The sequence below is a fragment of the Cydia amplana genome, chromosome 24, assembly GCF_948474715.1.
Source record: "Cydia amplana chromosome 24, ilCydAmpl1.1, whole genome shotgun sequence".
Taxonomy (NCBI): Eukaryota; Metazoa; Arthropoda; class Insecta; order Lepidoptera; family Tortricidae; genus Cydia; species Cydia amplana.
This window is the reverse complement of record NC_086092.1, coordinates 2,458,273-2,590,157: the sequence shown is the minus strand read 5'-3', so window position 1 is coordinate 2,590,157 and position 131,885 is coordinate 2,458,273. Positions and strand designations below refer to the sequence as shown.

The 131,885-nt window shown below is 38.5% G+C and overlaps 7 protein-coding genes across 7 annotated transcripts; 3 read left to right on the top strand and 4 right to left on the bottom strand.

Annotated features, from left to right (window-relative positions):
• Positions 1-11,033: 11,033 nt before the first annotated feature.
• On the bottom strand, positions 11,034-56,868 carry LOC134659173 (dymeclin). Its single transcript, XM_063514804.1, has 18 exons — positions 56,740-56,868; positions 54,941-55,084; positions 44,447-44,593; positions 42,949-43,090; positions 41,367-41,479; positions 33,964-34,083; positions 32,822-32,964; positions 32,440-32,561; positions 29,880-29,967; positions 28,425-28,504; positions 27,249-27,371; positions 24,171-24,296; positions 22,946-23,108; positions 20,113-20,211; positions 18,267-18,325; positions 17,686-17,853; positions 12,805-12,930; positions 11,034-11,216 (listed from the first exon to the last, which is right to left on the bottom strand). Exons 2-18 carry the CDS (start codon positions 55,078-55,080, stop codon positions 11,073-11,075), a joined length of 2,103 nt encoding a protein of 700 aa, XP_063370874.1. The 5' UTR covers positions 55,081-55,084; positions 56,740-56,868; the 3' UTR covers positions 11,034-11,072.
• A 316-nt stretch (positions 56,869-57,184) lies between these two features.
• Positions 57,185-66,533, top strand: LOC134658955 (putative ATP-dependent RNA helicase TDRD12). Its single transcript, XM_063514562.1, has 3 exons — positions 57,185-57,509; positions 61,141-61,979; positions 62,130-66,533. The coding sequence occupies exons 1-3, from the start codon at positions 57,250-57,252 to the stop codon at positions 66,506-66,508; spliced, it is 5,478 nt and encodes a 1,825-aa protein (XP_063370632.1). The 5' UTR covers positions 57,185-57,249; the 3' UTR covers positions 66,509-66,533.
• Positions 66,534-75,731: 9,198 nt separating this feature from the next.
• On the bottom strand, positions 75,732-95,101 carry LOC134659187 (metaxin-2-like). Its single transcript, XM_063514821.1, has 7 exons — positions 94,783-95,101; positions 92,968-93,074; positions 85,972-86,202; positions 84,535-84,711; positions 82,995-83,056; positions 76,461-76,463; positions 75,732-75,926 (listed from the first exon to the last, which is right to left on the bottom strand). The coding sequence occupies exons 1-7, from the start codon at positions 95,063-95,065 to the stop codon at positions 75,773-75,775; spliced, it is 1,017 nt and encodes a 338-aa protein (XP_063370891.1). The 5' UTR covers positions 95,066-95,101; the 3' UTR covers positions 75,732-75,772.
• Positions 76,745-82,237, bottom strand: LOC134659160 (uncharacterized). The gene is made up of 4 exons (XM_063514789.1): positions 81,947-82,237; positions 79,578-79,725; positions 78,408-78,726; positions 76,745-76,912 (listed from the first exon to the last, which is right to left on the bottom strand). The coding sequence occupies exons 1-4, from the start codon at positions 82,019-82,021 to the stop codon at positions 76,861-76,863; spliced, it is 594 nt and encodes a 197-aa protein (XP_063370859.1). The 5' UTR covers positions 82,022-82,237; the 3' UTR covers positions 76,745-76,860.
• Positions 95,102-96,864: 1,763 nt separating the features above from the next.
• LOC134659369 (RNA-binding protein 8A) lies at positions 96,865-101,010 on the top strand. The gene is made up of 5 exons (XM_063515042.1): positions 96,865-97,041; positions 97,368-97,470; positions 99,744-99,861; positions 100,339-100,452; positions 100,894-101,010. The coding sequence occupies exons 1-5, from the start codon at positions 96,981-96,983 to the stop codon at positions 100,996-100,998; spliced, it is 501 nt and encodes a 166-aa protein (XP_063371112.1). The 5' UTR covers positions 96,865-96,980; the 3' UTR covers positions 100,999-101,010.
• Positions 101,011-102,805: 1,795 nt separating this feature from the next.
• LOC134659151 (proteasome subunit beta type-4) lies at positions 102,806-108,667 on the bottom strand. The gene is made up of 5 exons (XM_063514779.1): positions 108,425-108,667; positions 107,541-107,753; positions 106,956-107,091; positions 104,526-104,671; positions 102,806-102,989 (listed from the first exon to the last, which is right to left on the bottom strand). The coding sequence occupies exons 1-5, from the start codon at positions 108,559-108,561 to the stop codon at positions 102,830-102,832; spliced, it is 792 nt and encodes a 263-aa protein (XP_063370849.1). The 5' UTR covers positions 108,562-108,667; the 3' UTR covers positions 102,806-102,829.
• A 620-nt stretch (positions 108,668-109,287) lies between these two features.
• Positions 109,288-117,983, top strand: LOC134659164 (large ribosomal subunit protein uL14). Its single transcript, XM_063514793.1, has 4 exons — positions 109,288-109,406; positions 109,598-109,681; positions 110,051-110,178; positions 117,763-117,983. Exons 1-4 carry the CDS (start codon positions 109,394-109,396, stop codon positions 117,958-117,960), a joined length of 423 nt encoding a protein of 140 aa, XP_063370863.1. The 5' UTR covers positions 109,288-109,393; the 3' UTR covers positions 117,961-117,983.
• The last annotated feature ends 13,902 nt before the right edge of the window (positions 117,984-131,885 follow it).

Sequence of the window (131,885 nt, the reverse complement as noted above, 5' to 3'; positions counted from 1 at the left end):
CGCATGGCTGCGTCCCTTGGAGTGGCCGGCGTTGGCCCATCGTGTAGAGGAGCCATAAGATAAGGCTTTTTCGTGAATATCTGGTAAAGGGCAAGTTGCACCAACCACATTTAGCGGAATGACAATTCTGACCAACGACCCGGTAAATGTAACGGTGACTGGTCGTTTGGGACAGTCGACGTCATAGATATGTTTACACTTTGGCAATTTACTCCTTTGTATAGTCATTATCAGAGCGGTCAAGGAGCTCACAAATATCTGAACACGCCTCTATTGTCAAGGCGTTAGAGTGCGTGTTCAGATATTATGAACACCTTGGCCGCTCCAATATATCTGATGGCGACTGTAATAAGGCGAAAAATGTAAACATATCTTTGACGTCGACGTACAGTAGGCCTACAACCGATACTGAATCATAAACAGTTTTATTTCTTAATTTCAGAGGTAGTAAATATGTGGTCCTATTACAAACGTCAACAAAAACGACATTAAATTCCTATAAAAATATTTTTAAAGTTTATTTTTCATCTTGAGCGAGGTAGGGATTAAGAAAATGTTGCGCCTTGAGCGCACTTTAATCAGAGCTGACCTAAATATAAACGCGAGTGTACAACAAAAGCAGAGCTAAACCAATCTAAATGTACTTGGATCATTCTCCAGATTTTTGCCTGCGTCTAAACTCCGTCGAACCAGGTACTACTACCTAAATGTATGAAGAGTTTGACGGAGTGGAGTCTGATCGCAGTCATATAATTTGAGAATGACCCACTTATGCCATTTAGTTTCCTCAACTTGTGCCAGTTGCACCATCCGCACTTGACAGACTGATCAACGTCACCCGGCGCTCCGCGGCGGTTTACTATGGAACTTTCCATACAATAAAATTTAGCGAACTCTTTAACGATGACAAACAGTTTGGTGCAACCGACCCTTAGCCATACCCCGAAGTTAACCGAGTTAAAAAAAGCGGCCAAGTGCGAGTCGGACTCGCCCATGAAGGGTTCCGTATTTAGGCGATTTATGACGTATAAAAAAAAACTACTTACTAGATCTCGTTCAAACCAATTTTCGGTGGAAGTTTACATGGTAATGTACATCATATATTTTTTTTAGTTTTATCATTCTCTTATTTTAGAAGTTACAGGGGGGGGACACACATTTTACCACTTTGGAAGTGTCTCTCGCGCAAACTATTCAGTTTAGAAAAAAATGATATTAGAAACCTCAATATCATTTTTGAAGACCTATCCATAGATACCCCACACGTATGGGTTTGATGAAAAAAAAATTTTGAGTTTCAGTTCGAAGTATGGGGAACCCCAAAAATGTATTGTTTTTTTTCGATTTTTGTTTGAAAATCTTAATGCGGTTCACAGAATACATCTACTTACCAAGTTTCAACAGTATAGTTCTTATAGTTTCGGAGAAAAGTGGCTGTGACATACGGACGGACAGACAGACGGACAGACGGACAGACAGACAGACAGACATGACGAATCTATAAGGGTTCCGTTTTTTGCCATTTGGCTACGGAACCCTAAAAACACGGTGTATGTAGGTACACATGTTGCTCATACTCATGCATGTACGATAAACCGATAAAACGTTACTTAAATTTGCGAAAACCGAATTTCGCGAATTGTGGGCATTTTTCTCTGTCACTCTACTCACTCTAATTACGCCTTCATTAGAGTAAAAGAGAAAAAACCCCGGTTTATTAATGGAATAAACCGTCATCTAAATCTATACTAGTCTATGGTCTATCTATGCAGCTGCAGTTTTTGCCAATTGTTTTGTTTCGACCGTCTTGGATTAGAGCCAACGAGTTCAACGACCGGTGCTGGTCTTTTTCTGTCTGCTTTAAGCAAAGGGCATAGATAGAATAGATGATAGTTATAATATAACGTACGGTATAGAAGTTATAAAAGTATTAGGTTATATACTTGGTCAACCAGATCTTGACAGTAGAAAAAGGCGGCAAATTTGAAAAATGTAGGCGCGAAGGGATGTCGTCCCATAGAAAATTTGAATTTTTTTTACTGACAAGATTTGGTTGACCAGCTTTAGTTAAATGGTCACGTCACAATTATAAGGGCCACCACACACTACCGGTTTCTGGTTTAAGTTGACACTTAGATGCTGCAGCGACACCGACACATATCGGTATTCGGCGATTTCCCTTGGAAAGCGAGAGACGCCATTACCTACGAATACGAATATTATATGTGTGGCCGCACCCTTAGGCAAATGGTTAGGTGAAGTGAACGCTTTGTATGGCTGTGAAATCAGAAATGAGAAAAATTGACAGAATACTGATAAAATAAAAAAAGTTAGTTGGAATGCCACTTAATCAAAAGCCTAGTCTAGCCAGAGTATCTAATGATCAATTAATATTGGCTCTTTTTTAAAAACGTCGTAATTAAGATAACGTGAAAACGTCTTAATGACATTTAAAAACATTACGGAAACCTATATGTATACATATAAATACGATGATGGTTATTATCATGAAAAAGCGGCAAAGTTTACAGTACATTACATATGGCACTTTAAACTTTCGACATACGCACGGAAAGTGCTATTCCGCACAAGTTCGGGAAAGCAGGGATCGGATAGGTACCGGTATTTTTTGTATGGGAACGGAAACGGTATTTTTTCGTTCTTTGCTAATTACTTCATTTCTAATTGAGCAATTACTAAATAATAATACGAAGTCGTAACCTAAAAACACAACTGAGTCCTACATTTCGAGTATAAAATAATTCGAAAAATATGGTTAAGTATTTCTAAGTTTTTGCAAAAAACCGGTTCCGATCACTGCGGGAAAGTATTAGTACCATGTGTACCTAATACTGTACAATGAATTTTCTACTGATTATTTTAATTCAGTCACTAATGTCACCAGCCAGAATCACATCACAAAAAATAAAAACGATTGGTAACCTGGCAGTACGACTCGTGGTTTACGTGAAAAAAAGTAATAAAAACCATAAACAAACATTACGCAACACTGGCCAGCAATTTTCAAAATAGGAACACATTCGCGCGCGTCGCGGCGGTTACGAAAACTGGCAAAGGCGATAGGAAACGTTCATCAATATGGTTCCGACAATTCGTCATTACGATTCCGACCGGGTGTCCTGCCCAAATGTGAAGAGTTAACGTTTTTCAAATGCACCACATGACAAACTTTAACTTGCCGTCGGTTCACAAACCGTCACAGATAAAACTGCCGCTATTTCCAAGTTATAAAGGCCAGTTGTATTTTTAACTAACGACATTTGAAAGTTTGTAATTATGTAACCCCTTAGAAGAAGAAAAGCGTAACTGTCTATCGACATTAAAGTATTTTAAACTTTGTTTTACTAAGTAATGAACCGCAGCAGGTCAATGGATTAATAATTGTGTTACCAATTAGATAGTATCGGTAATTGGCCATTCAAAGCGCATTGGGCATAAATCTTTATAAAAATCACCCTTCGCGCTGTCCAATCTAATAAGAATTTACCGTCACTCCCGAGTTTCGAATTGATTTCGTGCCCTATCTGACCACAAGAATGATATAGGGGTGGTAACCCCAGCATGTTATTTATTTACCTCCCTACCTTTAGCTTTTGGTTCGTGTGGCAAATTCTATGCCGTTTTCTTTATGCCATTGGGTTATGAGTGTTAGTTTTTATTTTACCACCGACTTATCATGTACAGTCAAGCACAGTGAGCTGCGGAATGGGGTTGGCAACTGTATCTCGACAGTCATTGATAAAGTCGCCATGAAATGTTACGGCTGATGTTACATAAAGTGTCATTCTATAGAACTTGCTATGTAAACAAACTGCCAAATTATAACTGTCAAAAAAGATGAATTTACTAGTGACTTTTGTATTACTTATTCTGTGCTTTGTTTACATAGTTAGCAAGTTCCATAGAATGACACTTTACGTGCTAGTGTCGTCATATAAATATCGCAAAATTGTTTTCACCACACCAGCTCGGAAAGGATTACTTTGCATTTCAAAAACTGATAGCAAAGTTGCATTTTATTCACATGTGAGGCAAAGTAATCAAATGCTAATTTTGAGTTGTTTTCTTATGTTTGCTGGTAGAATTGACTTTTTAATGATGATTTTGGATGATAAATATTTCATTTTGATTTGTTTTGGTTTGATTTTGTTTGATATATTACATTTAACATTTGCTTCGGGTTGGTGTGGTGAAAAATTTTGTGTTTCACTCGGGGGCAAATTTTGTCTAACCCTCGTGATTTTTCGAACCCTCGCTACTCTCGTGGTTCAATTTTGGAATCTTTCGCTTGCGCGGGTTTCAATATTAGCACGAGCGGTTAAACAACAACTTTGCCCCCTTACGGTTATGCACAGGAGGCATTTGATAAATTTTTTGTAGTAAAACGAAACTTGCCGTGATATCGTGTCCCAAATCTGCGTATGCGCTGGCCATTGCCTAAGCACCGCCCGCGCTCCTCACGATTACCCAGTTACAGCTCCGAAAGGTCGCAAGTTCGAGTCTTGCCCGAAACAGTAATTTGTCCGTTTCGAGCTATACTATAGTCTGACAAAGAGTAGAAATTAAAAAGTGACAATACTGTAGTGTCGTCCCGTTTTTCTTAGATTCATTTGAAAAGGAACGACACTAATACAGTATTGCCACTTTTTAATTTCTACTCTTTTTTGACAGATTTTTTTTTAATATAGAAATATTTAAAAAATAAATCGCTTGCTCACGTATAGTCTGCTTGATAAAAATTGGTCACATATCTTAGCAAAAAAAACACATAAGTCGGTCAATTAGAAATGAGTCAGCCGTTAACCGCCTACAGATGCGACGTCCATTGCCAAATGTCATGTTCTTACAGTTTAGACAAAGGCCAAACTTTTATGGTAGTGTAATTTATCAAGTTGCCAAGGACCCCAAGCTTTGGCATGCAAAATTTGCATGTAAAACTGGCATGCAGTTTTTTAGGGCAGGGAGGCATACAAAGCAAAACAGTCACCAAAATCAATGTGGCCAGCCCTCTGGTCAAGTGGTCTGGTCTGGTCCATACTAGAAGTCCCGCGCGAGAACGTAACTCATGCTAGCCAGAAGCGTCTAACAAATCTTTATACAGCCGACGGGCGTTTGGCCCCAACCAAAGTTTATTGTCTTTGCCCTAACTAAGGTGTCATCACCAATTTTTCTCATCATTCATTTATTTATATTATCAACTTGCTCTATGGAATTGTTTTACACATTAATTTATTATTCACATATCCTAGACAAGTTAAATACCTAGATAGAGGAATTATTTAACCCCAGTTAGATAACAGTGGAATTTCTGAGATAGCTTATCAATGTAATCCATATCATAGTCCATATTAACTATGGATCAATAGTATAGCAGTTGATTAGGTCATGAGGCAATACCAATTTTATCAAACTACATTTATTCAGTATCTGTACAGTCAGCGTCAAATAAATATTGACAGTCAAATCAATCGGAACATATGCTTTTTTCTATGGTAACAAAGGTGTGTTATGATCATACCCCGGGGTTTTGGGGGTGGATAATGTTTTAGGTAGAATAGGGACCTAACAATAGAATCAGAAACTATTGGACCATTTCTAAGCACATTTGGATTTTACCACCTATTATGAATTCATAGTTTGTCATAACTGTCAGTGCCAATATTGGTGGCAAACAAGCATCGTCTGATGCAAGGTCCGTCTGATGGTAAGCAGTCACCGTAGCCTATGCATGCCTGCAACTCCAGAGGTGTTACATGCGCGTTGCCGACCCTAACACTCCGCACCCTCGTTGAGCTCTGGCAACCCTACTCACCGGTAGAAACACAACTCTATGAGTAGTCTAGTGTTATATGTAGTGGTGGTAGTGGTTTTCTGTAAGATGGTAACTATTTTATAATAAACAAAGTTGTAAACATTCAAAATCATTCCATCAACAAGATCCCGGTTTTGGTAGGTACTGTACTAAAAACAAGTCAGTGTTCCATATTTGAAAGTTTTAAATAATATAAGCTAGAATGTGAGTAACAACATCTAGATATCTAGATTAACAGTAAGACTAAAGTTGTGTGCCCCAAAGAGCAACAAAGACAGTTGGTCCCTTTTGAAAGATCAACTCCAAAGGCCTGGATGGTACTATGAACAAGCAGTCTTTCTAGATTTGTCTACTTTTACTCATAATTGTTACTATGGCAACAACCAAAACACTGTATTCAGATAAAGTTTAGAAGTATAAGGGCTAATTGGAATCTCATTGGACAAGCAATTAAAAACATAAACTAATTAAGTAGGTGGTTATGGACACATCATACAAAATTACAAATAATTGCACAAGACATCCGTCCTGGATTTATTGAATAAGGTGAAGATGTGCAATCCAAGGTTCTTGCAGATTAAAAGCAATTAAAATTCCAATGTTGCACAATGATTGTACATAAAAATATAATACTAAGAAATTTGTTAATATTCCAGTAATTTTTCTGTTTAAAATGTACAACAAAACCATTACAAAATTAGCAAAATAATATGGTCCTAACTAATGTGACTATGTGATGCGATACCTTACATTAAAATGTTGTTTTTTTACTTATAATTAAAAAAAAGAACCGATTTTTTTATAAAGATACATATACCAGGCAAAATCTACCTTCTAACTAAAAAAAAACAAAATCGAACTGTAGCTTAAGACATTAATGTAGTACCTATGTCTTTAAAAGTATCAAAATAAACAAAGCACGTTATATTTTTAATGAATTCAATAAAAACATTTTATACGCATTGAAAACAGAACACTTACTTGCAGATAATATATCTTATCACTCGTTCCGTCAAAGTATTAGAAATAATCACAACACGCTGAGTTACACGTTATTGTTCACAAAACACTGAAAATGCTTAATTTTCGAGTGAAATCAAAATAATCTAATGATTTGTTTTCTAAACACTTGTTTACGCACTTCCACACCTGTCGATTGATTTGATTGACAAAAAATCGGAAGGAAGGAAGGAAATGTATGAATTCGCAATGTTTTACATGGTATCCCTGACCTAATTTTTCAAATTTACTACAATCTCATTCAAAACTTAAGAAATAATTAAATATGTGTTTCTTAAATACCAAATATTACGTATTAGTAAAAATTTATCAGTATTTTTTTAAATGTTTCTTTATTGGAGTTTGAAAAAAAGAACTTCTAATGATTGTACGTATTTCAGGCTGGTCACCCTTCAATGCCGCATACGTTCCGTTTTACGGATTATTCCTACAGCGCGCAGCGTTTGAATTTAGTTTGAAAGCACAGATTTGGAAGTCAAATGGAGTATGTAGCTTAACCGATTGCAAAAAATGCGATTAACCCGTAAGCTTTTTTTTTAATCATTATAGTTGGTCAAACCAAATTGACAGTAAATAAGAACAAAAAAAACTATACTCATCCTTTTCTTTTGGGTGCTAGTACTAGTGTAAGACAAAGATAGTATGATTCTCTCTATGTTTGAAATGAGACAGTCCTTTGACAAACTATACATCAATGAAGTTATGGTGTGTATGGAAAAACAAGTTATTCAAATATCGTTTTATTTAACTATTTATTACAATAATAATACAATATTGCGTTTCCATTCAAACTAATGTAAAGTATATAATTATTCGTCAAATAATTTATTGACCTGACTGACCAGGCCGCGTAGCCAAGATGCCAATCGCTTACGCTTCGTAGCGATCGAAACGCAACTGTCACTGTCGCACTAATATGGAAGAGTGATAGAGAGACACAAAGCGTTTCGTTGTCGAAGCGATAGCGATTGTAACCTTGGCTAGGCTGCCTGTTGGGTTATTAGAATCTATTTCATCGCCAGACACTCTTTGTTATCTAGCTCCTATTTGAAATTTTTGAGAATGACAGAGAAACAACTTACATATATAACTTTCTCTGTCCCTCTCAATATGAAGCGTCCGGTGATTGGATAGATAGATTTAATAAACCCTTAAAATAGAGGCAAAATAATCTAACGGTTGGCATAAGTTTTTTTTTAGAGTCAAAGTAAAAAGTGAAACAATTTGAATTCATTCCATTTATGGAGCCATACCACGAACTCTGTCACTCTATTCAATATTGCAACAGCTGTAGAGAGAGATGGATATAGATATATAAACGATTTTGTAAATTCAGATGTTTGTTTTGACAACCCATGGCATAATTACATCCTTTCCTTACGGACATTTTGTGTTATTTTTAATAACATGAATAGGGTAATTCACCAGTAACTGGCCACCGGCCAATAACTGGCCACCCTAAACTAAAAATGAATTCTATTGACCTAAATCAACAGAATTCATTTTAGCATAAGGTTTCAATAACTGGCCAGCCTTCAATAACTAGCCACCTTATACTAAAATGAATTCTGTTTATAGGTGAATACAATTAATTTTTAGTTTAGAGTGGCCAGTTACTGGCAAATTCCCCAACATTGTGACAACAGGACTTAATCGCGTATCTAAGTTTTAAGATTTACCTCCGACGTAGTGCGCAAAACGTTCAAGCTGATAAACCAGACCAAGTGCGGGTAGTTCGAAAAACTCGCTCGGTTAGACGATGCTGATGTCAACTTAAGCCAGTCTTCTCCGAGACCACGGGGACAACGCCGTCCTCGAAACGTCGGAGGTAAATCTTATAACTTAGATACGCGATTAAGTCCCGTTGTACAATTTAATAATGTGTAAAAATCGTGAAAGTTTACATCAGTATCGTGACAACAGTGATGATGCATAAACATAAAATGGTGAAAAAGTCAAAGTGCAATTTAGGAGGTTATTTTTAAGTGTCGCCGCTGTTGCCTAAAGAAAGAAATTAAAATATTTGAACAGTAACATTGTCAAATGCAAAAGCTACTTATAAAAGCTAACGACAATAAAAATATCTCCTCAAATAAAATATAACTAAAAATATCTTAAATCTTTAAATCTAATATATGGTCAAATATATTATAGTACACTTTATCATCAATTCATCACAAGTCGATACATATTATGTAAATCTAGCGATATATCAAGTGAGAATTGAATTTCAATGTGAATTCATATATGACATTTAATTTTATATATGTATACACAGACAAGACATTCTCCAAACTGAGCATAGTAGCGCTACGCCCTCTGCCACAAATATATACGGTAGTTTTACTCCATCTTCGAGTCAAAGTGTCTTTGTGTGACGTCCGTGTCTTTGAACGGACCAATCACGGCACGGGACTCGCTCACCTCGTCCCCCGCACCCCAGTATTTTTGGCAGCATCGGCTTCATGAAATAATTGCTCTAAACTCCGTCTAGAGGATTCCTAGTCTGTGACAGTGCCACATTTCACTTGTCAATCAATGTATAATTACAATATTGTGTCGTACCATGGCCCACACTGTTAACTAACAGTTGGTAAACCTTATTACAAAAGGCATAAGGTCCACTGATGGACAGTTAAGAGTGTTGCCGTTTGTACTTTGCAGATGGTTAGCCGAGTATCGAACCGATTTCAAACCGGTTTCTGAACAAACCGGTTATTGAAAAATTATTAATGAAACAAACCGTTTGGTTTACTACTGGTAGTTAAATAAATTATTTTAAAAGTAGTCCTAGTCCTAATACTTTCTTCCACTAAATAACCAAAGCCGGTTAGAGTAAATTAACCGGTTTTTAAGTCGCGTATCAAATGTTAGCATCTATCTTGCACGGGATTGCTATAGTTCGTTTTTTAGGATTAGGAAGCTCTGTAGAAGTAAGCTTTATGATATATATCGGGTACTTAACCTTTTGGACGCCAATGACCGATATATCCGCACCGTAGGTTCAACGCCAAAGACCGATTAATCGGTCACATACCACAGAGCAACATCGACCTACGTGCATATACATAAAGTTCAACTTCAGTTTTGACACTTCAATGATGTGGCGCATGAGTGACAGCTTTTGTGTTTGACACGGCGTGGAAAAGGTTAATGCAGTATTGCGGTACAGTCACCTGCAATAATATGTTACTCTTCGACGGCAGCAAAAATATGTGACACGCTCTTATGGCTCTACAAATAAGATCGTGTCGTGTCAGATATCTTTGCGTCCTTCGTTGTGTAACATATTGCAGGTGACTGTACAATAATGAAAACATCGTAACTTCATATGTGCCATTTTAAACCAAAAGGGTACTCATTGTCGGTTCTCAATAAGGCGCTATTTCCATATAGCTTCAATTTGAAATCATCCTTATCGATAACCGACAACGTGTTACCTTTAATATCTTTTCATTGAAAACGTCACGTATTTGCACAAATTTTAACCGCATACAGTGCCAGAAACGAATGCTTAGTTCTGTCATAGAGAAAAAAATACATAGATTGCTCACTCCATACATTAGTTTTGGTACCAAAAAGACTATTAATTTCAACAACAAGACTTTCCGATCGGTGCTACATCTACTGTCAAGTAGCAGTACTGATAGTTCCGCTACTCGATGCTAGATGTAGACACTGAAATTAATAGTCTTTTTGTTAAAACTGATGTATGGAGTGAGCACTCTTGTCTTACAATATTTCTCTATGGTTCTGTGAAGTTACAATACTACTAGAAGTATTTTGTTAGATTTTAAATACAAATACAAAATACAAAAAAAAAAACTAAAAAAAAAACCTAAAGTCTATTTTTTATTCGGTAGACTGAAATTACATTTCATAGTATGAACATAAAATGTCATTTCATACTATGAAACTTGGAGGATATAATCAAACGGAGACGCCATGTCTGTAATTTTCTGTACAAAACAGTCTGCCGATTTTTGCGGGGGAGGGGAACGTCAAATGTATGCATAACGTAAAAATAGCCATGTCAGATAAACGTCAGTCCATACATTGTGTATGACCGTTGGCCGCCTATTTTCGACAGAGGGGAAAGCATGTTAATGGCTACTCCGTTTAGTTGTATCCTCCAAGCTATGAAATGTGATTTTAGTCTACCGAATAAAAATAACTAGAAAGTTGTATAATTGAGGACGAACGCCGGAGCACCCGGGTATCAGCAGAGCGCGGAGGCTGCGCGCGCGCACTCGCTGCTCCAGTACACCCCCCCGCACCCCCCCACTAGCGACCACACGTACGGGGTGAAGAACTCCTCGGGCCTTTCCTCTTCCACGTAGCGGAATTTCAGGTCGGGGAATTTCTGGGAGAAATATTGTAAAAAAAAGTTTAACTACATGATATAGACCAGGGATGTTGCGAATATCCGCATCCGCAATCGCAGAACTTCCGCATTATTTTCGACATCCGCATCCGCATAAAATCGATGCGGATTTAATGCGGATGCGGATGTGGAACAGGTCGGTACACGACGTCTTAGCATCGGCGTAAGTGCTAGACTGCTAGGTAATTTAGTCATTAGCCAAAAAAACCTATTAGAAATTAGCAGTCAAGCGTGAGTGGGACTTAATGTACGGAACCCTTGGAACGCGAGTCCGACTCGCACCTGGCCGGTTTTTTGAAATAAAAATTACTAAAATGTAATATTTGACGTTTTTTATGTGCCTATCTTGACATCCGCATCCGCGAATGTGAGCCTTCAAAAATCCGCATCCGCGTCCGCGGATGTCAAAAAATCGGCATCCGCAACATCCCTGATATAGACAACTTTGGGAACAAATCAAACTATTTTATTAAATATTTTGATCTGTGTTTTTTTTAAGTAGTCACACTACTATACACTATGAATTATAAACTGAAATAGATGTCATATATTAAAGAAAAAGTGACGAAGCCCTCCAGTGGTGAAGGCCGGATTCGAACCCCTCGGCCACCCCGCCACGGTGGTACCCGTCCTAATTTCTCGACTATATTTATGCCATCTTACTAAGACTACGTATATGCGTCTTTGACCAACTGTAAGAGCGAGCAATATGCGCTTGCACCTCCTATATTTATTTTTTCTTTAATATATGACATTTATTTCATTTGAAAGCGCTGGTGACCTAGCGGTAAGAGCGTGCGACTTGCAATCCGGAGGTCGCGGGTTCGAACCCCGGCTCGTACCAATGAGTTTTTCGGAACTTATGTACGAAATATCATTTGATATTTACCAGTCGCTTTTCGGTGAAGGAAAACATCGTGAGGAAACCGGACTAATCCCAATACGGGCCTAGTTTACCCTCTGGATTGGAAGGTCAGATGACAGTCGCTTTCGTAAAACTAGTGCTCACGCCAATTACTGGGATTAGTTGCCAAGCGGACCCCAGGCTCCCATGAGCCGTGTCAAAATGCCGGGACAACGCGAGGAAGATGATGATATGACATTTATTTCATCAGTTTTTAATTTCTAATACGTCCTGACGGAAATGATTGGTTAGATTCGATTTGATCGTATGCTCTAATTAGAATAAAAAACTCACAAATCCACAATTTCTTTTATAAATATTTATAAGCAATTTGCAAAAGCACATTAACATGATATGATAACCATTTTACTATTGTGAATATTGTGATTGTGATAATTTAAATTTTAAACAATAGATGACAGGGTAACCTATAGATGGTCAAGCAGATCTCGTCAGTAGAAAAAGGCGGCAAATTTGAAAAATGTAGGCACGAAAAGATATCGTCCCATAGAAAATTGGAATTTCGCGCCTTTTTCTACTGACAAGATTTGCTTGACCATCTATATTAGAAATGTGCAGTCAAGCGTGAGTCGGACTTAATGTACCTTGGAAAGCGAGACCGACTCGCACTTGGCCGGTTTTTAGGTGATATATTTAGTTTACCTTTAACCTGTCACTAGACCACTGCTCAGCACCTTTTTTGATGCACGCGAGCACCTCTGTGACGCTGAGGTCGCCACCGGCGCCATCTTGGACCCGTTGGAGCCGTGTCGAGAAATAACCTATCACCTGTAACCAAAAACCGGTTGAGTATTAGTATTTTATACAATCGTGATATAATGGAGAGCTTTTCAGTCGAGTACCGTGTTTAGGCAACGAAGCTTGCTGAGTTGCCTAAGTGAGGTACGAGATTGAAAAGCTTGATTATATCAGTATTGTATACAAGATATTTATTTGCAAAAATGTAGTGGTAAACAAAGTAGGTAATTTTAAGTACACAAAGCAGGGCAAGGAGTGTTCGTTTTTTCAAAAATGTATGGAAATACAACCTAAAATAAATTACAATCTAACGATAACGCATCGATCTACTACTGACGCCGGTGCGGTACTTCTAAAACACATCTTTGACGCTTGGGAAAAAGCTCAAGATGCTGTGGGAATTTTCTGTGATCTGTCAAAGGCATTTGATTGCGTTGATCACGAAAATTTAAAGAGAAAATTAAGCCGCTATGGGATAAAGGCTAGTGCCCTTGACCTAGTCTCATCGTACCTTTCGGATAGAACTCAGCGAGTAGTTATTAATGGAGCTCAATCAGCGGGGTCCCCGGTAGCCCTCGGAGTGCCTCAAGGTTCAATTCTTGGTCCCTTCCTGTTTTTGGTATACATTAATGATTTACCAAAAGTTGTGCAAGATAGACATGATATAGTGTTATTCGCAGATGACACTTCCCTTATATTTAAAGTGGACAGAAAGGAAAATAGCTTCGATAGCATTAATGAAGCGCTATCTACCGTTTATCTATCTAAACTGGTTTACGGCAAACAATTTGCTTTTGAACGCCAAGAAAACCAAATGCATCAAGTTTACGCTACCTAACGTCAAGCAGGTAACTAACAGCAAGATTAAAATAAAAGGTGATACGCTGGAATTTGAAGATCGAACTGTTTTCCTGGGAGTCACTTTAGACTCAAAACTGCAATGGCATGCACATATAGCCACTCTAGCCGGCAAACTCAGTTCAGCAGCCTATGCAGTGAGGAGAATCAGACAGCTAACAAACGTAGAGACGGCCAGGCTGGTATACTTTAGTTATTTCCATAGTGTTATGTCGTATGGAATTCTGTTGTGGGGAAAAGCGGCAGACATTCAGACAATATTTGTGCTGCAAAAACGAGCTGTACGTTCCATCTATGGACTGGGCGCTCGAGTATCTCTGAGAGAGAAATTCAAAGAGGTTAACATTCTTACCATTGCATCTCAATACATACTTGAGAATATTATGTATGTTCGGAAAAACAGCCACGAATTCAAGCTTAACAGTGACATTCATAACTATAACACTAGAAACAAACATAAACTTGCTGTGCCCGCCCACCGCCTCCGTAAGGTTAGTACGTCTTTCGTCGGGAACTGTACACGTTTTTATAACAAAGTCCCTACTGACATAGCGAATTTACCACTTACCAAATTTAAGTCACACATTAAGCGCTCCTTGTTAAGTAAGGCGTACTACACTGTAAATGATTTTATACACGATAGAGATGCCTTTAAGCCTGTAGCTTGATTTCGATAGTATGATAAGAGTTCAATAAATATTGTTTTTTCATTGTAAATTAAATATGCTAGTGTCCAGTCGAATTGACACATGAGACAATCATGTTCTCGCTTGATTATATTGTTTAATTTAATTTTAGTTTTGGACACTTGGAGACCATATACATCTCTAAGTAATTATTTATTTTATTTTTAATGATTCTGACACTTGGAGACCTTTACATCCCTAAGTATTTATTCATTTTATTATTTTTATTTTATTGTACATACTTATATTTTTAATGATTCGGACACTTAGAGACCTTTACATCTCTAAGTCAATTTAGGCTAGTAATTATGTGAAGCTATACCGTCTTTTATGTAACATACGAGCACAAAATGCTGTGTCTCACAGCTAAGTGTTATCACTATTTTAATATTAATATAGGCCGGTAGCTTGAACATGTCATGCTCGCTTAAAAGTCTTTGCTTACGGTGGCGTCGTTGATCGGGTCGCCACTTTCCCGAATGAAGGTTGAGGGAGGCGATGGCTGAGATACGCGTCGTACTCGTGAACGGGTGCTGTTTGTGGAGACGGGTCTGTTTAAGCTAACACGAATATATTTAGTAACTTTATTTTTTAATTTAATTGCAGTGAGACGCCTCATTCGGTTCTCGTATGTTTTTTTTTCTCGTAATGTGTTAATCATACAGGATTGTGACTCTTGGAGACCCTATACATCTCTAAGGATAATTTGATAAACTATGTTATTTTTTAGTTCTGACACTTAGAGACATTTACACCTCTAAATAAGTTTAGATTTTTTTTCCATGTATCTGTTTTGTTTTTATTTTAATATTATTATTATAGTTTTTTTATGTAATTCGACATTAAGAGACCTTATACATCTCTAAGTAATTGTATTACGTTAGTTTGATTTGGTAGTTGTAGTTGTATTTAATAATTGTTGATGTATAATTATTATTATTTTGCTTGTATGTAAATTCAATGTTGACGTGTAAAAGTGCCCTTGTGGCCTATTTGCTGAATAAATGTTGAAGTTGAAGTTGCAAACGCGCGCAACACGATGACTTATTTACATCGTAACGATCATAATGACAATATTCACCATTGACGTATATCTCAGGACGGGCCTAAAAATGGTACTAGTTCAGCGGTGTCACTCACGAATTCGAGCCAATCGTGCAGTCTCAGTGCTGCAGCTGGTGAGTCAAGCAGGAGTTCATTATCTCCAGCAGTAGTCATATAGTTACCATTTCAATGTTCTGCGTGATGTGATGCGGGTTGTTCTGGAAGAGCTGCCGCTTGTGCAGGAGACAGTACACCATGTTGGGGTTGTCCTGCAGCTGGTGGGTGAGACAGGAGTTCATTATCTCCAGCAGTAGTCATATAGTTTACCATTTCAATGTTCTGCGTGATGTGATGCGGGTTGTTCTGGAAGAGTTGCCGCTTGTGCAGGAGACAGTACACCATGTTGGGGTTGTCCTGCAGCTGGTGGGTCAAGCAGGAGTTCATTATCTCCAGCAGTAGTCATATAGTTACCATTTCAATGTTCTGCGTGATGTGATGCGGGTTGTTCTGGAAGAGTTGCCGCTTGTGCAGGAGACAGTACACCATGTTGGGTTGTGCTGCAGCTGGTGGGTCAAGCAGGAGTTCATTATCTCCAGCAGTAGTCATATAGTTACCATTTCAATGTTCTGCGTGATGTGATGCGGGTTGTTCTGGAAGAGTTGCCGCTTGTGCAGGAGACAGTACACCATGTTGGGGTTGTCCTGCAGCTGGTGGGTCAAGCAGGAGTTCATTATCTCCAGCAGTAGTCATATAGTTACCATTTCAATGTTCTGCGTGATGTGATGCGGGTTGTTCTGGAAGAGTTGCCGCTTGTGCAGGAGACAGTACACCATGTTGGGTTGTGCTGCAGCTGGTGGGTCAAGCAGGAGTTCATTATCTCCAGCAGTAGTCATATAGTTACCATTTCAATGTTCTGCGTGATGTGATGCGGGTTGTTCTGGAAGAGTTGCCGCTTGTGCAGGAGACAGTACACCATGTTGGGGTTGTCCTGCAGCTGGTGGGTCAAGCAGGAGTTCATTATCTCCAGCAGTAGTCATATAGTTACCATTTCAATGTTCTGCGTGATGTGATGCGGGTTGTTCTGGAAGAGCTGCCGCTTGTGCAGGAGACAGTACACCATGTTGGGGTTGTTCTGCAGCTGGTGGGTGAGACAGGAGTTCATTATCTCCAGCAGTAGTCATATAGTTACCATTTCAATGTTCTGCGTGATGTGATGCGGGTTGTTCTGGAAGAGCTGCCGCTTGTGCAGGAGACAGTACACCATGTTGGGGTTGTTCTGCAGCTGGTGGGTGAGACAGGAGTTCATTATCTCCAGCAGTAGTCATATAGTTACCATTTCAATGTTCTGCGTGATGTGATGCGGGTTGTTCTGGAAGAGCTGCCGCTTGTGCAGGAGACAGTACACCATGTTGGGGTTGTTCTGCAGCTGGTGGGTGAGACAGGAGTTCATTATCTCCAGCAGTAGTCATATAGTTACCATTTCAATGTTCTGCGTGATGTGATGCGGGTTGTTCTGGAAGAGCTGCCGCTTGTGCAGGAGACAGTACACCATGTTGGGGTTGTTCTGCAGCTGGTGGGTGAGACAGGAGTTCATTATCTCCAGCAGTAGTCATATATTTACCATTTCAATGTTCTGCGTGATGTGATGAGGGTTGTTCTGGAAGAGCTGCCGCTTGTGCAGGAGACAGTACACCATGTTGGGGTTGTCCTGCAGCTGGTGGGTCAAGCAGGAGTTCATTATCTCCAGCAGTAGTCATATAGTTACCATTTCAATGTTCTGCGTGATGTGATGCGGGTTGTTCTGGAAGAGCTGCCGCTTGTGCAGGAGACAGTACACCATGTTGGGGTTGTTCTGCAGCTGGTGGGTGAGACAGGAGTTCATTATCTCCAGCAGTAGTCATATAGTTACCATTTCAATGTTCTGCGTGATGTGATGCGGGTTGTTCTGGAAGAGCTGCCGCTTGTGCAGGAGACAGTACACCATGTTGGGGTTGTTCTGCAGCTGGTGGGTGAGACAGGAGTTCATTATCTCCAGCAGTAGTCATATATTTACCATTTCAATGTTCTGCGTGATGTGATGAGGGTTGTTCTGGAAGAGCTGCCGCTTGTGCAGGAGACAGTACACCATGTTGGGGTTGTCCTGCAGCTGGTGGGTCAAGCAGGAGTTCATTATCTCCAGCAGTAGTCATATAGTTACCATTTCAATGTTCTGCGTGATGTGATGCGGGTTGTTCTGGAAGAGCTGCCGCTTGTGCAGGAGACAGTACACCATGTTGGGGTTATTCTGCAGCTGGTGGGTGAGACAGGAGTTCATTATCTCCAGCAGCATTCGCAGCACTTCGTCTAGCACCTGGATATGTTCCACCTGGAAGTAGAGACAATTTCATGATTATTAAATCGCATTTACAATAGCGTCTATCGCGAATTTATTTTCTATGTTTTGTTTGTTGAAACGTCGGTATTATAAAGGTGGCTATAGACCCGGGGTTTCTCAAAAGCTTGTAACTTGTAATACAAGCGGGATGTCACTTTTTGACAGCTTTTGTTAGAAAGGGACTTCCACTAGTATTACAAGTTACAAGCTTTTGAGAAACGGGCCCCCGGTCATAAAAGTGATTTTACTGATTTAATATGTGTACAAAACGCGTATTGAATGTTATAATTTCACCATTAATAGCATTAAAAATGAAAAATCCAGTTTGATAATTTCAATCGTCTACCCTTGGGGCTAAAATATTTGCGCCAATATTTTCAGTAAATGTAATTTGTAATGCTTACTATTTCTTCTGTCTTCTCCTCTGCATGATGTGGTAATTCTATATTATTAATATCTCCGCCTGAAACAAAATAACAGTGTTTAATCTATGTCAGAATCATAGACACGAGATAAAAGAAATATACATATAGAACGAAACAAAAGTGTTATGTATTAGTAACCGCAGACTGCCTCACTACAGCTAATTGCCATGCACATAACCACATGTTTTGTGTGTGTGATTTCATACATTCATTATTTATTCCATTCACTTTAGTCAATGGGGTTGGCCGGTCGAAGTATTTAGCAGATGGCGCCATCATAGCTTGCCCTGTCAAACCCTAGAATTGTCTCAAATTCGTGTTTTTTTAATGCCCTGGATGCCAGCCCTTTAAGCCAAAGGGGCAAGCTATGATGGCGCCATCTATGCAAACCTTTGACAGTTGCCAACCCCAGTGTAATACTTATGAACTTATATTTCATAATACAGATTTCGTCCACACTGTTAACTATATTTACACTGACTTAATATAAAAGAAATAGACACACAAAGCAGAACAAACACGTCAAGAAATGTGGATCCCAATGACGTTTCGCACCATTTGCATTGATGATAAAAACGCTTACGTAAATTTTGAGTCAAGATAAATGTTTCGTACAGAAAAGAGCTTAATGTCGTAAACATTAAGTGTCAAATTTGCAAACATAAGTACCAACACTGTTAAAAAAATTTAGTCCGTTGGCACTAAACGTAACATATTTACGTCAAACAACGTCAAACGAGAATAATGAACGAATGGAGTCACTTTGGTACACTTTAATATGTATTACTGTACAGGAAAACCAATTGAAGTAATAAATAAAACAAATTTAATTTAATCGGGAGCTCAAATAAAATTAATTCGTGGTTCAAATTCAAACAAATTAAATTTTTAATTCGTAAGTATACGTCTTTAAATACTAATTTCCTTGAAATAAATTCTACTTATTAAATAACTGTGTATTTAAGATCTACATTTACTCATAGCGCGGGTGCACGGGGACATTTAGATACTGATTGGATTTTTTTTATAATCTCTACCTATACTTTATAAAAAAAATCCTGTGGTTGTCACTGTGTTCCGACAGGTTTAGCATTTACAGTTAGTCGATATAAGCCCTTATTGGTGGTGTATATGTCGGAAACAGGGAAATGGGCCGAACACACAAGTGCCGTTTTGCCTTGTTTAAAACTGCATCACCCCTATCTCTTGCTATAATTAAATAGCAGTCCACTTTGCACGTCGCATAGGTTTTCTTGGAAATCTTGAATTTAAACATAATATTATTTCTTATGAATTCCATATAAAAATAAAAATAAATATTGACCTCACATCGACTCATTAGATTTTTGTTCCTTAACATCCCTTCTTTGGTACTAACAAATTAATTTATTCAAAACCATAAAATTACCACCAGATTACATAAATTATGTAATGCTATCCAAAGAACTAACCGAAAGAAATACATTCCATCCTTTTTCCTTGTTTTATCATTGTTATTTTTACATATTTTAACGGCACATTTCGTAATTGTTGACAACTTCACATTTGAGCGTTTCAAACAAGACTAAACGAAAAAGTAATGCATGATCTGTTTTGACATCACTTTTGTGGGGCCATTTTTGGCGGCTGATTGGGTATCCAGTTCTTTATACTATATCAATGTATATTTAGGAAACTTAGGTACTTATAGTATCTGGCGCAGTCGGTAGGTTAACTGATTGGATTTAATTTATGAATACATCTCAATGTCCTGTGGTTCAAAAAACATCAATAATTCAAAAAATAACTAATTAGTTTATTCCATATAGGGGATAGAGTTATTTACCTTCTATTTCGTTGCATAGCCTCGCTCTCCGCTTCGAGAGCGTCTCGAACAGCGACACCAGCCTCTGCGCCACGTACGGGTGCAGGTTTCTGAACTCACCTAGAACCATTCAAACTTAGAGTTGGATCAAGCTCTGCATGCCATTTTCAATGACAAATGTCACTATTTCTATGAAATTCCAAGTTTGTGCAAAGTTAATGTGGTCAGAGACTATGGAGATAGTTTGAATCCCGGTGAAGGAAAAACTAGTCAAAAGTAAGTGAAATAGTTATTTGTACAACAAGTGATCAAAGTTTGATATTTCTTCGAGTGCTTATTTTGAGTCCCGTGCAAGCGAAAGATTCTATTTTCTATTATTAGATTCTAATCTAATTTACAATCTTGAGCGTAGTAAGGGACTCAAAAGCGCACGAGATGTAAATAACTTTGATCTCGTGTAGTACACAACATTTTTCACCTAAGCAGTGAGAACATACCTACCTATTAGACAACTTGAAAAATGTAATCCTTCTTCATCACTTAATATTACTGAATCGCGATTAGAAAGGGATTGAGATAGCTGTCAATCCATATTGATTTTGACGTAAGTGTATGGAAATCTGTTATTTCTAATCCCTTTCTGATCGCGGCATGATAATACCTGCACTCATGTTTACTTAAGATATACAAACAATTAAGTTTAATTACCGCAATGGAACCCAAAAACAAAACGTAATAATAAATTCCAGTAAAATAATATAGAAATAACAAATATTAACTGACACTTCAATCGACAACTTTTTTTGTAAAAAAAATCTTTGTAAGATACGGTCCGAATTGCGGATACGTACTATTTGTCAACTATGGTAGAAATTCTTAAAAGTAAAATAATTAATTTTGCGTGATGATCTGTGTATTTTTTAAGTTCATTATTTTAATTGTACAATAAAATACCTAAAATATAGTATTTTATCAGTTTTTATCAAATCTTAAACTTTATTTTTATTAATTAATTATTAAGAATTCATACTCGTACGTGGTTTGGAACGATGCGGTCTGAAGTTTTTCGGGGGTCTATTATAAACCGTGAATATACCGTTGAATATCGTTTTAACTTTTTTTAGGGTTCCGTAGCCAAATGGCAAAAAACGGAACCCTTATAGATTCGTCATGTCTGTCTGTCTGTCCGTCTGTCCGTCTGTCTGTCCGTCCGTATGTCACAGCCACTTTTCTCCGAAACTATAAGAACTATACTGTTGAAACTTGGTAAGTAGATGTATTCTGTGAACCGCATTAAGATTTTCACACAAAAATAGAAAAAAAACAATAAATTTTTGGGGTTCCCCATACTTCGAACTGAAACTCAAAAATTTTTTTTTCATCAAACCCATACGTGTGGGGTATCTATGGATAGGTCTTCAAAAATGATATTGAGGTTCCTAATATCATTTTTTTCTAAACTGAATAGTTTGCGCGAGAGACGCTTCCAAAGTGGTAAAATGTGTGTCCCCCCCCCCTGTAACTTCTAAAATAAGAGAATGATAAAACTAAAAAAAATATATGATGTACATTACCATGTAAACTTCCACCGAAAATTGGTTTGAACGAGATCTAGTAAGTAGTTTTTTTTATACGTCATAAATCGCCTAAATACGGAACCCTTCATGGGCGAGTCCGACTCGCACTTGGCCGCTTTTTTTTGTCTGTTTCTTTTTGCTAACAGTGTGAAAGGGACAGAGATAATAGAACCCAAGTATTTCGAACTTTTATTAGACCTCGCATGTTGAAATGACATTTGACTATAAAGGTCACTTGAATGTCATTTTGTCTCACTCAGTGAGCAAAATCGCATTTTGCTCACTGTTTTTAAGAATCAAAGTACCCTTGTTCGAGCTGCTGAGGTGAAAAATAATAATATATCTTGTTGTACAAATAACTATTTACTTTTTTTTAACGTTAAAAGCTATCAGTCGATTACCTGGCGCAGTCGGTTGGATCTCAACAATATAGCCAGTTCTATAGAAAAATCGTATCGATTCTAATTTACATTATATGGCTTTTATAAATTATAATACAGAAATTAATAATAAGCAGGCGTGGTTCACTCTTTTGTTGTTTAGCCATAATTGTTGCCGCGCACCGCTACGGAACGGACCTAGCGGTCATATCGGTCGTAATAGACGCGTTTTGTAGAGTGAATCTTCTGTACCTAGTACTATTATTAATTCTGTGTAATAAGTGACTTACAGCTCATATTAGCGATGGCAGCGAGGCAGTTGGTATGTAAGTATTTATCGCGCACGCGCGCCATGTTGTACTGCAGGGCCCGGACTAGTACTAACACCATCAGCCCGCCGAGTGACACCTCTGATATCTGACCTCTGTTTCTCAATGTCTGAATATACTTACACCTCGTTTTTTACCTTCCAGATGCAAAGGTGCCCATCACGCTCGCCGCATTGCCACGCTGAACCGCGATAGACAGCCTCTGCATCAGGAATGACCCGGAACGAGGGTCGTGACCTCACTAACTTACTTTTTGCTTATATAACTAAATTGATTACTGGCGCGGTCGGTTGGATCTCAACAATTTAGTGAGTTCTATAGAAAATCGAGTCGAAAATGTACATTATGGCTTTTTATAATACATACATTAATAATAAGCAGGCGTGCCTAACTTTGGTTACCACCAATTTTGGTGTCTGGCCATAGTAGTTGCCGCGCACCGCTACGGAGCGGACGCCTGCTCACGCTCACGCCACCTAGCGGTCATATCTCTCGTAATAGACGCGTTTTGTAGAGTGAATCTTCTGTACCTAGTACTATTATTAATTCTGTGTAATAAGTGACTTACAGCTCATATTAGCGATGGCGGCGAGGCAGTTGGTGTGTAAGTATTTATCGCGCACGCGCGCCATGTTGTACTGCAGGGCCCGGACTAGTACTAAAACCATAAGCCCGCCGAGTGACACCTCTGATATCTGACGCTCTGTGTACCAGGGGATGTTCTTTAATGTCTGAAAGAGTAAGACAGTATCACATAGTAGTATATAGTTAACTCTTTATTGTACAAAAAAACATATTAAAAATAACAAACAAACAACGGGTTGCGCTCAGGGAGTGCCGGCAGAAGTGAAAACTCAATGACTAGTGCAAAATGCACTATGTATAATTGAGGTTAACGCCATCTAGCGTTAGCGTTAATTACTTGAAACCCCTAAGCACATCACTGTTAGTACTCTAGATATATTAATACCAGTTAGAGCGAAACTCACTAGATGGCATTTAAATCAATAAAGAAAAACTCAATGACAATACATGTAACAGTTTTTCGATCAGGTCACGTGTCCGTCTTACGGTCACGTGACCGTAAGACAGTCACGTGATCGTCTTACGCTGTCTCGAGTTTAATATTTTTTCCCAACCTCAAAAAGTGCACAGCGCCGCTAAAGAAGTTTTCACTTCAAAAATTTACAAAGGCAAACTTATCCCTTGAGGGAGCTCTTCCAGTTAACCTTTACACATATTGATCATACTTTGATTAGGCTTTTAACTAACTATGCAAAAAGCTCATCGATACTATGGGTGACCAGAGAGCTGGCAGCTTTCTCTCGCAGCGCATAAGTATTGGCATTCAGCGAGGGAATGCGGCCAGCATTTTTGGCAGCGCGGGCCTTATTTAGATATATTTTAATTTAGATTAGTTTAGTTCTTAATTGACATAGATGGCAATAATTCTCTTGACATGCTTGTAACCATAATACCATATCATACACTACAGTTTACTAGTAGAGAAATATAGTAAGACAAAAGTACATCAGTTAGACTATTAATTTCAGTGTCTACATCTAGCATCGAGTAGCGGAACTATCAGTACTGCTACTTGACAATAGATGTAGCACCGACCGGAAAGTCTTATCTCAACAGCATAAGACTTTCCGGTCGGTGCTACATCTATTGTCAAGTAGCAGTACTGATAGTTCCGCTACTCGATGCTAGATGCTAATAGTCTTTTTGGTCCTAAAACTGATGTATGGAGTGAGCAATCTATGTATTTTTTTCTCTATGGTTATACTTACAATAAGATGTACATTCTTTATAAGAGCGTCGTCTTCAGTAAGTATGAGTAACACTATCAGAGACATGTATATGTGGTGCGAGTTGCTGTCTGGTGCGTTGTATAGCACCTGGAGTATTGGGACTATCTGCAAACATAAGAAAAATAGGTCAATTTCCTGTTGTTATTCTGTCCCATAAGCGGGGAGACAATAGTAGCATAGATTGTTAGAAGAACTGCTGTACCATGTTCTACTAACATGCTCAGTAGATGTCCCATTATGGAAAGGTCTTATTAGCACCATAAAATGCAAGATTGGCTCATTTAAATACGAAAACCTAGAATTTTAAGAGTGACTCAGGAGACCGTAACCATAGCAACGTGTGACAAGAAAAAGTTGATTAACCCTAACATATTTTAGGCTTAGGCTTATTGCCGTAGCTCATGGCATCCTGCGGGCTCAGCACGGATCCATTTTTATCGACTATCACTAAGCCCGTCACTTTCGCACTTACATACTTGTTAGAACGTGACAGGCATGGTGATAAATGATAAAAATGCGACCGTGCTACTAGGGCTGGAGTCCACTTGGCAACAAGAATAAGCCATTTCGTCTTCGATCAACACGGAAGGGATGCGGCATTCGCACTATTTCCCCTCTGCCTAATAGGTACAAGATCAACTGATCTAGCGCGGGTAATAAAACTAGTTGCGCTCGGATTTTTAACTAGACCGAGTCCAGACGCGCGAATGAACACAGCAGCAGAAAAAATGCCCAATTGCTCGGTTATTTGTTGTAAAAAGAGGTCGAGGACATCAAATTTACAAAAAGAAGGTGTTACATTTCACATGTAATATTTTTTTTACATGTCATACGTTTAATTACAATTAAACACAATTATTATATTTTAGTCTCATGTAATTGCTGGATTTATCGATTTTGCTCGCCCAGTACAAATTGCGGATCGGTCGAGCGACAAATCCGACTTCTCATCTCTCAGAATACAATAAAATTCTTCGACGTAAATGTGTTAGTGTGCGTGTTGTCACACTTGTGACTCATCCGTACACAAAAAGAGATCGAGGTTTGCAAGATTTGTCTTTGACGTGTGTCATTTTCTATGTATTTGTGTCGTCATTACAGATTGGATTTTGTATGTAAGTGTGTGAGAAGTGCGACTGTGTGCACGTTCCCCCCCGCGACAAATGGCAGAATGATTTGAATGTCAAGATATCGCTTGGGCCTATCCCTTCCGACGTGTCGGAAGCCCGTGTTGATCGAAGCATTTCGTCGCGTTGCTATAAGTACCTACAAGTACATATGGCCTACACCAATTTTGGTGTCTAGCCGTAGTAATTGCTGCACAACGTCACGGAACAGACGCCTGCTCGCGCTTGCGCCACCTAGCGGTCATATCTGTCGTAATAGACGCGTTTTGTTAGAGAATGAATCTTCTCTAACTAGTACTATTATTTATTCTGTGTCAAGACATATATTTCGACATAGTAAAATTACTTCTGTCACAGAATAAATAATAGTACTAAGTACAGAAGACTCACTCTCTAACAAAACGCGTCTGTTACGATCAGCACAGATATGGCCGCTAGGTGGCGACAGCGCCACGCGCGGCTTATGGCTTTCCCCAAAATTGGGGCGGAACGGATGTACTTTTAGCTACCTGTAGCAAAGCGACGAAATCGCGGAGTGAGCCACGCCTGCTTCTGTTTCGTAATCAACCGCACTAAACTAGTGAGCGTCAGTTTACGCTGAAATGTAATAAAATATTTTGGACATAGTTTTTATTTGTCGATCTTCTTTAATTATTATGTTTTATTCGGTAATGCTGCCAAATATATGCATTAGCTTTATTTATATCTATCTGTTCGTATTAAAAAATAATATCTGGGTGACCGAGCTTCGCTCGGAAAACATATAAAAACTCGAAAATGCGCGTTTTCCCAGAGATAAGACCTATTAGCTAGATCGATTTCTCGCCCCCGAAAACCCCCATATAGTAAATTTCATCAAATCGTTAGAGCCGTTTCCGAGATCCTCGAAATATATATATATATATATAAGAATTGCTCGTTATTAGATTAGGTATTAGATTAGATACAGCTTTGTCCATTTTACAATTTCGAGATATCTCAACTGATCGCACCTACATATAAGCCTTTTCTGTGGGCTCCCTTTGTTTCCCATAAAGTTTTAAGTCATAATGTATTGTTTGTCATAATATTATCATTGGTCATAAAACTGAAACCGTTAACTTTTCAGGATTTTCGTAAGATTAACCTATAGATATGTTAGGTTAGGTTTGTTTTATGGCAAGCCTGAAAAGTGACGCGTTTCTGAACCAAATAAATTATGAGTATTATGACTAACCAAGGAGGTTACTATCGCTAGGGCTTACTATTACATATGTAACACTTGTGTACTTACCATGGATGTAATAAATATATGAATTATGAATTAACGAAAATACGGGCAGTTTTAAGTCATAATGTATTTATGACTTAAAACTTTTTGGGAAACAATAAAGCTAAAGCTGCATATCATTCCTTGTCCAACCGTGTCGTGGCGGCTTGGAACCGTTTACCGGATAGTGTTGTGACTGCCCCCTCGGTCAATGTGTTTAAAAACAGATTGGACAATTGGCTTTTAAGCAATAAGTTAGACTGATGATTACTAGTGAAGTGATATGACTATACAAACTTTGAACTATATAACACTGGACACTGTGTGACATAGGCTCATCAGCTCAATAGCTGCTCGCCTATAATTATATAATAATAATAATAATAGGTGGTTGGATCAAGGGTCAGATGCAGAAGGCGGTGATCTTGGACACGGCGCGGATAGTCCGCCGGTTCCTCTCTCTGCAGCCCTGACCACCGGCAGCTTGGGCCTTGCCCCGCTGCTGGCGGCACCCTAGGTTAGGTTTTTTATAATATGTTTATAAGTATTTTGTATTGTTTTTGTAAGTGTTTTTGTATTTTATTTTTATATCCATATTGTAAAAAACCAACCTAAGAAGAGAAATAAATAAATAATAATAATAATAAAGACCCCTTTTCTGATATTACTTCACGCACTTACCAAGTGGTCTATGTGGTCCACGTTGCTCACGTGCCGTTTGTAGGCTTTACACGAGTGCAACATCAAATACAGAAGTAGTGTAGAATGTTCGCAGCCCGCCGTGGCGCATAGGGCTTTGTGGAGCTGCGGACAGATTTCGCATTAGGATACAAGATGGAAATACTAATTACTAACAATTATAACGAGTATAATAGTATATGAGGAAATTATAATGTTCCCAAATATTATTAAAGCTAAAAAAATATGAAAAATAAATATATGTCCTAGAACAGAAAAGTGCTACTTTGATCCCTCCTAGCAGCGAATAAAAGTGCCACTTTGATCCCTCCTAGCAGCGAATAAAAGTGCCACTTTGATCCCTCCTAGCAGAGAATAAAAGTGCCACTTTGATCCTTCCTAGCAGAGAATAAAAGTGCCACTTTGATCCTTCCTAGCAGAGAATAAAAGTGCCACTTTGATCCTTCCTAGCAGAGAATAAAAGTGCCATTTTGATCCCTCCTAGCAGCGAATAAAAGTTCCAATTTGATCCCTCCTAGCAGAGAATAAAAGTGCCAATTTGATCCCTCCTAGCAGAGAATAAAAGTGCCAATGTGATCCCTTCTAGCAGAAAATAAAAGTGCCAATTTGATCCCTCCTAGCAGCGAATAAAAGTGCCACTTTGATCCCTCCTAGCACCGAATAAAAGTGGCACTTTGATCCCTCCTAGCAGAGAATAAAAGTGCCACTTTGCCCCTCCTAGCAGCGAATAAAAGTGCCACTTTGATCCTAGGAGAGAATAAAAGTGCCACTTTGATCCCAGGAGAGAATAAAAGTGGCACTTTGATCCCTCCTAGCAGCGAATAAAAGTGCCACTTTGATCCCAGGAGAGAATAAAAGTGGCACTTTGATCCCTCCTAGCAGGGAAGTAAAAAGCCCTTTTCCAAAAACGTGATGTATTCTTGCCATTGGTCATTCTCAAAGAGAATAGATAGTATAGGGGGGTCCTGCCATAGTAAATTAAATATGAAACGGCGTCGTCAACGCCATCTAGCCGAGCATATGCCAAAGGTGTGTGCGCCATCTATCCGAGAATGACTTTTTATTGATTTCCGAGGCACGTTTTTTAGTTTTATTCATCTTGTACGGAGTTACATGTCTTTGGACTGATCAACACTCCATTTTCCGGGTGATATTTACCGCGGCCATCTCTATTCGCGGCGGCGTCATCTCCGGCCCTGAGCCTTTCTCTGGCTCCTTTTGCGGCGTTGTGGCTGTGTCTATATAACAAAAACATTTGTTTATAATAAATCATATTTATATGGAGAATATGGCGTTGTATAGTTTATTAGGCATATTCAAATGCGTTTATGAATGTCAAATAAGGTTACACCGGCTCCAACCCTCTGCCTTGAGAGGATTTAAATCCCCCATCAATAGGGATGTTGACAATTTTTTGGAACTGGTTTCATTTTGTAGATAGACTCGTAATAATTACAGAACAAAAAAAATATATATTCATTAATTTTGAATAAAAAAACATGTATAATAAGTTTCGTGTTTAAATTTCGCGCCTAAACGCTCCAAACTGTCACGTGACCTTGATGACGTAACTGCGTTTTAAACAAACTGCTGCCAGTCATTTTTTTAATTCTTTATATGGCAACTGACAATTTTTTTTAAAGCCTTAACACATTACCGCATCGGACAGCGACCTTCTTTCTCGCTCTATCTTATAGCTGTGTCCTTAACGCACCACCTTACACACTATCGATTCGTGCGCCGCACCGCACCAAGATCGCGTTTCGGTACGATAATCTGTAGACACTTAAGCTTTGGAATCCTCCGAAAACGGTGCCGTCATATTACGGCCGCTATATAGCGTTGACTGACGTCACTAGAACGTTGTCTATGTAAACAAGATGGCGCGGTTTCCTAGACGGCGTTACGTTACGTTGATTGTCAACGTAACGTAAGATGACGGCCGTCATGACGGTGTCGATAGTTTCGTGAACGTTTTATTAGATAGCGGTGACGCCATTTTGAATAAATGACACGAGATTTGAATAAATGATTCCGTACTACGATTATTTTCCTCTTCTGATGATATTTCATCCTCCAAGTAAATTATAGATGATCAAGCAAATCTTGTCAGTAGGAAAAGGCGCGAAATTCAAATTTTCTATGGGACGTTATCCCATCGCGCCTACATTTTTCAAATTTGCCGCTTTGACCTTGGTGGATGACGGTGTGTTATGACGCCGTGGTACTTTCCATTTCCACATGTCGCCACCGTAAAGACGGCCGTCTTTTGCGGCCGCTATATGTCGGCCGTCATATGACGGCACCGTTTTCGGAGGAATCCAAAGCTTTAGGCAGGTTTTATAACTTGTCTTTGGTGATTCCACTGTGATTACGTCACGCGCTCCGATTGGCGTTTGCAGTCACGTGATACTGGGCATTATTTTAAATACTTTTGATTATTTTTAATTAATTTATTACGCATATTTACACTTGCAAAATATGATTTTCCGCGTTCTAATATTCCCTGCTATGGTAAAAACATAACATGTTATATATTCGCGATTCATGTCAACATCCCTATTGGAGGAGGGTATCCCAATATGGGACCAACAACAAAAAGGTGTTACTTACTGGCGGTATCGGCAGCAGAGAGGAGCGCCTGGCGGTAGAGGTTGCGCGTCGCACAGTGGTTCGCCAGCGCGAGCAACAGCAGGCAAGCCTGAAATATATACACATTTTAGATTTCAATTTCTTTAGCTACCGGCTAAGTGCGAGTCGGACTCGCGCACGGAGGGTTCCGTACGAATACGCAAAAACGGCAAAAAATCACGTTGGTTGTATGTAAGCCCATTTTATTATGTTTTTAGTAAAGTAAATAAATAAAAAGATATTTATTTGCCAACACAAAAAACCCCAACGAATAATGAGGTAGATATTACAAATATTTAATTAATAATTGTTGAATAATTGTTGTTATAGCGACAACAGAAATGGGCACCTCATCTGTGAAATTTTCAACTAGACAGTTGAGGAGTGTCTTTTCAAAAGGGTTTATTTTTTCTGGGAATCTATTTCTAAATTGGACCTTAAGTTTTCTTGAGCAAGGTTCTCTCTAGAAGTACCGCTAAGAAAAAAATAAACCCTTTTGAAAAGACACTCCTCAGTTGGTCTCGTGGATCACAGTTCATGAGATACAGCCTGGTGACAGACAGACAGACGAACAGTGGAGTCTTATTAGTAATAGGGTCCCGTTTTTACCCTTTGGGTACGGAACCGTAAAAACTCGTGCCGATTTAAAACACTCCCTTCGGTCGTGTTTTAATTTATCGCCACTTGTTGCGAATTACCTTTTCGCACGTGTATTGTAGAACGTTTTACAGTACATATGGCCATTTGACACGTATTGTGCTAGTTACCGCTCTAGGGCGGGAAAGTAGCACCATATGTACTGTAAAACATCTTACCATTCCTAGCTTATCAAGTTATGTTATGTTTTTCATACACTTTTCGTCGGGTAGTTGCACAAATCTCAGTTTTTACATTTTGCTGGGACATCAGTTAGCCGCGACCACGACCAGTGAAACCTGTGTCGAAACGTCGGTAAATAAAGGTAATTATAGTTATTTGTACAACAAGAGATCAAAGTTTGATATTTCTTCGAGTGCTTATTTTGAGTCCCGTGCAAGCGAAAGATTCTATACTAGATTCACGAGCGTAGCGAGTGAATCTAATTTGGAATCTTGAGCGTAGTAAGGGACTCAAAAGCGCACGAGATGTAAATAACTTTGATCTCGTGTAGTTCACAAAACTTTTCACCTCAGCAGTGAGAACATATTAGAGAACCCGAAAAATGTATTCCTTCTTCATCACTTACCTATTCACTCATGTTTTCTTAAGATATACTAACAATTAAGTTTTCACCTCAGCAGCTCGAACAAGGGTACTTTGCTACTTAAAAACAGTGAGCAAAATCGCATTTTTCACACTGAGTGAGCAAAATCGTATTTTGCCCAATTTGTCTCACTCAGTGAGCAAATGCGATTTTGCTCACTGTTTTTAAGTAGCAAAGTACCCTTGTTCGAGCTGCTGAGGTGAAAAATAAATTTCGCGATAGACCCGTCTATATATATGAGTTGAATAATATTGTCTTCGGTTACCGCGATAGTTACAATAAAACTATTAAAACGGATTATATCGCGTATGTTGAATTTATTCTACATCCCGACGTTATATAATCCGTAGTTTTATTTCATGAGTTGAATAAGTAATGTAGACTTACTTGGTTAGCCAGAGGATGTCTCTTCTGTAGCTCCTGCATGAGGCTGTGCCTGTCCTGTGGGGGGCTGGTATAGATGGTGGGGGCTGCTCAGTGTCAGCATGTTCCAGAACTTACTTGGTTAGCCAGAGGATGTCTCTTCTGTAGCTCCTGCATGAGGCTGTGCCTGTCCTGTGGGGGACTGGTATAGATGGTGGGGGCTGCGCAGGGTCAGCATGCTCCAGAACTTACTTGGTTAGCCAGTGGATGTCTCTTCTGTAGCTCCTGCATGAGGCTGTGCCTGTCCTGTGGGGGGCTGGTATAGATGGTGGGGGCTGCGCAGGGTCAGCATGCTCCAGAACTTACTTGGTTAGCCAGAGGATGTCTCTTCTGTAGCTCCTGCATGAGGCTGTGCCTGTCCTGTGGGGGGCTGGTATAGATGGTGGGGGCTGCGCAGGGTCAGCATGCTCCAGAACTTACTTGGTTAGCCAGAGGATGTCTCTTCTGTAGCTCCTGCATGAGGCTGTGCCTGTCCTGTGGGGGGCTGGTATAGATGGTGGGGGCTGCGCAGGGTCAGCATGCTCCAGAACTTACTTGGTTAGCAAGAGGATGTCTCTTCTGTAGCTCCTGCATGAGGCTGTGCCTGTCCTGTGGGGGGCTGGTATAGATGGTGGGGGCTGCGCAGGGTCAGCATGCTCCAGAACTTACTTGGTTAGCCAGAGGATGTCTCTTCTGTAGCTCCTGCATGAGGCTGTGCCTGTCCTGTGGGGGGCTGGTATAGATGGTGGGGGCTGCGCAGGGTCAGCATGCTCCAGAACTTACTTGGTAAGCCAGTGGATGTCTCTTCTGTAGCTCCTGCATGAGGCTGTGCCTGTCCTGTGGGGGGCTGGTATAGATGGTGGGGGCTGCTCAGTGTCAGCATGTTCCAGAACTTACTTGGTTAGCCAGTGGATGCCTCTTCTGTAGCTCCTGCATGAGGCTGTGCCTGTCCTGTGGGGGGCTGCTGTAGATAGTAGGGGTAGCAGGAGTGCTCAGTGTCAGCATGTTCCAGAATCCAGCTGTCAAGAAAATAAAAAAAGGCAAAAATTATGTGTCCCTGATTTTTATCTGATCAAGTATGGATCAAGTTGTTAATTAATTGTGTTAATTAAATACTTATGGATCTAATATTGCCCGTGTAAACAAAAAAGTAAAAAAATCGACATGGTTTTTGAAAAATCGATTTTTCTTTGGAAGGGCCACGAAATCAAGTGTTCTAAAAGTTGATTCACCCAATTGTGAAGAAAAAGATAGATATACTGAAAAAGAAAATACTGACATGCTAAGTTGACTAGTATACTGCCGCCGGGTACGCCCGTGCCGAACATGTGCGGCGGCGCGGCGAGCATGCTCGACACGTGGCTCAGGAGGGTCTTCACCAGGAGCGGCGCCTGCATGCCGTAGCGGCCTTGGAATAGCGTTCTGTACAAAAAATAGTTATTTGTACAACAAGAGATCAAAGTTTGATATTTCTTCGAGTGCTTATTTTGAGTCCCGTGCAAACGAAAGATTCTATAATAGATTCACGAGCGTAGCGAGTGAATCTAATTTAGAATCTTAAGCGTAGTAAGGGACTCAAAAGCGCACGAGATGTAAATAACTTTGATCTCGTGTAGTACACAACATTTTTCACCTCAGCAGTGAGAACATATTAGAGAACCCGAAAAATGTATTCCTTCTTCATCACTTACCTCTATTCACTCATGTTTTCTTAAGATATACCAACAATTAAATTTTCACCTCAGTAGCTCAAACCCTTGGTACTTTGCTACTTAAAAACAGTGAGCAAAATCGCATTTTGCTCATTTTGTCTCACTCAGTGAGCAAAATTGCGATTTTGCTCACTGTTTTTAAGTAGCAAAGTACCCTTGTTCGAGCTGCTGAGGTGAAAACATTTTTTTTAACATGTACTACATCGGTGGCATGCAACAAGCAAGCAGGCCCGCCTGGCAAGCAGTCTCCGTAGCCTATGGACGCCTGCAACTCCAGTGGTATCACATGCGCGTTGCCGACCTTATCACTCTAAGCTTGGGACTTGAACCCACGACCACCGGATCGCTAGCCCGGTGCGCTTCCATCTGAGCTACCAAGACCCAACCCAATACAGCGAATATCCCACCCAAGATAGCGAATTTTTTCACGTTTTAGGGTTCCGTACCTCAAAAGGAAAAAAACGGAACCCTTATAGGATCACTCATGCGTCTGTCTGTGTGTCTACCCGAACATTCCCCCCCCTCACTTGATCTCCGAAACTACTGCGTCTAAAATTTTGAAAAAAAAAAACAGTTCTTTACCTATAGATGACAGGAAAACCTATTAGAAATGTACAGTCAAGCGTGAATCTGACTTAATGTACGGAACCCTTGGAACGCGAGTCCGACTCGCACTTGACCGGTTTTTTAATGTAATCAGTGAACTCACCTATAAATAAGACTAGTCTCGATCGTGCGGCTTTGCCCGTGTACTCCGGCGAACATGTACACACTCATGAGCACTAGAAGTGTGTTGATGCACTCCAAGTGGAGGTAGTATGTGTTGTCACTGAAAAAAAAAAACACTTTAGTTGGTTAAGCTAACTTTACGGTTTAACTCACGTGTTTTAGGGCCAGTTGCACCAACCACATTTGACAGACTGATCAACATCAATCGGCAGAGAACTATGAAAAATTCCATACAATAAAATTTAGCGAACGCTTTAACGGTGACAGGCTGTTTGGTGCAACCGACCCTTAGTCACTCGCGCGACAAATGTCGGAAAATGGTAGACCTACGCTCTGAGAAACATAATAATAAAAAAATAATAATAATAAAATAAAACTTGATTCAGAAAAACATAGTCATACATTTAACATTAGGTTAATAATATCTTATAAAGTAAGGCTTTTTAGTGACTTCTACCGTATCTCAGGTTGAAAAAAATAAAAATAAAACAAAAATACTTAAATAAATTACATAACGCCAAACTTATGAGTTAAATTTGTGTTCATTTAGGTAGATATCAGTTTAATATGTTTACATTCTAGAGTTATGGCTAAATAATGATTATGTGCTTACTATAAAAACAAACCATACCTATAATTCTAAAATTAATTACATGGCAATAATGACTAATCTATATCTATAATCTATATAATGGCGTATGTTACATATAGCTGGTCAACCAAATCTTGTCAGTAAAAAAAGGCGCGAAATTCAAATTTTCTATGGGACGATATCCCTTCGTGCCTACATTTTTCAAATTTGCCGCCTTTTTCTACTGTCAAGATCTGGTTGACCAAGTATATATTACAGTTTAAGACTTAAAAACATGTCGCGCGAGTGACTATAACACGTCAGTTAAACCATAATGTTAGTCTCACGACAGTTTAAATTCGACTTTAGTTGGCTTTGGTTATGTTATAAATGGGAAAGGCGGATTATAATCAAAAGGGTACTTTCCTACTAGCCTCTAGCTGCCCAGAAACCTGTTCCATTCTAATTTGAACTTTGTTTTTTTTTTTTCATTTATTTAGGTAAACAAACAGCCACTACAAGTTATACTTATTACACTAATTACCATAATATCTACCATATGTGTGGCCCACGGCGCTTACCACTAATTAGTATGAATAATGTTCATTCAGAGCTAAACTAATCACCGTTAGTCTTAAGGGCTCCCGGTGTCAACAACAACATAGAATGGTTAGTTATATTTATATATTTGGTAGGTACTGGAAATACATTATAAGTAAGAAACTAGAAGAAGTACCTACTTAAATTGTAGGGTTTGTTAAAACATCAATAATACGTTTTTTATAAACACTTAAACTACAACCAAAAATATCTACGTGATTAAATTTTTTATTGTAAGTATAGACAAGTCTGCGTAGAGGAGCGCGCTCACCAGCGTGCGTGCGGCAGCGGCCGGTTACAAACAGCTGGTGCGGGCGCGCCTCTCGCTGCCTACTGCGACTGGGTACTCTATAACTGAGTTTGTTGTTTGTTGTTTGTTGAGTTTGTGTTGAAAAAATGCAGGATGTGAGCTGCGTACCTCCCGCATTCTCAAACTGACCATACCTTCTCATCGTACTGGTTTCATGACTCATTCTTTCGCCGTCCAGGCTAGCCGTCTTTGAAATTCACTCCCTCTAAGTGTAAGGCCTGAGTGGACGCTCGCTCGGCGGGGCGTGCAGCGTGGCTGTGGGCTCACGCGTGATGTGAGCAGCGTGCACTAACGCTACGGCTTACGTAGGCGGACAACGCGCGAACGCGGCGCGGCGCGGCGCGGCGCGGCGAGGCGCGGTGGCGGCGCGGCGCGGCGAGGATGAAACAAACCGTTGATACGTATAGGTATGTCCTACTCGTACGTGAGCGATTTAGACGCGAAGCGGGGCGGCGGCCGCGCGGCGTTCGCGCGTTGTTCGCCTACGTAAGACGTAGCGTAAGGCCGCTCCTATACGTGCGCATTTGTTAGGGTTCCGTAGCCAAATGGCAAAAAACGGAACCCTTATAGATTCGTCATGTCTGTCTGTCTGTCCGTCTGTCCGTGTATGTCACAGTCACTTTTCTCCGAAACTATAAGAACTATACTGTTGAAACTTGGTAAGTAGATGTATTCTGTGAACCCACTGACTTAATATAAAAGAAATAGACACACAAAGCAGAACAAAAACGTCAAGAAATGTGGATCCCAATGACGTTTCGCACCATTTGCATTGATGATAAAAACGCTTACGTAAATTTTGAGTCAAGATAAATGTTTCGTACAGAAAAGAGCTTAATGTCGTAAGCATTAAGTGTCAAATTTGCAAACATAAGTACCAACACTGTTAAAAAATTTAGTCCGATGGCACTAAACGTAACGTATTTACGTCAAACAACGTCAAACGAGAATAATGAACGAATGGAGTCACTTTGGTACACTTTAATATGTATTACTGTACAGGAAAACCAATTGAAGTAATAAATAAAACAAATTTAATTTAATCGGGAGCTCAAATAAAATTAATTCGTGGTTCAAATTCAAACAAATTAAATTTTTAATTCGTAAGTATACGTCTTTAAATACTAATTTCCTTGAAATAAATTCTACTTATTAAATAACTGTGTATTTAAGATCTACATTTACTCATAGCACGGGTGCACGGGGAAATTTAGATACTGATTGGATTTTTTTTATAAAGTCTACCTATACTTTATAAAAAAAATCCTGTGGTTGTCACTGTGTTCCGACAGGTTTAGCATTTACAGTTAGTCGATATAAGCCCTTATTGGTGGTGTATATGTCGGAAACAGGGAAATGGGCCGAACACACAAGTGCCGTTTTGCCTTGTTTAAAACTGCATCACCCCTATCTCTTGCTATAATTAAATAGCAGTCCACTTTGCACGTCGCATAGGTTTTCTTGGAAATCTTCAATTTAAACATAATATTATTTCTTATGAATTCCATATAAAAATAAAAAAAAATATTGACCTCACATCGACTCATTAGAATTTTGTTCCTTGACATCCCTTCTTTGGTACTAACAAATTAATTTATTCAAAACCATAAAATTACCACCAGATTACATAAATTATGTAATGCTATCCAAAGAACTAACCGAAAGAAATACATTCCATTCTTTTTCCTTGCTTTATCATTGTTATTTTTACATATTTTAACGGCAAATTTCGTAATTGTTGACAACTTCACATTTGAGCGTTTCAAACAAGACTAAACGAAAAAGTAATGCATGATCTGTTTTGACATCACTTTTGTGGGGCCATTTTTGGCGGCTGATTGGGTATCCAGTTCTTTATACTATATCAATGTGTGAACCGCATTAAGATTTTCACACAAAAATAGAAAAAAAAACAATAAATTTTTGGGGTTCCCCATACTTAGAACTGAAACTCAAAAATTTTTTTTTTCATTAAACCTATACGTGTGGGGTATCTATGGATAGGTCTTCAAAAATGATATTGAGGTTTCTAATATCATTTTTTTCTAAACTGAATAGTTTGCGCGAGAGACACTTCCAAAGTGGTAAAATGTGTGTCCCCCCCCCTGTAACTTCTAAAATAACAGAATGATAAAACTAAAAAAAATACAGTAGAGTCCGATTAGTACGACTTCGCATATAACAACCAACCGCTTATAGCGACGTAAGTAGGTATAAGCACTTGTTTGGTTTTAGTACGAGCTACTATGAAAGTACAACCGTTTATTACGACTCCGCTTATAACGACCGACCGCTTTTAACGACGGAAATTGACACAAAATCCGTCCGTCAAGTCCGGTTACAACGACGAGCGACGTAATTTTTACAAATAAATTGTTGGTAAGAAGCTTACTCCGTCCCGCGCACCCAACTCCCCTCCCCCCTTTGCCTATACGCAGCAAGATGAAAAACTGTGACTTTTCGTAATCTTGCAAACTAAATAAAACCCAATTCGCATTATTCAATTGAGCTTAAACTTCACATACATAATTATGTAAGTTGGGTGACAATGCAATATTTTCGTACCTTCGAGCTGGAGGTGGCCATAGGAAATGTTTGATAATAATCCTAATTGAGTTTGGGTTTGTAAGAATAGGGATGTTGACAATTTTTTGGAACTGGTTTTATTTTGTAGATAGACACGTAATAATTACAGAAATAGTTATTTGTACAACAAGAGATCAAAGTTTGATATTTCTTCGAGTGCTTATTTTGAGTCCCGTGCAAGCGAAAGATTCTATAGTAGATTCACGAGCGTAGCGAGTGAATCTAATTTAGAATCTTGAGCATAGTAAGGGACTCAAAAGCGCACGAGATGTAAATAACTTTGATCTCGTGTAGTTCACAAAACTTTTCACCTCAGCAGTGAGAACATATTAGAGAACCCGAAAAATGTATTCCTTCTTCATCACTTACCTCTATTCACTCATGTTTTCTTAAGATATACCAACAATTAAGTTTTCACCTCAGCAGCTCAAACAAGGGTACTTTGCTACTTAAAAACAGTGAGCAAAATCGCATTTTGATCACTGAGTGAGCAAAATCGTATTTTGCTCATTTTGACACACTCGGTGAGCAAAATGCGATTTTGCTCACTGTTTTTAAGTTGCAAAGTACCCTTGTTCGAGCTGCTGAGGTGAAAAAAATATTAAAAAAATATATTCATTAATTTTGAATAAAAAAACATGTGTAATAAGTTTCGTGTTTAAATTTCGCGCCTAAACGCTCCAAACTGTCACGTGACCTTGATGACGTAACGGCGTTTTAAACAAACTGCAGTCAGACATTTTTTTTAATTCTTTATATGGCAACTGACAATTTTTTTTAAAGCCTTAACACACTACCGCATCGGACAGCGACCTTCTTTCTCGCTCTAACTTATAGCTGCGTCCTTAAAGCACCACCTTACACACGATCGATTCGTGCGCCGCACCGCACCAAGATCGCGTTTCGGTACGATAATCTGTAGACACTTAGGCAGGTTTTATACTTGTCTTTGGTGATTCCACTGTGATTACGTCACGCGCTCCGATTGGCGTTTGCAGTCACGTGATACTGGGCATTATTTTAAATACTTTTGATTATTTTTAATTAATTTATTACGCATATTTACACTTGCAAAATATGATTTTCCGCGTTCTAATATTCCCTGCTATGGTAAAAACATAACATGTTATATATTCGCGATTCATGTCAACATCCCTATTGTCTCAATTGAGTATAGGTAGCTTGGTGAAACAAAAGTAAACAGTCCGCGATAAAGGCTTGAGTCAAAATTGAAATGTCTGACAAAAAACTTATTTATTTTTTGATTGTCGATGTACGATTGTCACCTTGATTAGATCCCTAAAAATTACGACTTTTTATTTTACGGGATTCGAGTAGTTTGCGGATGATGAGTGAGTACGCGAACCTACAAAAGTGGCTTCTTCTAAACACACAAGTCTCTGCATTTAAGACTAAATGTTGTAATACTAACGTAAATGAATATTTTAATTAAAATGTTTTTTTTCGTTGATTGTCGCATAAGTATTAATAAATAAAAAATGATGTCATTACTTTGATTAAAAAATATATTAAAATTGGCAGTTCGTTTAGTGCGACGTCCGGTTAGTACGACGTAATATCAGCGGTCCCTTGGGCGTCGTTATAACCGGACTCTACTGTATATGATGTACATTACCGTGTAAACTTCCACCGAAAATTGGTTTGAACGAGATCTAGTAAGTAGTTTTTTTTTAATGCGTCATAAATCGCCTAAATACGGAACCCTTCATGGGCGAGTCCGAATCGCACTTGGCCGCTTTTTTAACATGCACGCCGCACGCCCCGCCCCGCTGCACGCCCAACTCGAGCGTCTACTCAGGCCTTACACTAAATATTAGACAAGCTACTAGTAAGTTTTCTTTCAAGCGGATGTTACGCAAGCATTTGCTAAAGCAAGAGTTCGAATAATATCCATCATTATTATATTTATAGTATGTATTTTATAAATATGTGGTAGTATATATATATTTTATTTATTTATGTAATTTATAAGTATAGTTTGCTTTTTTAACTCACTCAATATATTTTCTCTCTCTGCACCAATTGAAGGTATCTCTGTTTGGCCCTATGGTTGACTGGTAGAGAATGCCATTTGGCATTAAGTCCGCCATTTGTACATTGTTGTATATATTTTGTGCAATAAAGTTTAAATAAATAAATAAAAAATAATTTTTCATTTTGCTTGGCAAGGTTTGACGTATGGGCGGGTAGAGGCTAGTCAAAACAGTTTCATTTTTCCAGCCTGGCTATGGCTTTTATCACTACATAGTATAAAACAAAGTCGCTTCCCGCTGTCTGTCTGTCCGTATGTATGCTTAGATCTTTAAAACTACGCAACGGATTATGATGCGGTTTTTTTAATAGATAGAGTAATTGTTAACCCGTGCGAAGCCGGGGCGGGTCGCTAGTATAATTATAAACTACACAAGTGACGTCACGGCCAAATCACTTGCGATTTTCTAATAATTATATCAATACGATATCTGGAATCGCAACAAAAACCCGTGCAATCATGAATATCGTAACTAGAGATGCAACGGATAGTTGTTTGGCCGGATACCGGATACCGGATATCCGGCCTGGACACTGGTCGAATATCCGGTATCCGGCCGCCGGATATTCGGCCGGCGGAACTATGCCTACATTTTGAGTTTTGCAGGTGCGCGTCGTGCAGGGTTCGACCTGTTTCGTGGTGAACGTTCGCGCGGACACATGTCTAGGATCGTAACGAGTTTTATCACTTTTAAAAGAATAAACTTATTCGATTATTACCGTGACTGTTTTTAAATACCATTTTTTACCACAAAATGTGATAATTTTACTATCCGGTATGCGGCCGGATAGTAGGTCACTATCCGGTATGCGGCCGGATAGTAGGTCACTATCCGGTATCCGGCTGGATACTAAAATAACGGCCGGATAGGCCGGATACCGGATAGTAACCGGATATCCGGTGCATCTCTAATCGTAACGATAAATTGACACTGATTTTTGTCTCATTCTTGAATCAGGCGCCGCACGCGCTGACGATGTATGGAGCCCACAGACAAGACATCCTCTAGACTGAGCATAGTAGCGCTACCCCAGCACAAAACGGTAGTTTTACTCCATCTTCGAGTCAAAGTGTCTTTGTGTGACGTCCGTGTGTTTGAACGGAGCAATCACGGCACGGGACTCGCTCGCCTCGTCCCCCGCACCGCAGTATTTTTGGCAGCATCGGTTTCATGAAATAATTGCTCTAAACTCCGTCTAGAGGATTCCTAGTCCATGATGGAGCCCCTTGGTGCCTCTCTCATAGGCTGTAATAAAGACTCACGTGACCGGAACGTCTATAATGAGGCTTATAAGCGCGTCGACTAGCATCTCCACCCGGCTCTCCGCGTTCAGTATCGGCTGTTTGGGCGATGTCTGTGCCTCGTCTGTTGTTTGCTGAAAAAAAGGTAATAGATAAGGAGAAGTGATGCACCATTTTGTAGCCGACATAGTTGACAGCTAAATCAGATGGCGTTGTACCCTACAAGACTCCCTTAACCCCTTGAATAGGCTACATGACTAATTTTTTTTTATGGTATCAATCGATCGGGTTTGTTTTTAGGATCAAATGTCTATATGGGACCCACTGCATTAAAGTAACACAAAAGTCAGAAATTGTAGTCAAAGTCCGACAGTCCCACTTCACTCGCGAAACGCCCTATACAAATCGGCCAGAGGCCGTGACGTCATCGCCCATCTTGTAGTATGGACAAAACAAGAAAATTGCGTTTTTGTCGGTGAAATAATGCGTTTATGTATATAGTTGCTATACAATATTTTTTTGGATGAAATGTAAGGAATCGAATGGTACTTACCCTTACTTTTATCGTTTTTGGAAGTTAAAAAAAACTTAAATTTTGAAACTTTCAGTTCAGGTCCTGTAATTTTGTAATTTTTCAATATTTTATTTTAATATCCACATTATTGTGATAAATTGCTCGTTTGCTATCTATTTTATTTACTAGATTTTATTATAAAATTCAACATGTGTCATCATCCCTATTCCAGTCATAGACAATGTCAAAAACCATTTTTTAAAGGCTCATTTAGACGTTGCGAGAACTCGCATGCGAGTTTCATTACATTGCGTCGTTTGATCGGTCGGCTGAATTGATGTAACCTCAATGGTCCGTAGACCCAATAGTTTCAGAGATAAAGGGGGGGGAAATGGTCATTTTTTGTCTATTTTCTTGAATTACTTCTAAATTGTTTATCCTAAAATTATAAAAAAACCGGCCAAGTGCGAGTCGGACTCGCGCACAGAGGGTTCCGCGCCATCAACAAAAAATAGAGCAAAACAAGCAAAAAAACGGTCACCCATCCAAGTACTGACCCCGCCCGACGTTGCTTAACTTCGGTCAAAAATCACGTTTGTTGTATGGGAGCCCCAGTTAAATCTTTATTTTATTCTGTTTTTAGTATTTGTTGTTATAGCGGCAACAGAAATACATCATCTGTGAAAATTTTAACTGTCTAGCTATCACGGTTCGTGAGATACAGCCTGGTGACAGACGGACGGACGGACGGACGGACAGCGGAGTCTTAGTAATAGGGTCCCGTTTTTACCCTTTGGGTACGGAACCCTAAAAAATTGAGATTCTCACAATAAGCTCTTTAATTTATATGTAATGTAACACGGTATAGTTTGAATAACTTTATTTTTTAATTTTCTAATTTACCCCCCAAACGTGGCGTCCATGTTTAAAATTCATTTGTTTACGTTACATGTCCGTCTTTGGGTCACAAACTTACATATGTGTCCAGTAGTTTCGGAGAAAAAAGGCTGTGACAAACGGACAAACAGACGCACGAGTGATCTTTTTCTTTTGAGGCACGGAACCCTAAAAATAAATAAAACCACTTACGTCGGCAACGGGCGGTCTTCGGTCCTGCACTATGATATCAAGATGGCGGCAGACCTCACACTCTGGAACCATCTCCACCAAATACTTGACCACGGCGCGGATCACGAACAGCGCGTTGAATGTGTGCCAAGCCAGCATCACACTGGAAATAATATTACATTCTTCACCACACCAGTTGGTAAAGGCTCTCTTTATTATTCAAAAACCGATAGCATCGTTGCATTTTATTCACATGTGAGGCAAAGTAATCAAATGCAAATTTGGAGTTGTTTTCTTATGTTTGCTGGTTGAATTGACTTTAAAATGATGATTTTGAATGATAAATATTTAATTACATTCATTTTGAATCGATTTGCTTTGTTAGATATTCTACAGTTAGTATAAATGTTCCTTGTGTTGGTGTGGTAAAAATGTCTGTGTTTCACTCGGTGGCAAAATCTGTTTAACCTTTGAAACCCTGGCACTGCTCAGGTATTAATATTAGCACGAGAGGTGTAACAACAACTTTGCCCCCTTGTAAAACAAATAACTATACAGGGTGTCCCAAGAAGTAGTGATATACTGAAGCTGGGAGGTAGAGGACCTAGAGGGCTATCTGAATCACCCCCATGTATGTTCCGCGATTTTTCGTATTTTCGGAGTTATGATTTTTTTTAATTTTTCACCTATCGCCGAGTACGATGAGATTTTTATTTATGGTGATGTTTTATTTTTCTAAGCGCCCTTGAAGTTGTGAACATACTGGGTAATTTTATCTTTCTTGGCATTAATTTTTTTTTTAATTCCATTCAAAGATCTAACGATAGTAAATGTTACCATACTGAATTGGCCTATCTATCAGCGTAGCACACAAAAAAAATCAAGCATCTACCGCAATAATTCACGTCACCATAAATAAAAATCTCATCGTACTCGGCGATAGGTGAAAAATTAAAAAAAATCATAACTCCGAAAATACGAAAAATCGCGGAACATACATGGGGGTGATTCAGATAGCCCTCTAGGTCCTCTACCTCCCAGCTTCAGTATATCACTACTTCTTGGGACACCCTGTAGAACTTCTACTGAATTAATAATTTTATTATTATTTCGACTATAGATTAATGTTAAATGACCTTTCGGATACTCAGATTTATTTATTTAATCGTATGGCAAACATATTGTAAAAACAGAAACATACATAATTATAAGTCTACACTAAGACCATTCAGCCACTTTAAGGCTTCGTCGCTCAGGGTGATCAGGGCATCGGGCGGGCAAGCGGCATAGCGCGTTATGGGGCAGTCTTGGATTATATGCTGGATGGTTTAGGCCTCCGCACCGCAGCCGCAGGCCGGGGAATCCACCCACCCACAGCGGTGTTTGTAATAGGCGCATCGACCGTACTCAGATACTAAGATATAAATTTTCAACATTATCAGAACAAAAATGAAGAAATTCAAGATGGCGGCCGTGTTTTAGAATTTTGACTACAGAATAAGAGACTTTTAGAACCTACTTGTCGCTGGTGGGCGAGGCGAGCAGTTCAGTGGCGCGCGTGATGAAAACTTGCACCAGGGCGCCGAGGTTGCCCGTGTCCCCGTTGTTGGCCAGGAACTGCTGGAGCAGGTTCTCGGTGCTGGAGTCGAAGATTAGCTGCTCCTCGCTGAAAAAAAAAAGAAAAAAAAATCATTTGCCAAAAAGTTTACAAGTTTTACTTAACCTATGAATGCCACACTAGGCTACGCCTGTCTTGCGGAGTCAGATTGAAGACAATACTAAATTGAGTTACCTGCATCCTACGCTGAATACTATAATTACAGGGTGGTCCTAGCCTCCTAAGGCCCAAGGTCCTACCTACCTATAGCCAGAGCTGGGCACCGTTAATCAAAAATAAAAAGTTAACTTCGTTAAACGTTAAAACGTTACTTTTCAAAAGTTTTAACGGAAGTTAAAGTTAATCGTTAACTCGAAATCGTAAATATACGCAATAGGAAATAAAACTACCAAGTAGAAATAATGATAAATCTTGATTTTTATTAAAGACTAATCTACTAATTAACATGGTAATCATTACTAATTAATAATAGCATGGCCAATAAAAATATCATTCGCTAGCATCTGCCGCTCGGTCTCGAATAGTAAGTAAGTTGTTATATTTGTCTCGCTCGCACCCGTATATCTTATATGGCAACTGCTCAGGTTGCCGCGATCGACTCTGTCATACTCTCGTAATAACAAAATTAATACGGCACATGGGGTAAACAATATTAGACTCTTATTCAGTAGTACAAGCGATTCGCTCTATGTAAAGTTGCACTGCATACAAACCTAACGCAAACTAGTCGGAACGTAATCGGCGCGGCGCGGTAGCGCGCGGCCTTGGTGTGAGTAGGTACTTAGGTATTAACGATCAGTGTTGGCATCAATCTGAACTAAATCAATCCGGATTGATCAATCGAATTGACGCGTCAATCCGAATTGATTCAATTCTGATTGACGGGTCAATCCGATTGAATCAATTGGAATTAACGCATCAATCCTCAATTCGGATTAAATCAGTTCTCAATCTAGATTAACCATTAACCATCTTGTTATCAGCAGGGTGGCGTAATGCAGGTAGTAAAGTAAGTACGCGGCTAAAGTGTAGAATCTAAATATTGCCGTTGAAACCATGTTTTGCACCTCAGATATCGATTTTGAATGCAAGCAGTCACTTTCAAAGAATGTCACTAAAATGTCCCAAAACAGGACACCTTTCAATATTGCAGTTGAAAAGATGTTTAGAAACCTCTGGTTACCTCAGATATCGATTTTAAACGCAATCGGGTAATTTCTAGAAATGTCCCAAAAAAGGACATCTCTCAATATTTCCCTCGGAAACAAGTTTCGAAACCTTTGGGCACCTCAGATATTGATTTTGAACGCTATCGGTTAATTTCAAGGAAAGTCCCGAAAATGTTCCAAAAAGGACATCCTTCATATTGCCGTCGGAAACATGTTTCGGAACCTTTGGTAAACTCAGACACTGCTTTTGAACGCATTTGGTCAGTTTAGAAAAATGACCTAAATAAAAAGGACGTTAGGTAGGTACCTACATACAAAGTAATCGTCAATCCGAATTGATGATTGAGGATTGACCGATCAACTCGAATTAACGATTGGTAATCGTCAATCTTCAATCAGTAGATTTAGAATTAGTTTCGTCAATCGTCAATCATCAATTCGAATTGATCAGTCAATCCTCAATCGTCAATCGTCAATTCGAATTGATTTTTTGCCAACACTGTTAACGATTAACGGACTTAAGGAAAGTTAACGGAAGTTGTTATCTACTCGAAAACTTAACTTCGTTAATTAACGATTAACGGACTTCTGCCCAGCTATGCCTATAGCTTGACTATACTGACCTTAAAGCAACACGGAAGGGAGGCGGTATTCGCACTATTTCCCTTCTGCCGATGTACAAGATCAACTGATCTAGCGCGGGTAATAAAACTAGTTGCACTTGGATTTTAAACTAGACCGAATCCAGTCGCGCGAGTGAACACTGCTACACAAAAATGCCTATTTGCTCGGTTTTTTGTTGTAAAAACAGGTCGAATACATCAAATTTACAGAAGATGGTGTTACATTTCACCATAAAGTAAGTATAGTATAGAGTAATCGGCCCATACAAGCCTCGCTTAGTTCCACAAAAATCCAAGAGATGTCACTCAGAGCACCATTGGGCCTAAATATATATTTGTGTTATTTCATATCTTGCCAATTTTTAAATTAACATGTATAGTTCTAATTTATTTAGCATATTACAACAAAAACCTTTTAAAACATCCATTTACACATAGTAAATCGACGCAGAAAAAAATAAATAAATAATGGCATGAACTATTCTAAGCGCCATCTATCGCATTACTAGACAGTTAGTTTCTTGCCGTTGTAACACACTAAATAGCTCGATTGTTTGAGAAAGACTATCAATAGATGTCACTGTAGTAAATCCTCATACTTTATGATCATATCACAGACAACATATCAACATTATTAAGTAATAAATAATATAATTTTTCTCAAAAATGGACGGCAAAGTCGACGTTGCCGGTTAAAAAATAGGTCGCGAAGTGTGTAGTTTATGGTCATTCTAAAAATTAAAAAGTTAAAAACATTGCTGTATCGATTTCGGGACTGCAATGTTGCATACAAATTCCATTATTAAACGAGTTCCAAACTTTTTAAAACTTTAAATGGCCATATCAAATGAAGGCATAGGTCCATTAAACAGCCGAACAGATGATCAGCACTTATTATTAATATAATGTTGGTACCGCGACTATTTAGGTGTCTCAAATACGTTGGCGTATTTTCAGCAGAAAAATACACTTCTATTTTTTTTAAAGGCGGCAAGCAAATCTTTTTAATGGTTTTACTTTTCTCTGTGAAAATTAGAACGCTGCTTCTGTAAAATATCTCTTGCACCATTTTTGAGAAAAGCACTATATATGACTCGGCTGGAAGGCTACTTGCTGGCTTCGGATTCAATTAAACGGACTCCCAAGGTCGTCCGTTTAAAACGAATCCTCAGCTTGCAAGTAGCTACTTCCGAACCTCGACAATAATGTACTATTTTTCTTAGAAACGTGATAATAATTAAAATATATTAAACCTACATGGTATCATCAGCCACACTGTTAAGTGTTAACTGTACCGATGTACAGTTAGGAGTGTTGCTGTTTGTATATTAATTTACTTAACCTTACGCATTACAAAATTGTCCTCATATAGCTATACATATATTTTAGGACAGTCTTACACTAATCGACCTACTTGGTAACAAAACATTGTAAATTCTTGAGTAGTTTGAATAGCAGGGCAGGTGACAAAAACTTGCTCAAAAGCATAGAAGGTAGCATCCTATAGAAGTGGTGTACGCGTGCCTCCGTGAGGGACAAAACATGTAAATTCGACCAATCATAGCGTCGCATTGCGCCGCTATGATTGGTCGAATTTATTTGTTATGGTGGGCAACAAATGAATTCGACCAATCACGGTGGTCAATTTACGGTGGGGAATAAAACAAGATGTGAGACTGTGACAAGGACAAACAATAATAGCGCTTTCGCTGCTACTCCTACTGAAAGATACATAAGACTATCCCGTTCTGTCAGTTATCCCCTGCTTCTATTCATGCTCAAAAGAGAAGAGACATCCGACATTTAAAAAAATATCCCTATATGTATGAGAGCAATAATACAATGTGTAAATGTAAATACATACATATCTTATATTTTATGATCATATCAAAGCTGGAAGTCCTAGGTTCGGATCCCCCTAAAAGTGTATTAATATGGTGTCCCATGGTGGTGGCCCATTTGTCCCCGCCGCCATACAAGAGGTGTGGACAGATGGGAATAGATATAGACCATTAATATATACACACACAATTAAAGCAGCCTGTGGGTGAACTACACGCAAAGGCAGTACAGTGCCCTGCGTGTACAGTACAATAATGCATTTAGGGTGCTGATGGGGCTTCCTCGCTACTGCAGCGCGTCAACAATGTTTGCGGAGGCGCGCGTAGATAGTTTTGCTGCCATTATGCGCAAAAGAGCCACTTCATTGTTATGCAGGGTGAGGAACAGCACCAACAGCATCCTAGCCATGTATGCAGGCAGGTTTGATGGGGCCTACCTGAACCACTGTGGTGCACTCCATATGTGCATAAATAAATAAATAAATATGTAAATATAATGATTAATGTAGTTAGTTAATAAGTTTGTGTGTGTGTACCTACTAACATTAGTTGTAAGATTAAATGTGTCACTAACGAAATTGATCCTTTGTTGGTCTTAAATAAATTTAATTTAATTTAATTTTAATTTAATTTAAAAAACAAATAAATGTCCTATGAGGATTTGAACCCAGGACCTCCTACTTCATAGCACATAGCAGAGCAGGGTCACTGTCACTACTGACTAGCTAGGAGGCCGTAGAAATAATATACAATTTATATATATTTAAATTAAGTACAGTCAGCGTCGTATAGTAGGTCGCATCCAAAGTATTCAAATAGTTCAGTACGCCATACAAATAATATGGTGTACCGAACTATTTGAATACTTTGGATGCTACCTACTATATGACGCTGACTGTACTTATATAACAATTAACAAATCAGACTGGTAGCCACAGTTTAATGGCTAATCTAGGATTAAAACTTTTTAGTGGCTTGCCATTATGTTCAAAACATTTAGCTTCATACCACATCAAATATTTAAGTTTACCGCCATTGCCCGCCAGCATTGAACAAATTGGTTGTTAGTGGGTAGACAAAATAAAGTCACTATCATGTTAAACATTGAATTTATTAATTGTATTTTATTATTTTTAAGAGAATCTTCATAGCATGTGTCTGTCCGTTGAAACAGGAATCAATCTCAACCATCTTCCACTCAAAATATTTTACTTGTGGTACAGTCGCCATCAGATATATCGGAGCGGCCAAGGCGCTCACAAATATCTGAACACGCCTCTATTGTCAGGGCGTTAGAGTGCGTGTTCAGATATTGTGAACACCTTGGCCGTTCCGATATATCTGATGGCGACTGTACAGAGATGCATTGACTATTTCATCTTCACTCTCTTGTTGCATACATTGTAACTTCTAGTGGCTAGAGGCTGGGTCCTGAAATCAGAAACATATTTTTTATATATAAAATGTAATAATATCACAATAAAGTTTAATACACATTGCCTTCACATTGGAGTCTGTTTGCAAACACTAACCATTGTATAGATTTAGACCAAGAAAAGTATGCAGCGATATTGATCGCCTGCGCAGTACATGTGTTATTTTAAATGTCAAACATCTTTGAAATTATGACGTACCTTTCTTCTTTCTTGCTCTAACTCTAAATACTTTGGAATCTTTTGCTTGCTCGGGTATCAATATTAGCATGGGGGGTTAAAATAAAACTTGACAATAGTTATTAGTGGGCAAGGGGGCAAAGCAGTTGTTTAACCGCTCATGCTAATGTTGATTCCAGGGCAAGCAGAAGATTTGAACTATGAGCGTAGCGAGTGGTTCGAGAAGTGGAATCTTGAGCGTTGTGAGAATTCAAGGCACGAGGGTTAAACAAACATTGCCACCTAATGAAACACAGAATTTATCACCATGCCAATGCAGGAAAAATACCAACTATAAAATACCAAAAAAATCAAATCCACATGAACATTATAAAGAATTTATAATTCAAAATCATCATTTAAAAGTAAATTCTACCAGCTAACATAAGGAAACTCAAAATTTAGATCTGATTACTTTGCCCCACATGTGGGATAAATCATAAATGCAATTTTCTCATTAGTATTTGAACAATCAAGGGGGCCTTTACCAGTTGGTGTGGTGATAAATTATTTAATTAACCTTTGTATTCAAAACAAACTTACCTGAAGTGTTAATTTTTTATCAATTTTATCATTTATTGGCAAACAGTAGACACTGTCAGATTAATATGTAGGTTTTACCATTAGTAGTGTTCCGTTACTACATCGGCAATTCACGTCATCATCACAGGTCTTTTCGTCTATTGCAGACGATTTATGCATTGCTGTTTAGACAACGGGTTTGGTGATTGTGGAGGCCGATGCGTGAGCGGCACGACCTCCCACATTTTGGGCACATGTCACGCTTAGCACAGTCTTTAAAGCGCCACATCGGTCTTCCAACTTTCCTTTTAGCATACCTACGCAACTGCACCAAGCAAGACACGTCTAGGTATTCTATTCACGTACTTGTACTATAGTTCAAATGAAGCTATAATATGAAATTAATAAGTTTGTATAAACAGAAACAAAGCAAAGGCAACCAACAAACGCGGTGCCGCTTTGTGGCGACTTGACTATTTGACAGTTTATTTTTAGTGTTGCCGTTGAAAGTTCTTTCTTGTCCCTAAATAGAGCTTTTATGATTTATACAACAATATTATTAGTTCAAATAAAATATGATATTCCAAAAGACTACAAATAATATTATATAGTACTTAAATTCCAAAATAATGATAATTATGCCTCAGTGTCCATTTCTGAGGGCCTACCGCGAACCACGTTCGACGTGTTGCCTCTCTGTCGCACTTGTAAATTCGTACGTAAGTGTGACAGGGAGGCAACACGTCGAACGTGGTTCGCGGTAGGCCCTCAGCTTTTTTAAGGAACAGGCGTATAACATTACCCTGAAGTAGGGGACTAATTTTAAAATAGCAATAATCATTACTTGATGCCGTTTTTGACGTTTCTGTGCACGCTGTTGTCTGTCTATACTTATAGGTCACATAATTAGTGATACAAACACCTGCCTGGTCAATATACGCAAAATTAGATATATTTATTCTAATTATAACAGAAAAAGTTTATTAAAACAAACATTAAATGCTTTTGTATAATAATTTCAGGTTTGATAGGTACGGGTTTTGCCATGGGAGAAGTTGAAAAGGAACGTTATGAAAACATATCTTTGTATGTATAGGTACTAAGATGGTACAAATCATGTACAAATCTGTTGCTTAAAAATAAAAGCACGACGCGACGTTGCCAAACTGCTATGAGTTACTGCGAAGCGAGTCCAGTTTAACTCGACAACGTCGCATCGTATTGTTACAATAGGGTATTTTCGTACTAGTCAAATCAGTTACTTTTTTTTATAGTTATTGCAATGCAACTTGTATCGTAAATTTTTAGAAGGCACGATAAGAGTGAATTGAGCATGAATTGAGGTATTTTATCTCATTAGGATCGAAAGAGCTCGTGAATTTGAGTACAAATAACACAAAAGTGGCAAAAAAGATCACAATATAAAAAATGGCAAAAAATAGTAGTTTTCGATATAAGTGCGAGAAGTATGTCATTTTGCACGAGTACCGAGCTTTCGATTTTTCCGGAAATATACTGAGGGGCTACCGCCAAAACCGAAATTCGCAAATTGCGGGGATCTTTCTCTTTTACTCCAATGCAGGCGTAATTAGAGTGACAGAGAAAAATGCCCGCAATTTGCAAAATTCGATTTTCGCGGTTATAGCCCTGTCACTTACAACGGATGCCTTTGCTTTGATATCTGGTGGCGTTAAATTAACTCCAAAATCGTCTGAATCACTCATTTTTATTTAATAACTTATGCTTTCTTGGCAATTACTTACAAACATAAATCACTTTAAATGTTGAATAAAAAAGGCGGGAAGGGAATAAAAAAAGTTTTACTTTTAATTGCCATTTTTTTCAATGTGGATTCTGTTGTCACTGTTGTCAGCATTATGCCAATTGAAGAGAAATTGTATTATTAAAATTAATAAAATTAATTTTCAGAACATATAATTATACATGGTCAACCAGATCTTGACAGTAGAAAAAGGCGGCAAATTTGAAAAATGTAGGCGCGAAAGGATATCGTCCCATAGAAAATTTGAATTTCGCGCCTTTATTTTACTGACAAGATTTGGTTGACCAGCTATATGTAAAAAAACATGAATCTTTTGTTATTTCATTATATTGATATATATCTAATTAATTACATTTATATTAAGTGTATAAAGTGTATTGTACGAACGTCAGCTTCATTCTGTCGCGCGTTGTTCAAGTAATACTATTGGGTCTCGAATAATACTCCTTTATGCCCAATCGCGCGTTGTTCAGGTGGGTCATTTATAAGCGGGTCTCGCATAATACTCATTTATTTAAAATGTATCAATCAGATTACTTTTTAGCACTAGTGTAAAAAAATCAAACTTTACGCACGATTTGCAGCTACAAAAACTAAACTTTTTGAGCAATTGGATTAAAAAAATATAAAGAAACTCTCAAGTACCAGTGGCATGGTGGCATATAGACGGACTTACGCCAGTAGTAATGTCTAATCCTTTTGCCATGCACCAATGGTAGCATGCGCAAAATTATTATGACAGGTATTTATTTTCAGCCGGTTTAAATAGTTTCGGCAAGACTTATGTAGCATTCTTATAATATATAAATATTATCATCACCACAGTATCGTTTTCCGAAATTACTTTATGGTTATACCGTTTGGCTACGCTATTTCTCTGTACCCTGCCTCTCCCTTCCCTCCCTGTACTCCTTAAGTGCCCGAACTCTCTTTACTCATACTGAAAGATACATAAGACTATCCTGTTCGGTCATTTCCTTCCACCCCTCATGCTTGATCCAGTTTTAAACTAGATTCATGATTTATTCAATACGCTATAAAGCGACATCTGTTGATTACTTCTAATCGTTGGCAACGACATATGTCTAATAACTTTCAATGAAGACGTATAGATGTCGTTAGGAATTCTATGATTTGGATGTGACACAGCGCCATCTTGTATCCATGATAGGCAACAGTGCTTTTTCAGTGACGCCATCTGGTAATGGTGCGCTTTTAGGCGGTCACATTTGAATGTATGGGATAGCAGCGTCTGTATATATGTAGTCTGTGATTGTACGAACGTCAGCTTCATTCTGTCGCGCGTTGTTCAAGTAATACTATTGGGTCTCGAATAATACTCCTTTATGCCCAATCGCGCGTTGTTCAGGTGGGTCATTTATAAGCGGGTCTCGCATAATACTCATTTATTTAAAATGTATCAATCAGATTACTTTTTAGCACTAGTGTAAAAAAATCAAACTTTACGCACGATTTGCAGCTACAAAAACTAAACTTTTTGAGCAATTGGATTAAAAAAATATAAAGAAACTCTCAAGTACCAGTGGCATGGTGGCATATAGACGGACTTACGCCAGTAGTAATGTCTAATCCTTTTGCCATGCACCAATGGTAGCATGCGCAAAATTATTATGACAGGTATTTATTTTCAGCCGGTTTAAATAGTTTCGGCAAGACTTATGTAGCATTCTTATAATATATAAATATTATCATCACCACAGTATCGTTTTCCGAAATTACTTTATGGTTATACCGTTTGGCTACGCTATTTCTCTGTACCCTGCCTCTCCCTTCCCTCCCTGTACTCCTTAAGTGCCCGAACTCTCTTTACTCATACTGAAAGATACATAAGACTATCCTGTTCGGTCATTTCCTTCCACCCCTCATGCTTGATCCAGTTTTAAACTAGATTCATGATTTATTCAATACGCTATAAAGCGACATCTGTTGATTACTTCTAATCGTTGGCAACGACATATGTCTACTAACTTTCAATGAAGACGTATAGATGTCGTTAGGAATTCTATGATTTGGATGTGACACAGCGCCATCTTGTATCCATGATAGGCAACAGTGCTTTTTCAGTGACGCCATCTGGTAATGGTGCGCTTTTAGGCGGTCACATTTGAATGTATGGGATAGCAGCGTCTGTATATATGTAGTCTGTGATTTCACATGTAATATTTTTTTTACATATCATACGTTTAATTACATTTAAACACAATGATTATATTTTAGTTTCATGTAATTATTGGATTTATCGATTCTTCCATGATTCTTCTCGCCCAGTACAAATTGTGGATCGGTCGAGCGATAAATCCGACTTCTCATCTCTTGACGAAAATGTGTTAGTGTGCGTGTTGTGAGTTTGTGACACTTGTGACTCGTCCGTACACAAAAACAGATCGAGGTGTGCAAGATTTGTCTGTGTAGGGCAGCGGTCGGCAACCTTTTAGCAGCCAAGGGCCACATAGTAGTTAACGAATTTGACGCGGGCCGCACTTTGTTAATATTTATGACTTTATCAGACATTTTCGTTTGTCAATATTACATACAAAATAGCCAGGGAGGCTCGCGGGCCGCAAGTGACAGGTTCACGGGCCGCATGCGGCCCGCGGGCCGCGGGTTGCCGACTGCTGGTGTAGGGTGTCATTTTCTATGTACATATATGTGTCGTCATTACAGATTGGATTTTGTACGTATATCGCTTGGGCCTATCCCTTCTGACGTGTCGGAAGCCCGTGTTGATCGAAGATACTGACTGATTATACTGTGTGGAATATAATAGTAAATGATGAGACTTACACACTGCTAGGAGGGGTAATGTTGAACGACAACATCTGGTTCCAGAACGGGTCGTTGGGGCTGATGATGTCCGGAGACACGAAGCGCTCCAACAGCTCATTGTTAGACAGCTCCCCGTAGCGGCTGACTGCCACCCCCATCTTTCTGGAATTACCATATTCAAGTCATCTTCAGATAATAAATCAATCTGTTACCCCTAGAGTGCTCGCTGATTACTTTGTATGTTTTTTTTTCTCGTAATGTGTTAATCATACAGGATTCTGACTCTTGGAGACCCTATACATCTCTAAGGATAATTTGATAAACTATGTTATTTTTTAGTTCTGACACTTAGAGACATTTACACCTCTAAATAAGTTTAGATTTTTTTTCCATGTATCTGTTTTGTTTTTATTTGAATATTATTATTATAGTTTTTTTATGTAATTCGACATTAAGAGACCTTATACATCTCTAAGTAATTGTATTACATTAGTTTGATTTGGTAGTTGTAGTTGTATTTAATAATTGTTGATGTATTTTTATTATTTTTTTGCTTGTATGTAAATTCAATGTTGACGTGTAAAAGTGCCCTTGTGGCCTATTTGCTGAATAAATGTTGAAGTTGAAGTTAAACAATACATTTGTTAAGGTCTTATTTTTTACTACTAAGGGCCACTTGCACCATTCCCATTCCAACCAGTTAAACCTGGAGTTACCATGGTTACCAGTACAATTTAGTGGGATGGTGCAAGTGGCGCTAACTGGCTCTAAGAGTACTAAGTTAAGTAATATAATAGTTAAGTATTATTTCTAATAGTTATTGATTTATTATATTCCATAAAAATGATTAAAAATTGATACTAAACATTATTTTAAACTAAATTATCTAACAATTTGTAAGCTATATTGCAAATAAATAGAGTCCACTAATGGAAATAACATTTATTAAAAAAAAAACACCAAGTGCCATGGAGCAATTACATTAAAATTGAGATAATAATAAAGGAGGATGAAACATTACATTACAAACCATGTCAGAAATGATAAGTAATCATACTTGTTATCAAAACAGAGCTATATATTGCACACATAGGAAACTAGCCATATATAAAAAAAATAGATATTTTGAGGTTATTAGGTGATTAACAAAATAAGAAAAGAAATATAAAAAAAAGAAAAAAAAGTGTATTTCATATTGACTATGACTATTTGCTTCATTGTAAGATAAGTAAATTGGTTTTTATACACAAATAAACTGGTATGAATCATAGGCCGACGGTGTTGTTCACAGTAAATAATCAAACAATGATGATTGTGTACGACTGAACAGTAAGTGGCTTGGAGGATATAATCAAACGGAGACGCCATGTCTGTAATTTTCTGTACAAAACAGTCTGCCGATTTTTGCGGGGGAGGGGAACGTCAAATGTATGCGTAACGTAAAAATAGCCATGTCAGATAAACGTCAGTCCATACATTGTGTATGACCGTTGGCCGCCTATTTTCGACAGAGGGGAAAGCCCGTTAATGGCTACTCCGTTTAGTTGTATCCTCCAAGGTAAGTGGCTACAAAAAACTTGTCAAATACTCAGTCTGTATAGGCGGTACCACCACCCCCTAAACCATAATCAACTCAATTTTAGTTTCATTAAATTCATATTTAAAGCTAGTTAAGGACAGATTATAAAGAACATTTCTGTCGGCATTTGTAAGAGGATTAATTGAATTCTTCGACGGATATTGAAAACTAAATACAAACATACAAAACAATGGAATTCTATGTCTAATACGACACCTGTAGATCCATAATTACTAACCTTGGTAACAGGTGATGTGTCACACAAATTTAATGAAAAAAAAAGTGCAATTTCTTCCTTAATATCGAGATTTTCACAAAAGTTTCATCAACTATTTTCCTTGGCCACGAATTCACTGCCGACTTGTCATGTAACATGTTGTCAGAATGTGATGTGACACTGACGTTGAAATGGATGCGTTCAGGGGCATTGATGATACCCCGATGTTTAATGCTGTGATATTGCACTGATATTACGTCTTGGACATGGGCATGTGGCCTTAATTTATTCATTATTTAACTTAAATATAAGAATGATATAACAAATATGTTGAAATTAAGCAAAATCAGAATTTTAAAATTACGTTACAAGAAACCGGTGCACATACAAACAGTTTTAGCGCGATTTGGAACGTCTCTGCTGTTTTTCGTTGAAATTTTTGCTTTGCATTGTAGATTGCTTTTTTTGCCGACAGTTTACAAATAAATGTTTTTGTATACCTAAATTATCCGTAGGATCATCTCCACAACCATGGAGCCTGATTGCTATCTTGTGGAAGTCATCCACTATCTAAATCCCCATTTAATTTGGGTTCGTAACCCGTCGACCGACACCATGGAGCAAATTGGTGTTTATGGCGTCGTTCCTCTGGATAAGGAACTTATGCTGGATACTCAAGAGATAGAGACGAAGCTCAGCAACACCTGGATGCAGGCGGCGACCTATGTTATGATGAAAGTCTTCATGGAGGCTACGGCAGTGTGGTTTCAGCCAATTTATATACATAGAAGGTAATTTTTTAACTTTATATTTTTCCTGTTTGATACTTAGTAATCTGATCGGTTATGATTGTACTGAGGTTATAAAGTAGGAGAAACTATTCCTATGAGGTATAGATAAGATAAGATAAGAATAGCCTTTATTGACCAAAACAAATAAAATTCATTACATTACATTTAAATTGATTCACATTTCATTTAACATTTTTGTTAAGTAATTTTAATAAATATATTTTTTAATGTTATTGTTTTTTTTTTTTTTATTACTTATTTAGTCTGCCTTCTTGGCATAGGCCTCCTCCAGCTCTCTCCATAGCTCTCTATTCTGTGCTGTCCCAATCCAGTTTACTCCCGCATGCTTCTTGATGTCATCCGACCACCTCCTTATTGGTTTCGGAATAGGAATGTTTTAAAATTATTGAATAAAAACTCCTCTTAAACTGGAATAAATATATCGTTAATCATAACTTGGCCTTTGATCTCATGTGGCATAAATAAATGTTTAACATAAAAATGTTAATTCAAAAAGTTTGCACTGAACTTGTCAGGACTTGCAAAATGAATATGAGAGATATTTGAAAATATAGGAAGAGACAGACAGAGATGTGTCAAAAACCAATGTTTAGTTAGATGTTACTAATGCTCTGGTTTCCTAGGATAGTTGTGCCGACATATAGCAGCCGTCTCTATACAAATACTACAACATCCATATTTAGCCGTATTCTTTAGTATGGAGACGGCCGCTATATGACGGCACCGCATCCTAGGAAAACCGATCTTAACTCACTGCAGATGTGCAGATGGATGCTTCCCTCTCTTGCAGCCATGAGTAGTGCTGCCATTATTAAATTAAAAACCTGCTAGACTTTACCGGACCACTCTGAAATGCTTTAGACGCCTTTTAATTTGAGACCTAAGTAAATGGTTGCTAAAGTCAACTACTCTTAAATACTGCAGCATCCTTTGAGATTTAGGAGGCTGTGTAGGACTGACTTCTCTTTGAATATTCATAAATAGTGTACGGACAAGTTGTGGCATTGAACAGAGCGGGAAATAGAGTCGCCTAGGTGCATTTTATGATTAAATGAACAATAAGTTAGACTGATGATTACTAGTGAAGTGATATGACTATACAAACTTTGAACTATATAACACTGGACACTGTGTGACATAGGCTCATCAGCTCAATAGCTGCTCGCCTATAATTATATAATAATAATAATGATTAAATGATTTTTCGGAAACATATTTATTACACTTTTTAATTCTTATTCAAGTAGTGCCAAAGTTTTTTGACTAAAAATATATATTTTTTGAATGCCTCAATATAACTAGGGGCAAAGGAATTGAAAATTTAAGCTATAGTCTAGAGCAGGGGTCTCCAAACTTTTTTACCTGAGGGCCATATTGCGCCTCAGAATTTTCGCGCTGGCCACCGTCGGCTCGGCGCCGAGGGGGGGTATCTGGTTGCTGCTGTTAGGGCTGAACATCTGGGGCCTGGCTCCCGCGGGCCAGATTGGAACGCTGTCGGCAGGCCGGATTGGAATGCTTCGCGGGCCGGATTTGGCCCATGGGCCGGGGTTTGGACAGCCCTGGTCTAGAGAAAAACCGAGGACGAGGAGCAAGAGAAATAGATTTTATAAGTATAGTAAATATTATATAAAAAAGTTAGTAGATAATAACGACTCTATTTCCCGCTCTGTTCAAAATGCCACCACTTGTCCGTACACTATTCATAAAAGTTCTTTTTAGGATCACTTTGTTGCTTGTACATCTGTCTGTCTGTCTGTCAAGACCCTTTATTTTGAGAATTCGTGGAGATATCGAGTTGAAATTAAGACTATATGCTGAGGTGTATGGTCCCTTGAAGCTGCGAAAAAATCAAACTTCTTAAAGTTAATGTAAAAAAAAATACGCTGTTTATGGGGGGCTGTTCATAAATTACGTCATCTATTTTTGACGATTTTTGACCCCCTCCCCCCCTAAAATCATCCAAAAATCATGCTTCGAATGACCCCGTTTCCTCCTACGTCATGCTACCATCATCCCATGTCCAACTCCAGACCCCCCCCCTAATTTGAAATGACGTAATTTATGATTAGCCCCTGGTGCAAAAAACGTATATTTCTACAATCAAGTGAATCAAAATTGATAGGGTATCCGTTGACCTAGAACCATTTGGCAAGTATGTAATATTGTTATACACTACAAATACAGGGAAACTTCTCAAAACTACAAATTTGTAAAAAAAATTGTACGCAACCCTCGGTGGGCGAGTCCGACTCGCACTTGTATGGTTTTTGTTTCTTTCTCTTCTTTATTTTCTTGTAGTGGTACTTCACGCCACTAGAGCCCGTACCATGAGTCACTGACAGTGTCAAAACCCCTTCGGCCGTCTACGTAACCGGGGTTTCGTAACCTGGTTACGATTGAAGCTTTTTTTTTACTCCTCCGTAACTAGCTTCGGTCACGCACTTTGTTTTACTCGTGCGTAACTAGCTTCGGTCACGCACTTTGTTTTACTCGTGCGTAACTAGCTTCGGACAAGGACTTACTTTACTTTTACGTAACTGGCCTATGTTTCTGGAGTTAGGCAATTTTTGTAAATAATCCTTTTAATCTATATATTTCCCTTACCATATCCAACCTACCCAGGACTGGGAGGAAATAGTTCAGGCGGAAGATAACTTAATTGATTTTAACCGAACGCACTGCGATGATATTATTAGGATAATGAAATTAGGTTTCCTATTGCCGATTGTAAATACACTGCAAGAAATAATATAGATAGTGTGTGTGTGTGTGTGTGTTTGTATACATAATAGTAACCGAGATATTTTTATGTATTAGTTAACTATGACTAAATAATTTTGTTATCCAAAAATATAATCGTGTGTATTTTGTTTGTTTCTTATAACTTAAAAACAAGCACACACTGAGCTGAGCTAACTTGGGATAGGTAAATAAAAGGATTATTTACAAAAATTGCCTAACTCCAGAAACATAGGCCAGTTACGTAAAAGTAAAGTAAGTCCTTGTCCAAAGCTAGATACGCACGAGTAAAACAAAGTGCGTGACCGAAGCTAGTTACGGAGGAGTAAATAAAAAGCTTCGATCGTAACCAGGTTACGAAACCCCGGTTACGTAGACGGCCGAAGGGGTCAAAACTGACATTTACGCTATTGAGAACGTAATTTACTTTCTATACATCTCGTTTGCACTAATATGCGAGTACGAGCGAGATGTATAGAAAGTAAATTAAACGAGCAATTCTTGTTTATATATATATATATATTTCGGGGATCTCGGAAACGGCTCTAACGATTTCGATGAAATTTGCTATATGGGGGTTTTCGGGGGCGAAAAATCGATCTAGCTAGGTCTTATCCCTGGGAAAACGCGTATTTTCGAGTTTTTATATGTTTTCCGAGCGAAGCCCGGTCACCCAGATATTAGAAAGTAAATTACGTTCTCGACGGCGTTTATGTCAGTGCCAAAGTGATGTAGATGGATAGAGAAACTTCATACTACAAGTTAAATTGTATTCTGGTGTAATATTGCAACTTACAAGCCCTATCTTTACTCATTTGTAGACCAGGCGCATGCTAAATTATATAAATTTAACACAACCCTTTATTTTCAGAACCTCTATCTTTGATACCAACATACACAAATACGGTGAGCTTTTAATAGAGAAACAAGATGGTAGGAAAAGGAAACTCTCAAGCTATCTCAGAAAATCCGAAACTGCTCTATATGACGATGCTGCTTTCCACCAACAACTAAGTTCAGGGCTCATTCAAACAAAACTAACTAAAACAGAAACAGATGAAGTGATGAAAGTTATCACTAGTAAATTAAAAGATTATGAATCTGTTGTCTCATTCCAGAAACAAACCGAAGTATACCAAGTTGCTAAAAAGCTAGAAGCACTAACTACAGAAAACTTAAACAAGCATAACAGCAGACTGAAGAAAAATATGACCAACAAAGACATTGTGAACGTCTTAGACAGGAAGTTTAAAGATTTACAACTGTGTAAAGATCTCGATGATGAACCTCAAGGTAGAGCCACTAAAAAGACCAAAACATCTGAAAGTAACTCTTCTTCACGTCTTGACAAACTTAAGAAATTAAGTGCTCAAAATAATGTTGCTAAATACGACGACTATAATTATGCAAAGGCTGAGAATAATAAAGCTTACGATGACTATAATGATTCAAAAGGTACTTATAGTCAGAACATTCATGGATGTCAGATGAATGTAGATGAAGGTACTTATAGTCAGAACAGTCATGGATGTCAGATGAATGGAGATGAAGGTACTTATAGTCAGAAAAGTCATGGATACCAGATGAATGTAGCCGAGCCAAAAAAAATGGCAGCATTACCGGATGAAGGCTCTGTGACAAAAAAATACGAGAGCATCGAGAGATTCGAGAGTTTCCAGCCCAGAAGGAATTCCAAAAATAAGAAGTACAGTAAGTTATATACTTTATATTACCAATTGGCTTGTACAATATTTGTCAAAATATTTGACAGATATGGAGGTCCAAAATTAATAAACTAAACTCATTTTTGTCCTAAAATAGTAACCAATCTGCTTTTTTAATAAATCATTCTTCTTGCAGAAACTTCAACAAATAAACCATCTGAATATGATGTGAAAACACACATGCGAATAGCATACAGCCCGCCCGGCGTCGATAAGTCCAAACTTGCGCTCAAAATTGTACCCATACAACAAGAAAGTGCTAATGAAACATATAAAGTTGACAAAGAAGATGACACTAATGTAATGAACCCCAAAGATTACACTAATATGATGAAACATAAAGATGACATGTACGGCGAGGTAGACTCTAATGTTAACATCACTATCACAAATAAAGATGTATTAAAGAAATACAATAATTTAAATGAGAGTAAATCTGAAGGTACAGAAAATCAAATCAATAGTTTTGCCAAATACAATGATACTGGCAGAGGCGAACAAGGCGTAACAGAGCAGAATAATGAAGAAAAAGCCAAGTCTGATGTTTCCTCAAGTGATGGCAGTGCTTTAACATCCAAGCTCCTTCAAAAGAGGCTTAATATGGTAAAAATAATGAAGAAAAATAGTAGTTCATCTTCAAATACCACAAGCAGTTCGGGAAAGGTAAAAGAGATTGAAGGCAGTTCAACTAATACAACAAGCAAGGACTCTGATGATGATGAAGTGAATGAACTCATTGAAAAATATACCGCTAGTCTTAAAGCTAACGCTGAAATTGCCGAAAAAAAAGACAATAAGACTGTTGATTTAGTTGCCAAGAAAAACAATGTCAACCCATTTCAAAATGTAGACCCAAATCTGTCTGTGTTTGTAGATAAATTAGTTAAACCTGTACTCATGGTGCATACTAAAAACAATTCTCGGATTGAGCCTTTGGTTGCCTTAAGTGACATACCGTTTAATGCTCATGTGCATAATGTGCTCAGAAATATGAATGTTGACCAAGCCATGACCATGCAGTCTGTGTCGTGGCTAAGTGTCCTCAGAGGATTCAGTACCTTCCTCATTGGACCACAAGCGTGTGGAAAGACCATGGGATATTTACCATCAATATGCCGACTTATATCGGATTTTGATAATGATATTGTGAACAGTGTCGGCCCTACTTGTATAATAGTGGCTGCCACTGCCCAATCCGTCTCTGATATTGAGTTTAAGTGTAGGATGCTTCTCGGTACTAAAGAAACAATTTTCTCCTGCTACGCTGGCATGGACTTGTTAAAAATTACCACGTCTTTGCTAAATGGGTGCAACCTTTTCATTTGCACGCCCTGCGTTCTAGTCAGATTGTTGCTACAAACAGATTTTGGTTTGGATCTGCGTCGTTTGACCACTTTCGTACTCGACGATTGCGAGAGGCTCGAAGAGGTGTACAAGAGTGAAATCAAAATAGCGTTGTCCAAAATTAAGCACATGCTGAAAGCGAGAGTCAACAAAGAAGTGAAAGTCCAGTACATTTTGGCTTCGAGAGTGTGGTGTGATTTTATGGAACCACTGGCCAAAAAAGCACCAAACACAGTAGTTTGCATAGGTGCCTTCCAAGAATGTGTGCTTTATTCCAAAGCCAACACTACCGTTGACTTTGTTAAGCCTGAAAACAAGGTTGCAAAAGTGCTGGAATTTGTGCAAAAAATGGACAAAAAGAAGAAGACCATTGTGGTCTGTCGAACAGATGAAGAAGTTATTGAACTTGAAAAGGTTTTAAAAGAGAAGCATGCAGTGGTGTACGCTTGCAATGATGAAATGACGGTTGAAGATCTGAGGAATTTTAATATAACATGGGACCAGTATGCCGACCCGACAATTGGTCCTATTCTCGTGTGTTGCGATGGGAATTTGAGCCATATGAATATCACGGATGCTCACAACCTGGTTCATTATTCCATGCCAGAACTGTTCTCAAGGTTCTGCAAGCGCTTCTCAGTGCTAAATGATAATTATCCTTCTATATTTAAAGACGAAAACGAGAGTGTGGCTATAAGGATCATTATCGAAGAGAGCAACGCAGAGCAGCTTCCGAAAATCTGCAACTTCATCAAACGATGCACTAAAGAATTCCCTCGAAATTTGGATGTTATTTGCAAGGAAATTTTGACCAAAAAGGACATGGTTAAAGCCGCTAATCTCGTGCCTATCTGTGGAAATCTGCTGGCTTTAGGAGATTGCCCTGACTTCTGGTATTGCAGAGAAAGACATACAAGTTCGGAAATTCATGATGAACCCAAAGAATGGATGCCAACTGATGGTGTAATCACTTTTAGGATTTTGCACTACCAGAGTGCAGTTACGTATTCTGTTCGTTTACTATCAAACATTAAGAAAGGAGGCAACAAAAAGTACCCACAAACATACAGTACGCTGTCCTTCAAGATGGGGACATACTTTAGCCAGGAGAGTAATAAGAAACTTCTCGGCGTTCCAAAGATCGGTGACGTCTGCGCAGTGGCGATAAACCAAGACTTCTACGTGAGATGTCAAGTAGTCGACATAATCAATAAATATAGAAACGGTCTACCAAACCATGTATTAATAAAACTCATAGATGAAGAAAAGCTGGAAACCACGCGGGATATATACCTGTACCATCTACCAAAAGAATTTAGAGATGTTGAAACTTACGTAGCTCAAGTGAGCTTAGCAGGTGTTCTGCCAAAAGACAAGGATATAACGTTCTCGGAACTGGCTAAAAACCATATCAAGAAAGGCTTGGAAAAGAATGAAAGCTTGTATATGAGAGGCAAAGTTGTCCTGACGATTGGCAACCGAATATTCGTCGACAACATCGATGTGTGTCAAGACTTAACGTCTATGAACGAGGTCGTGGTCAAAAACAACTTCAAAGAAATGTTGTCAACGCATTCTGAAGTGTTCCCTGATCATATAAAGAAAATAAAGAGCCGTCTGTTCGCCGAGGAAGAAATAACTATGGAGAACACAGATTGTGAACAAGTTGAAGACGTAAAGCCAGTAAAAGAACCGCCTAAAGTACAATGGGCGCATTTAAATCGCGAAGACATGTCGTTGGTCTATTTTACATCGGCAATTGATCCGAGCACGTTTTTCGTACGTTTGGTCAAATTTAAAGACACCATGGACTCCCTCTGTAAAGATATCAAGAAGTACACAGAAGATAAACCTGAGCCACTGAGAGAGGTTAAGGAAAAAGACGTCGTTTTGGCTAAATTTCCGGACAATAAATGCTACGAGCGAGCTCAAGTGGACTGCGTTGAAGGCAACAAAGCAAAATGCTTTTTCGTAGACTATGGAGACTGGAGGGAAGTGCCTTTGAAGGATTTGACGGAAATCCCTGATAAATTTGTGCTTCGCTTACCATTCCAAGCGATTGAATGCAGACTTCTGGGTGTCAAGCCTGTGGGCGACGCATGGACGGACTTCAGCACCAACTGGCTTTGCGACCGATGCGACGTCGAGGACGACCAAGCCTTGAAGAGACTTTATGTCCAATACTACTCGACTGACAAAGCCAAGTTTACCGGCGGTAACAAATATGCAGTAGCATTAATAGACACTAACAATGACTGTGACGTTGTATATAACACACAAATGATCAATCATAATTTGGCTGCTCCGGATGAAAATGAAATCGAGATACTCAATAACATTAATTTCATAAGGCCCGCGGAGAAAGGTCATGAGTCTAATGATGAAGAAGACTGGAGTAACGACGCATACGATAAATCGGCTAGGCTCACTAATAAGCCTATCAGGTCGGTGTCTTTAGTAGAAGACAGTGACACAGACAGTGATAGGTGGAGCGTCAACATGCCTGATGACATAGTGAGTACTTTTAAACCTGATGCGAAATCCCTAGAAATGCCTAAAATCAAATCAGACACATCTTCAATAGCGAGTTCCAACAAAATTGACAATGATTCAGTTACAAGTGAGTTTGAAGTTGTGAAAAAGCTACAAATTAAAGAATTAGACTCTGATGATCTGTCTACTTCAGAAAGCGCAAGTATAACTGAAAAACCAGAATTAATCAAAGAAGCAATTGAAGGCAGAAAACCAAAATTACTGTGGAGACAAAACAAAACAACAGTGACAGTAAAAATCATGTTAGTAGGTGCCGAAAATTACGAATTGAAAATACAAGAAAGAGAATTAAATTTCTCAGCAGACATATATGACACAATTTACAATTTCAAGATAAATTTATACGGGATAGTTGATAAGAATAAATCTACACATGATTACAAAGGACAGTATATACTTGTTAAACTTTTTAAGGTTATGCATAAAAGTTGGTTGACTTTGACCAAGGAGCCTTCTTTAGCTAAATGGATTGTCTATGATCATGATTCCATAGACACATCTTCAGAAGAGGAGGATGCTATAGACGACTCCATTGCCAAAGTTATAGAAAACAATTATCGTGAAGATTCGGATAGTGACTCGTGTTGTGATGATCTGAGTTTCAACTATCCTAGGTAGACGATATGTGTAAATGTAATGTATTCTTAATAGGGAATATTACGCGAAACTCTTCGTAGGTGGCGCCACTCCCACAAAGTCACAATCTAAGGGTCTATCGCAAACGAGTCGAAATTTTTTGAAGTGAAAACTTCTTTAGTGGCGCTGTGCACTTTTTTAGAGGTGGGGAAAAAATGTTAAACTCGCGACAGATCACGTGACCGTAAGAAGGACACGTGACCTGATCGAACAATGTCATTGAGTTTTTCTTTTTTGATTTAAATGCCATCTAGTGAGTTTCGCTCTAACTGGTATTAATATGATGGGCTTAGGGGTTTCAAGTAATGCGACGAAATAACGCTAGATGCCGTTAACCTCGATTATACAGACATTTTGCACTAGTTTATAATATATCTAACCTCTCTATTGCTCTTGCATATTCGAGCGATAAGGAGGCAGATAGCCGAGTTTCGATTTCGCGTTTCCCGGTAGGCCCTTTGTAAACAAACCGCCTTGATGTATCAATGTCATATTTGATTGCCTGTGAAAACTTGTCAAATATCAGTTTGAGGTATAGTATGTATAAATTACTCTATGGTATAAGTACTTACGTCGCTATTACTGCACTCTGGCGGCAAAACATCGCAGTAATACTCCCTATTAAAACAAAGAGAATTTAATCTTCTGTCGAAAGATGGCAGTAAATGTACTGAGGTTTCAAAATTTACCATGACAGTAACTCTCTATACACTCTGATTAAAACTTATATTGCTTTGCTAATACACGATACACGATGTCGATAAAATATAACGAACTCATGTATTTGGGTGAATCAACTTTTTCTTGTCACTCGTTGCCATGGTTACGTTCTCCTGGGTCACTCTTTAAAACCTGATTTTTATGCATTTAAATTCACCAAACACGCTTTTTTGTGATACTTATAAACCCTTTCCATTGAGGGTCGTCTACCAAGCGTGTCAGAAGATGGTGTACAATGACTTCTAACAAACTATGCTACTATTGTCTCTTGGCTGACCGGACAGAATAACAACAAGAAATAGTTGATCCACCCATTTGCAAGGATATTAGAAAGAAACAATAGTTATTTGTTTTACAAGGGGGCAAAGTTGTTGTTTAACCGCTCGTGCTAATTTTGATACCCGAGCAAGCGAAAAATTACAAAATTGAACCACGAGCGTAGCGAGTCGTTCAAAAAATGGAATCTTGATCGTTGCAAGGGTTTCAAAGCACGAGGGTTAAAGAAAATTTTGCCCCCGAGTGAAACACAAAAATTTTTACCACACCAACCCGAAGAAAATATTAACTGTAAGATATCAAACAAAATCAAACCAAATGAATGTTATTAAATATTTATCATTCAAAATCATCATTTAGAAGTCAATTCTACCAGCAAACATAAGAACACAACTCAAAATTTCCATTTGATTACTTTGCCTCACATGTGAATAAAATGCAACTTTGCTATCCGTTTTTGAACAATCAAGAGAGCCTTTACCAGTTGGTGTGGTGCAAAAGATATTACTAATTATGTGGTAAAAAGTGTTTAATACATTAAACAGTGCCAATTTTTCTACCTTTTGATAAACATAAGTCTTACAAAAATTTCTTCCGCTACTCATAGTTTAATGTCTGGAAGAGATGGTTTTTTAGCGATAAGATCGCTTGTTGTTTGATTTTAATTTTACTTTAGGTATGCCCTGTTTTTCTTTTATTATTGAGGTGTGCAATAAAGAGGATTGGCTATGTGTGTGAGTTGTGTGACTTGGCGACTATATGATATGAGACACATTTGACATGATTTATTTGATACTAGCGACCCGCCCCGGCTTCGCACGGGTTACACAGAACCTTAACAAATTATACACCTAAACCTTCAAGAATCACTCTATTGATATGTGAAAACCGCATGAAAATCCGTTCAGTAGTTTTCGAGTTTATCGCGAACATAACATACACACAAACAGACGCGGCGGGGGACTTTGTTTTAAAAGGTGTTAGTGATTTGACGTGTCAAATACATATGTACATTATGTACATACATAGGGGTCAAACTGAGATCCTCCTTTTTTTGAAGTCGGTTAAAAAGACGTGTTCACAAAGGAAATAGGTACTATTAACTCACATTTCTAGACGGGTCTAACGCGAAATTTACATTTTCAAATCACCCATTATGTGTAGTGGGTGGTTTGAAAATGTGATGTCGACCCCAAACTTTTTCATACACTTTTCGTCGGGTAGTTGCACAAATCTCTGTTTTGACATTTTGCTGGGACATCAGTTAGCCGCGACCATGACCAGTGAAACCTGTGTCGAAACGTCGGTAAATAAAGGTATGTGAATAAATTTCGCGTTAGACCCGTCTATAAATGTGAGTTAATATGTGTTCAAAACGCGAAAGTTTTAAATATTATATTGAAATAGGTACTAGTTTTTTTTCCTAATGGTCGCCGGTCTTTCAGTTGCCAAAATTTCCTCACCACGGACTTTGCACATAGCCAATTGGTAATGCCAATGTATTGTTAATTTTGTATCAAGCAGTAACGTCTACGAACGAAGCTATTAACGCTCTTATACGGTAGATGTCACCAGGGCCTCCCTAAGGATCACGGTGGAAATAATCGCTGTATTGGGTAAGGTCTTGGTAGCTCAGATGGCAGAGCACGGGGCTAGCGATCCGGGGGTCGTGGGTTCAAGCCCCGCCCAAAACAGTGAATTCTTCTGCTTTTAATTTGTTTTTAAGCTTAATGTATTTTTGTCATGTAGATGGTGATACATATATGTTTGTTAGTTAGTATTTTTTTTTTGTTTTTACTGTCTTAGATTCTATTCGCATACAAATATGTGGGTATGCAACTATGCAAGGGGTCTAGCCTCGTCCTGCCCAATGTGATTTTTAATGGGCATATTCCATTTTTAGCAATTTATGATTAAAAAGCCTGGATAGGTTCAGGTTACACTGAAATTTCTTTTTTTAAGTAAAACGTGAAACAAAGGAAAATCGACTCTATTTTCCAGATAATGTGGTTTAAATTTCAATGGCGCAAGACGAGGCCTACCGCGAAGTACGTTCGACGTGTTGCCTCTGTCGCACTTGTAAATCCGTATGTAAGTGTGACAGGGAGGCAACACGTCCAACGTCGCGGTAGGTCCTCAGAACAAAGTGAGTGTCATTGTAAACGTCATATTTTCATGACATTTGACATTCATTAAGACACTGCCACACTATGTCATATGGAAAGTTAGCTTGGTCCTACTGTAACCGATTGATTTCTTCATGTTTTATTGTTTTTTTATCTGTAAGATGATGAGTAAATAGTTATTTGTTTTACAAGGGGGCAAAGTTGTTGTTTAATCCCCTCGTGCTAATATTTATACCAGAGCAAGCGAAAGATTCCAAAATTGAACACGGGCATAGCGAGTGGTTCGATTAAATGGAATCTTGAGCGTTGCGAGGGTTTCAAGGAATTTGCCCCCGAATGAAACACAACATTTTTCACCACACCAACCCGAAGAAAATATGAACTGTAAGATATCAAACCAAATTAATGTTATTAAATATTTATCATTCAAAATCATCATTTAAAAGTCAATTCTACCAGCAAACATAAGAAAACAACTCAAAATGTGCATTTGATTACTTTGCCTCACATATGAATAAAATGCAACTTTGCTGTCAGTTTTTGAACAATCAAGAGAGCCTTTACCAGTTGGTGTGGTGAAAAATATATTGATGGCAAGATGACATGTCCGCCTAGTAGGTATATGGATTTATGGTTACAAAGTCTGAAAGTTAGTCTGAAAGTTGGTCAGTTGTCGAACATTGAAACAATCGTACACAGTGAAACTTTGCGATATCTCGGAAACTAGGTGTTATCAACTAGTGCCGTCTGTCAAGCAAGGGCAGGCTCAAGGACCCCCAGCACCTCCCCAATACGCGAGCGCGCCTCGGAGAAGGAGCACGTTGCTACGAGCGTTATTGTGAATTCGTGTGACAAAAGTAATATTTTTCATTTATGTTTCGCAATTTTTTACCAAGATATAGAGTCTAGTTTGGCGTTATTTAATTTTTTGTTGTATTCTATGTGTATTAAAGTTACTTTGGAGCTAAATATTTTTAAATTTCTTTCACTCTTTGGTGCAGTTTTTTTTAATTGTTTAAAAAAACACCCCCTAGTCTCACAATGAAACATATTTATGTAGTAAACAATGAAACGTGATGTTCACTGAACACCAGTATTAGTACACGTACACAATGAAACAAACTCATTATTTTTTTAATTAATTAAAGGCTATGTGCGAAATTTATGAAACTAAAATACCATGAAAATTGATAATAATTTGTCTATCATATGACAAAAAATATAAGATACTTAACTTTAGAAATGGCTGAGATAGGTATGTTGAATGTTTCATTGATGGCAAGGTTAAGGTCACATGTCTAACATTGAAACAGTCGTTTATAATCACTATGTTGCAAGAAAGTGTATGATATCAAGCATGGAGATGCTTAAAACCCTCCCGCGTCCACCTAGTTGGCAATCATGCTCCGTGGACATAAAAGGCGCCTTTGTCGCAGCATGCCGTAAGTGCCGACCAGATTTTCGATTCACAATGAAACTTAGGTGTACGTACAATGAAACAAGTCTTTCGCTTTTAGATATTTCAGCAATCTTATAACGATTCCATATTTTGGAAACCTTTTAAATAACAAATTTCAGCCTACCACTATTTTCTCCTTTCCTTGAAAGGATGTATGTATTAATGTAACTTATTTATTACAACGTTTCAATGTTTATTAAGGATGTTTCATGGTAGACTATATATATTACATCTGTTTCACTGTAAAAATTAGAGTGTTTCATTGAAAACATGCACAAGTACACAATGAAACAAAACTCATTTTTCAAAAAAGCTTTATAATACAGAAACTGTTAAAAATAAGTAGAAACCAAGAATATATGATATATGATAGCCAAATAAATTGTTTATCTTCATACGAAATATCACACTCATAACTTTAAAAACACCAGAGATAGGAAGGCTTAAACTTTTAGTGTTTCATTGATCAACAACTAACCCTACACCCAAAGCATTTAGGAAATTTCATTATAATTAGTCATAAGTAAATAAAACAATTTTAACGGATTACAACACGTATTTAATTTAAACGAATGTTATCCTAAGTCCTAATATATACTCCTAAATACTCCTATAGTAGTTTATGCAACAGTGATATAATAAGGGTTCTTAAAATTCAAGGGTCGAAGTTACAAAACGAGACGTAGTCGAGTTTTGTAAAAAAAGACCCGAGAATTTTAAGAACCAATTATGAGCTGTTGTATACATTACTTTTTCTATGACAGCTGCAGCAAAAAAAAAAAAAAAAGAGTTATTATTAAAAAAAAGAGTTATTATTAAAAAAAAGAGTTATTATTTAAAAAAAATTGAGTTATTATTTAAAAAAAAAAGAGTTATTATTTAAAAAAAAAAAGAGTTATTATTGTAAATGAAAACATACCTCTTTCAATCAAGATGATCGGAACTTGTATCTTTAAAAAAAATAAAGCAGTTGTATTATACTCATAAGATGACTGCTAGCAGTCATCTTATGAGCCTATAGACAAAGCATTCAAATGACATTGCTTTAGATATCACTGTCAGTCATTTAATTGACATATTTAAGTGCTGGAGTAGAAAAATGTATTTTTAGGTATTTAAAACAGCATAGGTACGGTGACAGATGTCATCTCCATACAATTAAATTTATAATATAACCCTTTAACCGCCGTAGACTGATATATATAATATAAGACATACAAAATCGGGCTCATTTCGCCGCTGTCTGATAAATAAGACAAAACTTCGTGTGACTTCGTACCCCCCGGCGACACGAGCACGCTCGATGACGTATTCTATGGCGGTTAAAAAGTTAAAACGCAAAATCACGGTTAGTTCCGATTACGTCCGATACGGTCCGATTCGCCGGATTTAATTTAGGGCGTCACAATCCGAGTAAAAGAGAATCGGGAACCAACCTCTTTCAAAGTTCACCGTACCCATGCCGTTTTAAAAATACTATAGCACGTCCGGGCAAAGGCAAAAATAATTATAATGCTGCCTTCTACCCGCAACTTCGTCTGCGTGGTATAATGATGATTGATAAAAACTACCCTATGTCCTTCCCCCGGGCCTCAAACTATCGACATGCCAAATTTCATCTAAATCGGTTCGGTTTAAGCGTGAAGCTGAAGAGTTAACATTAACTGCTAGCGCCTCGCTAGGGGAGTTCACTGTTCGTAGGGAGCGTTCAAGTATTACGTAACGAATTGGGGGGGGTGTGTCTTGTAAAACGCTACGATGCGTTACAGGGGCGGGAGGGCGTGTTTGAACTACGCGTTACGTAACATTGTTTTTTAGCCCTTCAGAACTTTTCGTCACTTTATGGTACTTTACGCCACATAATCGTGGCCTTTAGGTAAAAAAATGGTCACTTGGTGGTTACGTAACGTTTTACTAGGGGGAGGGGGGGTACAGAAAAACGTTACGGCGCGTTATATGGGGGGAGGGGGGGGGGGGTCAAAAATGTCCAAAAATTGCGTTACGTAATACTTGAACGCTCCCCGTAGGCGCTTTTCGCTACATACGGTTTTTCCCGTGTTATCACGCTCGTAGCGTGTAGCTCGCGCTGGCATTGCATGTGTTAACAGACAGACAAATTTACTTTCACAGTATGTGTAGGGAGGAGGCTTTGAAGTAAAAATGAGTGATGAAATAAAACAACACGTCTAACATAATTCAGTTTAATAATATTATTCATAATCAATAATCATACAATGAACAAAGACTTATACAAACACCCAACAAAAACTTAATATTTATAATACTTAACACATTAAATGATTTAAAGTAATATTTGCAAAAACGTTTATGTTCCTACAGTTGTACACGGAGCGGGTGACTATGGAAATTCCCATAAGTTACCCATTTTTATTGCTCTTAGTGTAAGGCCTGAGTGGACGCTCGAGTTGGGCGTGCAGCGGGGCGGGGCGTGCGGCGTGCATGTCAAACAAATGCAAGCGTATAGGAGCGGCCTTAGTGCACGCTGCTCACATCACGCGTGAGCCCGACGCCACGCTGCACGCCCCGCCGAACGCTCCGCTTCGAGCGTCCACTCAGGCCTTACACTTAGGTGTACCTACTCGTAGATCTTACCTAAACAATATGACGTTTATTTTGTTTCAATATTTCTGACTCGATAGTTAAAATCGCTGCAACCAATAGTGGGACTATCATTTTACACCGTTTACAATTGATGACTTTGTAAGATATACTATACCTGCCTATATTATATGTGACGTTATCTATGAAAAGGGACCTTATTGTCGATGGCGATTACGCCATTGCCCATTATTAAGAGCCAACAGGAGCTAAGATTTAAATATTTTAGGTAAATATACCCGTCTCGCTAACGGAAGCGGCTCCTAAAACTAGTGCGATAAGGACAAGGCGAAAAATCCTGCGTAAAAATCTCAAAAATCGAGGTTTCGTACTCGACTGTTTCCTCCTCCAAAACTTAACCAATCGTAACCAAATTTGGAAATCTAAATGATTATGACATTATCTGTGTCGGACCGTTTTTCTTTTTTGACTAATTGATGTCAGTTTTGAATAGCACGCCTCTCATTGCGGCATAGTCAATTAGGCCATTTTGGCCATTTTTGAAGGGCTCTAGCGCCTTAAAAAACAAAAATATCAAAAAAAGCAAAACGGTCCGACACAGATATTGACAATATTAATCTGTGTTGAAAAAATCATTGCTCTAGCTTCAAAACCCACGGAGGAAACAGTCGAGTACGTTTGTATGGAGAAATGACCACTCCTGTTGGCTCTTAACGATGCTCTGATATAAATACAATGCTGCGCGAAGCTGTGCGGCGTAAGCGCCATCGACAATAAGGTCCCTTTCCATAGATAATGTCCCATAATTATACACTAATACAGTCGACATAAAAAGTGCTTCTATATAGAACCTTGTGTATCTAAGTGTACTTATCAAACTTAGTATTGCCTAAAAATACATATGTTAGTTTGTGCTTTTATTTATGTTATAAGTACCGCACAACACAGAATTTAAACATTATTACAGGTATTCTAAAATAGCTCTTAACACAGTTAACGTCAACAATTTATTTCTCTTCACACAAATCAAGCATCTTGTCCTAATACCTACTACACAAATTAGTATTCACTGTAAAGTGTCATTCTGTGGAACTTATGCTAACTATGTAAACAAACCGCCATATTAAAATTGTCTCCAAATGTCAATTGACTAGTGACTTTTGTTTACATAGTAAGTTCCATAGAATGACACTTTAGTCCTTAAACAATTTACAAAGAATGCATAAAAATAGATGCTTTGTAATGTAACGCCACACAAACATAAATGCGTCTTGAACTATTATGATTTATTTATGAACGTTATAAAATCGACGCCATAATCTCCTACATGTTATGATATTTATAAAATGTTATTATGACATTTATACCAGTTCTATCCCCACAAAAAATTTCCTTAGTATCTTAGAATCAGTAACACTAACCCAAAAATATCCGTGGTTTTTTAACATCATTTGAATTTGTATAATTCTGCCATTTGTTCCATATACGGAACAATGTGCTATACCTATAGGTGACAACCAAGTCACTAATATGTAATTGCAAGAAAAAAATGAAGTTGTCTGTTACTAGTACGATTTACTTTGGCTCTATGATAGTAATTAGTGAGTTTTGGTTGTCACCTGACAATATATGGAACTTGCCATATACGGAACAATATACAGTCGACGTCAAAGATGTTTGGGCAATTTCATTTTAACTTGTAAAGTGTCATTCAATAGAACCTGCCAACTATGTAAACAAAAGTTACTAGTAAATTGACATTCAGTGTCAATTTCAGTATGGCGGTTTGTTTACATAGTTAGCAAGTTCTATTGAATGACACTTACCTTAAAGTGTGACTTAAGTCGTGTTTCAGTAACGCGTTTAGATATGCGTTTAGACGAATTCCTGACATAATGTATGGGATTTGACATTGACCGTCAATTTTGTGATGATTGCTAACCGGCCGTTAAGGATACACAGTTAAGTGAAAATGTCCCTTTACACGTTTACAAAATGTAAACATATCTTTGACGTAGGTAGACTCTATTATAGTAAAGTCTAAGGGCTAGTAAACTTGGTGGAGATATCCTGGACCCTCGGGCGCTATGGGCGCTTGAAATAGGTCTCGTCGACCCGGCGGGCGAGCGCCAGCAGCGGCGCGTGCTTACGGATGGTCTCCGCGAGCCGGCGGCGCGGGAGGCGGGTCGTGAGCACCGTGAACACGTGCCCGAACACGAGCGCGTCCAGCTCTGTCGGGCTGGACGGGAAAACGTTTATGATGGGAGTAAATATGCATTATGTACTAAGGTCTATTTATCTATATCAGGGTTCTCCAAACCCCGGCCCGCGAAGCGTTCAAATCCGGAAAAGTTTGGAGACCCCTGTACTGATACATTTATTACAGTACTGATAATTCCGCTACTCGATGCTAGATGTCGACTAAGAAAATAATAGTCTTTTTGGTACCAATACTGATGCATGGAGTGAGCACTCTTGTCTTACTATATTTCTCTATGTCTATATACGTCCTACTATAATAATAAAATATTTGTAAATAATACTACTATATATATATATATATATATATATATTTATATATATAAAGCGCTGGTGGCCTAGCGGTAAGAGCGTGCGACTTGCAATCCGGAGGTCGCGGGTTCGAACCCCGGCTCGTACCAATGAGTTTTTCGGAACTTATGTACGAAATATCATTTGATATTTACCAGTCGCTTTTCGGTGAAGGAAAACATCGTGAGGAAACCGGACTAATCCCAATACGGGCCTAGTTTACCCTCTGGGTTGGAAGGTCAGATGGCAGTCGCTTTCGTAAAAACTAGTGCCCACGCCAATTACTGGGATTAGTTGCCAAGCGGACCCCCGGCTCCCATGAGCCGTGGCAAAATGCCGGGATAACGCGAGGAAGATGATATATATTTATACCTTGTAAACGGATGACCCGTAACACTACACATAACCGTACATAGGTAAGTACTACAGATAACTTTAATAACTTACGTGAACATGACTGCCATTCTGATAAAACGTTTTTCAAAAAATAAGTAAAACTGTACTTTTCACGTATATTTCGAATCAACAACACAAAACAAGAATCAAAAACAGATCAATCGACATCGGCGACTTGCGGACCGATGTTAAACTCCGCGTTTTTCTGTCGAATGTATTCCATGAGCTTACGAACGCGGATATTCTCGCTGCTCGAGCTCTTCACGGTGGCTCCGGGGTCTAGAAATTAGACATGTGTAAGTAATGCTCGTAATATCACAAATGAGATATCACTCGGAACGCGTAATATGGCATTACGTATCACTCCGAAAAATGAACCATTACTTCAAACATCACTCATTATGCGAGAGCGAACGACCAGCCGAAGCGCGCGTAATAGATTCGATTAAATATAGAATGGTCAGTTCAAGCATATACACAGTGCGTGTAATGTATAAGTGCCGCAGATGCGCTGCGTAATGTAGGCGATAGCTGTGATGGTGCCATTTCGCGCGCGCCCGAGCGCTGACCACGTTCCGGCGATATACCGAGTGATGTGATATCTCAGTGTAATATTACGTTTTCGAAACCGTGATGTGATATAGCATTACTTTTTGAAGCACTGTTTCGCGCATGTCTACTAGAAATATTTAAGTAGTTTCTATTTAAGCTTAGAATATACTCTCTTGGGTGAGACTTGCACTCACGGCCTCTGGATCGATACTCCAGCGCTCTGCCATCTGAGCAACCAAGACCTCATCCATAGCCAGTTTCTATTTAATATTTAAAACTTTCGCGTTTTGAACACATATTATGTCACATTTATACCTAGACGGGTCTATCGCGAAACATCAGTTACAGTTAGCCACGACCAGTCGACCACGACCAGTGGAACCTGTGCCGAAAAGTCGGTTAATCACTACATAGTATAAAACAAAGTCGCTTCCCGCTGTCTGTCTGTCTGTATGCTTAGATCTTTAAAACTACGCAACGGATTTTGATGCGGTTTTTTTTAATAGATAGAGTGATTCAAGAGGATCGTTTTTGTATAATTTCTTAACCCGTGCGAAGCCGGGGCGGGTCGCTAGTAAAGGTAATAAATCAAATTTCTCGATAGACCCGTCTATAAACGGAAGTTTCTACTTGTGTGTTTAAAACGTTAGCTAGGTACTAGATTTTAGGAGCTACTAGAATTTACAAGAAAAAAAAATGAAAATAAAACCTTGAGTCCCAGGAAATACAGTTATTTCCGAGCCGATACGCGTTTCTGTAACAGCCAGACGGCTGTCGTCGGCATCAAGTTCTTGGATACTACAAACAAACGCATTAGAAGTATTAACCACGTCATGGGATTTACGAGTAAAACTTTGTCAATCTCAAAGGTAAACTATAGCAAACTTTGAATCAAATAACAATGCAGAGTTGTGCAAGTGTTATTTTAAACGTCAACTTTTATGAAATTATGACGTAAAACTTGCATAGACTGGCCTATCAAAATCGCTACCAACTTAGCTTGGTCAAATTCTAGATATGACTGGTATGATATGACAATTGAATATTTTTATACTACAACAACCGCGTACTGTATAAATTTTAAATAACTAAAGGTTCCGTTACACAGGCGCGTTTTCCGGGCGGGGCGTGAGCGGTATATATGTAAAAGCGGCGCGCCCCGCTCACGCTCCGCCCGGAAAACGCGCCTGTGTGACGGAACCTTAAGTACACTACAAATTACCTCGAATCCTGAACCGAACCGGATTCATTCTCCAAAACATCAGTGGCTTCAGAAGTATCATCAGTGTCAGAATGAGCCAAGAAATCCTCCTCGATCCTATCCAAGTTCGTCTTCATATCCCCCATTTCGGAGCTGCTAAACTCAACGAAATCGAAATCCTTATCATCCTTCTCAAAGTCTAGGTTATCAAGGACTTTGTCTAGGATTTGCTTTACGCAAGCGTAGGATTCTTCGCGAACTAGTCTTGTCGGAGGTTGGCATGTTAGGCCGTCCTTGGTGACTGTTATGTTTATTTGCTTGCTTGCAAACGGTTTGAAGCCTGCGTGATGAAATAGTATTCTGTTACCATTACGGCTAAACTATGATGTAGGGAGCTAGGGAGTGTTTGCTATTAGAACAGTTAAACTGGTTAAAGTATTCTAAGTTTCAATTGAGGAAAACTGACTTTAGATAAGTACTAAAATTTACGTAAATGTATCTACAGTAAATTACTCTGTTTTGTACCAAGTAAGTAGCGTAGATTAACTGACATTTTCTCACGATGTTTGTTCCATATATGGAACATTGGACTCAAGGACTGCAACTAATAAGAAAATGCCGTAAGAACGTTAACAGCAGGAAGAAGCGTGAATTGGTATCACGTCTGAAACCTCGAGGTAACTCCGGGGAGCGCTGAAAAACAGGTTGTCACTAATGTGTTCCATATATGGAACAACCATGCGGCAACTTCGGCAAGTAGGTATGGACATAGAGAAATATAGTAAGAACAGAGTGCTCACTCCATACATCAGTTTTGATACCAAAACGACTATTATTTTCGCAGTCGACATTTAGCATCGAGTAGCGGAATTATCAGTATCTTGATACTAGAATTATCTAGTGTCGCGACTTACGAAAATTGTATTGAACAACAATTTACAACTAATACCTATTAAAATCAGAAGGAGTTGAAAATAGACTTCCGGTTAATCCGGTTATAATACTTATAATATTAGCTGAAAATTGTTGTTGACTTTTCGGTAGTCGGAACATCTATTGTCAAGTAGCAGTACTGATAATTCCGCTACTCGATGTTGGATGTCGACTTCGAAAATAATAGCCGTTTTGGTACTAAAACTGATGTATGGAGTGAGCACTCTATGTATTTATTTATCTATGGTATAGACAAACCATAACCAAACATATTGTCCCCGCGTTGCCCGTCCCAAGACCGAATACGGGCAGACAAGCGTGAGCTGGTATTGCGGGGAACTATCCGGGGCCGCTCCGGGGCCTGCCGCAGCAGGGACACGTGGGACACTAGGGTCTCTTCTTGTGGCTTTCAATTATATTGGAGATATTAGTATTCGCTAACTACTTCAATTTGTAATTAATAACCTTTTCGACGCCGTGTCAAACACAAAAGCTGTCACGCTGACGCCACGTCACCGAAGTGTCAAAACTGAAATTGAACTTTATGCATATATATGCACGTAGGTCTATGTTGCTCTGTGGTCTGTGACCGATTAATCGTTCTTTGGCGTTGAACCTACGGTGCGGATATATCGGTAATTGGCGTCCAAAAGGTTAAAAAGTAACCAGGCGTGGCTCACTCCGCGATTTCGTCGCGTCGCTCCAAGTACCTATAAGTACATGCGGCCCACACCAATTTTGTTGCCGCGCACCGCTACGGAACGGACGCCTGCTCGCGCTTGCGCCACCTAGCGGTATGAGAGGCGCTTTGTGGTAATGGTAGCAAAGATTCAGAGACAGTATGAGATGTAAAGCTTCAAGACAAAATCGTACTCTAAAGAAACATTGTTTTTTTTGGTAACTGAAATTTGACAACCACAATTTCAGCATAACGTACGTATTTGAAGAATGAATTGGTCTTGGACTTAAGATATTTAATACTATCAATGGATTTTTGGTGGTAGGGTCCTATTTACATTCTGCGATTCCACCGACAGCTACTTGTTAAAAAAAAACTCCTTATAACCGTGATTACTCAAGAAGCTGTGCATGGCCGGTTTTTCTATTGATCTGCTCCAATTTGTGGCCAGCTATCTCTCAAATAGGCATCAGTTCGTGCAGTACGAGGAGTCACGGTCGGCACCATTCTTGGTGAGGTCAGGTATAGGTCAGGGCAGCAACCTCGGTCCCTTGCTGTTTCTTGTCCTCATCAATGACCTGCCGGCAGTGGTCACGTATTCGACCTGCTTGCTGTTTGCCGACGATTTAAAGCTGGCACTACCAATTGATACCCCTCACAATTCCATTCAATTTCAATCGGATATCGACGCCGTACATATCTGGGCCCAAAATAATAGTCTCACCCTTAATGAGGATAAGTGCTCAGTGATGTCGTACACACGTGCTCGTGAGCCTGATACACATCTAAAATATACCATTGACGCTAAACCACTGAAACATGTAAATGAAGTAAAAGACCTCGGCACATGGTTTGACGTTCGACTTACATTTAACCCACATATTACCAAGCTCTGCAATCAAGCTAGAAAGTGTTTAGGATTTGTCATTCGTCAAGCCAAACTGTTTACTAACCAGCACGCTATTAGCGTCCTATACAATGCATATGTGCGCAGCAAATTGGAAACAAATTCCGTTATTTGGAATCCCCATGAGCACCAATATACGCTCCAATTGGAAAAAGTACAAAAATCATTTGTACGCTTTTTGTACCACAAAATGTATGGACGCTACCCGTACCTCTTCCCAACTCTCTTCGTCCTCGGAATGGTAGAGTACACGTCCCTCGAATTTCGAAGACATATGTATTTAGTAAAATACTTTTTGAAACTAATCCGAGGACTAACAATTAATCCGGAGCTACTTGCACTGGTCCCATTTAGGGTCCCGCGTACGTGTGGCATGCAGTTGCGCGCGAGGCGACGCGGCCCGTTAGCTGTCCCGTCGGCGCGCACGCGCGCTCTTTCCTCCTCCCCCCTGCACCTAGCTCTGACGCTTATAAACAATATCCTGGTCAGAGATAGCTCCCTGGATGTATTTTTTACCCCAGAATCAAAACTTTTGATAGCATCAAGCCGTTACCTGGAGACACTAGTCACAAAAAGTTCTATTCCATATTAATGCAATTATACTGTGTTATCTACTAGTCTACCTATCAATATATATAACATACACAATATATTATACGATAAGTTTATTAAATTAAATACAGTAAACATCTTAAAACTAAATATGTAACTACGTAAATAAAATTATAATGAAATACATATTATATAATGCTAAGATAAGTTAAGAAGTAATAATATAAATGAAATCTATGTGTTAGCATGTAAGGTTTATCTGTTAATGCTAATATTACATTATAAATAAATGAAATAAATGAAATGAAATAAATGAAATTACATTTTGTATTGTATTCGAGCTGCCGTTATAAGACGGTTCATATCCCGGTCGATATAAGTCTAGTGAAACTAACCGTGAATCATTCAAAACTGTTACCTACTCACATATTACTATTGTATGTTATATTTATTTGCGATATACTCCTTATAAATTCGAACGAAACGCACCGTCAAAGTCATCTGCGTGAGATTGGCCACCCGCAGCGTATGAAACAGCAGCGCCGTGGTTATAGGCTTTAACATGAGCGCGGCGCGAGGCCCACAGGCCCCGAGCAGCGCGCGGATATGGCCGTAGATAAGGGCGTCCAGGGGGGTGGGGCTAGGGGAAGGGAGGGGAAGGTTAGGTTACGTTATAGGTTTGAATATGAGCGCGGCGCGAGGCCCACAGGCCCCGAGCAGCGCGCGGATATGGCCGTAGATGAGAGCGTCCAGGGGGGTGGGGCTAGGGGAAAGGAGGGGAAGGTTAGGTTACGTTATAGGTTTGAATATGAGCGCGGCGCGAGGCCCACAGGCCCCGAGCAGCGTGCGGATATGACGGTGGATCAGGGCGTGAGGGGGGTGGGGCTAGGGAAGGGAGGGGAAGGTTAGGTTAAGTTATAGGTTTGAATATGAGCGCGGCGCGAGGCCCACAGGCCCCGAGCAGCGCGCGGATATGCCCGTAGATGAGGGCGTCCAGGGGGGTGGGGCTAGGGGAAGGGAGGGGAAGGTTAAGTTATAGGTTTGAATATGAGCGCGGCGCGAGGCCCAGAGGCCCCGAGCAGCGTGCGGATATGACGGTGGATAAGGGCGTGAGGGGGGTGGGGCTAGAGAAGGAAGGGGAAGGTCAGGTTACGTTATAGGTTTGAATATGAGCGCGGCGCGAGGCCCACAGGCCCCGAGCAGCGTGCGGATATGACGGTGGATCAGGGCGTCCAGGGGGGTGGGGCTAGGGGAAGGGAGGGGAAGGTTAGGTTACGTTATAGGTTTGAGTATGAGCGCGGCGCGAGGCCCAGAGGCCCCGAGCAGCGCGCGTATCTGAGTTTGTGGATCAATAGAGATACATAGAGACCGCATTATCAACCACTTACGAAACAAGAGTTCTGGATTCATGTTTGAAACTATACAAGTAACTACATAAATACAAATATGCAATACAATTTATCAGAATGGCAGTCACGATAATTATCACAATTCACACGATTATAAGGTATAATGTTACTTAATATGTGAAACTTACGTTCCAAAGAAATAGTCCTTGTCGCCCAGACGCTGGCTCAGCGAATTGCAACATTGGTCCACCTGAAAATAATATAAAATATAATACTTACATTTATTTTGCTCACATACAACTATTGAAATCTTAGAGGATATAACCAAACAGAGTAGCCATTAACAGGCGTTCCCCTCTGTCGAAAATAGGCGGCCAATGGTCCTACATCAGTTACACAATGTATGGACTGACGTTTATCTGACATGGCTATTTTTACGTTACGTATACATTTGACGTGCCCCTCCCCCTGTAAAATTGGCAGACTGTTTTGTACAGAAAATTACAGACAAGGCGTCTCCGTTTGGTTATATCGTCTAAGATTATAATGCAGGTCGCTTTATTTAATTTTTAATATCGACACAAACCAGGGGACGTCATGACTCATGAGTTCAAACTACTCGTAGGGCTAGTGGTCGTTTTCGGGTTTCGATACCCGATTTTGTACAGTCAGCAGGAGTAGCTAAGCAGACGAAATGTTAACAAAATTACCTGAACACGCTCTTATTTTTGTTTTGGCTTCAATCTTTAACTAACTGCAGGAAAGAACATGTCTAGTCACTTTAGTAACATTTTGAGTCATGCGGTTTAAAAATTTGGAACAATGTCAAAATGTATGGTAATTCCGTGACCTGGACTTATTTAACTAAAAAAATATTTGTGTTACATATATCATACAGGGGTAGCAAAAGATTATAACTAATAGTGCATTAAGAGTTCTACATTTTGAGATGAAAATCTCATTTTCTGAAAAAAGTGACTATAGACCGTGTACCTTTCAATTATACATCAAAGACAAATCTATACTTACATCAGCCAAAACTTGGTCTAGTGTCTTATCATGCCAGTGCAGAGCCTTGAGTCGCTTGGCCACCATGTTGCGCTTGGTTCGAGTCTGGATCCAGCCGAGAGGCCACGGGTACACGGAAGAGTTGCGCACTTTGGTCACTGCGTTGTAGGTTTCGTCTATCCAGTATATACTTACATCAGCCAAAACTTGGTCTAGTGTCTTATCATGCCAGTGCAGAGCCTTGAGCCGCTTGGCCACCATGTTGCGCTTGGTTCGAGTCTGGATCCAGCCGGGAGGCCACGGGTACACGGAAGAGTTGCGCACTTTGGTCACTGCGTTGTAGGTTTCGTCGTCTATCCAGGATATACTTACATCAGCCAAAACTTGGTCTAGTGTCTTATCATGCCAGTGCAGAGCCTTGAGCCGCTTGGCCACCATTTTGCGCTTGGTTCGAGTCTGGATCCAGCCGAGCGGCCACGGGTACACGGAAGAGTTGCGCACTTTGGTCACCGCGTTGTAGGTTTCGTCTATCCAGGATATACTTACATCAGCCAAAACTTGGTCTAGTGTCTTATCATGCCAGTGCAGAGCCTTGAGCCGCTTGGCCACCATGTTGCGCTTGGTTCGAGTCTGGATCCAGCCGAGAGGCCACGGGTACACGGAAGAGTTGCGCACTTTGGTCACCGCGTTGTAGGTTTCGTCTATCCAGGATATACTTACATCAGCCAAAACTTGGTCTAGTGTCTTATCATGCCAGTGCAGAGCCTTGAGCCGCTTGGCCACCATGTTGCGCTTGGTTCGAGTCTGGATCCAGCCGAGAGGCCACGGGTACACGGAAGAGTTGCGCACTTTGGTCACTGCGTTGTAGGTTTCGTCGTCTATCCAGGATATCCACAGCTGAAACAATTATTAATGTTATCTAAGGTATTACTGGGTGTAGTTTACCGGCGTGAGATTCAGTGTATCGTAGCCGCTTCTATTGAAGTCGATTCAGAAGTTAGCGGATTAAAAAAAGATATACTCAGGGCGGGAGTTAATCTGTATAACTGTGTTCCTGAACACATAAAAACACAGGATAGTAATAAGATAAGATAAGATAAGATAAAATTTATTTCATTGAAAAATATCCAACAATTACAAACAATCATAATGTTTCTGCAAAAAGATCATTGATCCTAACACTATTCGAACCCTGTAAATAAAAAAATAATAATATGTACCTATATACAATTTCATGCAATGTATGTAGTATTAACAAATTTTAATTTTATTTTTTGTATTTTTATTTGACATGTAATAAATGAGATGTACATTTATCAATAAATCATCTGAAATCTGAAATCTTTCAGCTTACACTAAAGTTTCTGTTGTGTGTCATAATACATTATTTAATCTTCACATCCTTTTTAGGCTTCCGTATCTCAAAAGGAAAAAACGGAACCCTTATAGGATCACTCGTGCGTCTGTCTGTCTGTTCGGCCATTTCCCCCTTTTATCTCCGAAACTACTGGGTCTAAAATTTTGAAAAAATACGCAAAATAGTTCTTTACCTATGGGTTACAGGAAGACCTATTAGAAATGTACAGTCACGCCTGAGTCGGACTTAATTACTTAGTTTTGACATGATCCGACCCCTACGGGTTTTTTAAAGACATTTCACTCATGTTCCACACAAAAAAAAATCACTATTAAAAATTGGGTAATGTACGGAGCCCTTGGAACGCGAGTCCGACTCGCACTTGACCGGTTTTTTGGATTGACTAGTCAAGGCTAAGGCTAAATCTAAAAACTATATCACTACCGGATTAACCAATAAGCAGTCACTTGAGACGCAAAAATCTCAGGAATCAATCAAATCTGATGGATGACCCGAGATACAGGGCAAAGTCCTAATCTTGCATTGGTTCTGTCCACAGACAAGACATCCTCTAGACTGAGCATAGTAACGCTACCCACTCTGCCACTTATACGGTAGTTTTACTCCATCTTCGAGTCAATCCCGTGCCGTGATTGGTCCGTGTCTTTGAACCGACCAATCACGGCACGGGACTCGCTCACCTCGTCCCCCGCACCCCCGTATTTTTGGCAGCATCGGTTTCATGAAATAATTGCTCTAAACTCAGTCTAGAGGATTCCTAGTCTATGGTTCTGTCTTACCTCAGCGTTGACCAGCACATTGGTAATAAGACTCATGTAAGCACGCATCTCCGCCTTCTCTTCGGAGCTGAGCTGGCTGCAGAGCGAGACACCTTTGTTGGCTGCGAACTGCGCCACCGGCTCCAACTCTGAGACTACGAAGGCGCCACACTTGATGAAAGGGACGCGGCCGGACGGTGACATGAACTCCGCGTTCCAGCGCATCTCTACTTCAAAGGGCAGGTTGCACATCTGTGGAGATTAAAAAGAAATGTATAGAAGAGGGTGCTGTGAAAGATTTGTTGAGTATACCTGCGTCCAAATCCAAACAATGCTCAATTATTGATTCATACGAGGGGTGTTCAAAATATTCTCGGTATGAGAATGAAAACAAACAAGTACGAAAAGTTTGATATTTTTATTTTTCAATATACTCCCCCCCTATGTTCATACACTTAAAAGATCAATTATTTTTTTTAATCCTGCATAAAAATATTTTTTATCTTTGGTGTAAAAATGCTCCTCCACTGCCGCCTTCAATGCTTCATCATCGGAAAATTTATTTCCACGCAGATCCTTTTTAAGATTGGGGAACAAAAAGAAGTCGCTGGGGGCTAAGTCCGGACTATACGGTGGGTGAGTAACAGTTTCAAACCCACATTCAACAATAGCTGCCTTGGCAATATGAGCAGTATGGACGGGGGCGTTGTCATGCAGAAGCATAACACCTTTGGTTAACTTTGCTCGCCTCTTTTCTTTGATTGCATCCTTTAATTGACGTAGAATGTTAGCGTAGTACTGTCCTGTGATATTTACACCGTTTTCTTTATAATCGATCAGTAATACTCCTTCACAATCCCAAAATATCGTGGCCATGACCTTGCCAGCTGAAGGGATGACCTTGAACTTCTTGGGATGAGCTGAACCCTTAATGTGCCACTGCATGGACTCTTGTTTACTCTCTGGGTCATAATGATGAACCCAGGTTTCATCTCCAGTAACTATTCTTTGCAGCACCTCATCAGGATTTTCACCGCACAGGTCAATAAAATCGGAACAACAAGCTACACGCATGTCTTTTTGAAGCCGAGTCAGCATTCGCGGAACCCATCTTGCACTTACTTTTGACATATTAAGATGGTCATGGATAATATCATGTACGGTACCAATAGAGAGATTGGTTACTTGTGCTATAGATTTTACCTTCACTCGACCATCTTCCAATATAAGTTTTTCCACTTTATCAATATTTTCTTGTGAAGTAGCTACTACAGGCCGGCCAGGTCTAGGGTCGTCTTCAACACTCTCCCTTCCACGTTTAAACTCGCTTGACCACTTTTGAATGGTAGATAAAGAAGGAGCAGACTCACGGTAAACACAATCCATTTCCTCTTTTATGGTTTTTTGATTTTTACCCTGTTTTGTCAAGAATTTTATCACGCATCGATGTTCTAATTTAGTTAACATTGTCAATTCCCACATGATGTTCATGTTTGTTCAGCAATTGCAGAAAAACAAAAGAACATCTCGGTTCGAATTATACTTTTTTTTAATGTCAATGAATAAACCTTAGCGGCCAGTAACGAAAGAAATTTTAGAAGAGGTTGTAAGATATCAATACCGAGAATATTTTGAACGCCCCTCGTAAGTACGGTTGAACTAATTAAAACTTACAACAGTTACAACTTTGTTCCTTTCGGTATCGAGAGAGGTAATGCCTGTATCCAGATAATGCTTGTTTAGGGGGGATTTTGACGGGACGCATATTCTCTGCTCAACAACAGAAAAAACGAGAGCAATAGATTGGTGGAAGTTCGTCAAAGGACAAGAAAACTCGAAAGCTCTAATCAAAGGGTTCAACAGCAAAATTGCTAAGGAACTTCTAGGGCTCAAAAGACACAAAAATTGCGCGGTGACTAGAATTTTGACTGGACACTGCAAGTTGAACAAACAAATGTTCCAAATACATGCTAACTTTCTTGATATGTTTGTAAACAGTAACCTAAACCAACTAGTGACTGAAGTAACAAGGAAGCGAAATAGCGAGGAATCTTTACTTGACCTTATTATGTGCAACGAAGAAAACCTTTGTACTAAAGTACAATACTACCCTAACATAGGAAAAAGCGACCACCTAGTACTCCTAGCAACATTACAGATTCAGCTAAAATCGAACCGAAGTACATGTACGCATGAAGTAAGAAGAAACTTTTTTAAGGCTGATTTTCAGGAAATTATGAACACTATTTCAATAAACACAACAGATTGCACAGACACGGTTAACATTGACGAAGCTTGGAAACAATTCAAGTCGAAATCACTCACTGCTATCGAGACCCATGTACCATTGTCAACAAAAAAAAAAAAGGTAAATGTAAATAAACCATGGATAACAAAGCAGGTACTAGAAAAGGTAGAAAATAAATTAAAACTTTGGAAAGAGTATAAATTGAATGGCTGTGAAAAATCATATAAAGCATATAGGGGAAACTGGGGAGGGTTGATCACCCCTTTTATTTTTAGCAAAAATTTTCTTAACTATTGGCTGTTTTGAAAAACTTTATAGACCATACGATTCAGAATTTATCTGTTCATCAATAGTTTGAATTAGAACAGATTTGTGCAATAAATTAGACCATTATTTAATGAAAACCCATACTGTAGACTTTTACCATGTGTCCCCTATATTAGGGAGACTTGTTTACCCCTAATTGGGAGCCTTGATCCTAGGGGGATCAAGTGTCCCTGGTTCTTGGGACACATGGTAAACAGATTTTTACCATGTCTCCCCATACCAGATTCTCATTTACTATATAACTCGGATCGCTATTAGTAATGCATCTAGAATTTGGAAAACACACAGCAAACATATATATATTGTATCTTCCATACTTTGAGGTTGTATTTCCGGTTATCAGATGTGTTAGTCCGATGGGATCAAGTCTTCCATATTTGGGGACACTTGGTAAAAAGATTTTAAGCGGAAATGCCATACTTCGAGGGTTGTATCTACATTAATTTATTAACTTTACCTACAGGAAATTAATATATTAAGGTATGAAACACATAATAATCCATAATCTTATGATTTTAAAATACAATGTAATTGTATTTTCCATACAACAACATAAAATTTGGAATCAATTTTTGTACCAACAAAAGTAAAAAAAAATCAGAAATTAAAGTTATAAACAAAAAAAATTCTTGTAACAAGCAAGCTAAAGCTTTTAAAGTTCTTTTTAATGTATTTTTAGCTTCAGATACAGCATATTTTTATTTTCTACTGGTTTTTTACCCTTCTCTGGTCGTTATTATTTACTAAAAGTTTATAAATTTACCACGCACGTTTTGAGGACGGTGCTTGAGCTGCATAATCCTAAAATCCTTTCTACGGACCGTCGTCGGTTCTATAGTATAAAAGTTCGGAGGGCCATTGAAATTGCATCTCATCCGTTAAAACAAATATCGTTCGGTTGAAAAACCAAATATAGTTATGAGTGTTGTTTGTCGATCCCGGAACATCCCTAGTGTGTAAAACGTTTAAGTTGATAAATAAGACCAAGTGCGGATAGTTCGTAAAATGTCGATGTCAACTTTAGTCAGTCTTTTCCGAGACCACGGGGACAATTCCGTTTTCGAAACGTCGGAGGTATAATTGAAAACTAAATTATACAATTAATAAACAATAATGAGTCAACCTTGAAAATTTTAATCAGTGTTTCTCTGGTCGTACTTTCGCGGCATGATTTCCAAAAGAAAAGAAAATATTTATGATAGCTTATGAATCATTTTGTAAGTAGATTGATTACAAGGTGTACTTGATCCATGTGGGGGTGACATGATCCCGGAATCATATCTCCCCTGGAGAAAAAGACTAAGTCTCCCCAAACATAGCAAGATTATAAAACGTGCCGTACTCGAAACTTGTGTTCGCGTATTTCAATGTAATCCAAGTTAATCATCACTTCAATAAACAACAAATAAAATAAGCACACTCACTAACATCATTTCCATCCCATGCTATAAAATAAATCCACGTAAAGCTTACCGAAAATGTAATATAATACGCAGAAAATCTTTTACCGTCCGCCATTTTTAAACCACTGACTTCTTCGATACAGCGCCATGACAGAACGTGAAGTTAGGAACGAATGAATGAGTGTTACTAGCGTAAAAAAATGTATTTCGTTTGGTTTAATAAATAAAAAGCGGCCAAGTGCGAGTCGGACTCGCCCATGAAGGGTTCCGTATTTAGGCTATTTATGACGTATAAAAAAAAACTACTTACTAGATCTCGTTCAAACCAATTTTCGGTGGAAGTTTACATGGTAATGTACATCATATATTTTTTTTAGTTTTATCATTCTCTTATTTTAGAAGTTACAGGGGGGGGGACACACATTTTACCACTTTGGAAGTGTCTCTCGCGCAAACTATTCAGTTTAGAAAAAAATGCTATTAGAAACCTCAATATCATTTTTGAAGACCTATCCATAGATACCCCACACGTATGGGTTTGATGAAAAAAAAAATTTGGAGTTTCAGTTCGAAGTATGGGGAACCCCAAAAATTTATTGTTTTTTTTCTATTTTTGTGTGAAAATCTTAATGCGGTTCACAGAATACATCTACTTACCAAGTTTCAACAGTATAGTTCTTATAGTTTCGGAGAAAAGTGGCTGTGACATACGGACGGACAGACAGACGGACAGACGGACAGACGGACAGACAGACAGACAGACATGACGAATCTATAAGGGTTCCGTTTTTTGCCATTTGGCTACGGAACCCTAAAAATGAAGTTTACCAAGTGTCCCCTAGGGATCGACCCTCCCCACCCTCACCTAGAACTGAAAATAATAAACTGGTGACACTAGTCAGGAAATTAAGAGCAGAATTTGAAAGAGGAGTAGTTAACTGTGGTCCAAATCAGGAATCTTTTAGCGACTCCACTTCGATGGGCCCGGATACTCTACCTTCTGTTTTTCTTAAAAAGTGCAGTAGCGTGCTTGTCCATGAGCTGGCTTTTATAATGAATTTATCCCTCAAGAATGGAACCCTACCTCGAGACTGGAAGGAAGCACATGTCACTCCCATATACAAAAAAGGCGATAAGTTTGTTGCTGCTAACTATCGTCCGATCAGCCTCACAAGTATAGTCTGCAAAACTATGGAAAAAATTATAGTAACTGAATTGCGAAATTTCATAAGTAAGGAGAATGTAATTATCAATGAGCAGCATGGATTTATACCGAAAAGATCCACAGTGACAAATCTTCTTGTATGTCTTGATAAGTGGACACGTGACTGGGACAATCGTCAGCCTACGGACGTAATATACTTAGACTACGAAAAGGCATTCGATCGTGTACCTATTCGAAGGCTTATTGCTAAATTGGAGCACTTTGGAATTCGTGGTCAGCTCCTTGAATGGATATCGGACTTTCTAACCCACAGGATATTTAAAGTAAGAGTAGGGAAAACTCTATCGAATGCACACAAGGTATATAGTGGTGTTCCTCAGCGATCAGTGCTTGGACCAATCCTGTTTGGCATATTTATAACGGATTTAAAGAGTGTAGTACAGTCGGAATTGTCAATATTTGCTGATGATACCAAAGTTATGGGTAATCCACTAGTAACTCATAATATTATCCAAAGTGATTTAGATCGCATAATTCAGTGGACCAAAGACTGGCTTATATCACTAAATGCTGACAAGTGCACAGTTCTCCACATAGGTAAAACAAACCCTAAACTAAATTACCACATTGACTCTGTTCCCCTCCAAGCAGTAGCTGGTCAAAGAGACCTGGGTATCACTATTTCACATAATTTGAAATGGGACACGCATATAACCAAAATCACCAAGAGAGCAAATTCTATGCTGTATATGATCCGCAAAGCATTCCATGTAATTACTAAGGACCTATTTATTAGAATATATAAGTCATACCTTCGTCCTTTACTTGAGTATGCTTTTCAGATATGGTCCCCCTACTTTAAAAAGGACATCACATTGCTGGAGAAAGTTCAGCGAAGAGCAACCAAAATGGTTATTTCATTGAAAGACAAGCCATACGAAGAACGGCTTCAGGAATTAGGTCTTACAACATTGGAGGACCGAAGGAAGCGAGGCGATCTTATCGAGACATACAAAATCTTGTCTGGACACTACAATGTTCCTAATATTATCGACCTATACACATCAAGCCAGAATGTAAGGTTAAGAGGACACTCCAAAAAAACTTGTCAAACCTCCGTGTGCTAATAATCCTAGAAAACACTTCTTACCTAATCGTGTGGTAAATGTGTGGAACTCTCTACCAGAGACTGTTGTTAGTGCACCATCGGTCAACATTTTCAAAAATAGACTGGATACACATTTTAGAACTTTAAAAAGTGCAAAATAAAATAAAATACAAGTGCTTCGATATACACGCATCAGCTCCAAGAGCTGCTAGTGTATCAAATAAAATAATAATAAATAAAAATAGGGAAAAAACAAGATGCGACATGCAGGTTCTGCCAGGAGTCAGAGGAGACTGCTATGCACAATCTCTGTTCCTGCGGACCACTAATGTACAAAAGAAGTACCTACCTAGGGCGACACATACTGGAACCCTATTAGGTACAGAGCATTACGGCCCAAAGAATCTGGAATTTCCTGGATTCAACGGGCATTAGTAGTGAACTTTAAAGGGCCGTCACAATAGGTCACAGCTTGGTCGAAGTGGCACTCAAAGGCCCACAACACCCCAATCATAAATAATAGGGAGGATTTGGCTGGTGGAGGTCACTGGGGACAAAAAAGCTGGCAGCTTCCCCGCTCAACAAATTTATAAATTTATCGTTGCGATTTAGCAAGGAAATGCTACCAGTATCTTTGGCACCATCTTTTGATAGCGATTTTTAGTTTTTTTAGGTATTAGTTTTAGTTTCGTAGGTAGTTTTAATTCTAGAAGTTTGTTGTTTAAATAAATTAAATTAAAACTTTAAAATGCCTCAGTTAACTCACTTTCAAAAAGGCCTGCACGGCCAGGCAGCTAGCATTATCCGGGAGCAGTATTTGCTCCACCTCGTACGGCTGGAACAGCTTCACATTTTCCGGCCAGGGCTCTTGTGCTGAAATAATATATACCACATGTTTATGAATACAAATAAACAAATACACTTTATTATTATAGGATTTATATTTCATGCAGAAAGTGGACACATTTGGTTACAGTGAGAAAATGTGCAATTTTTAGATCTTTGTTAATGTCTCATATTCCATGATAATTATAAAACAAAATTTTGAGCATCCCCACACTTAAATTATTTTTTAGAACAGTTTATAATATTATTTAGTTATTAGCTTTGCTAGGTTTCATGGAGGAACTGGGGTGGTTATAGAGTATTTCTGTCGTATTTCGCGTGAAATAGGCACAATGGCGTCAACGGCTGTCAATTTGCAGAAAATGCCCAGTAAAACTAACACGGAGATTGATCTAAATATTAATAAGGAATATTAAGTGATACTCGTAAAACTAAACCCTTAGAGGTATAAGATATATCCAGTCTGTGGAATTTAAATTAAAAATAAAATTTTACAAAAGCAAATTGTTGTGTTATGGTTAGACAATTGAAACTTTTAGGTTATGTTATAAAATAATTGTTACTAGCTAACACATATGTAAGAAATATACATTAACTATACTGTGAACAAGTACAATTCAGATTAGTTAAATCAAATGTAATTCCACACACGCACAAAATCTTAGGTCTTGTACCAAAAATAAATGGATCCCCGTTATTCATTTTTAAGAATTATAGAAGACAAAACCGGACCAAACTCGTAACAGCACAGAATTACATCAAAATAGGGCGCTCAGCATCTATAAATAAACAATTGTGTCATACAAACAACACAATATTCCAAGAAACAAAAATTATGTAATACGAAAACGTGAAACTTAAAATTGCAACAGAAAATTACTCACCATTAAGTGATGTTATGATGGAATCTTTGAGGTCAAATTCTGGCATTTTTATAACTCTATCTAACCACAAAAGTAGTAACAATCTTGGATTTTTATACAAATGCAATCAATATAAATGCACAAATTTCCATAACTCTTCTACAAATTGACACTATTTCTATTTGTCAGATCCATGTCAGATTGAGTGACACCTTTATGACAGCTGAGGAGTAGTACCAACTTAACAGCATTCAATATATTTTTAATTGCCCAAGGAATAGATTAAGGCCGTATATCATACTGCTCCATCGTCAAAAATATAAAACGAAATATTATAAAATGTTTAACCGACTTTAAAAAGTAGGAGATAAATCCTAAGAACCATTTTCTACAACTCTATGTTTTCTATCATTTTTACTTTCGTACTACATGCATTGTAAGTTGTATTACTACCTACCTACCCTCCGATTTAAAATGGTCACCATACGCTAGTAATTAGGTACTGCAAGGGAATTGCTGAGCCCGTGGCCATCCGTGGCACATCACTGCATGCGCCGTTTTATGCACCGGTATTAGTAACATCATCTTACGGAACACCTTGCCCTTAAAATTAAAGAAAAATCGAAGTTTGTCTCGAAGTCATGACCGGGATACCGGCCAAATACCGGCTAAACCACTTTACCAAATGAGGTTGAGGCAGTTTGAATACTTACTTCAGACACTTCCGTTTAGATAATTTTATGTTAATTACAAAAAGGAGGAATTATCTGTATGGACTTAATTTTATTTCTATATTATCATTTTCTCTGGCCTCAGACAAGGTACAAGCGGAAGATAATCTAATACTAATCTAGTATGTAGACTAGACTTACCCATAAGAGTAAGCTTCTTCATGTTATCGCTGGTGCATGCAATTTTGTTACTGTTTAAATTGGCCCGAAAAGCCAATTCTACATCATCAAAGTTTGTAAATGGTCTTTCAGATTTCCTTGTAACGGTGGAAACATCTGATTTTGAATCTATTACATCAACGTATCTTTGGAAAATTTGTTCCCTGGTTCTGCTGCATGGTGAATTAGACCCTGAAGTCCTTGTAGAATTTAATACCCAAGTCGAAGTGCGAGATTTTTTTAATTTTGGTTCCTTTAAACTCATTATGGTTATGGCTGTTTCTTTAATTAAATGGCAAATAACAATTTCCTGAGAATGAGATGAAATTTAGAATATTTAGATAAATTCTTATATAAGTTTCTGACATTTTTTTATCATACGGTTGTCATTTATAGAGTTTTTACCAAGGTTTTACTCGGAAAGAGAAGGTCTGCGAAAATCGACTCCACACTCGCGTTCGCGGCACGAGTGTGGAGGGGGCTTAAGTATTTTAACCTCTAGCACAGAATAACTAATAGTACTCCTCTAGCCGCCCAGAGACCTATAAAAAGGTCTCCTGTGTCATTCTAATTTGAACTTTGTGTTGACTAAATAAAATTTCATTTTGCTTGGCAAGGTTTGACGTACGGGCGGCTAGAGGATACAAGCGCCATGTGTAAAAGTGATAACACACTATCGCACAGCACCGCGACCTTGGTGCGTCGCACCCATAAGTGAGAGCGAGAAAGAGAAATCTATTTCTCTCTCTCACTTATCTTATGGGTGCAACGCACCAAGGTCGTGGTGCGGTGTCATAGTGTGTTAGCACTTTAATATAGTCCGTCAACCAAATCTTGTCAGTAGCAATGTAAAGCAAACTAAAGTAGGGCAACACTCAAAGAGCAGTATTGCGCTAAGAAAAGCAGCAATGTACGTCGAACCAAAATTTTTTTTTCCGCTGAGCGCGCCCTGCGTACGTCAATTCAAATTGTCACTCGCGGTTTATTGAAAAAAATTGAAACGGACGGACAATTTAAAAGCGATGTTAAAACAATGTTAATCAAAATGATGAACAAATTTGAAGATATCAAAAACAACTTATATTGTAGTGCTTATATTCTCTTTGTTCCCTATCTATGTCTTCTAAGTTTACTAAAATAAAATCATATCAAAATGCAGATAATTAGATAGTGCATATATTTGTTATTTACAATATAATATGCCACTTGTTAATGTAAATTAGTGTACTCTTCTGGATGAATATGACATACCTGTGTAATTTTTTTGATTGGTATATATTGTAAAATAGGATTACATATTGAAAATAAAACAACTGATATTTGGGTGTTTATTTAATTTAAAGGTAAATAAGATAAGGGTCACTTTAGCTTACACTATAATTCAGGTCATTATTTGAAAAAATATAATGAAGTTACCAATGTTACCGGGTCACTTCAACCAAGCATAATACTCTGTAGTATTCTATTGCATCTTTGTAAATAGTCACAACTGATTGCTGAAAATATTAGACATGTGGGCCTATGGACGGTTTCCAGGACACAATTTATGGTCTTGTTGGATAGATTTAGGCATACGTTTTAATTTTATTTATGCCTTTTAACCCTAAAACAAAAAAACTGAACATAATCTTAAAAGTTCGAAAGAGTTCTTCCATGTACTTGTCATAACCTCAATTTTTAGTAATGTTTACCATCAACGAGCATGATTGTACATTGTAGGCCCCTTAGCTTTGCTTATTCTCATTTAATGTATTGGTATTTAATGGTGACAGCAGAAATATCTCTTGAAACAGAAACGATTCAGAATGAAAACCAAATGAAAACAAATAAGGTGACGGCTGTCGTACACGAATTTCACGATCCACATTCCACAGATAAAACACAGATGACACGCATTTTGGAATTATTCGAACACAGTGTTGCTAACCCGCGATTTTTCAAATTTGCCGCCTTTTACTACTGACAAGATTTGGTTGACGGACTTTAGCTTACTTATTTTATTCAATTGAACTTGAACGCATCCTTAGTACATAAAAATGGCGGTAGAGCATTGTTGAACTGTCAAATGAAAACTTGTCACGCAAAACGCAAACCGAAGCGAAGCTACTCGATATTGAGCAATAATATTCATAAGAATCTTAATTTTAGCAATATTTAAGAAAGTTAAGCAAGTCTAAATCATGGCGGATGTTCTCGATATTGAAAATTCCGAGGAATTCGAAGTCGACGAAGACGGTGAACGTATGTCATATATTTCATTCATTTGAATATTGTTTCTTCTGTATTACAATAATTTCTTTTTTAATTAAAGCCTAGTCGGTGCCGATAGTCCAAATTAATAATCTGGAGTATTCCTTAATAAGCTACTAGATATGATTATTGGATATTTGGAAACTTATTTATGTTTATAGGTTATGTGTAATACTTTATCCGAAGTTTCTGGGTATAAGACCGAATATAACTATGTTTAGCCGCCAGTCCAAACCAAAACCTACAACAACAGTTATTAAAACATTTTGAACTGTGTTCTTGATGTCCTTAGTAGTAAAGCATTGTTTTGTTTTCAGAGGGAATCGCCAGATTGAAAGAGAAAGCGAGGAAACGCAAGGGACGTGGATTTGGCAACGAGGGGGGCTCCGGGGGCGCTGCCGAGCGTGGCAACCGAGGAAGGTTTGTGACAAATCTATAGTAATTATCAACATGGGCTACATTTTACCAGTTTTCAGGTACTGTTGGCAAAAATATGCAATTAAAGATGCCCATTTTTCATTGTAATCTCTTAATTATAGTCAGGGTTTTAAAGGGCTGGCATCACATAAGTGGCTCCACCGATGTTATTATGTGCATGGGTGATGATGAGTATGATGACACTTCCCATTACGTGGCTCATCTGCTGATTTGCTGACTATCACAAAAAAAAACATATTTTTAGTGTCACTCATTGTCATGGTTATTTCGTAGGCCGTTTCCATAATGGGATTAACACATTCATTGCCACCCAGCCAAACAAGACATCCGCGCCAGACCACAAAAATTTCTTCATATAAAGCTGTAGTACCACAATCCCGACTATCGAGTCGTCAGGTCTGGGAACGAAATTATAAAAAGACCCAATAGTCGGGTTCTTGGCACTGAATGCGTTAATGGGCTATATACTAAGCATGTTAGTCAAATGTGATAAAACATTTTCAACCCCATCCCGCAGTAAAGGTGTTAAATGGCAATGGCACAATATTTAGATACTTTTTTCACTGAGGTGTGCAATAAATAAGTAATATTGTTGTTACATTACAATAAAAAGTAATTAAATTTTTATTTTAATAAATTTAAAATTATTTTTGAACAATTTTGATCTGTTTCCAGGCATTCGTGAGTATGAACTTTTCTATATAGATATTTCCTTAACATAAAATTGGATTGGACAGCTGCTGATAATATTAAACCACAGTTTGCAAAAAAAAAATTGTACATCTATGGTGAAAATGTGGTTTACTAATGAATGGGCCAAAAACGTTTCCCAAAGTATCACATCCCAAACTATGTTTCCCAAATTATCATTTCCCAAAAAAATGTTTGGCAAAACAACTTATCGCAATTTTTCACTTAGCAATAGTCTTTTTTGGCAAGTTATTGTTTAGCAAATAATTACTTGGCCAAGTTTCATTTTACCAAGTATTATTTAGTCAAATGTATCATTAAGCATAACTTACATGTCCCAAAATATTACATGGCATACAATTTACATACCAATACCTCTATTGGTATGTAAATTGTATGCCATGTAATATTTTGGGACATGTAAGTTATGGCCTCCCATAGAGGGCCTGCAGTATTTTTATTTTTGCTTTCATTTGAAATACTTTATTACGCAAACGGATGTAATTTGTTGAACCATGAACATATCTGCAATAATATTTTAGAATTATATAAGGACCTAAAATAAAAATTAAGGAATTAAGATTCGGTAATCAATGGGATTGGCCGGTCAAAGTATTTAGCAGATGGCGCCAGCATAGATTGCTCTGTCAATCCCTAGAATTGTGTCAAATTCTTGTTTTTTATATAGAATTTTATGCCCTAGATGCCAGCCCTTTAAGCCAAATCTCATAGAACTCAACTAGAGAAGGGGCGCTTGCCCCTTCTCTAGCGCCGGCAAGCTATGATGGTGCCATCTATGCAAACCATTGACAGTTGCCAATCCCATTCAGTGCAGTGTAACTGGTAAAGCGGTATCCAGACGGGATGATCAAATCGATCGATTTGATCAGAAATGAAATTGACTTGATTTTGACATTTTGATGATTAAAAATTTAATAAACATAGTAATTTTTTTGGTACTGCATTGTACCTACTATAACTTAATTTATGAAGATTACCCCGAATCTGCATTACACAAAACTGTGATTTTTTTGTATTATTTCCAGTCAGAATCACGAGCTCTTTCGACCCTAATACGAGTAAAAAGTGGCCCCAAAATTTCATACAAATGCACCAAAAACTTGTGGACATTTTTTCCCAGTAAGAATGGAGAAAGCTACTGATCCTGAGTAGAAATATTATATAAATTCAAAATTCTAACAGAACGAATTTAGGTTCAAATTTAAATAGAGATGCCTATTTGCCAAATTTGCGAAGTGACAATTTGAGCAAACATCTTTTTGGAATATAATATTAGCCAATAATAAACGTTTGCTAAATAAGTTTTTGTCCTAATAACATTTGACAAAGTAAAATCATGCCAAATGATAATTTGACCAAATAAGTTATATGCGAAGTGTAACTTTGCTAAAGGTTCCTTTGGGAAATGAAACTATTGCGATAAGTTTGTTGGGAAGTGAAATTTGGCGAAATGTATTTGGGCCAAACGGAAGTACACCTGAAAATGTTCTATGGTGGGTCACAGTTTGATTGTACAAGTTGTACAAACGTATAATTAATTGCAGGTATGACAGCCTGGCGCCAGAGGGAGACGGGAACACACCGGGGCCTCAGCGCTCCGTTGAGGGCTGGATCCTGTTTGTCAGCAATGTCCATGAGGAGGCACAGGAAGAGGACATTCAGGTAAAGACTAATCTTTTAGTGATTGTAATGTCTTGTATTGTATTTTAGTACGGGTGATTTTCCGCAACTCGACGTCCGGCACCTATTTGCGTGATAGGCTAGTCTTGCCAGCCCAACTCCTCGAGGAATCCCGCCAAACCTTTGATGTTGAGTAGGACCTCGGGGATCCAAGATGTTTTGCCCTGTATGGGGCCACTCCGCTGCACTCCAACATCACGTGAGAGGCTGTTGTAATGTCATAATCATAATCATAATAATTTATTGATAATATAAAATTACATGTCAAATAAATACATAGTGTACAGTGTGTAGCTACAGTATTTTGTTTAAGTACCTTAAATAATTAAATAGCTCCTTGTGGTCGTAGAACGTCTGCTCGAGAATCCATTTTTTAAGTTTTGATTTAAAAAGTGACACACTTTGTGCTGTTATAATTTCGAGCGATGTTAATAAATTTCATGTACTGCTTCGTTCCAGAACCAATTCTCAGAGTTCGGGGAGATCAAAAACATCCACTTGAACCTGGACCGGCGCACCGGGTTCCTCAAGGGGTACGCTCTGGTGGAGTACGAGACGTACAAGCAGGCTGCGGTGAGTACTAACAACTTTAACACATTCATTGCCATCCAGCCAAACAAGACATCCGCATCTGGCCACAACAATTTCTTCATATAAAGATATCAATATTCATAGAAAGGGGCTCGCTTGCGTTCGGCTTGTCATTCGGTTATAAACCTTATGCCGTGCTGTTAGTGTTTAAAATATATTAGCTCGACTAGCTTACGAGCCACAAGCCGAGCCACCAGGCGAGAGTGTAATCAGTAGCTCGACGGGCTTACGCGCTCGAGGCGAGCCACGAGACGCGCCGCGAGCCGAGCCGCGAATCTAAACCGGCTATCATGCTATCGCACTTTTTTCCCTAGGCCACCAGCGCTTCTAGCATTTTACTAAAGTATATATATAGCTATGTGTGTAAATCACATGAAATAAATAATTTTGAATTTTTTTTTTAAAGTTTTGTTATTATCGCAGAGCGCCCGCGAAGCCCTGGACGGCGCCGATATCCTCGGACAGGCCATTTCCGTGGATTGGTGCTTCGTCAAGGGCCCGACCAAAGTGCACAAGAAAAGGCGATAGTGTACTAACCAACGATGACGAATACTGATGTGTGGTATCTCAGAAACACCTAGCAACAGTTATTGGCACCTGTTTTTATCAGGGTTCGAAATTATCCAGATAATTATAGTCTTTTTGATAATTATCGCGATAAAAATCCTGACGATAATTATCACGCATAAAAATCACGATACTTATCGCGATAATTATCGAGATAACTATCATTGATAATTATCCTTTCGAACCCTGATTTTTATATTAAAGTAAACATAGCCACCTTGAAATAAGGTCGAAAATGCTATCATTGGCGCGATCCCTGCTTATGAAAATCAGTTGCCAGTTGAGCTGATGTAAATTCATGACGATTAATATAATTATGATGTTTATGAGATACTACTTATTCTTTAGAGGGCATTGACCTTCTTCGTAACTAGCAACATGTTGTATTACGTATGTGTGACCGAACCATGTGTTTTGAGGTTATAAACAGGGTTCGAAATGATAATTATCAGTCATCAGTATCAGTATCAGTTATAGTCATCTTGATAATTATCGATTTGATAATAACCTAATAAAATTGAGCAGAAAACGCCCCAGTTATTATTTTACTATCAAAGAATTCAAAGAAAATAAATATAGCACCATCCATACCTGGGATAATTATTCGATATTTATCGGATAAATATCAAAGACTATAATTAGGTATCTGGATAATTTCGAACCCTGGTTATAAAGAATTGAAATGTATATTGGTTATCTTGATTAAGTACCTCTAACTAGTAATTGACAGTTTTGGTGATTTGGTTTTTATACATGACCTTATCTTAATCATAAAGTTTATTTCAAAATCCCGCTTACCTAGTTTAAGTTAAGGTTAGACAATCTGTCAATCACAAGCTAGAATATGTATGTATGTATGTCTAAACTCTTTGTACAAAACAGGACACAAATGTATGGCACAGGAATATTGTGTATGACATTGATGCTAGTTGGCGCGCTATGCGATGCACTTTGCTATATGTATTGTATGTTATATTCTTATCTGTAAGCTTGGTTTGTGTACAAAGTGCTTTGCGTAACGATTCCTTTAGACTTTAATATAAATATAAGAGATATTTCTAATTTTTGTTTCATTTGAATCCTACTTTTAAGTTTTTTAGTCCTGTAAGACGTAGCATGAAGGTTAAGGTCTTATTTTGCTAAATTTTTGATCAATTTCTATAGAGGTTCTAAAATTCGCAAGACTACCATTTAGGGTTGTGTATTGTATAAAGATTTATGATTTAACACATTCATTGCCCATCCAGCCAAACAAGACATCCGCGTCAGGCCAAATAAAATTCGTCATATAAAGCTGTAGTACCACGATCCCGACTATCGGGTCGTCCGGCCTGGGAACGAAATCATAAAATACCCGATAGTCGGGTTTTCAGCAATGACTCTATTAAATCACCTCCGACCGCATCGTTTTTAAAAATGACATAAGTTATCTTATACTACGTTGATATAACAAGCACTTAGCCCACCTGATGGGAAGCCCGTAGCCTATGGATGCTTGCATTGCAGTCCTAGTCACGTCAGTACCACCCCATAAGGGTAAATCCACAGATATAAGTATTATATGCTCTGAGGGTAAATCACTACATTTTATAAAACAAAGTCCCCTAACGCGTCTTTGTATTTTCGCGATAAACTCAAAAACTACTGAACGGATTTTAATGTGGTTTTCACATATCAATAGAGTGATTCTTGATTGAGGAAGGTTTAGATAATTTGTTAACCCGTGCGAAGCCGGGACGGGTCGCTAGTTACAAATAAGACAACCGCATTATTAGAAGAATTTATTAAAATCTTAAACCATTTCAATCATATGCGCTAATGTCCAGTCAGCCTTCAGTTCCTCTGGCTCCTCGATGGTGACCCCCGCAGCGGTGACCACGCCCAGCTGGTAGCGCCAGAAGGAACGGGCGTCGCGGTAAAACAGCACCTCCATACATTTACGGACCAGGGCCCTAGAACGGAAGGAATATGACATAAACATGGTCTACTAGTGTCTAGTACCACAGAATAAATAATAGTACTAAGTACAGAAGACTCACTCTCTAACAAAACGCGTCTGTTACGATCAGCACAGATATGGCCGCTAGGTGGCGACAGCGCCACGCGCGGCTTATGGCTTTCCCCAAAATTGGGGCCGAACGGATGTACTTTTAGCTACCTGTAGCAAAGCGACGAAATCGCGGAGTGAGGCACGCCTGCTAGTACTAGGGTTCCATAGCCTAAACGGATAAAGTACGGAGGGAGATAGCCCTGGGCCTACTGGGACCTGAACACGTGACACCTGACTTGGTTGCTTGGCTTGGCAACCTTAAGGCTACACTCTGATTGCCCCTAACCCTTTAACCGCCAGTCTGATATACAAGACATTACATATCCAGCTCATTTCGCCACAGTCTGATAAATAAGACAAAGATCTGATTTGGTTTTTACAGCACATTTATAACTCCCGTAACTATGCCAACCCTCTGCGTGGTACAATTACTGTCGGTGGCGACACGAGCACGCTCGATCAAAAATTGCTGGCGGTTAAAAGGTTGTATATAATTGCCGTACGATTAAATAGAATAACATAACTGTCATACAGTTTGGCGAAAGAAGATGTGTAATGTATTGCTGTGTATTTTTTTATTGAGTAAATAAAAAAAAAAAAAAAAAAATTGAAAAATACTCATACATATTTTACTGAAACTTGAATTTGGAATAGCTGTAATGTAAGACGTGGACTATAGTGGGCTCGGGGAACCTTGAGTCCTATGACAGTTACTTGTTAGTGACGGGTCGTGTCGATATATCGTAACTTTTTTTATAGGCAAAGGCGTGACTTGCATTCAGCCACATCGGTAAACATGTTTTTAAAAATATAATCTGCATTTCTAATGCTTGTCATGTTGTTGTTTTTGTAATGATTTAAGTTTTTTGGCATAAATTAAGTAAAAAAACGAAAGTTTTCGAAAAATAAAAATGCAAACATTTCATTTTCCTGTCATAATTGATTACCCGTTAAACGCGCGTTCGTTGGTTCGTCAGTTCATTTATACGTCACACTCGACGAATGTAAGAATACAAATTAAATCTCCTTTATTTTATTATCGCAGACAACTTAAATGATTATAAATCTGACACTAAGAGCGTAGGTACTGTGTTAATGTATTTTGTACACTCGTTTCCATTTTCGACATTTGTTTATCGATACTTTTCCGCACTAGTCGATATCGTCCAAACGAAGTAAGTTTTGCAGGACGTAAACGTAAAGTCTGATTGAGATAATTTCTTGTAAATGTTAATAATTATTATAATTCCAACGGAATATTATTGTAATGCCATATATCTACCTAAAATTAATAAATGTCATTTTTAGACACCGCCAATTCGATTTTAATGTAACGGTGACGCCACTACAAGGTTGTGTCGTGGGAATAACTGTCAGTGTCATAGGACTCAAGGTTCCCCGAGCCCACTATAAAGTTACCTGATTTTACGGTACTCACTTAGCGGCCTCCTGGTCTAGCGGCCCCTTGTCTGCGGCGTCGCGCAGCAGCGGGGAGGCCATGTAGGCCCCGAGGCCGGTGGCCACTACGGCGTCCTCGTAGGCCGTGCCCAACTTGTCGACCGTGCCCAGGAATGGCTCTCCGTCCTGAATAACAAGTTACATTTGAAATAAAACTATTAAGAGCCAACAGAAGCGGTCATTTCTCCATACAAACGTACTCTACTGTTTCCTCCGTGGGTTTTGAAGCTAGAGCAATGATTTTTTCAACACAGATTAATATTGTCAATATCTGTGTCGGACCGTTTTGATTTTTTTGGTATTTTTGTTTTTTAAGGCGCTAGAGCCCTTCAAAAATGGCCAAAATGGCCTAATTGACTATGCCGCAATGAGAGGCGTGCTATTCAAAATTGACATCAATTAGTCAAAAAATCAAAACGGTCCGACACAGATAATGTCATAATCATTTAGATTTCCAAATTTGGTTACGATTGGTTAACAGAGATGTGAAAAATACTTTATAAAAAGTATTTAAATACAAATACTTCCTTGATATACTATTTCAAATACAAAATAGTTTTTGAATTTGTATTTAAAATACAAAATACGAAATAGGTATTTTCAAAATACTTTTTAAAAATACAAATACTTTGCGATAAAAGGTACTCTGAATAGTGAATACCTAGTCTGAATTAAAAAGTATTATTACTCAGAATATCCGAATTGAAAATACTCTCTTTATTCTTTGAAAACAGTGTGTCAATCAGTCCTCTATCTAAAGTGCAAATTTCTAGTTGTTTGCTCATATTAACCGGAAGGATGGATGGATGATGGTTTATAACGGACAATTTTTAAAAGCATTAATTTAGATTTGTAATGTTTTACAGCTGGTATAATGCCTCTCGTTAGTGTGATAAAAACGTCTCGTTTGTGTTTCATCAGGGCAGAAAAGTTTGTTCTGCTCTCGTACCTTGAAACCCTCGTAACACTCAAGATTCCACTTTTTTAACCACTCGCTACGCTTGTGATCATGTGCGACGTTACTAAACAGATTCAACAGTTCCGTGTTAAAAGAATGAGAGAGTTGCCAGGATTGTAAGATCAGAAGAGATTGTAACATACATTACCTACTATAAAGTATTTTGTATTTTGAAAATAGAAAATAGGTCCCAAAAACTATTTCAAATAAAATACAAAATAGTTTTCTTCAAAAGGTATTTAAATACAAAATAGGTATTTTGCATTTTGTATTTGCATTTTAAATACAAGTATTTCAAATAAGTCACATCTCTGTTGGTTAAGTTTTGGAGGAGGAAACAGTCGAGTATGAAACCTCGATTTTTGAGATTTTTACGCAGGATTTTTCGCCTTGTCCTTATCGCACTAGTTTTAGGAGCCGCTTCCGTTAGCGAGACGGGTATATTTACCTAAAATATTTAAATCATAGCTCCTGTTGGCTCTTAAAACGGATTATATCGCGTATTGGGAAGCGCGAAGTCGGTGGAGGGGGAAGTGGCGCTGATCGTCACAAACACAGGTAATCTTATGGAATGTCCGACATTAGTTCTAGCGGCAGCCGCTTGAACTAATTTTACTCCATAAGATTTAACGTAGAAAGTCCGACAAAATGAGGGCAGCACCAGTCGTGCACATAGCGAATATTGAATTTATACTACATCCCGACGTTTCGAACCCTTTACAGCGTTCGTGGTCAACGGGTGACAGGATAAACTACTGTGCAAATCTACCCACTTACAAAATAATGAACCATCATCTATAAATTTTAAGGTTATACATACAAAATTGGTTGGTGGTTAGCACCACCCCACACTAGCGTCTCTTGAGCGTCGAACTCTTTGGCTGCTGTCGACGCAACGTTGGCGCAACTGCGCAGCGACGCCATTTTCCATAGCGCTGACTAGACGCTGACGTTCTAAAAACACTAGTATTGGGTGGCCCTTAAACGCCACGCCTATTTTTATCGTGTGCGGCGCGTCATAATGAACCTTGTGGGCATGCACGAAGGTTGATATTGAGCTGTAGCCGCGCGCGTCAGCTGACGTCTTCGGCGGTCAAAAGGTAGTACTGTTTATTTTGGGTTATTAGGACAAAAGTCTACAAGCAGTAACAGTATGTTTGTCATGAATTCAGGGTGATGGAACAAATGGTAAAAATCAGGGTTAGAAACTATCCAGATAATTATAATCTTTGATAATTATCCGACAAAATATTGGATAATTATCCCAGGTATCATGGTGCTATATTTATTTTCTTTGAATTCTTTGATAGTAAAAAATAATTATTGGGGCGTTTTTTATATTTTAGGTTATTATCAAAACGATAATCATCACGATAACTATCATTGATAATTATCGTTTCGAACCCTGATAAAAATATTGGAAAAAGTTCAGTGAGCCAGAAAAATTCCAACCTGCATGCCGGCTACAATATAGTTGCTCCAGAGGGGGTCCATTTTGCTCCTCTTGTTGTAGAGCACGCGGGTCAGCCAGCAGTGGAGGGACTTCGGCTTCAGCTGCAGACCGTCTCCGATGCATTGCTCGTCAATACTGCAACAGTCACCAATATATTATTAAACTAGCGACCCGCCCCGGCTACGCACGGGTTAACAAATTATACATAAACCTTCCTCTTGAATCACTTTATCTATTAAAAAAACCGCATTAAAATCCGTTGCGTAGTTTTAAAGATCTAAGCATAGCATAGGGACAGACATACAATGGGGAGCGATATAGTACTAATGTTCTTCTTAAATGGTTGGTAGTCCTCAACTGTGCATTACTACAGAAACTTCCTGTTGCCTGATACAACCTTCAAACCTTAAAGAAAAGAGTGTACTCCCAGCTTAAAGGCCAGCAACGCACTTACACTTACAACCCCTCTGGTGTTGCAGATACAGGCAGGTAGGTGCATAGGTACCATAAAATAAGATATTCAAAAGTGGTGGAGTGACTCTAAAAATTTGATCCACCCAATTAACAAACTTGCATATACTTACATCTTCTGCTCAATAATGTCCTTCAAGTACTGATAGTCAGCATAGTCTCCACCATTCCCCAGCAGGATGAGGTCATTGACCTTACTAACACGGGGGCAGTCGCGGAAGCGCGCCAGCGAGCCGTACGACCCGAGCATGTCTCCGGCCACCACACAGCCTCCATTGAACTTGACGCCGATTACTGTGGTGGTTGTTGTGATGGGCTGGGCCGAGCTGGAACATATATTTTGTCAAAGGACTGTCTCATTTCAAACATAGACAGAGAGAATCATACATCTTTTTCTTACACTAGTACTAGCACCCAAAAGAAAAGGATGAGTATTGTTTTTTTTTTTTTTTTTTATACCACATAGGTGGCAAAACAAGCATACGGGCCGCCTGATGGCAAGCAGTCACCGCAGCCTATGGACGCCTGCAACTCCAGAGGTGTTACATGCGCGTTGCCGACCTTTTTTTTAAAACCTGTACACTCCTTATCCTACTCCTTTTTTCTTATTTACTGACAATTTGGTTGGACCAACTATATTAGAGTATTTAGAACTTTTATAAAAAAATTAAGAAGCAGTGAAGTGTTTTAGTGGGATTATCTATGGTTTAAGTGTCAAAGTAGAAAACTAAACTGTTGACTTTGGTCATGGATTTGGTAAAAAAGGTCATTGACTTTGGTATACCAATTTTTTAACAAAATCTACGAGCAGAGACTGCGGAGTTGTAGCCACTTTACTAACTCCTGAAGAGCTGTATAGTATAAAATCCTAAGATTAATACAAACACCACTAAGAACTCCTATAGACAACACAGCAAGAAACGTTTTAAAAGAAGGAAACATGAAGGAACGTGATTTTTAATTAAGAATTGACATAATACGGTAAAAAGGAACTTACTGTGCTTTGAAATCTTGTACAGTGTGGTTAACTGGGCCGTATGAAAATGAGTTTCCTGGGAAGTTGTAGAAAGCGCCTGGAGATGGGCCATTTTGCCAAAACGCAGCGGGATTCATCATGTCACCCATAAAAGCCATCGTGAAATGACACTAAATTATTTGCTATAATTAAGTCGAACAAGAAAAGTTGCAAAAATTGCTTGGGAATGACAAGCCGCTTCGAAATGACAAACAAATTTTGAAAACGTTTCGATTCTAAAAATACTTTTATTTTTTAATTAGTTGATATGATCTTAAACCATATTTTTGATGAAATTTTTATTAATATTTTTAACATATCCGTTTACTTTATATTATATATGTCAAATTTTCTCATATTTATATTAGTTAAAATATGTTTTTTTTTAAAGAATTTTGTAATTAAATAACCTGAACTGTTCGAAACGGAACGTTTTGATTCGTTCGGAAGTTAAAGCTATCTAAATGCTCACTATTGCTTTAATAGTTTTACTTTATTTTACACTATTATCAAAATACATGATACATATATGTACTTTTACTTTAAAAGTACTGATTTGTTATTTTGTCTTAATCTAAAACTAAAATTATGCCAAATTTCATTAAAATAAATATAAATATAGTTTTAAAATTTTAATCTTTTAATAATCAATGAATTTTAATTATTACCTATCAGTTATCAAATGCTATGTTTAATTTAATTTTAATGTCTAGTCATGAATTTTTATGTTATACCTATACCTAATTTTATTTATTTTTAATATTATCTCAAATGTACACATACCTATGGATCGTTGTTGTCTGGAATAAATGATTTATATATTATATATATATAAACTTAATGATTTAAAGCAAACTTCACGACACTACATTTCCTGAACGAAGCCTAAATCGGAATGTCTAGCTAACTTCACGTTCTTTCAGATTCCTCTTCTAGACTTGAAACAACAAAATGTCAAAGAGAGGTTCGTGAAATTATACATTATCCATTTAAATCCCATTCTAAAGTGGTTAAATAAATTAGCAAGCATGTGAGGATCGTGTATAGTGCCGTAGCCGTTGTGAAACAATGTATATTTTTGCAATCCCGCCATTGCGCTAGTGTTTTGGTGAAACTTGGAAATACGTACTAAGTTATGATTTCTCTTGTTTTAAGGACGTGGTGGTTCCGCGGGAGCGAAGTTCCGCATCTCGCTGGGTCTCCCAGTAGGTGCCGTCATCAACTGCGCCGACAACACAGGTAAAATTGTTGTATATACGCAAAAAACAATTATAACCTCAAAACCTAGCACGTTCGGGGCTGATAACTGATGATGATTCTATACTAGAACACTTACAGTGTATTGATTTATGATGATATCTTCCTTGGCTGTGTCTGAAGTTATTCAGTCCCCGAATTAACAATTAATACTGATGATACTTGTATCAATTCATTAGAAACATGCAGCTACATTCAACTTCAACTTGGTTCAGTTGTGTAGAGTAATTAGAATGTCAAAACTTATCAAAATGTACCTAAAAATATGTAATTTCAGTCATATACTTATTTTAATCTACCAAAACAGTGTTAAATAAAGGCCGGACATGAAACAGGACTTGAATCTTCCAGGTGCCAAGAACCTGTATGTGATCGCCGTGCAGGGCATCAAGGGTCGCCTGAACAGGCTGCCGGCCGCCGGCTCCGGAGACATGATCGTCGCCACCGTCAAGAAGGGCAAACCTGAACTCAGGAAAAAGGTATGCCACTTTGAATTACTGTTTCGAGTGTTATAGAGTGAGGAATTTACGTTTCTTACTGTTATAAATCTACTTAATTCACAACAGTGCATTATTGCAAACCCAGTGTTCGTACTCAATTGTGTATTGTAAGGTCATTTCTATTGATAACACTATGTATAACACCTTAATACTAATTCTGCACTATATCTCTGTATGTAGGTGAAGGGTATTATTAGATTTTGATATGACAACTCTATGTCAAACTGGGTAACGTCATTTTGATATGGCAATACTATATTATTTTTTTAATAAGAGCCTGACAGATAATTGAGAGGGAGAATTGACGTTTCTGGCTGTAAAACATATACCTCGGTCGGTCCGAAGAGAGGCGTGAACGGCATCGTACGCGCAGCAGAAAACCCAGTCGAAAACGCGAGTACGAGAACCGAAGGAGTCGTAGTACCAGCCGTCGGCGCAGTTCGAAGCGTAGTCGACGTAGCCGTAGTTCCCATGCTAGAAGCCGCGGTCGTCATCATAGGAGCCATAGTGGAAGCTATAGCAGTGGTCGTGAGAGCGGCGGATGTGATCATCAGAGCGAACGAAGTTCTAGCCGCGTTGATCACAGCAGGCGGAATCCAGGGAGCCGCAACCATGCACACAACATGCCGGGTACTTCCAAGCAGAGTGGTGAGAATCAACCAGTTTTGACGTCTATTGAGAATACATTTCAAGGTACTGAACATCAGTTATTTCTTAGAGAATTAGTTAAAACATTAAAACATAACAGGCCAGAGGGTAATAAATTTCCTATGTTAGGCAATGTAATACCAGAATTTAACCCAATGGTTAAAGAGCAAACTGTACATATGTGGTTGAATAAGGTAGATGAGTGTGCAAAATTATATAACTGGGGAGATGATCAGATCATCCATTATGCATTACCCAAATTGTCTGGTGTTGCGAAGAGCTGGTATTTAGCTTTACCATCTATGTCATTCACATGGCCGGAATGGAAAACAAAATTGATTGAATCATTCCCTAGCGTTGATGATTATGCTGAACTGTTAACAGAAATGCTGAATAAGCGAGTTAAGTATAATGAATCTTTAGAGCTTTACTTTTATGCCAAATTAAATTTATTAAATCGTTGTGATATCCATGGAAAGCGAGCTGTAGATTGTATTTTGAGTGGAATTGATGATAGATCGGTTAGGTTAGGTGCTAAGGCCTTAAAATGTCAACAACCAGAACAAGTGTTGGAATATTTTCAATCTGCCAAACAATCACGGGATTCTGAAAAACAAAAATTTAATTCTGGTACTTGGACAAAACAACTCAAAACTTCAAATGCGGTAAGTGATAACTTAAAAAGTGTTTCAAATGCAGATCCAAAATCCCATTCAAAATCTATTGTGTGTTACAACTGTAAGGAACCAGGTCATTTTAGTTTTAAATGTACAAAAACCATTTTAAGGTGTAATATTTGTCATAGAATTGGGCATTTGTCTACAGACTGTCCAAAATTACTAGGAAATGACAAGGGTGAGAGTGTTCCTGAAAAAAATGTTCTGCGGGTTAATTTTGATAAACACTTTGAGGGTGATACTAACCGTGATAGCAAATATTTTAAAAATATAAAAATAAATAATTTCCTTACACATGGTTATATAGATATGGGCAGTGAAGGCACATTGTTAAGATATAGTGAGGCAGTTAGGATGGGAATAAATTGGAACACACATAGTCAACTTCCACTTTTGAAAGGAATAGGATCAAATGCCGTTGTGCCTTTAGGTCATGTGAGCGTTGAGATGGAGATAGATAATATAATTGAAACAGTAGATACATATATTGTTGATGATTGTGTCATTAAATATCCAGTATTAGTAGGTCATAGTTTTACAGAGAAACCTGGGATAACTATTACAAAAACTGACTATTCCCTTATTATTGAAAAAGGATTCCCGGTTAAATTACAGCTTATATTACTGGAAGACACAAACATTTTACCAAATAAAATGATGGTTATTCATGTAAGATCAGATACAGATTATTCAGGTTCGGTATATGTAAAAGGTTATTTGCGCGGGAAACCTAATGCTGAATTATATCTTTTGCCGGGTGAATATATTATTGAAAAAGGTCAATGTGGAATACTAGTACAAAATATCACTGACTTACCACTCACATTGCTAAAAGGGGAGCTGGTTACTCGCGTAACAACAACTAATTTCTTTCTAAATGTAAAATCACTCAACCTTGTAGATGATAATTGTACGGATTTAAATATAAGTGAACATCTCTGTGATGACGAAGTATCAAAATTGAAAACGGTTTTAAAGAAACACGAGACTTGCTTCTCAAATAACTTAAAAGATTTAGGTTTTACGAATGTAGTTCAGATGGAAATTGAATTGACAGACAAACAGCCAGTTGTATATCGTCCTTATAGATTGTCTTATCCCGAACGAGAGTTAGTGCGCACAATGGTACAGGAAATGATAGATGCTGACATAGTATGTGAATCAAATTCGTCTTACGCTAGTCCGATTTTATTGGTACAAAAGAAGACTGGCGAAAAGCGACTCTGTGTCGATTATAGGGCTTTGAATAGCAAAACGCGGAAGGAACATTACCCCCTTCCACTTATAGATGATCAGCTGGACAGGTTAGCTGGTAATTCTCTGTTTATTAGCCTTGATCTTGCCTCTGGATATTACCAGATTCCGATTGCGGAACCATCACAGGATCTGACTTCGTTTGTGACCCCGGACGGTCAGTATAAATATAAACGTATGCCTTTTGGATTAGCCAATGCGCCGTCCGTGTTTCAAAGGACGGTGAACAAGGTGCTTGCAAAAGTTAAATATGTTATCATCTATATGTATGATATACTAATTCCAGCACGTAATTTTGAAGAGGGCTTAATACGTTTAGATGAGGTATTGAATCTCATAAGTGAAGCAGGATTAACACTTAAATTAAAAAAATGTTACTTTTTCTATAAAGAATTGGATTTCTTGGGTTTTCACGTAAGTGGTGAAGGTATACGACCGGGTGCTCGAAAAACAATAGCTATTTCGAACTTCCCGACGCCAAAGAATGTTCATGATGTACGACGTTTTATTGGGTTAGCTAGTTTTTTTCGAAGGTTTGTAAAAAATTTTGCTTTGATTGCACATCCTTTAACTGATCTATTAAGAACTAAATTAGAATGGAAATGGTCAACCGATCATACAGAAGCTTTTAACGCGTTGAAACAGAAATTAGTAGAACGCCCTATCTTGGCGTTGTATGATCCTAAATTAGAAACAGAATTGCATTGTGATGCTTCTAAATTTGGCATTGCTGGCATTTTGATGCAACGTGGTTTGGATGGATTGTTGCGAGCCGTAGCGTATTACAGTCGAAAAACCACTACAGACGAACAAAAATTGCACTCATTTGATTTAGAAACACTTGCTGTAGTCGCTTCTCTAAACCGTTTTAGAGTGTACTTACTTGGCGTAAAATTTAAAATCGTAACTGACTGTAACGCGCTGCGGACTACACTTACCAAAAGAGATCTTATACCTCGTATATCTCGTTGGTGGGTACAGTTTCAGGAGTACGACTGTGAGATAGAGTACAGGCCAGGGTGTCGTATGGCACACGTAGACGCTCTCAGCCGTGGTCCTGTTGCTGACCCCACGAATGATTCACGACCTCATGTTATCGATGTTCTGAATATTGATGTTAAAGATTGGATAGCAACGGTACAAGATGACGATGATGAATTGAAACGTATTAAACACATTTTGCAAGACGAAGATACTAAATTGATAATAGATGTTCAAAAGAATTACCGGCTAAAGGGAAATTATGTATATCGAGTTTTAAAGGACGGGAGTCTAAGGTGGGTTGTGCCTCGTGGTGTTAGGTGGCAGGTTTTGCGCATGAATCATGATAATGTTGGGCATTTCGGTCTCGAAAAAACTTTAAGCCGATTGCGTAACACTTATTGGTTCGCGAAAATGCGGCGATTTACAAAAAAATATGTAGCCGCGTGTCTAGAGTGTGCTCACCATAAGGCTCCAGGCGGATGCAAGGAAGGGATGTTGCATCCGATTCCAAAGATCGAAAAGCCTTTTCACACAGTTCATGCTGACCATCTTGGTCCGTTCGTGCGCTCTAGGAGAGGCAATATGTATATACTTGTTATAGTTGATGCATTCACAAAGTATGTTGGTATTCGGGCTGTAAGAGACACAAAGACGAGTACTGCTATAAAAGTTTTTAAAGAACACTTTAGTTACTTCGGGCCTCCGTCTCGTTTGATAACAGACCGAGGGTCCTGTTTTACTAGTGCTAAATTTAAGGAATATATAAACGAAACAGGTATTAAGCACGTGCTAAATGCAGTTGCCTCACCGAGGGCGAACGGCCAAGTTGAACGATATAACCGTACAATACTGGACGCTTTAAGTACTTTATGTCATGGAAAAAACGATAACACTTGGGATGAATACGTAGGAGAAATCCAATTAGGAATGAATACTACCGTAAATAAAACGACAGGTAAGAGTCCATCGGAATTATTATTTGGCTGTAATTTTATAACTACATCAGAAAATAAGTTAAATGATGCAATAGATGAAATTTCTGAGCGAGTAACAGGTGATAACTTAATACAATTAAGAACGGAAGCTAAAGATAAAATAGATAAACAACAGGAATATTCTCAAAGAAAATTTAATAAACATAGGCGGGTAGGCAAGTCTTATAATATTGGCGATTTGGTTAGAGTAGAAAGGACTATTACAGATAAAGAACACATTGGTAAATCAAAAAAGTTGATCCCTAAGTTCCATGGGCCGTACCGGATTTTAAAAGTTTTACCGAATGATAGGTTTCTAATTGAAGATACACCTCTAACTAAAAAGGGAAACAGAAAATATGAAAATGTTGTAGCACTAGACAAGATTCACCCCTGGCTTAGTTTTAAAGATTATTCCAGTGATAGTAGTGATAAAAATGATAAAGGTAATTGTAACTCAAGTGAGACTGATTAATTAATATATTACTAGTAATGTTACAATGTTGAACATAGTTGATATGAAAAAGAATGAAAGATATAGCTGTTATATTGTACCTTGAGAATGTTTAGTGATTAGACTATATTCAGTGCAGAAATGAATGGTATTATGTAATTAATACTGCACATATGGCTATTTACTGTGATGAGACTAGTATAGTTGTTTTTATTGTTATTTAGTTTGTGAGCGATCAGTGCAGAACCGAATGGTGTTAAGCAATTAACATCGCACAGATGGTCGTAGATCACAACAATATTATGATGAGACTGGTAGTGTTCTTAATTGTTGTTATTTAGTTTGTGAGCGATCAGTGCAGAACCGAATGGTGTTAAGCAATTAACACCGCACAGATGATCGTAGATCACAACAGATTATGATGAGACTGGTAGTGTTATTATTGTTATTATTTAGTCTGCGAGCGATCAGTGCAGAACTGAATGGCGTTAAGCAATTAACACCGCACAGATGATCGTAGATCGCAACAGAGTTTAATGAGATTAGTAGTGATATTATTGTTGTTATTTAGATTGTAAGCGATCAGTGCAGAAACGAATGGTGTTAAGCAATTAACACCGCACAGATGGTCGTAGATCACAACAGACTGTTCACAAGTTCCTTTGTTTTGTTTGATTATTTAATGTGTTAATGTTACAATTTTAATGGAACTTGTTTTTCTCTTAAATTATATGGGGAGGGCCCCACTTTTAAAAAGGACGGCCGAGCTGTAAGGTCATTTCTATTGATAACACTATGTATAACACCTTAATACTAATTCTGCACTATATCTCTGTATGTAGGTGAAGGGTATTATTAGATTTTGATATGACAACTCTATGTCAAACTGGGTAACGTCATTTTGATATGGCAATACTATATTATTTTTTTAATAAGAGCCTGACAGATAATTGAGAGGGAGAATTGACGTTTCTGGCTGTAAAACATATACCTGTTGATTTCCTTATTATTTTCACTAATAATATACGAAAATATCTACTGGAAGTGAGTTTGATTCAAGACCAAGACAAGACCCTACAGTATGTGTTGAAACACATGTACGGCTGTAGAAAAAAATATTTTGATGGACTTTTTCTAAAATAAAAAGTGTTGATATCTTTATCAACACATTCAGTGCTGAAAATCGGGTATTTTATGATTTCGTTCCCAGGCCGGACGACCCGATAGTCGGGATTGTGGTACTACAGTTTTATATGACGATTTTTTTGTGGCCTGGTGCAGATGTCTTCTTTGGCTGGGTGGCAATGAATGTGTTAAGTTGTGCTATGTGACGTTGCAGCCATCAAAATGATAATTACTTTACTTCAGATACACAACGATTCAGATTTAGTGTTTCGGTTTTAGGAGTAGGGTAAGCACGCATTTCAGTGTCATTTTTGTCCTATCCCGCTTCTTTTCTGCAAGCCAAGAGGGCTTGTGGGCTGTATTGGGGAGCCTCCTACTCTTATAATACATGATTAGAAATGTATTTCTTGCTAGGAATGCGATAAAAACTTAAATTATTGTTTACTTTTTGGTATTCAAATTTTTTCATGTAAAATTAAGTGTTGTGATTGCAATGATGATATGCCAAAGGTTTCGCTAATTCACTGTCTGAACTGTTTTCAACAGTTTGATGATATGCCTTGGCTGACTGAGCAACATATAATATTGCTGTTTATTTAATTATTTGTGGAAACATAACGCCATAACGCCTCAATTTCGTAGGATCCTAGTGAGGGTTTCTGTGTGCACCCTAAGGATTTAATTTTCTGATCACACGTAATTCTGTAGCTTCTAAAACTAGGTACCATTTTTGTTGGATGATAAAAGTTAGCTCGCCGATGACACCATTTCCCTTGGCTTTCAGACTGTGCAAAGTTTGAAATTTTATGTGATCACCTATTTAAAATTTTCTGACTGAGTCCTGATCATATAGTAGATTATAGGGCTGCCATCCGTCCTGGTTTCCTCTGATTTGTCCTAGTTTGGAGGCCGTCTGGGGGGTTTTCAAAAAGTGGCCGGGGAATATCCGGACACTATGTGAGGAAACACCTTAAGAATTTAATTGTTTTTTAATAATATTCACACACAGTAGACACGTCCGGGGAAACAAAAGCGATTTACGCCAAATGTCTGGGTTTTTAACAAGCTTTTTATTAGGTCGACCTGTATGTAATTATGTAATGGAATCTAAGGTAACTAATTTAACCATCTTCCAAGGATCGTAGCGTCATGAAAATTGGCAGCTGTATGTAGTTCTGATGACAATACAATAATATGGTACTGTCGAACTGATCTGATGATGGAGACAGGAGGTGGCCATAGGAACTCTGTGATGAAACAACGCAACCTAATTGTGTTAGGGGTTTTTAGAATTGTCTCGATGAGTATTAGTTGTCTGTCGTAAGAAAAGTACAGTCAGCAATAAAAGCTTGTACCAAAAATTAAATTTTTGCCAAAAACTTCTGTCTGTCCATGTTCAGCGAATTTAGAGATGTCAGCCCTATTAAATTGCAACCTTTGTCTCCAGGTAATGCCGGCAGTGGTCATCCGGCAGCGGAAACCGTTCAGAAGGCGCGACGGGGTGTTCATATACTTCGAGGACAACGCGGGGGTGATAGTGAACAACAAGGGAGAGATGAAGGGCTCCGCCATCACTGGCCCCGTGGCTAAGGAGTGCGCTGATCTGTGGCCCCGTATAGCCTCCAACGCGAGCTCTATAGCTTGAGGTGGAATATATAGTTAAGAAAATGTTGTCTTTTATTTGTTGTATGTCCTAGTAAACCTTGTCTAAAACTTGTCCAAAAGCAGGATAATGCGGGTGGGTACTATATACCAAAGAGAATATGAAAGATATTACATTCTATTCTCTATGATATCCATACTAATATAAATGCGAAAGTGTGTCTGTCTGTTACCTCTTCACAGTTAAACCGATTTAGTTATTTGGAATGGAGATATGTAGTTTGAGTCCCGGATGGTCCCGGGGAAGGAATCACCCTTTAACCTTTTCCACGCCGTGTCAAACAAGCTGTCACTCGGACGCCACATAATTGAAATGTCAAAACTGAAGTTGAACTTTATGTATATACACGTAGGTCGATGTTGCTCTGTGGTCTGTGACCGATTAATCGGTCTTTGGCGTTGAACCTACGGTGCGGATATATCGGACATTGGCGTCCAAAAGGTTACGGGGGTGAATTATCCCAAAATACTATGGCAACGCTAAGAAGATGAATCCTGTACGTGGACATAATGGTATGTATTTCCTATAAGGTATTTGCTCTGCAGAGTGCGTGCCAGCTCCAACCCCATCCTGACTACTGTAGCGGACCGATACGACTCACCTATAATGCGGCATTTTGAGTGTGTCATAACCGCTACTAGGTGATATATTAAGTTATTGCTGTCTGTGTATGTGTATGTTGTAAATCGCTTTCTGTTTTTGTTCCACTAACACTAAGTTTTTAATCTTATTTGTTACTAACCATTATGGGCCATTGTTGTCTTTTAAATAAATAAATTGAATTGAATTAGGGAAAATAATACAAAAAAAATCGGTGTCTACGTTTATTTGGTATTCATCACAATAAAGAGGTACCTTCCATAATCTTTCGCACTAACATATTTGACTACATCACCCAACAACTACTCTTAAACTAAGATTGGAATTGTATTCAACGTCGCGGCCGCGCGGCCTTACCCACACTAGCGTCTCCCGAGCGTCGTTGTCTAGTCAACTGTATGTCTGCTGCCGACGCAACGTTGGCGCAACTTCGCAGCGACGCCATTTCGCATAGCGCTGACTAGACGCCGACGCTTAAGAGAAGCTAGTGAGGTCTCTTAGTGCTAGAACCCGTTTTAAACTACACTATACCTCGGGCACTATTTCTCGGATAGGGTGGTGTAAACAATTAAACATAGGGTAGACTTAGAGTAAAGTGGGTAGGGAGTATTCCGATTCAGGGTCCAAGATATAATGTAGTCTTAAAAACATGTTTAAAGCAGAAAAAATAATCGTGCCCTAAAAAAACAGAAGAGGGCGCTGTCAGAGCGACGGTTTAATCTATGCATGTCAACGCCACCTAGTGAACAACGGCACGTTTTTTTGGTCACACAATGTGTCGTTGAATGTCGAATTATAGCGACGTCGCTTATCGCCGAAATAAAGCATTCATCCCTTTCTCACACACACTAGAACGAGACGGACGCTTAATGCCGGCGATACACGTAGCGGTCTTGCTCACTTACCATACGATACAGTTAAGGGAACGATATGGAATAAGTCGAACGGTATCGTATGGTATGTTCAATTTGCCGTGATAGCACATACTGTGCTATCAAAATCGCTGCAGAGTTAGCTTGGTCTGACTCTAGCCATCTTTAGATTCCTTTTGAAACCCACTGGCTTTCGGGTAGCATGTATTTCAAATTTAAATCTAATATTTAAGGTATTTTTGTAATAAAGTTAAAGACCGTCCCGAGGAGCCAGTGGAATCCAATGGGTTAAAAATTCGTCACATCAAAACAGAAGCGGGTTTTTGCGTAAAATGTAGAATCATTCTTATAGCAAGTAAAAACTGGCAACACTCGTAGAAAATATATGTTTGTGCGTTGACAACATTTTACTTGTAAAACGGCAATTGTAAATTAGGTAAATATTGAATAAATTGGGGCAAATTTGAAATGTATAGATAAACGTTTGAGACGAACATACCAACGGCCACATCCAAGAACACAGCTTAAATATCGATGTTACGATATTTTCTTGGTAGACCTAGAATAAATGTGCCATTTTCAACCAAAAGGGAACTTATTGTCGGTTGTCAATAAGGCGATATTTCCGCATAGCTTCAATTTGAAATCAACCTTATCGGCAACCGACATTGTGGTACCTTTTGGTTGACAATGTCACAAATATGGTCTACTTTTCCTTAAAGTACTTTATGTTTTGGTGCCCTAATAACTATCTATTAGCAAATCGGTGGGACCTCCACTACACCACATAAAGACCTCAAGGTCCAACAACAAATGTTACCATACGTTAAATTCAGACATCATTTCTCAAAATTACCATTGGCAATTAAATAGTGGTAATTTTGAGAATTGGTCATTCTAGGATGTGGTCATTAAGGTGATTAAGGTTTAAAAACTATCTCGAATCATTTCTGCGTCAAGTATTTAAATATAGTACAATATCATTAGTAAATCATACAAAAAACTATTAAAAAATTAGACCACGCGGCCGCGCCATCGTAAACAATTCCATCCTACATTTAATTTAAAATTATCTAACGGCTGAGCGGACATTCCATTGCACAAAAAACAATTAAAAAAATAAATTACGTTTTTTATCCATAATCATTCCATTTACATTTTTTTTAAACAAACATTCGACTTAAACAAAAAGGTTAACACGAACGCATCCTCACGCAACCATTTTTAAAAAGATAGGCGAGAATTAATACTATTCGAGCGCGCTTGAACGCTCCCGTTTCAATGTTGCCATTGTAAATCTTGTTAACCTTTTGGCGTTTTGTTTCTGCGTGTTGGCATTAAGCTTAGAATCGCCGGGTCTGGTTCAGGACCATCTGACGCACGCTGAACGTGGACAGACCTAGACCGAAGGCGGCCAGGGCGAGCGCGGATCTAGACATCATCTTCTCACGGTTCGCTGGCTGGAAAGAAGAGAAAATTGAGTTTAGTAATGTGGAATAGACAACAATATATACTTTGGCACGCGACGTTGTCAGTAGAAAAAGGCGGCAAATTAAAAAAGTGGGCGCGAAGAGTTGACTTCCCATAGAAAATTCGAATTTCGCGCCTTTTTCTACTGAAAAATTAGGTGTGTTTTAGTATAAGTACTATAAAAACTGGTACAGTCTTTGTCTTCTCTTAGTTCAGGCCCTGAAATAACAGCGAAAGCCAAAGCCGACATTACTTTATCTCACAGTGGCATAGCGTGAACTCTAGCCGTGGGCGAAGTCGCATCTGTGAGGCCCTTTTCTTTTAATATGCCCGAAGAGGCCTCGCGTGAGGCCCTTTCGGGCGCGAGGCCGTGGGCGGAGCCCACCTGCCCCACTTCGGCCACGCTCAGCTCTTGTGGATACATGGCATACGCCAAGGCTGTACATACACACTTAATAAATCTTTGTAGTAGTAAAAGCTAGTACTAGGTACTGACAACGTATTTAAAACAAGGCCGCCTCGGCCTATTCATCATTTCATGTCTGTCACTACGCACGAAATATGTTTAGGTCTGCCAGGTGTTATATAACCGATTTGGCAAAAACACACATTCCATTTCTACGGCATAGCAATGTGTGAAGTATGATATTATGGACAGAGGTTTATTCAAGTCGTTAACCACATCACGCAACGTTGAACGCGTTGAAAAATAAATTACAACAAACGCAACAATTATATAGGTAGCGATGATATTTAAATTCTTTTGGTTTGATAAGTAATAGTTACAATTTTTTAAAGAATTTTTCAATAAGAAGACATGTCAAGACTGTTTATAAACCATTTATACCATTTTTGTAATGCTACAAAAACGAGGTACTTCCCAAGTAAGCGTTTACATCCGCGGGCGCAACATGGTTCCATTTTTATCGCCTGTCACTATGCCCGTCACTTTCGCACTTACATACTTGTTAGAACGTGACAGGTATGGTGACAAGCTATAAAAACTACCGGCTACCGCCGCAACGGTCGCCAAACACCACAAAAGATCATGTGATCTGCATATTCCCACATTCCCAGTCACCTCTAAACCCTCTCGTCGGCGCATCAAGTAAGTTTAGCGAATGTTGGCAACTCGTCCGGCGCCTGTATTTATAAACCGAGCACATGATCAGCCACATGACTGCGGGGAGTTCGACAAACATTCCAATGTTCATACATTGACGGAACAATGCATCGTACATTGTGTTGTTGTGTTGGATGGTGGCTCCCACAGAACATATTAAAGAGGTTAGAATGGCTATCGCGCGCAGTTAGTATCGGAACCGGTGTCGCCGCTCGTTCCTCTCCACATTTCTCGCGCAACGGTAGTAAAAACTTGTGTGCCTGGTGAATGGATACGCCTCCTTTAGACCGATTTGATGTCTGGCTTCTTAATCTGAACGTTATTGTGGCGCAAAAGCATGTTTACGTTTTTCGGTCAGCGCGGGCGAGTACTAGCATGCGAGCGTTTGCTCATAACCGGCGGCGACACGTACCCTGCTCGCATCGCCATTCTACTTGTTCTGTGGTGGCTCCGTAGCGTATCATAGTCATCTCTCTCTATTACTGGACTAGTGCGTAAGTGATAGTTGCGTTTCGTTCGCTACGGAGACGTAGATAGTCTACACACCCAGGGGCCTTTTTTTTTGACGGATTGGGAATGCATTTACGCACGGTGTGTGGGACTCGCCGCTCCTTATCTCTCTTAAGGGGGGGAGAGGATAAGGACCGTTATATCATAATTTCTGTTGGAATTTCAGATGGAAAGGACCTTATCGCACTTGAAGTACCCTTCTGTGGAAAGACACATTTTACTCAACGTAATTCGATATCGACCTATCAGACAATAAGTGCTAATTGTTTCAAGGAGACAATTCATTTAATTAATTACATTATCTTATAAAGATAACACCGGTTATCTTAGTCGGTGAAGGACTTTGGAGCATAAAATGACCGAGCGAGCGCGAAGTGAAGCGTCTCCCTTTCAGCTTCAGGCAAAAATGCTTTCGAAAGTCCGACTGTGTTCCTTTGCAGTCGTATTTTTTAGCGAATCTCGTTAAATTTTTTGATTACCTACCACAAAAGGCCGTATTTAAATTACGTACCGGACGTTGCACCCAAAGGTTGTCAGGAAGAATCGCTTTTTAGCGATAAGGCCGCCTGTTGTTTACCTCTGCTTGTGTTTCTGTTTTCTTTTGTATTGTTTTCTTTTATTGAGGTGTGCAATAAAGATGCAATACATTCGTACCTAATACCTAGTGTCAGATCGAAACATGGTTTTTATGATAAAACAACAATCTGGCTTGAAATAACAATCAATTCCTTCCTACCAAACCTTTGTCTAAATCAGGGATGTTGCAGATGCCGATTTTTTGACATCCGCGGATGCGAATGCGGATTTTTAAAGGCTCACATCCGCGGATGCGGATGTCAAGATAGGTACATAAAAAACCGGCCAAGTGCGAGTCGGACTCGCGCACGGAGGGTTCCGCACCATCAACAAAAAATAGAGCAAAAAAATCGTGTTTGTTGTATGGGAGACCCCTTAAATATTTATTTCATTTTATTTTTAGTATTTGTTGTTATAGCGGCAACAGGGATACATCATTTGTGAAAATTTCAACTGTCTAGCTATCGCGGTTCATGAGATACAGCCTGGTGACAGACGGACGGACGGACAGCGAAGTCTTAGTAATAGGGTCCCGTTTTTTACCCTTTGGGTACGGAACCCTAAAAAACGTCAAATATAACATTTTAGTAATTTTTATTAAAAAAAACCGGCCAAGTGCGAGTCGGACTCGCGTTCCAAGGGTTCCGTACATTAAGTCCCACTCACGCTTGACTGCTCATTTCTAATCTAATAGGTTTTTTGGCTAATGACTAAATTACCTAGCAGTCTAGCACTTACGCCGATGCTAAGACGTTCCTGTACTTACCCACCTGTTCCACATCCGCATCCGCATTAAACTCCGCACCGATTTTATGCGGATGCGGATGTTGAAAATAATGCGGAAGTTCCGCGGTTGCGGATGCGGATATTTGCAACATCCCTGGTCTAAATCTCTCCCTAAAAGTTCTTAGTTCTCTCGTCATATTGATTAAGTATTGTAAACATCTCGAATTGCGATTATAATGCGGTACATTTTTTAGCGCGCCTCCTAATATATCAATGAAGCTTATCTTATCAATATAAATTATACACATACAGTATATTATATAGACGTAAGGAACTAATGTAGGTATGTAAACAATAGATTACATCCGAGCTTTGTGTTCTCTTAGTATGTTGTCTTACTGTGAAATAAGTCCTACAATCTATGCTGTTTTAATATTTACTGTGACAGATAAAGGTAGGTTAACCTGACAGTAGGTTTACTAAGTTTTAAGGGGCCCACTGATTAACAGTCCGCCGGACGGTATCGGCCTGTCAGTTGTTCGGAACTGTCAACTTTTTATTCTAACTGACAGGCCGATACCGTCCGGCGGACTGTTAATCAGTGGGCCCCTTTACGTAAAATACAAGGAACACAATTGATGGATGGAAAGATTGGAAAGGATGCATTTTGCAAATATGTACCTATTGGAAATTAAAAAAATAAAATATTAGCGACTGATATACAGGAAGGCCCAAAAATACGTTGGCAATTTTTTTAAAGCGGCATATTGTTGATAATTTTTACAAGCTTTTGTTTATCATAAGCATAGAGAAAAAAATACATAGAGTGCTCACTCCATACATCAGTTCAGACTATTAATTTCAGTGTCTACATCTAGCATCGAGTAGCGGAACTATCAGTACCTACTGCTACTTGACAATAGCTGTAGCACCGACCGGAAAGTCTTATCTCAACAGCATAAGACTTTCCGGTCGGTGCTACATCTATTGTCAAGTAGCAGTACTGATAGTTCCGCTACTCGATGCTAATAGTCTTTTTGGTACTAAAACTGATGTATGGAGTGAGCACTCTATGTATTTTTTTCTCTATGTCATAAGTCAATTGCGTCGGACTTTAAAAATGTCGTAGAATTAATTTACAAATTAGATTAGATGTAAGTAAGTAGTGGTGTATACATAATTCTGACGCAGAAGCCCGTATGACTCTCACGCCTATGTAATGTGGAGACAGGTCACATCGATAGCCTCTAGCAAAGTTATATGCCTTTGATAAGGTTGCTAGGTATTAAATAATTACAGGTTTTGACGCAATTCAACGTACAGTCAGCAGCAGAAGTTGCTAAGCGGGCGTGGTGTTCAAAATGATCTTGACGCGACTTTATGTTAAGAGAATAAGAGCGCGTCAAGGTAATTTTGAACACCTCGCCCGCTTAGCAACTTCTGCTGCTGGCTGTACCATCGCCCACACTGTTAACTGACAGTTCGTAAAACTTATTACAAAAGGCAGGCAGGTTTTTTTTTTATAAGGAGTTAAGAGTGTTGCGGTTTGCATACAGACTCAGCTGACAATTTGTAAACATTATTGTAAAAATGTAAAGATATAAGATCCACGTCTATGTTCAGGTAAAGAGTGTTGCTATTAGTAGGGTATATTCCGGTAATTTAGTATGTCGGATAGTTCCGCAAAACAGATGAAAATCACCCTTCCCTAAGCTACTTACTATATTATTTGTCGGTAGAGTTGGCAACACAAATTCAAAGGAAAGGCATCTATATACGCTATCTATAGCTCTCCACTTCATTATGTAAATAAAACGCAATAAAATGTATTAACGTTCAAAAGCCGTCAAATTCCCAGGTTATCAGATAAAGAAATCTGTGATATAAAGCACTTTATCAAGTCTGCGAAGTTACTAGGGGGTGTTATCAAATTTTACATAATCTAGCAACTCCGCTCTGCTTTGGGTTCAAGTACCTTAATTTAAGTCAATAACCTATAGTAGTTTATGCAACAGTGATATAATAAGGGTTCTTAAAATTCAAGGGTCGAAGTTACAAAACGAGACGTAGTCGAGTTTTGTAAAAAAAGACCCGAGAATTTTAAGAACCAATTATGAGCTGTTGCATACATTACTTTTTCTATGACAGCTGCAGCAAAAAAAAAAAAAAAAAAAGAGTTATTATTAAAAAAAAGAGATTATTAAAAAAAAAAGAGTTATTATTTAAAAAAAATTGAGTTATTATTTAAAAAAAAAAGAGTTATTATTGTAAATGAAAACATACCTCTTTCAATCAAGATGATCGGAACTTGTATCTTTAAAAAAAATAAAGCAGTTGTATTATACTCATAAGATGACTGCTAGCAGTCATCTTATGAGCCTATAGACAAAGCATTCAAATGACATTGCTTTAGATATCACTGTCAGTCATTTAATTGACACATTTAAGTGCTGGAGTAGAAAAAAATATTAGTTTCATTCGCGGCGTCTATCTTCCTGTCTGCTTGCGATAAGATAGGAAATTACTAAATCGATTTTAGTAGGTACAGGTTACGGTAATGAACGTGTAGCTGAAACTCAAAAGTTAAAAAAAAAAAAATTCTAAAACAAAACTTTTATCTAGGTATACAAAAGTTTCGCCAAACTGTAGACAGTTTGTTGGCGAATAGTGCGCTCTCAATTATTAATAAATAAATTAATTAAAAATTAAAAAACACGACTGCAGTTTAAAAGCGAACTGAAAAGCTAAAAATAATTTTTAGTTATGTTAGTTACTCAACTTAATGAATGTAAAATATAATATATACGTGTTCTGTCAGGGTCGTAAACAGCAAACGGAAAAGCTTAGGCTCATTTAGGATCGTGACTGTACCTGTATATTTTATTTCGATGCAGTCGGGGACCTTGATATATTGAATTTTTCCCATTCACAGGTCCCCGACTGCATCGAAATAAAATATACAGGTACAGTCACGATCCTAAATGAGCCTCAGCTTTTTCGTTTGCTGTTTACGACCCTGACAGAACACTTATATATTATATTTTACATTCATTAAGTTGAGTAACTAACATAACTAAAAATTATTTTTAGCTTTTCAGTTCGCTTTTATACTGCAGTCGTGTTTTTTAATTTTTAATTAATTTATTTTATTTTATACATTTTAGTGACCATACAAACCAATCACATTTTTTATATGATTTAAGGCACTTAAGTTGCTTCAAGGAGCTTTCATCATGTTGATATTTGATATGTTAGCATAAAACGTGCTTAAAAACCTAAATAGGCCGGACCCAAAAACCAGACGTATTGAAAAGTGCTATGGCTTAATATCTCTGCAACTACATAATTATTTCCCATTAGTTGGCTTTCGGCCTTCGCAATTAAAATACTTAGGGAAGCTGCAGAAAGCATGCACCTATCTTACGTTCCGGGCCTTCGGCCCTACGCGAAGCTCGGCCTTCGGCCTTTGCAATTAAGAATCTTGGGGAAGCTACAGAAAGCGCGCACCTTTCTTACGCTCTGGGCCTTCGGCCCTACGCGAAGGTCGGCCTTCGGCCTTCGCAATTAAGAAACTTGGAAAAGCTGCAGAAAGCGTGCACCTTCCTTACGCTCCGGGCCTTCGGCCCTGCGCGAAGCTCGGCCTTCGGCCTTCGCAATTAAGATACATTGAGCTGCAGAAAGCGTGCACCTTTCTTAAGCTCCGGGCCTTCGGCCCTACGCGAAGCTCGGCCTTCGGCCTTCGCAATTGAGATTCTTGGGGAAGCTACAGAAAGCGTGCACCTTTCTTACGCTCTGGGCCTTCGGCCCTACGCGAAGGTCGGCCTTCGGCCTTCGCAATTAAGAAACTTGGAAAAGCTGCAGAAAGCGTGCACCTTTCTCAAATAATTTGTACATTTCGATCACATCTTAGATTAATTCTTCTAATTCTATAAAAATTGGTATGCTGGTAAAGTACATGAAGCTGAACAATTTCCACCATATTTCCCAAAATGTCCAAGAAAGTTTGTATGAAACATTCCTTTTTGTTACCAAATGTGTAAGGAAATCTGGTAACAAAAAAGGATGTTTCATACAAACTTTCTTGGACATTTTGGGAAATATGGTGGAAATTGTTCAGCTTCATGTACTTTACCAGCATACCAATTTTTATAGAAATCTAAGATGTGATCGAAATGTACAATTTTTTTGAGAAATGCTCACCTAGTCAATCGTTCAAACCGTTGCTTTCGTATTTGACACTTTCGCAATTGAAAATAACGTAAGCGCCACGTATGACGTTGTCGTATATAGCTGCAAAGAGAAATGTCATTAGCGCGATGTAGAACATTTCGTATTTTCTCTCCAACGATACAATTAAACATATAACTTATATATATTCGTATGATCGCCTTAAAAAATCCTTTCTTCTAATATCCCATTCAATAGATTTAGACAATTCATTTATCTTTGCGTTATACTTACATTTTGTAAAATCTTGTCCTACCAAATGAATAGTTTAAACCATATTTTGTGTACAGTTTTAGAATCGTCTTTCAAAATCCTTTATTTTAATACCCAACTCGATAGGTTTATAAGTTTTATTTTTGTTTTGGTTGCACAATTTGCAGTGCATAATCCGCCATATTGGTTTTGTGATGACGTCACATAGCCTATGTTACTCGGGATGACGTAAGGATTCCAATGACATCTCAAACACCTAAATAGGTTCAGGCACTTAGCTGTTACGGTGTAACAAAGAAACTTACATACCCACATACAAACATGAACCCTGAAAACAATACACTCTTTTTTTGGGGCAGTCGTGTAAAAAAGGTATGAAATTCCCCAATGCCAAATATTTATGATTCAAGCTTAAACTAAAATAATTTCATTCCAGACCTAAAAATACTTTTTTTTTCTGTCCTCACAATGGGCGTAGGTATGTTTTTGTAATTTTTACTTGGCATCAAGCCATTTAAAACGTCCTTGTAGCTAAAATAGTATTTTAACGGCTGGATAACACTAATTTTGAAATTTCGCGGCTAATTTTGGCCGAAAATTTGCAATGTCATATCATTGAAAAGTCATTTGATTTTACTAAAAATATAACTGTGTGAATCCAATTTTTAGTCTCACGCGTGTCTATGTCTATGGTTACGGTTAGTTGTCCAGTGGAAGAAGTTTAACGGCTTAACGCACTCATTGCGGCACGGGGTCTATTCGGCCCCGTACAAGAACTTACGCCTGATTTTGATTTGCAAAAATCAAAGTAAACGGCTGAGGTAAATATGTATAAGTTAAATGGTGCAGAAACATGTTCCTTAATCTCAATCAGGGATGTTGCGAACATCCGCATCCGCATCCGCAACCGCGGAACTTCCGCATTATTTTCAACATCCGCATCCGCATCCGCATAAAATCGATGCGGAGCTTATGCGGATGCGGATGTCGAACAAGTCGGTACAGGAACGTCTTAGCGGCGGCGTAAGTGCTAGGTAATTTCGTAATTACCTATAACGAAATCGTCTAGATCCAGAAAAGTCAGCCAAGTTACTGTTTATTAAATATAACGCACCTATATTCTTGTTCAAATACTAAACGTTTCGTTTTTTTTTCTAAATAAAAAAATACTAAAAATGTAATATTTGACGTTTTCTAAGTACCTAATCTTGACATCCGCATCCGCATCCGCATCCGCGGATGTCAAAAAATCGGCATCCGCAACATCCCTGATCTCAATATCCACAAATAAAAATGAGCCCCGAATTTCAATAAAATCAAAAGAAATATTTGTTAACTCCTCTCTCAAGGGCCCGCATACCGAAAGTTGATTTGACCTTGACTATGAGAACTAATTTAAGACATGTGGCGCCGATGTAGCGTCGGTTTTCAGGCATGTGTCAGTAAATATATGTCGTCTAAATCCGTCTCCTAGAACAAAGGATATTTGAAGACTATTACCTAAATAAAGAGCGGGTTAAATCTAAATATAATATATACTGAATTGAATATATTAAGTGCGACAGTGACAGTTGCATTTCGTTCGCTAAGGAGCGTTAAGATTAGCATGTTGGCTACGCACCGTGGTCTCCATAGTAAGTACTTTAACGGGGGAATGCTGCATGGATTATGGGGCCATTAAGCCGGGTTTTGAGATTTTTGCGTATGCCTTTGACTTTGAGACCTAATAAAAGACATGTGGCGCCAAAGCACCGGCGGTATTCAGTCAGTAAACATATCTAAATCTGTCCACCGACGTCGCACTGCGCAGGTAATGAGTGAGCTTATCTGATGTCTACACACGAGATGGTATAAATATTACAAAACAACGAAAACATTACATAATTGAAAATTAAAGGAACAACGGAAAACTTGGCCGTGTATTTGAAATCCGCTACCTTTTTGCCCAAGCTACATTCTCGAATACTGTGCCTGTCGCTTTAGCCAACTAAAGGGGCCCAATGATTACCAGTCCGCCGGACGATATCGGCCTGTCAGTTGTTCGGAGCTGTCAACTTTTTGTTTTAACTGTGACAGGCCGATATCGTCCGGCGGACTGTTAATCAGTTGGCCCCTTAAGAACAAAAAGTTGACAGTTCCGAACAACTGACAGGCTGATATCGTCCGGCGGACTGATAATCAGTGGGCCCCTTAAGATTGCTTGCTTGATCAAGGCGAATCTTTGTTTTCACGATTTACTTAGCGGCTAAAGTGCTTAAAAATATCTCAACATACACTAAATTTATCACCTTGGTCGCTTCGACTGTCAAAATAATAAATGATGTAGGATTAATCCATCAAATAATATTGAGCATAAATCTGTTGGCAGGAAACCGGAAATCATGTATTCGCATGCAGTTTGTACAAGGTTCTTCCCGTTGTATGTGTACTTAGTGCTTCCCAGGTGCTTCCTAAAGTAGGTACATTATTTTATTTATATTTAGACGCTTGTGAATGAGTCACAAGGCGCTCAATTAATTCAAAATGTTTGGCTAGTAACTCGAGTAAATAAACTTAAGAGCAATGAAAAGGCTAGCATTGTAAAATATTTCTACACCCCGTTTTCATTACTATTGAGTGTATACTGGACTGTGGACACATCAATTGATAACGCTCTCGATGTGACGAATAATAATAAATTTACAAGTTCACGGTCAAATCTATTTGACTGTTTGTCTGTCTCATCAAATGCGTATATTAATAGACTTTGCACTATGTAATGCGTCATTGTGTATGCAGTTTGTGATGATTGTATCGTATTAAATGACACTAATTGGTAACTCCATCATTCTAAAATTAACCTTGTTCATGAAATAGAACTATGTCACGAGTACTTACACCCTATTCAGGGTTGGGCAAAATACTGGCTTCCACGTATTTGAAATACAAATTACAAAATACATTTTTAAAAGTATTTGAAATACAAAATACAAACTACTTTGGTGACGGGTATTTGAAATACAAAATACAAATTACAGTGTTTAAAATAATGTATTTCAATTACAAAATATACCTTTATTTTTTTTTGTTTAGCATTTAGTTTTAACGTTAACGAATATCCTTTCATATAAACTTATAGGGTCATTGCGCTAGTTTTCGTCCAGCTCTAGTTTACGTCCACTTGACGAAATTTGAATATATATGTACCTACATTCCTGCACAAATTTGGACTGATTTCAATCCTTATGTCTAAGGCGTCTAAGCAATATATCTGTCTACATATAACAATGATATTTCGCAAAAAGGAAGCGCTGGTGGCCTAGCGGTAAGAATGTGCGACTTGCAATCCGGAGGTCGCGAGTTCGAACCCCGGCTCGAACCAATGAGTTTTTCGGAACTATGTACGAAATATCATTTGATATTTACCAGTCGCTTTTCGGTGAAGGAAAACATCGTGAGGAAACCGGACTAATTCCAATTACGGCCCTAGTTTACCCTCTGGGTTGGAAGGTCAGATGGCAGTCGCTATCGTAAAAACTAGTGCCAACGCCAATTACTGGGATTAGTTTCCAAGCGGACCCCAGGCTCCCATGAGCCGTGGCAAAATGCCG

What these genes read in the sequence shown, in the direction of transcription:
- LOC134659160 (XM_063514789.1), bottom strand. Translation starts at nt 82,021, where the DNA reads ATGTTAAAGCCTATAACCACGGCGCTGCTGTTTCATACGCTGCGGGTG. An exon ending in TCACGCAGATGACTTTGACG is followed by an intron (nt 79,726 to 81,946) that starts GTGCGTTTCGTT and finishes TATAATTGAAAG; the next exon opens with CCACAAGAAGAGACCCTAGT. An exon ending in GGTTCGGTTCAGGATTCGAG is followed by an intron (nt 76,913 to 78,407) that starts GTAATTTGTAGT and finishes TCTAATTTCTAG; the next exon opens with ACCCCGGAGCCACCGTGAAG.
- LOC134659369 (XM_063515042.1), top strand. Translation starts at nt 96,981, where the DNA reads ATGGCGGATGTTCTCGATATTGAAAATTCCGAGGAATTCGAAGTCGAC. An exon ending in GAGCGTGGCAACCGAGGAAG is followed by an intron (nt 97,471 to 99,743) that starts GTTTGTGACAAA and finishes AATTAATTGCAG; the next exon opens with GTATGACAGCCTGGCGCCAG. An exon ending in CACAGGAAGAGGACATTCAG is followed by an intron (nt 99,862 to 100,338) that starts GTAAAGACTAAT and finishes GCTTCGTTCCAG; the next exon opens with AACCAATTCTCAGAGTTCGG.
- LOC134659151 (XM_063514779.1), bottom strand. Translation starts at nt 108,561, where the DNA reads ATGGCTTTTATGGGTGACATGATGAATCCCGCTGCGTTTTGGCAAAAT. An exon ending in GTACAAGATTTCAAAGCACA is followed by an intron (nt 107,754 to 108,424) that starts GTAAGTTCCTTT and finishes TATATGTTCCAG; the next exon opens with CTCGGCCCAGCCCATCACAA. An exon ending in CTAGACCAGGAGGCCGCTAA is followed by an intron (nt 102,990 to 104,525) that starts GTGAGTACCGTA and finishes CTTCCGTTCTAG; the next exon opens with GGCCCTGGTCCGTAAATGTA.
- LOC134659187 (XM_063514821.1), bottom strand. Translation starts at nt 95,065, where the DNA reads ATGAGTTTAAAGGAACCAAAATTAAAAAAATCTCGCACTTCGACTTGG. An exon ending in GAAGAAGCTTACTCTTATGG is followed by an intron (nt 93,075 to 94,782) that starts GTAAGTCTAGTC and finishes ATATTATTTCAG; the next exon opens with CACAAGAGCCCTGGCCGGAA. An exon ending in ATGTGCTGGTCAACGCTGAG is followed by an intron (nt 84,712 to 85,971) that starts GTAAGACAGAAC and finishes TAATTGTTTCAG; the next exon opens with CTGTGGATATCCTGGATAGA.
- LOC134659173 (XM_063514804.1), bottom strand. Translation starts at nt 55,080, where the DNA reads ATGGGGGTGGCAGTCAGCCGCTACGGGGAGCTGTCTAACAATGAGCTG. An exon ending in CGCGAATAGAGATGGCCGCG is followed by an intron (nt 27,372 to 28,424) that starts GTAAATATCACC and finishes ATCTGTCCGCAG; the next exon opens with CTCCACAAAGCCCTATGCGC. An exon ending in TGGACCACATAGACCACTTG is followed by an intron (nt 24,297 to 27,248) that starts GTAAGTGCGTGA and finishes TTATGTTTGCAG; the next exon opens with ATAGTCCCAATACTCCAGGT.
- LOC134658955 (XM_063514562.1), top strand. Translation starts at nt 57,250, where the DNA reads ATGGAGCCTGATTGCTATCTTGTGGAAGTCATCCACTATCTAAATCCC. An exon ending in CCAATTTATATACATAGAAG is followed by an intron (nt 57,510 to 61,140) that starts GTAATTTTTTAA and finishes CTTTATTTTCAG; the next exon opens with AACCTCTATCTTTGATACCA. An exon ending in TTCCAAAAATAAGAAGTACA is followed by an intron (nt 61,980 to 62,129) that starts GTAAGTTATATA and finishes TTCTTCTTGCAG; the next exon opens with AAACTTCAACAAATAAACCA.
- LOC134659164 (XM_063514793.1), top strand. An exon ending in CAACTGCGCCGACAACACAG is followed by an intron (nt 109,682 to 110,050) that starts GTAAAATTGTTG and finishes TGAATCTTCCAG; the next exon opens with GTGCCAAGAACCTGTATGTG. An exon ending in AACCTGAACTCAGGAAAAAG is followed by an intron (nt 110,179 to 117,762) that starts GTATGCCACTTT and finishes CTTTGTCTCCAG; the next exon opens with GTAATGCCGGCAGTGGTCAT.